This window comes from Zingiber officinale, chromosome 8B, assembly GCF_018446385.1.
Source record: "Zingiber officinale cultivar Zhangliang chromosome 8B, Zo_v1.1, whole genome shotgun sequence".
Classification (NCBI taxonomy): Eukaryota; Viridiplantae; Streptophyta; class Magnoliopsida; order Zingiberales; family Zingiberaceae; genus Zingiber; species Zingiber officinale.
The window spans coordinates 3,504,029-3,645,311 of NC_056001.1; the positions used below are offsets into that span (position 1 = coordinate 3,504,029).

Genomic DNA, 141,283 nt, shown 5'->3' on the forward strand with positions numbered 1-141,283 from the left:
TTGGCAGAATTGATCTTCGCCTCAAAGGAGCTTGCTTGCTTGTTGAGTCGTTCTAGCTGTAAGGTCTGCTCGATGCTCTTGTTCCTCTCTGCCTGTAGTCGTTCGGAACTTCTCCCCAGATCGACCTTCAACTAGGCCACTTCACCAATCAATTGCCCCCAAAGGCACTTGGGAAGCCTCTGATTGGCTGCTCGGGGCTCGCAGCTACTGGACTTCGTGTTCCAGGAAGGCCAGCCTCTGGGACATGACCATGCTTTCGACCCAAAACTACAATAGAGTGTGTTAGTCATGGTCGATAGACAGATAAACAAGCGCAAAATGAGGACAGTGTACTTACCCCAGTAGCCTCTGGGTATGGTCGTCCGCGAGCTCCCCGGGGGAGATAGTCACTGCATGGGCCCTAGCATCGGCCCAAACCTATGCCAGTGGTCCTTGTATCCTTATCTGGTGCTCAGGGGAGTGTGACTCGGTGTCGTTCGGATGGTGCCACTCATTCGTGGGTAAGTGAAGGATGGTCGTTATATGCTTTTGGCCGCTTGGACCTGAAGGATCAGAGGTTGTTGGGCCGGTGGACCTTGGTAAAGGAGAGGATCAGATGGTGGATACTTGTGTGTCTAGCGAGGATTGCGATGGCATATATGCGATGAACGACGCACAAATAGCCCCCGGCGGTAGCCCAGACAACAAGGGTGTCTGGTTAGATGACACAGACGTAGGGAGCATGACGACTCCTTGCTCTGGAAAGGGGGGCGATGGAGCCTCACCCCATTTGGAGGGAGGGCGAGAGCCAGCATGGGCGGAGGTTGCCGAGCGGGATGAACCTTCCCCATGATGCCTCTTACATCAGACTAGAGGCTCGTCCGATGTGGCGGTTGCGGATTTCGACGGCACAATGATCGACACTAGAGATGACTATTCGAGAGGGAGGTCGACTATAGCAGCAGAGGCATCGCTCATCGCCGTATGGCCTCCTTCACTGGCCGTGATTGTATTTTTGCTCACGTCGCCAAGCAGATTCGAGCGGCAGCTACACACCCAGGTCAGCAAAATGAAATAGAACGTTGAAGATTATGTGATCTGATCAGGAGCTCGAGAATAGAGAAGGTCCGATCGGACGTGGAGGTCACTGAAGACGCTACTTGTCTAGTCAATCAGACTTACAACCTCCTTCGACTAGATTTGAGGGAAAGACTTATGTTGCGGTGATAAAGGGGGCCTACCAAGTGCGGGTCAAAGGACAGAGATAGCAACCAACGTGGAGGTCAAAGTCAATAAATTCAACATCAGAGAACTAACAGCCTCACCAAAGGGGGGGATCGAGTGGAGCTCTATTGCATTCGCCGATCGAGCGGGCATTGGCCGATTGGGCGAGCAGCGCCTGACAGCAAATGGCTAGTCAAAGAAGAATGCCCGTATATCCAAGATCATCGGAGGCTCATCACGAAGTAGAGGAATGTTGGGATGACCGGAGCGTTAGTACGGTCGGGCGTAAAGAATCTACTGAACTGAGTCATTACAGGGAAGTAGCAGAGGTCAACCGGGTGGTGATCCCCTACCGAACAACTCCCCCGCTCGGCCAAACAATGGGACTCTCATATCCTCTGATATCCTTTTGGAATATAATGCCACTGACAATGAGGCATGATCAACAGGTGGATCGTACGACGGAAGTTTATACTGTCTTGTCAGAGATTTGCATGCCCTGTTAAGATATGGTGTCAGAGGCATTTTCCTGATAGGTCCTTTCATAGGATAAGTTAGAGAGCGTGTCCATGTCTCGAGGGGTGTGCACATCGCTCGAGGGGCGCTATATAAAAGTAGGTCCCTGCACCAGCAGAGGTATGCGTTATTCACTATTCACGCATATGTTTACTGTTACTCCGTTTCCTTCCAACTTTCTGGTGACTGACTTGAATGTCGGAGGGTCAACACCGGGGACCCCTTCTTGTGTTGCAGATCGAAGCGAAGTCTACATCCAGTCAACACTGAAGTCATATCCCTCTAAACTCTAATGTTATGTTTACTTAGGAGAGTGAAAAGTAAAGTTACGGAAAAATTTTTGCAGAGAAAAAGTTACCATCGTTTACTTTATTAAAATTTTAAAAGGGAAGAGAAACACAATACATTAGCAGATAATTTTAGAGTAAAAATAGATCACTTCAAAATTGGGTGAAAAGCACTGGATGGAAAAAAATGACACATGTACCCTTTTTCATTCATAAAATTACACCATATATAAAAAATGACACATGTATTATTTTTAACTTATAAAATTACATCATATATCTAAAAAATTATGCATGTACTCTTTTTTAATTATAAAAATTATACTGTATGTACCCAACTTCCCCAATCAAGGTAAAGAAGTATGCAAAGGAAAAAAAAAATTCCCTTTCCATTTTCTTCTCATGCCCATTGATTTATTTCATTTATCTATCGTCCACTCCTTTAGTAAACAGAGTATAAGTAGATATTCCTTTTTAGAGAATTGGTCTCCTTGTAAGAGGATCATTCTAGAAAGTCCGCTTAAAAAGTTATCCTCTATCATAAGACTCTGAGGTCATACATTATAGCACTTTCCTCTACAAGGTGGTCAATTCACTACAATTCACATGCATACACCATACATATATTCGTCAAACATATATAAGACACAACACATATAAAATAAGTGATAAACACTTCATTAAATAAGAAAATAAACAAATACAAAGTTCATACACCAGCATCACATCATATATACTCCCTACATTCTAAGAATCAGAGAATTTACTTCATTACAAAGGATATACAAACTAAAGACACAAAATGAAGCATTCTTACATTCAAAATGTGGATAGAGAAAAAAAAATGCTTATCGAAGAGATTATCGGTGTCTTTAGGATGTTTCCTTGCTCCGGAGGAGAATGGATCATGGTGCGGATCGGTGAAGAAGGAGGCTCTAGAATATCGCCTAGAGGGGAAACCCCTTCCCAAAGGAAGGAGCCGAAGCTTCAAACCAAGGATAGGTTAAAAGGGGAGAAAAATCCCGTTTTATAGGTAGGGGCATGACCCCTACCTATCCCGTGTCACGATCATGCCTTTGGGCACTGTTAGAGCATGAATTTGCTCAAGAAAGAAGACATGGCCATGTGATTTCACACAGACACCCTCTGAATAGGCTCTGGATAGGGGACACAATCATGTGATTTTACACAACCTACCTTGGAATGCTCTCTGGTGTGCATGCCTCACCAAAATGCAATTTAGCATGTCTGAACGTGATTTTCTTTGGTTGACGTCTGAATCAAAGTTGTAGATCTTAAAGTTATCTATATTTTGATATCTTGAACGACCCAAGACTCTAATTGAGAATAAAGTTATGGTCATTTTATTTTTGGTGCGCAGTATAGAAAAATCTATAATTTTGACACGATCATGTCTGAAAGAGACACGGTCGTGCCTTTAAGCACAGCCAAACTATGTGAAACTTTGGATTGTGTCATATTTTCACATGATCGTGCCTCATAAGCACGGGTCAGATATTTTAGAGACTCTATACTCCATTTTATCTTTATTTTTCATTAATTTCTTCCATAAGAATATGCACGTGTCAAAGAACATAACTATGTTGAGCCTTTTTTCTGCTCCATTTTATGCTCCAATTTGCATCATGTTAATCAAAACAAGTAATGAACATATCTCTGAAAAAGAGGAGTAGAAATATGATAATACAATGAAATAAGGTGAAATAAATATAGATTATACTCATGAAATATAAGTAGATGTGTATTAAAAATGCATAGAAATATATATAACCTACGCATATCAGTCGACTGATAATTCACCGGTGAGCTAGTTCGATGGCCAACTTAATCACCTATAGTTGAATGACAAGGAGGATGACGATGTGATCTAAATCCTGTACAGAAGAAAAATGACAACAACAAAAAATGTTAGGGCAAAGGCTAGGGAATGCCCCAGCAGAACCACTCCGATGCTCAAGTTAGAAGAGAAAGATGAAAATTAGGGTTTTGATATGTAGAGCAGTGTTTATATATGTTTACCTTGAAGTTATGAATGATCCTCTTTTAGAGAAACCACAGACCTTTTCCGCTTTTTCCTTTTATGTGGTTATTATTTAATTTTCTAAATAATATAGGATTTAATCTAGTCATTGCTTTTTTTTCTTAAAATGATCAGATTAACAGGTCCTTTCCTTCCATTTCTATTTTTATACTAGTTATTCCTTAAATAGCACAAGATTTAGTCATATCATCACCCTTTTCCTAAAATAACAAGATTAACATATTTTCTTCCCGCTTTGATATTTCATATCATATGATCGAGAAAACGAGAAGTCCAAGAGGCTAGTGAGCTTGGAGTTCCGTGAGGGTCGGGAGCTCGGAGTCCTGAGGAGGTCAGGAGCCATGAGTCCCGAGTGGATTAGGAGCCATGAGTCCCGAGATGGTCAGGAACCAACGAGTCCGAGGGACTTCGGGGCTAAGGGCCCTAGAGGTTCTGGAGCCGAGAAACCTAAGGGACTTAGAAGTCAGGAGTCAGGCCTTGTACATGTCTTGGAACCACTTTGGCAATTTCATCATCCTTCCATCTACATGGTGTGATCCTTATTCAGATTACTCACTTTTTACAAATCTACTATGTGGTGACCAACTTGGCTATGCACTTGGAGCTGAAGTGATTATATTATATTATAGTAAAAGGTGATTACGGTCACTCCGGACGTCTCTTACAGTCTATCTTAGGTTATGTGAAGGGAGGTAAATTATCGGGTCTGCTTATAGCTAACCACGAAGTGATTAAGGGGTGGAAGGTGTTGGAGTGTATACTGAAAGCCTAAGCTTTGTAAACATTCATTATGAATAAAGAATCACATTTGGTCTAATTATCTACATTTGTTTGTAGTTGTTCATTTAATTTATATTGTAGATAACATAGTATGTGGTGTCACATACAGAAGATGATGTTATCAGTACCTTATAAATTATAAACAGTAGCTCACGACCAGAATGGAAAGGAACAAACCATTAGAAAGTCGTAGTGTAATTAGGTATTAGTTTATCTTGACTATATAATTACACTAGTACACTCAGAGTGTATTGAGTAGGACCATTTGAGGTCGTTCCTTTTATACTGACTTTATAAAGGAACAAAGACCTCAGTTATTATGGAAGTGTGTGCTCTTAATCCTAATATAATAACAAGCACATATGTTTGATATTTATTTCTTTAATTTATCAATGGGTGAGATTTAGTTCGATGAATCAATAAACCCGATAAATTGGGAAATGGTATCACTCATAGTGTGTGTTGTTGATTATAGAAGGAAACTGTGTCCTAGTGATACTAGGTTGATAATGTCCTCAAGAGGAGCTCATAAAGAATATTGTCATGTTAAACCCTACAGGTGGACTTAGTCCGACATGATAATAAGGTTGAGTGGTACTACTCTTGGACTTAAATATTAATTAAATGAGTTGTCAGTAACTCACTTAATTAGTGGACATTCGATATCTTAAACACAGGGAGACTAACACACTCATAATAAGAAGGAGCCCAAAAATGTAATTTGGGATTGGTGCGGTAGTTCAATGATAGTTCTCTAGTGGAATGAATTATCATTGATAAAATTAAGTTGTGTGTTCGGGGCGAACATGGGATGCTTAATTTTATCGGGAGACCAAAACCAATTCCTCCTCTCGGTCCCTATCGTAGCCTCTTATTTATAGAGTACTATACCCACATATACCCACCTAAAGGGGGCCGGCCAAGCTTAAGGTGGTCGGCCCTAGCTTGAACCCAAGCTAGTAGGGCCGGCCATAATTAAATAAAAAAGAAATTTAATTTTAGATTTTATTATTATGTGGAAGATATAATTTAAAGAGAATTAAAATTAAAATATCTCTCTTGTAAAAGATTTACAAAAGATTAAAGAAAGAGATTAGATCTCTTTCCTTATTTGTAGATTGGAGAGATTTTTATTTTCTCTTTAAAATTATTCACATGTTAATAAAATTAAAATTATAGATATTTCCTTTTATTAACCATGAAGAGATTTTTAAAGAGAAATTTTATTTTTTCCAGAAACAAATAAGGAAAGTTTTAATTGTTGATTAAAACTTGTCCAATTTGCTTCCTTTTGATGTGGCCGGCCATTAGAGTTTATTTGGGAAATTTTATTTTATTTTTCTCAAATAAATCATGTCAAGGAAATTAAGGAAATTTTATTGTAATTAAATTTCCTAATTTGCCTAGGCCAAGGAATATAAAAGAAGGGGTAGGGGTGCCTTCATGAGACACAACCTCTATTGTTTTCTCTCCCTTTTTCCTTGGTGTTGTGGCCGGCCATTACCCTCTCCCTCTCTTCCTCTTGTGGTGGCCGAATACTTCATCTTCTTGGAGTTCTTGTGGTGGCCGGATACTACTTGGAGAAGAAGAAGAAGAAGGAGAGAAAGCTAGCATCTCTTGGAGCTTGGTTAGTATTTTGATTTTCTTCTTTGGTAAAGTTCTTCCTTTGTGGCCGAACCTTGCTTGGAGGAGAAGAAGGTGGTTGGTGGTTTCTCGTCTCGGAAGATCGTTGCCCACACAACGTCTGAGGTCAGAAGAGGAATACGGTAGAAGATCAAGAGGTTTTTCTACAAGGTATAACTAGTAATTTCTATTTCCGCATCATGCTAGTTATTTATGGAAATAATACCAAATACAAGAGGCTTACGTTCTAGAATTTCGAATATGTTTTTTCGAAGTTGTGTTCTTTTGTTTCTTTCTTTTCCTTGTGATTTGATTGCTCTCTTTGGTTAACCTAAAGTTATTTTAGGAAATTAAATATTAGCTTTCTATTAAAGGTTTTGTCTAGTCGGTGGTGGTTGCTCCCATATCCAAGAAGGCCATGTGTCTCGCCACGTCAGTACTGGGAACCTTTTATGGAAATTAATATTTAATGGAATTAATAACTTAAGGAGACTTGGGTCGAACGTGTTAAGTTCCGCAGGAGATCCAAGTCAAAACCTAAAAGAACAAATAGATTAAGTTTTGGATCAAACGTGTTAAATTTCGCAGGCGATCCAAAATTTAATTTAAAAGAACACATGGTAGCTAGGAAAAGGTTCAGACCTTTGTACAAAATTTTTGTACAGTGGAACCTATAGGTTTTCCGAGTAGCAACCAACAGAAGGAGTTTTTTTTCTAAAGATATATGTCAATCAAAAATTGATCTCTGTCATATTATAATAAATCTATCGGCTTTTAGTTAATTGCGTGGAGATAAAAATGATTGAAGTGATTATATTATTCTAGTTATGAACTAGAGTTACTATGACATAATATTATTACCTGTGGTGGATCCAGAGGGGAGCGGGGGTGTGCTTGAGCACCCCCTTGCTCCCGAAAAATTCCGCTGCAGTCCAAGGGGCGGCGAGTACATTGGCTCCGACTACTTCCGCTGCGCTCGGCTGTTGGCACTGGGGCATGCCCTCCGCAGCAATGAAATTGATATTCCTATTCGTTTTCGTCTGCTTCGTGTCCATTATCCTCGTACTTTTCGCCATCTCTAGTTTGACGGCCTCCTCTGCCTTGTTCGTGCACTGCCCTAGTACCACCGACGTCCATCGCGGCGCCGCCCACCTTCGTGTACTACATAGTTGGTGGCTGAGGGGATGTTCGATGCATCCTGTGACTACTCCTTGCCATCTATCACCCCAAGAATCAGTACCTTCTCCACCTCTCTGCCGATGTGCCTGAGTCAAAGCGGAGCGATCTTGTTGCCAGGGTTTGGCTCACGATCCTGGTCGCTCGGGTGTTTGGGAACATGGATATTGTAGGGAAGGTCGGGATGATGACACTGATGGGCTTGCCGCTATGCTACACGCTTCGTCGGTGCCCCTCCGTCTGGACGATTGAATGCGGCTAACTATTTGCTCGTCCCGCAAGATGGTAGATGGAGTTTTATCTTCAGTTGTTGATTCAAATTTAGGCATTGTCCAAAGAAAGGGGGAAAATGAAACTTTATTTACACTCATGTAGGGAAATTTTTTTGTTCTTTCTCTTTAAGACGAGTAATTAAGACTATACAATCCGAGAGATGTGATTTGAAAATTGGTTCTCTCTAATCTACATCTAATTTGACTTTTACTTTGAAGATCTCACCTGAACTTATTCGATATTATTCATCTTCTCATCGAGTTAGACCAACTTCATGTTATCCATGGCATGGCATGAATTATCAATGTAATACACAAACAAAACTGCCTCAAATCTGTTCTTGGCTACGTATTAGGATTAGCTGAAACACCAACAAACTTCTAGCACTTCTATTCATCAAGAAGAGTTTTCTTCAGCTTCTTTGATCATTAAATGCACTGCTTTGCTTCTATCATCCAATCATATTAAGATTCATCATAATGGTTATGTGTTGTATTCATAAATAAAATCCCGGCAATTTATCAAAAGGCGTACTTAGTCTTTTGAATTTACTAAAAGAAGCATATTACTTTAACATTTACCAAATGACATACCTTTTTGCAATGATTTCCTATTCTACCATTCTGACAAATTTAATTGATTTCCTTTTTCTTTTATACGTCATTTCTCTCTCTTCTTTTTCCTACTATGCATGCAACGTATCTTCTCTTTCCTTCTTCTTTTTATTATCTACGTTGGGCCTGATAACATTTAGATTGATTTCTAAATGTATATAAATTTAAAGAGGGAAAAAAACAACAGACCCACTACTATCAGGCCTAACAACAGGGAAAAAAAATAAAAAAAAAAAGAAAAGAGATTTAGATCTTTCACCACCTCTGGTCCACTACTATAAATGTTGAAAATAACGTGGGCCTGATATCTCTTCATATCATGCCCAACTTGGGCCTGATATGGGAGATATCAGGCCTAATAACAAAAAAAGAAAAAAATAAATAAATAAAGAAAGAGAGATTTAGGTTTTTCAAAACCTCTGGTCCACCACTAGGAATGCCGAAAATAATAATTAAGGGCATATTTGGACTCCTTGCAATTTTAGAAATTCACACGAACTGAAATGGGTGCAATCGGAGCTCTTTAGGTCCATCAGTGGGTTTCGGTCAAAATCCATTGATAGACCTAGAGAGCTCCGATTGCACTCATTTCAATTTCTGTGGATTTCTAATATTGCAAGGAGTTAAAATATGCTATCTATTATTTTTTCAACTTCTAAAAGATGTTAAAATATAATAAGAAAGAATCAGCAAAATAATCCCTATACATTTTAGGTTTTTCAAAACCTCTGGTCCACCACTAAGAATGCCAAAAATAACAATGGAGAACATATTTGAACTCCTTACAAAATTAGAAATCCACAGAAACTGAAACAGGTACAATCGGAGCTCTCTAGGTCAAAATCTCTCTTTCTTTCTTTTTTTTTTTCTTTTTTTTTTGTTATTAGGCCTGATATGAAGAGATATCAGGCCCACGTTGGGCCTGATATCTCTTCATATCAGGCTCAATGTGGGCCTGATATCTCCTCATATCAGGCCCAACGTGGGCCTGATATGGGAGATATCAGGCCTAATAACAAAAAAAAAAGAAAATAATAAATAAATAAAGAAAGAGGGATTTAGGTTTTTCAAAACCTCTGGTCCACCATTAGGAATACGAAAAATAATAATGAAGAGCATATTTGGACTCCTTGCAATTTTAGAAAATCCACACGAACTGAAATGGGTGCAATCGGAGCTCTATAGGTCCATTAGTGGGTTTTGGTTAAAATCCACTGATGGACCTAGAGAGCTCCAATTGTACCCATTTCAGTTTTTGTGGATTTTTAATATTGCAAAGAGTTAAAATATAATATCTATTATTTTTTTCAACTTCTAAAAGATGTTAAAATATAATGAGAAATAATCATCAAAGCATTCCCCATACGTTTTAGGTTTTTCAAAACCTCTAGTCCACCACTAGGAATGTCAAAAATAATAATAAAGAGCATATTTGGACTCCTTGCAATTTTAGAAATCCACAGTAACTGAAATGAGTGCAATCAAAGCTCTCTAGGTCCATTAGTGAGTTTTGACCGAAATCCACTGATGGACCTAGAGAGCTCTGATTGCACCCGTTTCAGTTTCTGTGGATTTATAATTTTGCAAGGAGTTCAAATATGTTCTCCATTATTATTTTTGGCATTCCTAGTGGTGGACCAGAAGTTTTGAAAAATCTAAAATGTATAGGGATTGTTTTGCTGATTCTTTCTTATTATATTTTAACATCTTTTAGAAGTTGAAAAAAATAATAGATAGCATATTTTAACTCCTTGCAATATTATAAATCCATAGAAACTGAAATGGGTGCAATCGGAGCTCTCTAGGTCCATTAGTGGATTTTGACCGAAACCCACTGATGGACCTAGAGCGCTCTGATTGCACCCATTTCAGTTCGTGTGGATTTTCTAAAATTGCAAGGAGTCCAAATATGCTATTCATTATTTTTTTCAGAATTCCTAATGGTGGACCAGAGGTTTTGAAAAACCTAAATATCTCTTTTTTATTTATTTATATTTTTTTTCTTTTTCTTTTATTAGGCCTGATATCTCCCATATCAGGCCCACGTTGGGCCTAATATGGGGAGATATCAGGCCACATTACGTGGGCCTGATATCTCTTCATATCAGGCCTAATAAAAAAAAAGAAGAGAGATTTTGACCTAGAGAGCTCCGATTGCACCCGTTTCAGTTTCTGTGGATTTCTAATTTTGCAAGGAGTTCAAAAATATTCTCCATTGTTATTTTTGACATTCCTAGTGGTGGACCAGAGGTTTTGAAAAACCTAAAATGTATAGGGATTGTTTTGTTGATTCTTTCTTATTATATTTTAACATCTTTTAGAAGTTGAAAAAAATAATAGATAGCATATTTTAACTCCTTGCAATATTAGAAATCCATAGAAACTGAAATGGGTGCAATCGGAGCTCTCCAGGTCCATTAGTGGATTTTGACCGAAACCCACTATTGGACCTAGAGAACTCCGATTGTACCCATTTCAGTTCGTGTGGATTTCTAAAAGTGTAAGGATTCCAAATATTCCCTTCATTATTATTTTCGGCATTTCTATTGGTGGACCAGATGTTTTGAAAAACCTAAATCTCTCTTTATTTATTTATTTATTTATTTATTTTTTTGTTATTAGGCCTGAAATCTCTCATATCAAATCCACGTTGGGCCTGATATGGGGAGATATGTGGGTCTGATATGAAGAGATATCAGACCCACATTATTTTCGGCATTTATAGTAGTGGACCAGAGGTGGTGAAAAATCTAAATCTCTTTTTTTTTGTTTTTTGTTTTTTTCCCCTGTTGTTAGGCCTGATAGTAGTGGACCTGTTGTTTTTTTCCCTCTTTAAATTTATATACATTTAGAAATCAATCTAAATGTTATCAGACCCAACGTAGATAATAAAAAGAAGAAGGAAAGAGAAGATACATTACATAGTAAGAAAAAAAAAAGAGAGAAATAATAAAGAAAAGAAAAAAAAAATCAATTAAATTTATCAGAAGAATAGAATAAGGGATCATTAAAAAGATGCACTATTTGATAAATATTAAAATTGTATGCTTCATTTAATAAATTCAAAAATCTAAGTACATTTTACTTTTGATAAGTTACCGTAAATTCTAATACACCTGTTTCAACATCTCCATGTTTTTTTTGTCTGGATCCCTCGTTCCATGTATATTTTTTTTATCTGGATCCGCCATTACTGTCGTTTAAAATTATAATGCGTGGTTAGGATCTCATACGTGCTATCGTAGCTATGATCTCATACGCGTGCTAGAGTACATATTTTTAGATAGAAAAAAAAAAAAACAGAGAGACGGTTTAGTATTTTAATAATAAATGAACAAATGTATTCTTTTAACGACCAGGACGGCGACAACATTACTTTTCGTTTTCCTTTGTCAGAATTGCAGCGTTGGTGGAAGCACTTCACGTGAATGGCGGATCCCTCTATGTTTTTCCATTTAGGGAACCTTTTCATTCAACCCGATTTGTTAACATCTAAAACTTATTTAGAATGGTCCCATCATGAGCTTTTGATTTTAATTATTACACGATCCATTCTGAGTTGAGCCTAAACTCGAATTTAAGAGGAGCTTTTTGATATAATGGCAAATTAATTGAGCATTCAGATTTAGTTAGAATAAAAATATAAGATTTTGACCGTCTAATTATGGGAAAGTTGTTACTTTATTATTAAAGATGATCAAACAGTTTGATAAACGATCTGCTAATTTAGATTTTGAAAGACCAGGTACCGCCGCCGCCGCCTGCCGGCGCCGGCAGTTCAGGAGACACCGTAGCCATGATCATCATATAGAACTTCCGACCGAGAGACGGAGGAAGTGTCGGTCTGGTGGTGTCGAAGGAGGAACTCCTTCTGGCGTCGGAGCTCCATGACCTTGCGGTGGGAGTTGGAGTGCTGCGCGAGAACGAAGGTGGGGCTCGCCGCTGGCCGGTACTCCGGCACTAGCCTCCCGGACTTGTACCTCACCCCGCATGCGTTGCACAGTGTCTTCGTCCCCAACGGCCCCGTGCGCCACTGAGGCGTCTTCTCCGACGCGCAGTGGGTGCAACGACGTGTCGCGCCGCCCTCCTCGGTCGCTCTGCTTTTCTCCCTCCTCCTGTTTCTCCCGGAGCCTGTGGAGGAACTCAACTCCGAGGTCGGAAATTCATAAGATGAAGAAATGGAGGAGGACGGCGAGTTCAGCCCCGGTTGGTGCGACGGCGCCACCGATGAGGACCAGGCGACGGCCTTGGACCGCTTGCTTCGAGCTCCGCGAGCTGTGGCCGGCGTCTCCTCGTGGACTTGCTCAGCGCAGGCAAGGGGAGGCGAGATTGAGCTCCAACCGACCTCGTTCGGCGTGTCCGAAAAAGAATCCTCCATGAACTGGGACAGCCACTCGAGCTCTGCCTCGTCCTCGCATTGCTGTACCAATAGAGACAAAACCTTAACCAACTACCAATTCTCTACCAAAATCACATATATTAATCAGATAATCTACACTAACTGGGGCATAAAGGTCGAGCGAGCTCTGCTGCTGCGATGGCAAAACAGAGGCGAAACCGGCAACGATTGACGACGGCGTCTCCGCTGGCATCGCGGAGAAGAATTTGGTGTCAGAGCCGCCGGAAAAGTAAGAAACACTGGAGGTTTGAGGCGGAATAACCGAGCCATAAGCCGATGTTGTATTGGATGGTGGAACAGAGCGCGAGGCGCCGGTGGAATAATAAGCAGCCATTACAGCCCCTCCATCCTCTGCCACTCCATGACTGAACCACAGCAGGGCAGACGTATGTACGTGGACTCGTAGTCTTTAATTTCTTTCTTTCTCCTTCCTTTTTCTTGTCCTTGTTAGTGGGAATGAGAGTGGTGGTGGTTGATCAAAAGCTCCAACAAGTGACGGTGAGTTTGTGACTTCAGAACAAATAATGGAGGGAGTGATGATGAAGACAATAATGGGAGTAATGATGAGGAGCGTGGCTCATTGCACTTGCTTCATGGTTATTCATGCTCTTCGCCCATGTCGCTAGCTCCTCCTCACACCTCTTTAAAGCCCCGTTGCTTTGGTCTCTCCTCGGCTGCCCCAGCTTCCCCACTCGTATTCGCGTTAGTCTTCCTCTGATCATGTGAGCTTGGGCACATTTATTGATGATCGTCTGACATCGCAAAAAGATATTGATGATCACTCACAGCCCATCGCTAAATGCTAATGCAAGTAAGTTCCTGTTTGAAAACCCCTGACAGCATAGCTTTTATGTTCATAGCGTCTTCAGTAACTCGATGCTTGACAAAATTGGTGGTCTTAACAGTACGCTTGCATGCCCACTCCTGATCGTTAATTTATTATCTCGATATGTATATATGTTTCTTGCACGTCTTGAAGCTTAATTCATGATCATTTCTTGAACTATTTGGTGATATATGTTAGATTTCTTTGGATATTTGATTCGTGTGCAGTGAGAGAGTGTCGGCGAGAAGGTTCGCGCGGTGAGGAAGGGAGCAGTGTCAGTCTCCCGTGGGGGCGCCGCACGTGGCCGTCGCTTTCTACGCCGACGGGCTCCTCGCGTGGAGCTCCCACCACCGAACGCGAGTGGCTGTCGCCACGAGGAAACCGGAGCCACCGGCCGGTCCATGTGTAATGACAGCTAGGAGATTCGACGGTTCATGCACCACGCACGTTGGCTTAAGCCAAACAGCAACTCAAATACACAACTAAGAAATGCACTGCATTATCAACACTCAGTTACTTGGCTAAATGACTTAAATCTCGAAAATTGTCAAACAGTTCCAAATTTGAAAGATTTTTCATTTAAAGATTAAATGTTTGAATTCTATCTTGGGTATTACAAAGTGTTTAGTTTATTTTTCTATTTTAAATGGAAAATAATTTTATACTTGAGTGATAGAAAATTTCAATAATAAAATAGTTACGGAAAAGTCTATCAAATAAAACTCATTAATTATTTTTATCATATATATTTCATTTGCAAATCAATATTTTAAATTGAAATTCTATTTATAAAATATCTTGTTTTTATTTAATATGGATTTTATAAATCTTTAATTATTTAAAGTAGATCTTGATAACTAATATTTTGATGTAATATTAAAAGGATAAAAAAAAATCAATTTGATTGGATGTTAAAATTGATATAGTAAAAATCTAAGCTTACCCTATAATTTTGTTCTTATGTTTAAATAATTATAATGATTTTATAACTTTATTAGAATTATTTTAAAAATAGTGTCAAATGATAAGTTGAATCTTTAACTAATTTTTCCCGATCATCTTACACACAAAGAGGCTGTTTTTTCTCAAATGTTCGGTCTCACAACAAAACTCTAAAAAATGATGAAGAAGCAAATTAAACTCTCTTAAAACGTTAAAATCATAGCCTAAACCCTAAACCCTATTATCGTGGACGAAACCAAACTCATCAAACCTTTATTTCGGTTGGCTTCAACTCAGTACTCCTCCACCAACAACCATGCATGCTGTGCTGTGTACTCCACTACTCCATGCACTGAAGGAATATAATCAACGTCCTTTGACTTCACCTGGCACAAAACTTATTACCTCTGTGCAATTATTTACTTACTGGATAGAGTGACTCGACTACGAGGAGAGATTCCTTCACGCACAAATAATTGGACAAAGTGCTCATTTCTTTTCCTCCTCTGAGTAACTGAGATGGGTCTCTTCTTTCATCAATTCTTCCTTCATCTATTGACTGTGATAATTAGCCAACTCAAAAAGACAGATTGGCACCATGTGTGTGATGATGACTCACTGGCTGCTTACTTCAGGCTTCACCTGACACGACACTCACAGCCCAGTCATTGACTCGAGCTGTGGACTGCAGAGCCTCTTTTCTTTATGCCTTTTCCTTCGAGTTTCTCAGTGCCCATCATCTGCTCTGGATTGCCTTGTGTTGGGTGGAGATATGCCAGTCTTTCACTCATTGTTTGTATCAAACTAGGTGAACCCGTACGAGAAAGCAGAGACATCGAGTCAAAGGTCAAATGGAGCAAAAGCCCAGGGGCGCGTGCGGATCTGAAACAGGTAAAGAACCATGGAGATAATCTCTTTTCTGAAAAATCAAAAGGAAAACAGTACCTAGCAGGGGGAAAAAAAAGTAGATGGAATTTAGCAGCAGCGTTCATGATTGCAATAATTGGCAGCTCCTCGCCATGCTCGGCTCATCATCATTGGTATTGACTTTCAGACATGGTGTTGCAGTGCCCCCAAACTTGCCGCTATTTAACACCCTTCGTTCCTCCTCCGCACTCCTCATCTTCTCTTTCTTCCTTACCTTGCTTTATCTTCGGCCTCTCCACTTCCATCGAAATTGATCGAGGTAATAACGCATGAGATAAACGATGGAAAAGGAGGATTTATCGTTGAGCCTCAGCTTAAGCACTTACACCAATCACTTCGCGCCTTCTTCTTCGTCGTCTTATTTCCGCCAAAGAATGCAGTGGAACCTTCTCCTCCCGTCCTCTTCAGGTAATTAATTAAAGGAGAAGATTTAATTAGTGTCAAGTATGTGTTTCTAGAAGAAGCTGTGATCTTGGATATTGATCGAGGAGCAGGGGAGGCGGCTCCGGGGGATGAGGCTGGGGAGGCCGAGCGAGGGGGCTGCTCGTCTCAGGGAATCAGCGACGAGGACGAAGACGGCGACGGCTGCCGCAAGAAACTCCGGCTATCCAGAGACCAATCCGCCGTCCTCGAGGACAGCTTCAAGGAGCACACAACTCTCAACCCTGTACTAAATTACGCTTTAATTTACAGCACCATAAAGCTAAGTAGTGATCCCGTTAACCGATGAATGTGAGCATCGATGCAGAAATTGAAGGCGGCATTGGCGAAACAGCTCAACCTGCGGCCGAGGCAGGTAGAGGTGTGGTTCCAGAATAGGAGAGCGAGGACGAAGTTGAAGCAGACGGAGGTAGATTGCGAGTTCCTGAAGAAGTGCTGCGAGAACCTGACGGAGGAGAACAGGAGGCTGCACAAAGAAGTGCAGGAACTACGAGCTCTGAAGCTGTCGCCGCAGGTTTACATGCAGATGACGCCCCCCACCACCCTCACCATGTGCCCTTCCTGCGACCGCCGACTCTCCAATTCGACAGCCACCGCCGTCTCCTCGCCCGCCGAAGCACTTCCTCAGCATCGCCGCCTGCGGGCCAACGAATCTTTGGCGAACAGCTAGCCAGTGTAGACAGCAACGTGTGTTTGATGATGGATTTGACCTTGATCACCTTCGGACGTTTGTGCTCTTTCTGTGTTTGTGTGTGTGTCACCAGTGTTTTCTATATGCCGTCGTTACGTTGAGTGGCATTTCAATTTCAGAATCTTTCGACGTGCTCTCGAAAGTTTAAGTGTATCGTTTTGAAATTACGGGAGCACCAAATGAAGAAATGGCGAATAAGATTTTAAGATAATATCACGTGCAAGGCTGACGTACTACACCGATGGATTAGACACATGATGACCTCACTTCGCGTCGGTTACTGCGTATAGCGAGCGTGGCGGGCCAGGGCCCCACATATGGCCAGCTGTCCACGGGGTCCGCAGTGCGGATCCTGAATGGACTCACCTCAAGTGGGCTCCATTACGAATGCAAGAACCGTGGTGATGTACCTCGTCGCCAATCTTGATGCACGTTTTATTTGCCATGTTGGGGGTGGACCGGTGGTTGAGAAGAAGAGAAGAAGAGAACAGCTGGGTAGTTGTCAAAAGGGCGAGGAGAGCGAGCGAGCGACAGAGAAAGAGAGAGAGGGGGACAAGAAATCGGAGAGAGAAAGAGAGAGCGCGAAAACGAGGGCGCCGTGGGAGTCCTCCATGGTCCAAACAAACGCTGGTAAGGATCGCGTGCCGCTGCGGCAGAAATCTCCTTCGCCATTTTGATCCGTCACCTCCTCCGATTGGTAACCCTAGCAGAGCTGTTTCTGCCTTCGATTTGCTCTCGCTTTTCTTCTCGATCGGAATTGAGAAATTGTATGTTTGTTTGAGTAACTTTTCCTCTCTCGTCTAGGCTTACGAAATTGTGCAGAAGGAATTGGATTTACGGTATGCATATTGAGGAGATTGGGGAGGAGTGCACGGAAGGTGGACAGGAGGAAAGGTCGATTTCGACGGTTTTCAGCGGAAGAGATGCGCTCTTTAATGCAAAGAGGGCGGCGGTAGGAGTCGGGGCTCGGATTCTCTTTTACCCGACGCTGGTGTACAATTGTGTGCGGAATGTGACCGAACCCCAGTTCCATTGGTGGGATCAAGTCGATGAGGTTTGTCTGCTTTTACTCACCGAATTGTAAATTTCCTTTTCTTAGAACTCTCTGGATAAATTTAACTTCGTGTTGCTTGGAATTTACATGTTATTAAAGTGCAACAGTATGAATGGTTCTACATATGTGCTGATTTCCAGTTTTCTGTTGTTCAATATATGTGCTGAGGAAAATCTATCCAGGGAAAGATTAAACAGTTCACCCTGGTAGTGCCAAACCACATGAGAAAAATAAGTGAAAAGAGGTTTTTTGATTCTATGAGCAGAAAACACAAAGAGCAACAGGAAGAGTAATTCTTTATCAAATTAACACATCCCTAGATGTCGAGCGTCCTGTGCAAAGCAAGCCAAATGAAAATTTTCATCCTAGGAATGACCCAAAAATTCCTGATACAAAAGGTCTATTTACATGTACATCATGAGAAAGCATATTGTAAGAAGAGCTCATGGAGATGATATACCATTTGATGTCCACCTCCAAGAAGTGGTTCCAGAAAACTAATCTAGGGAACTAATTGTTAGGCACTAGGCTCGAACTCTTTTGAAATGTTCTATTGTTAGGCTCGAACTCTTTTGAAATGTTCTATTGTTAGGCTCGAACTCTTTTGAAATGTTCTATGGATTTTATGAACTCTGTAATTCTTGTCAGATTTGTTGTCCTCTTCTCCTTTCAGTTATAATTTATAACTTCTTTGTTAGAAATATTGAGTAACTCATTCACCTTTGTTGTTTCAGTGTTTGCTCTTAGGTGCTGTTCCATTCCCTAGTCATGTTCCTCTCTTGAAGAAACTTGGTGTCTGTGGTGTTATTACGCTGACTGAACCATATGAGACACTTGTGCCTACCTCCTTATATGATGTGAGTTTTCTCCCTTCTAGTCAGCCATATTCTATTGCCTAGAAAGAGTGCAATAGAGCTGATTTTATCAAATAGCTACTCTATCCTTCAGTAAGCACAAAGAGAAAATTTGTTTTAGCTGTAACCCATGACCGGAACTGCTAAATACAAGGCTTGCAATTTACTCTTTGATGGTTCTTACCAATTTGCACCCAGTTCCTGCCACATTCTGAAGCAGTTTCTTGTGCTTATTTATTTTGAAATATGTTGTGCGCCAAATTAGAGTAGTAGAGTGGCTCAGCCATTCCAATTTTTGCAATCTAGGTTGTAGAGAATGCTGGAGTCTTTCTACATCGGTTATTTGTTTATTTTCCCCTTTTTCATTAATTCCTTATAACAAATATGTCGGATTGCATGGCAATTTTAATCTCTTTTATCCCAAGATTCTTAATAGGTTTCTTATGTTTGGTGTCTTTCTAGACAGTCATGCCCGTAGGAATCCATTGGTGACCAAATAGCCTTCTAAATGTCAACAAATGTTGTGTTATTGCCTGAATTAGTACTTCCAATAAAATAATCAGATAGAATCTCTTTCATAGACTTTACAATTACCATTGTTCTTTAAGACGGAGGCAAAATAGATGAAGGTGTATTGCAATTAGTTGCAAAAAGGTGGAACCGCCACCCTAGCGGCCCCCTGGGCCTGGCCCCCCAGGATTCCAGAGGGAGTAAATCACGGTTAATGCTGGGCAAGAGAGGTGACTGGGGGTCGCAGGAATTTTTGGCACAGCAAACCAGGATTTTAACCCCGTGTGCAGCTGGCGACCTTTGACCCCAGAACCTTAGCTGCAAGAATCAGGCACCTCTCCAGCTGATCCAGCCCGTGGGGGCAGGTGTATTGCAATTAGTGAAAGTAGAAATAAAAAAAATTACATTTTATATAGTATAAATAAAATAAAATAAAATTGTAACTAAACTTTATTTTAAAGTGATTTATTTGTATTTGTATTAACAAGCATGGAGAATGTTACTCTACTTACCTTATGCTGCTACACACCCGTGCGCACCAAGTGTAATTTTTTTTTTAAGCTTAGGGTTTAGGTTTAGGGTTTCGGGTTTAGAGCTTAGGGTATAGTATTTAGGCTAAAAGGAAGTGAAAAAAAATACACATGCATGACATGTGCAACATAAGGTGAGCAGGATATTATTCCTCTAACAAGCATTTGCAAATACATAAAAGTTTCTTGTTTAATTGCAAATAAATGCTCAACTTTTACGTTAGCCAATTTGCATGTCCTTTGCATTATAGGAATTCTTACCTTCTTTTAACCCACTCAAGTTCTTGAATAACATTTTATTTGAACCCAATGCTCAAATTCATGCCACTCATTAGTTATTCAATTAGTTGAACCTTACAGCAAGCTTCTTAAATATACCAAAATTGTGCATGCCTCAAGTTTATGAAAAACCAAAATCCAAGCACCTACTATCTTGATCTACTTGATGTCATGTGCCAACTTATATGTCACAAATTTGGAGCTGGAAATGATTTATCAAGGAATTTCTTAAAACAAATCATAAATCTACAACAATACAACAAGCAAGCAAGCAAACAGACAAACAAGCAGCAAGTCCCAACTATTTAGGATCAATTGCATTGATGTTATCCTTCCAATAGTTTGCCACATGAATCAAGAAAGAAAATGATTATCATGCAAAACAAATACTTAAATACTCATCTAAACTATTCTACTAGGTGTTTTGACAATTACTTTTGCTTTTCCTAGTAAAAATATAATTTAAAACTTTTATATGCAATAAGTATTTCTGAGGATATATATAAGTCTTCTTTATGTTTGGGGCATTCAATATCTCCATTTCTCACCCTAAAGATAATTCTACCTCTGCTAATTGATAATCATATGTTGAATAATTCTTCCCTTCATCTTTGTTTCCTTGCAGCGTAAGCCACAGTTATATTATGCTCCATTAAGACATCCGAATAACTTTGAAGCATTACTGCATATGATCAAGTCTCCAGTACTAGAGCTTCATTAATATAGGGCAAGACACTAATATTTTAACTCCCAAATTCTTTTTGACAATGTGCAATATCTAAAGTACAAGAGCCATATTCTTTGAATTAATCTCAGACATCATTATATCTAACATATGAAACATTCTAAAGTTAGAATTCATCCATTTGAATTAAGACAGTGTTCCTAGATGCACCTTCTTATCTCTATGCTAAAACCTCTTTCATTTATCTCCTCTCTCCTTTGTGTTTACTGGATTTTAGTTTAAATTTCTTCATATCATACAGAAAGTGGTAACTCAAATAGAAAAGTAAGTGATTGTTTTCTTAACTTGTTCCTTTGTGTCCTAGTTAGCAAATGAAGCTATTTTACCATTGTGTCAAGCTCAATGTTTATTCTTTGTATTCATATTGTATATTATTTTCTTTGTATGGGGTGTAATGAGGTGCTTCTGGAATCTCTTTAGCCCTGTCAATAATTTAATGAGCCAAGTACCAGTAAGCGGTCATTTGTTCTTTTGGTTCTTCTGAGTAGGCACACAGGATTGAACATTTGCTGATCCCGACCAGAGATTACCTCTTTGCTCCATCATTTGGAGATATATGCCTAGCTGTGGACTTCATCCATAGTAAGCATTACCGTCTTTAGGCTCATTACAAACATGTTATTTAATTTAGTGATGGGGTCCGAAAATGGTGCATTTTGCAACTTCTTTTTATATTTATACAACTTCAGCTTTAAGATTCTGAGTTTTGCATTTCATCTCTATCTACAATCCTGGCAACTGAAAAGCAGTTATGCTTAGTTTTAAAAAGTAACTTGCATATGCTTTATAATTATGGCTCTGAAATGCCTTTAGGTGCCAATTTGAGTTTCTCTAAATGCTCAAAAAATTTCTAGCTAATGCATGGTCAAAATGTAGTCCGTCCTTTAAACTAAATATGGCTAATATCTTTGATAAAATAATCATTATTTTTTGTAATATTTCTACAATCAACTTGTTGCTAACATTCAAACTTCCATTTCACATTATCTTCTTTGGAATGCCAAATTTATGAAGAAAACAGCAAAAAGGGGGAAATGACATATGTTCATTGCAAAGCTGGTCGAGGACGTAGCACAACCATTGTCCTATGCTATTTGGTATTGCTTTAATTTAAGCAAGGGACATTTGTTTGAGAACACATGTTTGTTGAAAGAATGGCAACAGAAATGCTATTTTACAGGTGCAATATAAGCAAATGACTCCCACGGCCGCTTACCAGTATGTCAAAATGAGAAGGCCAAGAGTGCTTTTAGCTTCTGCACAGAAGGAGGTCAGTATATGATTGTTTTTTTTTAAAAAAAAAAAATATAGAACTAGATGGCTGAAAGTGCTATTGAAAATTATTACCATAAAATGTAAGTGTTCAAAGTTCTATGATTTATCGAATCATCTATATGCTACTAATTTGTTGAAATTATGGAGAACAAGGTTTTGCTTCAGCTTAGTACCAGACTATGAAACTAAATTTGCCTCCATATACCATTGCAGAAGAAGAAAAAAAGTCCTGTCTAATTTTAACTACATGATTCTTGGTAACTCATTTTTTGCAGGCTGTTGAAGAGTTCTACCAACTCAGGGTTCAAAAAACTGAAACAAGTACCCACTCGATAGATCTTAGTGTAAAGTCGTCATGGGTTGTTATCCCCAGAAACCACATATCCTTTGATGGTAGCCCCTTTGAGATCGTGTCCCATTCCGACCTTGTCGGATACAATGGGTACTCCAATGCGGGCAACGAAGGCCCATGGACAGAGCCGAGTTCAGTGTACACGGTTCAAATTGCTCGGCGAGCAGTACTTTCAAGGCTCTCCTATTTCTGGTTCAGAAGCCGTGTACATGGCTGCAGATCAGGGATGGCACATCCCCATCTACTGGAATTGTAAATGAGCCCCTTCCACTCTGGTTCAAGTTTCGTAGGCTAACGAGTGTTCTGCCGTCTATTATAGTGTACACCCTTTGTATCACGAATTTGCGTCTAATCCCCTGTAGAGTTTGGACTCCTCAATCAAATTTTTTCTGCCTGGCTAGGCAAGAATCCCGCGGCTAGATGAGTCAGCTTGTTGCATGCTGTCATGAGAAAGTGTAAATAATAAAAGCCTCTTTGCTGGCTTCATAGACCACATCTTTTTGGCAAAATGGCTCGTGTTAATCTTCCTATGTTTTACTAGACTCAATTTCAAACATATTCATTGATAAAAATGAAATCATGTTGAGAGTCAGAAGAGCCATGTGAGACCTGCACGGCTGCACGCGGAGCCAAGATCCAATGTTCTGAAATCGGAATCAGATTATCAATTTTAATTTTGCACCGGTTCAGCCAACGGATTTGTCCCCAATTATCGGTTTATCCAAATGAATTGGCTAGTCTGGTTGGGCTTTATCGAAGTCATTATTGCCAGGAACACTTACGTAAGGTGTAGTAAGCGTGAGAGGACAAAGCTTGGTAGTAATAAATCTTTTTTTGTCCCGCAGATCGTTTTATTCAAATCACAAACTTGTCAGATTTTTTAATCATTCCACTCTAACATTATTACATCCGACAATTTTTAGGAGGCAGTGTGTCGAGCCACCCATCTAAAAAAAAGCTAAAGCTAGCATAATATAGACACATGCATTTAGAATTGACATAAAACTTGGATAGCTTAAAAGTCCAAGTGGGTTGAATCTTATTCACTTTATTTTCAATAAGTTATTACCTAAAATCTAATATATGTAAAACCTACTGTATAGTCAAAGATGAGAGAAAAAGGTCAAGTGTTGTACAAGTCTAAATGCTAAACCTGGTGCCTACATAATTTATACTTCTATTAAAAGTATAAAATTAATACACCTAAGTTTATTAAATTTGTTGGATTGAAATGTAAAATTATTGCATGCATAATCCCGTGGAATATGTCTTTTATCATAATTTTATACTTTACTCAATTTTGGTCCTGTTCATGGATAAATGGAGATCTATCAATAATCGAACTTGCTAGCCATTATTTTCTTTAAAAAAAACGCTGAGTTATTGGTATGGTTAGTGATCAATTTAACAATAAAAAAAAATAAAGAGGTTTCAGGACTTTTTGTCAAAAGAACAAGAAAAAAAGGACATGCTGACAAAGAAAAAAAAGATAAAGATCGGGCCAGCAAGTTACTGATCATCGCAAGCGTTGGGCATCCAAATATCCATGAAGAAGAAGGAGGATGAGGAGGAGAAGCAGAAGAGTTTATGAACCTTAGATAATATAACGATTTTGACGCCTATGATAATTCGTATTGTAATTCACAAAGGAAAATCCCTCCATAAATTTCCCACGTCGATTTAACATCAAAGATAGACGCCATGGCGGATTACCAGTCGACGGCATCCCACTTACTTTGTAATCAAGACTCACTGCGACGATCATCGATCCAGAAGACGGCCGCGACGCGTTTTTTTTGTTCTTTCAAGGTTCCTCCGCCGCCGGCGGGGGACGCCAGTCGGTCCGGCAGGTCGGGCACGTCGACCTCCCAAGCAGCCACGCGTCCACGCACATCGCGTGGAACACGTGGCCGCAGTCGGGCACCACGCGCACGCGCTCCCCCTCGGCCATCTCGGCGAGGCAAATGGCGCACTCCGCCGTCGCGCCGCCGGAGAACACCACGGACCCAGGCAGCCTCGGGATCTCCACCGCCGACTCCGTCGGGGGCTTATCGAGCTCCCTCCGCGGCGGCGCCCGAGCCCGGAGGCGGCGCAGGAGGAGGCGGAGGGCTGCGTGGAGCGCGAAGGCGAGTGCGGCGGCGCAGACGACGACGAGGAGGACGGCGGCCATGCTGGCGTCGAAGTCCCTGGCGCCAGAGAAGGGCGCCCACTTGTTGGCAGAAACGGGGGGAAGAGGAAGAGGAGGAGGAGGAAAGGTCATGGAAATTAACTGGCAAAGATAGGGGAGGGTGTCGACGGTTTTAGCGAGGACGCGATGGACCCTGGCATGCAACGCGACTCCCCTTCCCTTCCGTGATCCATCCCAACGCATGAGGATGCGTGCATAGACGATGGATCATGGACAGGACGCAGTAGACCAGACTCATCGTGTTCCTCAGCCTCACTGCGACCTCAAAAGCAGTGAAGATGGTATCCTCTTCTCTTTAATTTGAATTGCAATTCGCAACGCTAGCTAGCTGGGTGGTTCAGAGGCGCAGTGTGAGTTCATTAATTTAACAGTGAGCATTTGTTTACGTTTGTTCAGAGTGGTAAACTTTGCAGTGGCTCAGAGAAGTCTCCTAAGAATCGAGGCAGCTCTGGACATTGTCCAGGGCGGGTGTCCCCATGCTCTGCTCTGCTCCGCTGCAGCTTCAGCTTTAATGGAGAGTTTACAGCCAGCACAAGACTTTGTTTGCGTGATCGTCAGGGTAGTTAAGATTAATTTATGAGTTTACGACCAATTCGACTCATTTTGGCAAAAGAAAATTAAATAAAAAAAAAATGATAATACTTTTCGACAAAGTGTGAAAATTAAGTACACTGTAAAACTTTATCTCCAATTCTCCATTCTGAAAAAGCCAATTGAATTTAAATCAAAGTTTTTTTTGTCATTAGGTAACATAAATAACAGTAGACAATCTTGTTGTTTAGAAAAGAAGGAACAGAGGAGCAAATTATTCAATACGATGGATAGCAAATTAAAGGCATCACACAATTTAACACGAACATAGAAATAAAGCATAATAAATCGATTACGGAGCTTCCACCGCCTTCTGGTCCCCATTCATTTTTTCCTCGTCGAGCTTCTTTTCCTCCTCCTCCTCCTTCTCCTCGTCGTCGTCGACGAAGGCGGAGACTGGGAAGGCTCTGCCGATGCCGACGGCAGACTTGAAGTATATCTTCTCCCCGTCGGGCTGCATGCTCATCTCGGTGATGGGGACCCAGAGCATGACCTGCCTGCTGCGCACCCCGGTCATGCGCTTCATCCGGCGGCTCTCGACGTAGGCGGTGACCTCCCTGTCGTAGCGCACCCGCGTGTTGGTGCCCTTGAAGAAGTGCTCGTACGGCTCCCGCTGCTTCATCCACACGAACCCCGTCGCCTGCACCCACCCGCACTCCTCCAGGTTCTTCAGAGGCAGCACCCCCTTGGGGAACCCCAGCTCCTCCAGCATCTTCAGCGAGTGCTGGTAGCACTCCGCCGCCCCGTGCACCACCTCCGCCCCTGCCCTCCTTCCCTCTTCCACCGCCACAGACCCGGCCATCTCGCTCTGCTCTGCTCTGCTCTCTTGTAGTTCGGTTGGGATTCGTTGTGGACAAAGTGGCTGTGGCCGCGGGGCTCTTTAAAAGGCCGAGCAGCAGGCGGTGGGAGGTGGCGGGGAGTTGAGCTAACTGGGTGAGTTAGGTGATCAAGAGGCGCCAAACTCCGCAGCAGTGAACCACCCAATAATTTAATGTAATTCAACTAGATTTTGTTATTGGTTTGGTCAAAAATTAAATGGCGTGAGAAATGAGAACTTGAAGAACATGAGTCGGAGAAAATCGTGAATGGGCAGGTTGATCAGGTCACCCGTACCGATTTAGAAAGCATGGTTGGATCATGTGAGCTCCATGAAGACGAGAATCGGATGGAACTTCTGGCCATTGACAACATCCATTATCAGATCAAAGCAAGGGACGCCACCGCCGCTTTTGTTTTCGATATCCTGGCTGATCCGTCTGAATCGGTGAAAACGGGATTACCGGTGAGATATTGACCACAAAAGGACCTCGATTACTAGGTGAAGAAGGAAGAAGGAACGTTAATAAGTAGACTAGGGATCTTTGGTATAGTCAGACTAGGGGATCTTTGGTATAGTCACTCGTTTAAATCAGCAAAATGGAGATGTGAAAGATGTGGAAGATGAACAGTCAAAAAATAAAGGATGTATGCAAAGCAAAAACATATTTGCCACTGGCGGTACCTTTGTATTGCACAATGTCTCATACTTATATTTTTACTGTATTGCACAATTTCATCACTTATACTATTCATATCCCGTATTTAAGCAGACCAACCACTCTAATACTCAAGTTAGCGAAGTGAAGAAAGATGTGGAAGATGAATAATAAAAGAATATAAAATGTGTGCGAAATAAAAACATACGTGTACTTGCGGGACCTTTTATAATACCTTTGTAATTTTTGTATTAATGAAATGTCATATCAAAATAGGTTAAGGAAAATATTTCATCACTTATTTTTATGTATTGCACAATTTCATTGCTCATGCACTATTCATATCCCGTATTTATACCAAGATAATATCTAACGTGCTTCTAATAACTCCACACGAAGTATTAATTATGGAATGAGCTCATGAATCGAAGAACTCATTATGCTTTCTAGGCATGGGGCAAATAGTGGAATAATGAGTTGGTAAAAGAGGGTCAATCTCTGATCATTTACTAACGGGTCTACTTATTAGACCTGACCACGGTTTGGAACCGACGGTTCGACGGTTCGAAACTGCCGGTTCGACGGTTCCAGGCAGGTCGACCCTTAACCTTAACCGCCCAAGACGGTTACGGTTCACGGTTCGGCACGGTTCGTCACGGTTCAAGATTAATATGTTAAAAAAAATTAAAAATTAAAATTAAACATTAAACATTACAAATTAGAAATTAAAATTTATTAAAAAAAAGGCTTCCACTTATTTAAGTTGCCTACGTATCCCTTTAGGGGAATCAAAGCCCACGTAGTTCTTTTACATTTTTATCCTTTTACATTTTCATTCACTTCCATTTTCTGTTCCTGTCATATTTGTTCCTTCGGTATCAAAATCTTCAACTTCGTCATCTGAAAGTTACATTCCTTGGATTCTTTTCTCCGCTCTGGTCCAATCGTCCAGTAATGCTTGAGCTTCCAATGAGTCGGGAGACAAAGTTGATCGTCGTTCATCTAATATGTTGTCGCCAGCGCTGAACGTCTGCTCCACATCAACAGTTGACACTGGACAAGCTAAAATTTCTTTTGCGATCACGGAGAGAACGGAAAAACTTTGAGCCTTCTGTAACCACCACTTTAAGATATCGAAGTTTTCGCTATCTGCTTCATTAAAATCAAAAGAAGTCGTAAAATAATTCTCAAGTTCCTGTGTGGAACTTGAGGATCCTCGTGGACGTTTTGTCCGTTCTTTTAATAAGAGTTGTGCTTTTGTAAGTTTTAAATTACTACTAGTAGTTTGTTGAATTTCAAAAATATTAATTTGTGTTCCATATTTTGCATAATATTGATTATAAATATCATATAAATAAATTCTAACATTATATATAATATTAACTGGATCAGGGGAAGAAGAATCTTTAATTGGAATTAAAACGTCATAATATAAAGTTAACATTTCTTGTAAAACTTCTAATTTAAATCTAGGATCTAAAGCAAATGCAATTAAATAAATTCCAGGAATTAAATAAAAATATTTTTCCCATTTAGTTTTCATAGCTAAGATGCAAGGAGATAAAGATTCATTATTAATATGTTCATTTAAAACTAATACTATATTAGAAATTTTTTCTAAAACTAATTGAGCAGTGGGATAATAAACACCGGAAATTGTTCGGTTGCATCATTAAATACTTTTAAAATTTCACAAATACTACTACAAATATTCCATTGTTGTGAAAATAAATATATATTAGTATTAGTGTTTTGTGCAAAAAATGAACATAATAATTCTTTATATTGAAATGAATCTTGTAATAATTGGTATGTTGAATTCCAACGTGTTGGTACATCACGTGGAAATTTTTTAGGTCTCATTCCATTAATTTTACAAAACCTACCCCATTGTTTCATTATAGATGGATGAGACCATAAATAAGAAATTACAATTCTAATTGGTTTAATATAATTTTCTAAAAATTTTAAACCATCTTGAACACATAAATTTAAAACATGGCATACACAATGAATATGAAAAAATAAACCTCCAATAATAGGTTGACAAACAAATTTTATATCATCTATACAAGCGGTATTAGAACTAGCATTATCTAATGATATTGAAAATATTTTATGAGTTAAACCATATTCTTCTAAAATTAAACATAATAATTGTGTGATATTATGAGCATTATGTGATTCATCAAAAACTCTATAAGCTAATAATCTTTTTCGGAGGTTCCAAGAGTTATCGATCCAATGACAAGTCACACCCATATACGAATGTGTTTGCCAATGATCACTCCAAATATCGGAACATAAAGAAACTTTATTATCTAATTTACTAAATTTATCAATTAAATTATTTTTTCCTTGTTTTACTAATTTTTAATTGTACGAGTAAGTGTAGTCATAGGAACACGTTTAGCACATGGATTAAGAGATTCTTTACAAAAATCTTCAAATGTGCATTTAGATCCAAAACTAAAAGAAAGATGTTCTACGGAAACAAATTTAGCTAATGATTCTCTTAATTTATTATCCAAATATAAAAATAAATCGGAATCGGTACTACCGCTAGTTGAAGAAAATCTTGATAATTGTGTTTGAGAACGGTCGAGTCCATATTCCGTCGGGTGCTTCGTTTCTACATGTCGTTTCAACGACCCATAGCCGCCGCCGGCTTGGAATTTATAGGAAGCATTGCAGTGCTTATATTTTGCACGCATTTCTCCCGACGGAAGAGTGACATTCTCAAAATGTTTAGTAAAAATAGAAGACTTTAGAGGAGGAAGTTCCCGAACCTTAGAAGTAATTGCATCGGTACTTCCTTGTGTTTTGGGTATCGGATTCGGAAGATGCTCGATCTCATCACCGGTGGATTGAATGTTAGGGTCCTCCTCCCGCGGATTCATTATTTGCTTTCCCTTCCGAGCTCGAGATGATGCACCTCCGCGGCCTCCTTCCATTGTAATTGAAAATTGAAAATGAAAGCGTGTAGAGATTAGAGAATACGAAAATGAGATTAAGAGTAGAGAAGATGTGTATGAAAAATGATGAAATGAGCTCTCTATTTATAGAGTTTTGATAGTAATGGACACTAAATCATAGTCATTGATCAAAAAACGGTCAAATGATCCTAACCGTTGAAAAAAAAATACCCAAAAAACCCTCCCAACGGCTACGAACCGTCGGTTAACCGGCAGTTCCAACGGCTATGAACCGCCGGTTAACCGACGGTTCAAGCCGTTTAAAAATAAAATTTACAGCTGAACCGCCGGTTCAACCCACCGGTTAACCGACGGTTCGTCGGTTTTACAATCAATGAACCGGAACCGGCCGGCAACTTGCCGGGACGGTTCCGGTTCGACCCGGCGAACCGGGTCAAAGGGCAACCGACCCGTTGACCCGGTTACGGGCCCGGGCTGGGTCCGGGCCAGACCCGGCCCGGGGTCGGGTCTACTACTTATATGCATGTCCATTTTATAGGGAGTTAAATGTGCTAAGCCTTTAGAGTTGGGAGGATCTGATCGGATGATAGTCTCTGAGATAGCAGAGTGAATTGAAGTACGAAGGGAGCATGATCCATGAGATTGAGGTTGTAAGTACCCCGAGTTGATTTTGATGTGGTCAACCAAGTCAAGTTAGGTTCTGTTGTATTTGATGTGTTGTGTCTAAGTGTGCAGAAACTTAGGAGCACAAGAAGTTAAGCTGAAGATGTAGCGGACGAGAAGGATGACATGGGAAGGAAGTCGATAGACTGGGAGTATCTGAGGGACGAAAACCTATGGAAGAGTGCACCGGTGGACGAGAAAGATGTGCGCGATGTTTTCGAGTGATCAGAAGTCCAGGAAGAAACCTGCTTGAGGAGAAGGTCGGAATTGGGTTCAGGTGAACTCAATTTCGTGATAGTTATGCCGAGCGAAGGGTTGTGATAGTTATGTCGATCAAGCAGCTGTGATAGTAATGTCAAGTGAGCAATTGTGATAGTTATACCAAGAGAGCAGCTGTGATAATTATGCCGAGTGAGCGGCTATAATAGTTATGCCAAGCAAGCGACTGTGATAATTATGTCAAGTGAGTGGCTGTGGTAAATGAAGTTGTACCAAGCGAACGACTGTGATAGTTATGTCGAGCAAGCGACTATGATAATTATGTTGAGCGAGTGGCTATGATAGCTATGTCGAGCGAGCCACTATGATAATTATGTTGAGCGAGTTGTTGTGATAATTATGTCGAGCGAGCGACTGTAATTTTTGTGTCGAGTTAGAGGTCTTAGTCATTTTACCAATCGTAAGACACTCCTAGTATTTTTGTCCGTCGTAAGGCACTCCTTTTCTTTGTATTGAGCATGAAACCATAATTTTTGTGCAGAGCTAGTGACCTTTTTCTTTTTACAATCTTAAGGCATTCCTAGTCTTGTTGTCTGTTGTAAGACACTCCTTTTCTTTGTGTTGTGCTAGCGGCCTTAGTATTTTTGTCTGTGTAAGGCACTCCTAGTCTTTTTGTTTGTCATAAGACACTCCTTTTCTTTGTGCCAAGCGTGCATCCATAATCTTTGTGTCAAGCATGCGTCATTAGTCTATTTGCCTATTGTAAGATACTCCTAGTCTTTTTGTCTGTCATAAGACACTCCTTTTCTTTGTCTCGAGTGTGCGGTCATTCCTAATCTTTTTTGCTTGTCGGAAGACACTCCTTTCTTTGTGTTGAGAGTGCGGCCATAAACTTTGTGTCAATTGTGCAGCCTTAGTCTTTTTGCCTATCGTAAGACACTCCTAGTTTTTTTTTGCTTGTTGTAGGGCACTCATTTTCTTTGTGTTGAGCGTGCAACTATAATTTTTGTGCTGAGCTAACGACCTTAGTCTTTTTACTTATCATAAGGCACTTCTATTCTTTTTACCTGTAGTAAGGCACTCATTTTCTTTGTGCCTAATGTGCGGCCATGATCTTTGTGTTGAGCTAGCAACCTTAGTCTTTTTGTCTACCATAAGGCATTCCTAGTCTTTTTGCTTGTCATAAGATACTCCTTTTCTTTGTACCAAACACGCTAACATAATCTTTGTGCTAGAGCAAAGCAAGCCTGCATTTTAATTAGTAGAAAGAAATATACCCAGTAGTGAATATTTCTTAGAAGTATAAGAATACCCTCAAGTTTGATACGGTTGCAGGTAGTTTTTGTTACATAGCCGATCCACTCGATCCAACCCCTTTACATTGGAATCTTGAAGGTAGTAGGTGCTAGAAACTCACTTCAGAATAACTTTATAAGGTTTGCTCCACTGAGATTCTAACTTGTTGACATCTCCGACGAGTTTGATTCTTTTTCAAATTAAATCACCGACCTGAAAGATTCACAGAATGTCTGACTGTAATTTTGATATATTCTTCGTCGATAAGATGTGAGCTAAACGACTGCCTTCTCTTTGGTTTCCCTGATGATATCTAATTCTAGGAGACATCAATCGACATTGCTTTGGTCATACAACATTCACTGAGCGGATTATTCTCCAACTTCTATCGGAACCATTGCTTCTCCCACATAGACCAAATGAAACATGTGCTTTCATGGGCGTAGTTTGGTAAGCCCAAAACACTTGGTACTTCATCAAGCCAACTACCTTCGACATGGTCAAGCTTGATTTTGAGTACTCGAATAATCTCTCAATTAGTAACTTCCACCGAGCGTAGTCTGGTAAGCCCAAAACACTTGGTACTGTTGATGCAGCGGAGACCAGCAAGAGGGGGGTGAATTGCTGAAAACAAAAATGAAACTACCCTCCTCGGATTTCAACTCAGAATAAATGCAGTAGTAAAATAATAAAGACAGAAAATAAAAGCAGAAACGGAAGTTTAACCTAGTTACAACCAAGAGGGTTGTTAATCCAGGGCAGTGAAAAGCGCACTAAGAAAATTCTCCTTCTCTGAAGGCGGAGAAGCCTTTTACACTCTAATTGCTCAGAACTACTGCTAGGAATTGCTTATGGATTGATTGCTTGAGTTGTTATTGAATTCCTAACTCCATGAGCCTTTATATAGCTCATGGAAAGTCTATCGTGAGGGTCGAAGGCGCCTCCAACAAGGTTCAAGGCGCCTCCAACTCGGTCAGTGGATAAAACTTTATCCACAGCATAAACAATCAAATTTGACCTCTCCAAGCTGGCAGCACAGTTTCCAGCTTGGTTTTTCCAGCTTCCGACGCTCCGTTCTTTTGGGTGATTGTGGCCAACCGGAATAGGGCTTGTTGGAGTGTATACTAAAAGCCTAGCTTTTGGTATAAACATTTATCTAGAAATAAGAATCACATTGGTCAAATGTCTACATTTATGATAAATGTAGTTGTTCAATTAATTTATATTGTAGATGACATGGTGTGTGGTGTCACACACAGAAGATCATGTTATCAGTACCTTATAAATTATAAACAGTAGCTCACGACCATGATGGAAAGGAACAAACCATTGGAAGGTCGTAGTGTAATTAGGTATTAGTTTATCTTGACTATATAATTACACTAGTACACTCAGAGTGTATTGAGTAGGACCATTTGAGGTCGTTTCTTTTATACTGACTTTATAAAGAAACAAAGACCTCGGTTATTATGGAAGTGTGTGCTCTTAATCCTAATGTAATAACAAGCACATATATTTGATATTTATTTCTTTAATTTATCAATGGGTGAGATTTAGTTCGTTGAATCAATAAACCCGATAAGTTGGGAAATGGTATCACTTATAGTGTGTGTTATTGATTATAGAAGGAAACTGTGTCCTAGAGATACTAGGTTGATAATGTCCCCAAGAGGAGCTCATAAGGATTGTCATGTTAAACCCTGCAGGTGGACTTAGTCCGACATGACGATAAGGTTGAGTGGTACTACTCTTGGACTTAGACATTAATTAAATGAGTTGTCAGTAACTCACTTAATTAATGGACATTCGATATCTTAAACACAGGGAGACTAACTCACTTAATTTGGGATTGGTGCGGTAGTTCAATGATAGTTCTCTAGTGGAATGAATTATCATTGATAAAATTAAGTTGTGTGTTCAGGGCGAACACGGGATGCTTAATTTTATCGGGAGACCAAAACCAATTCCTCCTCTCGGTCCCTATCGTAGCCTCTTATTTATAGAGTTCTATACCCACCTATACCCACCTTCTATACCCACCAATAAGGGGCCGGCCAAGCTAGCTTGGGAACCAAGCTAGGGCCGGCCTAGGTATATTATTGGGTGGCCGGCCCAAGCTAGTGGGGCCGGCCAAATTAAATTAAAAAGGAATTTTAATTTTAGTTTTTATTATGTGGAAGAAATAATTTTTTAAAGAGAATTAAAATTAAAATATCTCTCTTGTAAAAGATCTACAAAAGATTAAAGAAAGAAATTAGATCTCTTTCCTTATTTGTAGATTGATGAGTTATTTTATTTTCTCTTTAAAAATTATCCACATGTTGATAAAATTAAAATTATAGAAATTTCCTTTATCAACCATGAAGAGATTTTTTTAAAGAGAAATTTTATTTTTAAAATTTCCGGAAACAAATTAGGAAGTTTTAATTTGTTGATTAAAACTTGTCTAATTTATTTCCTCTAGAAGTGGCCGGCCATTAGAGATTAAATTGGGAAATTTTATTTATTTTTTCTCAATTAAATCATGTCAAGGAAATTAAGGAAATTTTATTGTAATTAAATTTCCTAATTTGCCTAGGCCAAGGAATATAAAAGAAGGGGTGAGGGTGCATTCATGGGGGAATCATTATTATTATTCTCCCTCTTTTTTCCTTGGTATGGTGGCCGGCCCTTCTCTTTCTCTCCTCTCCTCTTGATGGCCGAAACCTATCTTCTTGGTGGAGCTTTTGTTGGTGGCCGGATCAAGGAAGGAGAAGAAGGAGAGAAAGCAAGTCTCGTCTCTAGCATCCCTTGGAGCACTGGTGGTGGCCGAAATTCTTCATGCTTGAAGAAAGTTATTTTGGCCGGCCATCTTCTTCTTTTCTTCCTCTTTGTGGTGGCCGAAACTTATATCTTGCTTGGAGCTCTTGTGGTGGCCGGATACTACTTGGAGAAGAAGAAGAAGAAGGAGAGGAAGCTAGCATATCTTGGAGCTTGGTTGATGTTTTGATTTTCTTCCTTGGTGAAGCTTCCTTGTTGTGGCCGAACCTAGCTAGGAGGAGAAGAAGGTGGTTGGTGGTTTCTCATCTTGGTAGATCGTTGCCCACACAACGTCCGAGGTTAGAAGAGGAATACGGTAGAAGATCAAGAGGTCTTTCTAGAAGGTATAACTAGTAGTTTTTCCTTTTCCGCATCATACTAGTTATTTATGGAAATAATACCAAATACAAGAGGCTTACGATTCTAGAATTTCGAATATGGTTTTTCGAAGTTGTGTTCTTTTGTTTCTTTCTTTTCCTTGTGATTTGATTGTTCTCTTTGGTTAACCTAAAGTTATTTTAGGAAATTAAATATTAGCTTTCTATTAAAGGTTTTGTCTAGTCGGTGGTGGTTGCTCCCATATCCAAGAAGGCCATGTGCCTCGCCACGTCAGTACTGGGAACCTTTTATGGAAATTAATATTTAATGGAATTAATAACTTAAGGAGACTTGGGTCGAACGTGTTAAGTTCCGCAGGAGATCCAAGTCAAAACCTAAAAGAACAAATAGATTAAGTTTTGGATCAAACGTGTTAAGTTCCGCAGGCGATCCAAAATTTAATTTAAAAGAACACATGGTAGCTAGGAAAAGGTTCAGACCTTTGTACAAAATTTTTGTACAGTGGAACCTCTAGGCTTTCCGAGTAGCAACCAACAGGGCTCACCCGAACCCAATTCCCGGTCTTCTCCTCGAGCAGCCTTCCGTCCCGGCTTAACGTCCCTCGAACGCCGTGCACGCTCTTCACGCCCACCGGAGTACTCTTCCGCAGCTCTCTCGTCCTTCGGACGCACCGAGCCCGTCGGCTCCCTTCCCGTGCCGTCCTTCTCGCTAGCTGCGTCTTCCGCTCGACTTCTTGTGTTCCTAAGCTCCTGCACACTCAGACACAGGGATCAAACACAGCAGGACCTAACCAACTTGGTTGATCACATCAAAACTACCACGGGGTCCAACAATCTCCCCCTTTTTGATGTGCATCAACCCAAGTTCAAGTTAGGGTTAAAAATAGACATAAACAGTAATTTTAAAGAAAAATTACTAAACTAACAAGTTAAGAATAATTTTTGCAATTAGTAAAATTACAACACTTTTTGTAAAAAAAAATTAATTTAAGTTTTCTCTAACTCCCCCTAAACTTTTTCTCTAACTCCCCCTAAACTTGTACTTTTCTCTCCCCCTTTGATCACAACAAAAATGAGGTCTTAAAAATTTTCAAGTAAGATTGAAGTTTTTGAAAATTTTCTAAGGTAAAAATGAATTTTGAAAAAATTGCTAAGTTAAAATGAATTTTCCAAAAAAAAAATCTAAGTAAAAAAAAATCCTAAGTAAATGTTCAAATGTTCCCAACAAAAATTTCTAAGAAATTTTTGTTTATTTTAACAAATATTTGCTAAACTTTCAAAGCATTATTTAATTCTTGATTAATGTTTTTTCAGAAAGTTAATTAAACATTTTCTTTCAATATTTTAACTTCCAGGTCGTGGCAAGGCACTAGACCTTCTTGGTTATTGGAGCAACAACCACTTCCTTAGACAAAACTTTCATAAAGAATTTCAATGTTTAATTTTCTCACTGTAAGCTTTTAATTTTTGAAAAATTAATTAAGCACAGATTTTGGAACCCAATAGAGGTTCCTTCCTACAGGATTATTCAGAAATCTAGGGGGTACATAGTTTCTTGGTATTTTCCTAAGTTGACCTTGATGCTTCCTTATATACCAATTTAATTTACCATAAAGTTTTAATTTTGAATTTGGAAATTGATTTAAGCATGCAGCAGATTTCAGTTTTTCAATTTCTAATTTTAATCTATCATTTTCTGATTTTACACTATCATACATTTCAAGTGGACATGTTTTTGCTAATTTCATTTTTAATTCTTTATTTTCTTTTCCTACTTCGAATAAGTCTTTAGAAAGCGATTTAATAAATCGAAATGACTGAGACGGGGTTAGATTGCGTACCTTACTTACCTGATCTGGTGACGCTCCCCCTTCACTGCTGCTTTCTTCTTTTGATGTTCCTCCCCCTTCATCGATGCTCATCTCTGAGCTTGAGTCTTCTTCCGGTTGATGGTTTGCCAATAGCGCTAACCCTGAGAATTCTTCGATGTCCGACTCAGAGGTTGACGAATCTAGCCAGGTAGCCTTCAGATTCTTGTGCTTGGAGGGTTCTGGTTTCTTGTATTTTGGTTTTTCCTTTTCTTTCTCCTTTCTCTTCAATTTTGGGCAGTCCTCCTTGATGTGCCCTTCTTCGTTGCAGTTGTAGCAACGAACCGTCCTCTTCTTTCGATGATGCCTCTGCGATTTAAATTTATTAGAACTGAAAAACTTATTGAAGCGTCTTACCAGTAGTGCCGCTTCGGATTCGTCGACTGAGACTTTGGAGTCAGAACCGTTTACTTTTGCCTTTAGAGCTATGTTCTGACTGGTCTTCTCTACTCCATTTGGCTCTGAAACTCGAGATTCGTGAAGTTCAAAAGTCGAAAATAATTGTTCTAACGTACTTACCTCGAGGTCCTTAGAGATGTAGTATGCATCTACTAAGGAGGCCCATTCTGGAGTTCTCGGGAAGACATTGAGCGCGTATCGGATAGAATCCCGGTTGGTTACCTCTTCTCCAAGGTTCGTTAGTTGCGTTAGCAGCTCCTTGATTCTCGCTTGGAGTTGTTCTACCTTCTCGCCTTGGTTCATCCGGAGGTTCGTTAACTGGTTCCGGAGGATGTAGCGCTTCGCTAGCTTCGCTTCGGAAGTACCTTCGTGAAGCTCCAAGAATTTCTCCCAGAGATCTTTCGCTGAGTCGTAGCTTCCAATCCGATTTACCTCCTGCGGCGGTAGAACGCTGAGTAGGTGGAACTCAGCATTTCCGTTGGCGACGAAATCTGCTTGCTCCTTTTTCGTCCAGGTATTTTCCTCCTTATCTTTCGGAACTGCATAGTCATATTTCATTATTAAAAGAATGTCAAATTCGGTTTTAAAAAATACCTCCATTTTGCGCTTCCATGTGGCGAAGTCTCCGTCGAACTTCGGGGGATGGATGTTCGCTCCGGCCATCATCTTGATCGTAGTGCTTCAGTTGGCGGTTAGTCCTTCTGAGGCGATCAGGCTCTGATACCACTTGTTGGTGCAGCGAAGACCGGCAAGAGGGGGGTGAATTACTGAAAACAAAAATGAAACTACCCTCCTCGGATTTCAACTCAGAATAAATGCAGTAGTAAAATAATAAAGACAGAAAATAAAAGCAGAAACAGAAGTTTAACCTGGTTACAACCAAGAGGGTTGTTAATCCAGGGCAGTGAAAAGCGCACTAAGAAAATTCTCCTTCTCTGAAGACGGAGAATCCTTTTACACTCTAATTGCTTAGAACTACTGCTAGGAATTGCTTATGGATTGATTGCTTGAGTTGTTATTGAATTCCTAGCTCCAGGAGCCTTTATATAGCTCCTGGAAAGTCTATCCCGAGGTCCAAGGCGCCTCCAACAAGGTTCAAGGCGCCTCCAGCTCGGTCAGCGGATAAAACTTTATCCGTAGCATAAAAGGTCAAATTTGACCTGTTGAAGGTGCCTTCAACAAGGTTGAAGGCGCCTTCATGATGGAGGCGCCTCCAAGCCTGCTGGAGGCGCCTCCAAGCTGGCAGCACAGTTTCCAGCTTGGTTTTTCCAGCTTCAGACGCTTCGTTCTTTTGGGTGATTGCGGCTAACCGGAATAGGGCTCACCCGAACCCAATTCCCGGCCTTCTCATCGGGCAGCCTTCCATCCCGGCTTAACGTCCCTCGAACGCCGCACATGCTCTTCACGCCCACCGGAGTACTCTTCCGCAGCTCTCTCGTCCTTCGGACGCACCGAGCCCGTCGGCTCCCTTCTCGTGCCGTCCTTCTCGCTAGCCGCGTCTTCCGCTCGACTTCTTGTGTTCCTAAGCTCCTGCACACTCAGACACAGGGATCAAACACAGCAGGACCTAACCAACTTGGTTGATCACATCAAAACTATCACGGGGTCCAACAGGTACTTCGTTAAGCCAGCTACCTCCGACATGGTCAAACTTGATTTTGAGTACCCGAATAATCTCTCAATTAGTAACTTCCACTTGAACATTACTTTGAGAATAAGCCACAAAAGTGAAAGACAATCTTACACCCCTAGAATTGTTGCTCATTATCTGAAACAAGTTTATGGGTGATTCTGAATCGGCAAAGGATATTCTACCCCAACAACTTGATGATTGCTTATTCAGTGATTCTCGCCAAAGTCTTAGCCTCAGCCTCCACCTACTTGGAAAACTAATTCACGGCTACAAACATGAATTTTTTCTAAGCAGGAGCAGTTGAAAATTGGCTCACAATATCCATTCTCCATTGATTAAAGGGATAAGAAACCATAGATGTCTTTAAAGGTTCAATCAGATGATAAGGAATGTTCTGATGCTTTTGATATTGTTCACTTTGGGCCTAAGCCCTCATAGTTTTATTTTTGGACTCTACCCAAAAGACTTCATAAAATTAAAATATTTTTTCCTTATAAATCTATGTGTTTTTTCCATATATTTTCAATGTAAGACTTAGCTGATATTTAAGAAATCCTAGGGGTAAATTATAAAAATGTCAAAAAATGATATTCCTTGAAAATATTTTATTAATTGAGTAGGTAAAAATTTATTTTAAATTTCAAAATTTTTGTTAGTCTATTAGATTTTCTTGATTATTTGTTAGAAAAATAAATGCTTTAATTAATTTTTAGTTTTATATTTGTATATGATAGAACATCATGTTTTATGGTAGAATTGAAATTTTCAGAATTTTGTATTTTTTTACAATTTTTAATGAATTGTTTATTAAAAATTAAATTTATTAATTAGAAAATTTTCAGAGATAACTTTTTAAAAAATCTGTTTTTTTTTTTTTTTTACAAATAACCGTTACATTTGGCATGTCAAAAAAATTATTCAAAGTTTTTACAAAAGGCAATTTTAAACATTTTTCTAATGAAAATATCCATATAAAAACTAGTTTTCCTATAAGGAAAATAGTTTTTTCATGAAAATAATTTTTTTAGGGACAAATTAATCTTTTCTCACCTGGATAAAAATTTTCACAATGTTTGAAAAATTAAGAATATTTTTTATTTTTTATTGGAAAACTAATGCATGTAAATTCAAAAAATATGTTTCTTTTAGTTTATTACTTTATTTCATGGAAAACTAAACTAGCAGTTTTATTAAGGGATTTTCTACCCCATAAATTTTATCAATTATCCATCATCTATTTACCTTTTTCTCTAAATTTATTAAACTCCCTTATATTTGATGTGATCAAGAAGGAGAAAAACATGGGTTAAATATTTAAAAGGAGATTGCAAAATTTTGTATGCTTTCTTGATTAATTATAAAATTTTATTCTTAATGTAAAATCTATTTTACTTACATTTTAACTTAAAATTATTTTATACCTTAACTTAATTTAGGTTAATTCACATCAAAAGAAAGGGATTGTTGGCGTCCCACGTGGAGTGAGTCATGGTTTCGATGTGAAAGTCAACAAGTTTAAGTTAGGCCTTGCATGGTATTGTTATATTAGCGATCCCCTCACGACTGCCTCATACCATTGAGAGAGAGTACAGCATGAACCCAAATTGACAAGTGCATTAGTGGGGGTCCGCAGAGGTGATGAAAATCCCTACTGAGTTTTCACACCGCACCCCCCACATAAATTAGGCCTTGCAGATTTGATGTTTGTGTGTAAGTGTGTTGGGACTTAGGAAAACACACGGACTCGAGCAGAAGACGTAGCGAGCGAGAAGAATAGTACTGAAAGCGAGTCAACAACAAGGAGCTGCAGAAGAGTACTCTGGTGGAGCGAGAAGCAAACGTAAGGCGCATTCAAGGGATGAGAAGCTGGGAGAAAGTTTGCTCGAAAAAGAAGGCAGGAGTTGGGTTTGGATGAACTCAACTCCGGAAGGTCAAACCATCACCCAGATGTGTAAATAAGAAAATGTCCAACTTATAAATTAACCATTTCAGGCGCCTCCGATTGACCGAAGGCGCCCTGATGATCAGAAGACCCAAGGCCCCTCAGTTGATTCCAGGCACCTCGGATGATGGAGCCAAGGTGCCGCATGCAGAGAGGAGCCGTTGTCGTTGATGACAACTACGGGACTTGAGGTGCCTCCGATTACTTGACGTGCTTCCGAAGAGTTAGAGTCATTGTCGTGGGGATAATCAACAGAGACTACGTTAGCCGACTCAAGGCACCTCAGATGAACTGAGGTGCCTCCAATGCTGCTAGATCAGCCTGAAGCCCAATGCAATGGAGATAAACGTTAGCTAATTGGAGGCACCCCTAGTCATATGAGGCTCCCCAGATATGTCATGTTAGTAAAGAGTCATTTCGAGCACAATGACTATAAATATGCCCTGATGCTTGAGGTTTAAAATACACACTTGTCCTTAACCTCTGTAATTCGTTTTTCAAGTTTGTACTCTCAACTGTATAAGGAGTTTCTCCGCCTTCGACCTTTGTCAAAGAAGGAGCTTTATTAGTGTGTTTTCCACAGTTTTGGATTAGTAATCCAAAGGTTGTAACTGTTGGTGCAATATCCCTCAGGTCAAGGCTGACTTGGTTGACCAAGCTTGAGTCTTGGTTTGAGTTTCGATGTTTGACAATGCAGTTGTTCATTTGGGGAGATTGTTTGGTGCAATTCCCCTCTGATCAGGATCTGATCAGGTTGGTTGAAGAAGAGTCAAGTAGGTCAAGGTTGACCGGATACTTGACTGGGAAGTCCTAACTGGGATGTTAGGCAGTAAGGAAATCCTAGTGAGTGAAGCTAGGTGACTTGACTGGGAAGTCCTAATTAGGATGTTAGGCAGTAAGGAAATCCTGGTGAGTGAAGCCAGGTGAAAGACCTGGTGAGTGAAGCTAGGCAGAAGGAAAGACCTAGTGAGTGAAGCTAGGTGAAAGTCCTGGTGAGTGAAGCCAGACAGAGGAAAGTCCTAGTGAGTGAAGCTAGGCAGTTGGAAGTCCTAGTGAGTGAAGCCAGGCAGATGAGAAGTCCTGGTGAGTGAAGCCAGGCACAGGGAAAATCCAGATGGATCAAGGCTGATCGGACATCTGGTGTTGGGAAGTCCAAGTAGGTCAAAGGATTGACTGAATGCTTGGCACTGGGAAATCCAGATGGGTCAAGATTGATCAGATATCTGGTGAAAGTCCAAGTAGGTCAAAGGCATTGACCGGATACTTGGCATGATGAAGAAAAGTCCAAGTAGGTCAAGGGAGTGGTCGGATACTTGGCATAATGAAGAAAAGTGCAAGTGGGTCAAAGGGATTGACCGGACACTTGGTGAGGGAGTCCTAGTAGGTCAAGGGTGACCGGATGCTAGGCATGATGAACCAACAGGTCATGGATTGACCGGATGTTGGTTTGGGGGCTTTGGGACTTGGTTTTGGACAAAAACCAGCAGCTGGATCGATCAGCCGATCGATTGGCTGGAGCCAAATCGATCGTCCGATCGATTGGCTGGAGCCAAATCGATCGTCCGATCGATTGGGGTGTCCCCGCGAGAAGCCTTCGTCCCGATCAATCAGTGGATCGATCGGGAGGCAATCGCGAGCGCACAGTAACCTGCTGGATCGATCAGTCGAACGATCCAGAGGTCCCAATCGATCAGTGGATCGATTGGGAAGCTGCGACTTGTCACGGTAAGCCCTGAATCGATCCGTTGATCGATCCAGGCATTTTTCGAGAGCACAGAGGCGCTCTGGATCGATTAGTGGATCGATCCAAAGCCTCCCCGATCGATTGGGAGCAATCCAATCGATCGGGATCCGACCGTTGGCGTTGTATTTAGCTGTAGGCGCTCGATTCCTTCAGGACATACAATGAGTGATTACACGATTCATCACCAGCAACTCCACAGCGCTCTCCAAGCTCCAGATCGCCAGTTCTTGAAGATTCTTGGAGGCTCTTCCAAGTCAAGAGGCGGATCGAAAGCAAGAAGAAGAAGTTAGGGTTAGGGTTTTTATTGTACATCTTGTAAGCTTTTGCTTATCTTGTATTTCTCTTTCTTCTTCTTGTATTGAGAGTGTTGTAGGGCTTCTCCGTCTTTGGTAGTTACCATAAAGGAGTGTCATTCATAGTAGAGGGTGCGTGAGTAGGTGTGGATCCTTGGACTAGTCACCTCTTGTGAGGTGGATACCAAGTAAACCATCCTTGTTAGCGTTGTGTGAGTTTGTTTCTTGTATATTTCCGCTGCACATCTTTGAAGAAACAAGCAACAACGAGCAGCGAGCACGCGACGAGCTATTCACCCCCCCTCTAGCTACTTTTCAGTCCCAACAAGTGGTATCAGAGCGAGGTCGCTCTTCACCGGAGTCATCGCCGGAAGGGGCAAACAAAACAAGCAAAGCTAGAGGGTGAAGAAGTTGGAGCAAATTTATCAAAGTCAAAGAATTCAAGAAGCTCAACTTCAAGATGCAATTCCAAGATGGACTTGGATTTGACACAAGGGTGGCTCCACCGTACACATCTACAAGCTTCGATCGTTGGAAATCAAGGATCGAAAACTTATTAATGGTGGAGATAGAGCAATGGTTTGCTCTTATGGAAGGATTCGAAGCTCCAAAGAACTCCAAGGGAAAAGTCCTCAAGAAAAATAAATGGAGCAAAGAGCAGATTCAAAGGAGCGAGACAAATGATAAAGTGACCAAGCTGTTGATCAACTTATTCCCTAGCCACATTTTGGCTCAAATTGGAGAGTTCAAGGATGCCAAGGAGCTATGGAGCAAATTGGCATCAATTCATGAGATCCCCTCCACTGTACCGAATCAAGAGGAATCCAAAGAGGGCGACTCTTTGGAGCAAGACCAAGAGGAGGACTCCGAAGTTGAGAGATGCTCAACTTCCGAAGAAGAAGTCCAAGAAGAAGCTTCATCTTCGAGGGAATGAAATGAAGGGAACAAGGAGGGAGTATACTCCTTATTCCATGTACAAGATGATGAAGCCTCCACCTCTAGGATGAGGGGGAGCAATCTTCATTGACACCGGATCAAGAGCAAGAAGAATCTTCAACATCCGGGTCAAGAAAAGAAGTGGAGGAAGAAGCTTCCACCTCCACAAATCAAGATAAATCTAATGGAGGAGCATCATTATCAGATCAAGAGGAAGCCTCTACCTCCGGATCCAAAGGAGAAAGTGCCACCCCTACACAAGAAGGTATAAATAGTTCAATTAATAATAAAAATCATATTATATGTTTTGAGTGTAGGAAGAATGGGCACTACAAGAGCAAGTGTCCCAACTTGGCCAAGAAGAAGGGCCAAGTGGCACCCAAGGGCAAGGAGAAGCCCAATGAGACCATCCCCGGAACAAAAAGAAGCAAGGAGCACATTGTGTGCTTTTTGTGCAATAAAAAGGGACATTACCGGAGTCAATGTCCCAAGAGGAAGAAGGTGGTCAAGGCTCAAGGAGGAAGCTCAATTCAAGGGGGAGCCTCCTAGGTGAAAAGAAAGGTAACTTTTATTGAGCCTATCCCTTTAAATTATGGTAAAAAGCATGCTAGTACTAACCTATATCATTTTAATGCTATTTACCATGAAAATAAGAGGCATGATAAAATTAAAGAAAATCATGTAGCTTATCATGCTAAGACCTCTCAACCTAGGTTTAGAAAGGTAGATAGGAACTTAGGCAAGATCCCTAAGGATTCTAGGTATGTGCCTAAGAAGAAGAAAAATCAAAGTTTTAGTAAAAAACCCAAGGTTGAAGAATTATGGAAGGAAAATCAAGTCTTGAGGTCAAAACTTGATAAATTAGAGAGGACGCTTAGAAAAATCACAAATATCACACAAGGAAACCTAGGTCTAGAAGTATCAAAGTTATCCAATGGTCATAAGGGTTTGGGATACAAACCTAAAATCAAGAAGGATGTAATTTCTTACCATAAGGTTCCATATAACTATGGAACTAACCCTAGGCCTAGTGGGCAAGCCAAAAATACTAGGGAAGTCATCCCTAAGAGTATTTTTGTAACAAATGTGACTAAGACTTCTAAGAAGTCTAAGAAAGTCACTAAGAAGGTCACAAGAGAAGAAATCCCTAGGGTTGACCTAGAAAATGTGACTAAGGCTTCTAAGAAGTCAAACAAGGTCACTAGGAAGGTATCTAGGGAAGTTATCCCTAGTGAATACCTAGAGCATCCAAGGAGCACCAATAGGGTTTGGGTTCCTAGGAGCATTTTCTCTACCCCATAGATGGGTTAGAGAGTGTCAACTCTAAGAAGAAGGGTAGTTAACCCAACTTTGAAGAAATTGACACTCAAGTAGCATTTTCAAGGTTATTATTAACCTTTGAAAATGAAATGGATTTATGATTTACTCTTTGAAAGAGTAAAATGTGCAAAATTTGAGAAGTATTGATTTTATTTTAAAATGGCACAATTTGGGAAAATCTAAGAAATACCAAGTTGGGATTTTGGTATTTTCTTAGTGTTACTCTTGTGAAAGAACAAAATCTGCCAACATTTGAGGAATAAGTTTAAATTTCAATTGGCATAAGTTAATCAAGAGAACTACAAATGCAAATTTAGGTTTTGGCATATTCTTGGAGCGTTTAGAGGGCAATCTAGGTTTAATCTGTAATTTAGCTAAGGTTTAAGGACACCTAGATAGGTAATCTAGGTATTTTATTTATGCTAAACCTTGTCATGATTGTTTGCCTATGATATGCCATGACATCATACTTATTTATTTGTATCTTGCATTCATGACTTATTATGAAAATACAAAAATACCATGTCATGCATTCATACATCATGTCGTTATAGGAATCTTTCCTTTGAAAGCTATTTCATTTTGATGTATGTCATAACATATCATGCATTATTTTAATTCCTTAAAATTAAGGACAAATGGCATGTATCAACTTGTATCAACAAGTGGTCTTTGTAACAAGTCGTACAAATTCACTAACAAGTGGTACAAGTGTATCAACAAGTGACATCCTAGGTGGATGTTCAATATCCACAAAATGCCTAGGTAGATATGCATGATCCCTAGATTAGGGCAAAACCAAACTTTTACATCTCACAAAGACCTATAGGATGACTTGTATGTGTTTTGTGCACAATAGATACAAGTGAGATGTTAGGATGATGAACAAAACTCAACATGCTGATTTAGTGCATTTCCTTGAGTTTTAAATTCATCAAAACACGTAGTTATGTGTTTTCCCATCATTAGGAAAGCTAATGTACAAGTCATGTGCATTAAGCCCAAGGAACATGGTGGGATATTGGTTTTGAAAATGTTTTTAAAATGCTTTTGGAAAACCTTGGTGAAGGCTATCTTTTGATAGTAATCATCATTGAATAGTTAGACACAAACTTGAAGAAAACACTAAAGCTTTTGCAAGTTTTTGAGTTTGTGTCCATCTTTGAAAATATGATGTATTTTCATAGAAAACTATTTTTCCATAATAAAGTATACCCTAAATAATGTCTACACAAATTTTCACGATTTTTGGAATTTTATAGAATTTTCTAGGGGTTTCTGAAGTTGACTGAAATGAAATTTCAGCAGCTATCAGACCTCAATCGATCACCCGATCGATTGAAGGGTCTCAATCGATCGGGCGATCGATTGAGAACAGGCTTCTCGCGAACAGAAGCCATCTGAATCGATCCACCGATCGATCCAGCCCTCCTGAATCGATCAGTGGATCGATTCAGCATGGTCCGATCGATTGGAACCCAACTCCAATCGATCCAAGATGCTGATTTTGGCTGGTAAAGCCTGATTTCAGCATTTTTGAACCATGGTTAGTCTAGGTAACCATTCCAAACCCTCAAAATACATTTGTATACATAAAAAGGGTGTTTTCATGTTGAAAACAAGGATGGATTGGTTAAGAAAGACGAAATTGAAGTTTAAGTGAGGTTTGCTTCAAATATTGAATATTTGAACCTCAAAACTTCTAAATTTGGGTTCCTAAAGGTTTAGGGATTCTAAGTCATTGTTGGTGCAATGACAGAAGTTACCACCATATCTTTAGGGGGAGAGACTCTTTAAAGACATGAAAACTATTTTTTTCATGAACCTTGGAAGGTGGTTAACTTTCTTTTCAGAACATGCTCAAGGTTGAGCGTTTGAACTTTAATGGGGAGTGGATATCCTCATTGTTCAAGTAGTTTAAGTTATAAATGTTCAAGGTTGGGCATTTGACTACATTAATGGAAGAATGTAGGGTTAAGGATAATGAAGGGTATGGGACTTTCATTATCGTGTTGATCACAACGAGTGAAGTTGTGAACAACGATGAGCAACTCTTCAGGGGGAGAGTCTCAAAAATGGAGAGTTTTTCAACAAGTGAATTTGTTGATGTGTGCCCAGAGATGGGGCATTTGTTGATGTGTGTCAAGAGGGGGAGAATGAAGGGTTTAAGTTAGGACTTCATTACCTAGAGGGAGTTTGCCCTCTTAGGAGGAGAATGATGGGTTTAACTTATGTCTTCATTACCTAGAGGCATGAAGGAGGTTGAGGCTATGGGATTAGCCTAACTTAAATGTGGTATTGTCAAACATCAAAAAGGGGGAGATTGTTGGTGCAATATCCCTCAGGTCAAGGCTGACTTGGTTGACCAAGCTTGAGTCTTGGTTTGGGTTTCGATGTTTGACAATGCAGTTGTTCATTTAGGGAGATTGTTTGGTGCAATTCCCCTCTGATCAGGATCTGATCAGGTTGGTTGAAGAAGAGTCAAGTAGGTCAAGGTTGACCGGATACTTGACTGGGAAGTCCTAACTGGGATGTTAGGCAGTAAGGAAATCCTAGTGAGTGAAGCTAGGTGACTTGACTGGGAAGTCCTAACTGGGATATTAGGCAATAAGGAAATCCTGGTGAGTGAAGTCAGGTGAAAGACCTGGTGAGTGAAGCCAGGCAGAAGGAAAGACCTAGTGAGTGAAGCTAGGTGAAAGTCCTGGTGAGTGAAGCCAGGCAGAGGAAAGTCCTAGTGAGTGAAGCTAGGCAGTTGGAAGTCCTGGTGAGTGAAGCCAGGCAGATGAGAAGTCCTGGTGAGTGAAGCCAGGCACAGGGAAAATCCAGATGGATCAAGGCTGATCGGACATCTGGTGTTGGGAAGTCCAAGTAGGTCAAAGGATTGACTGGATGCTTGGCACTGGGAAATCCAGATGGGTCAAGGTTGATCAGACATCTGGTGAAAGTCCAAGTAGGTCAAAGGGATTGACCGGATACTTGGCATGATGAAGAAAAGTCCAAGTAGGTCAAGGGAGTGACCGGATACTTGGCATAATGAAGAAAAGTGCAAGTGGGTCAAAGGGATTGACCGGACACTTGGTGAGGGAGTCCTAGCAGGTCAAGGGTGACCGGATGCTAGGCATGATGAACCAACAGGTCATGGATTGACCGGATGTTGGTTTGGGAGCTTTGAGACTTGGTTTTGGGCAAAAACCAGCAGCTGGATCGATCAGCCGATCGATTGGCTGGAGCCAAATCGATCGTCCGATCGATTGGGGTGTCCCCGCGAGAAGCCTTCATCCCGATCGATCAGTGGATCGATCGGGAGGCAATCGCGAGCCCACAGTAGCCTGCTGGATCGATCAGTCGATCGATCCAGAGGTCCCAATCAATCAGTGGATCGATTGGGAAGCTGCGACTTGTCGCGGTAAGCCCTGGATTGATCCGTTGATCGATCCAGGCATTTTCCGAGAGCACAGAGGTGCTCTGGATCGATCCAAAGCCTCCCCGATCGATTGGGAGCAATCTAATCGATCGGGATCCGACCGTTGGCGTCGTATTTAGCTGCAGACGCTCGATTCCTTCAGGACATACAACGAGTGCTTACACAATTCATCACCAGCAACTCCACAGCGCTCTCCAAGCTCCAGATCGCCAGTTCTTGAAGATTCTTGGAGGCTCTTCCAAGTCAAGAGACGGATCGAAAGCAAGAAGAAGAAGTTAGGGTTAGAGTTTTTATTGTACATCTTGTTAGCTTTTGCTTATCTTGTATTTCCCTTTCTTCTTCTTGTATTGAGAGTGTTGTAGAGCTTCTCCGCCTTTGGTAGTTACCATAAAGGAGTGTCATTCATAGTGGAGGGTGCGTGAGTAGGTGTGGATCCTTGGACTAGTCACCTCTTGTGAGGTGGATACCAAGTAAACCATCCTTGTTAGCGTTGTGTGAGTTTGTTTCTTGTATATTTCCGCTGCACATCTTTGAAGAAACAAGCAACAACGAGCACGCGACGAGCTATTCACCCTCTAGCTACTTTTCGGTCCCAACAGTAACTAAGTAATTCCTTTGCCTCTTATTTCATCTATGTTATTTTTTATTTAATTAATTAGCGTGTCCTTGCAAAAGTAAGCTAGCAAGAGAAATTGAAATTTTAGTTTGCAAATTCAACTTGAACCCCCTCCAGTCGACCACCTGATCCAACATATCCTGTAAACCCAAATTGAGCCGTAGCCATGGGTTGAAGTTCTCCTTAGTCGATCTGCAACTGGTCAAATGTCTTCTTAAAAATGATATTAATAGAACTACCTATATCCACAAAAGTTCTGTACACGTTGTAATTGGCGATGATGGACTTGATGACCAAGGCATCGTCATGAGTGACTTCTATTCCCTCAAGATCTTGAAGTCTAAAGCTGATCTAGGGGCCCTCTGCTTGCACCCAATGTGAGCCGATGATAACCGTCATTTTGTTACATTTTTTAGGCTTCTATATTCATGTTTTTTCATCTTCTCATGTGTTAAATATGTGTTTATATTGTTTTTCAAGAGTTATATTTATTTTTGGACTTAATTACAAATTATTTCATATTTTTGATATTTGATACTAATGTTTAAATTTATTCTTTGTAGGTATCAAAGGAACATGGATTCATGCCGGATTAATCCAAATTGGGCTTGATTTTGAGATTAATTGGAAAGATCAAGCTCTGAAGCAATCTAGGTCGTCCATCTAAGATTCAAAGTGATCCAAGTCATCCGTTAAAACTCTAATGTAATGTAATGTAATCTGGATTACAAAAGATAATAAAATTTAATAATTTAGATTATAAGACCAACAATATGTAATCCAATTACATTCCAATTTCCAAGTTCAATGTTTAACTAAAATTTAAATGACAAATATACCTTTAGTTTATTTCTTGCACTAACTGATCACCAATGTCTATGTCTATGCCGCTGTCGTTGACCGCCTGCCGCAACCGCCAGCCACTGCTGCCTCGGGGTGTCGGTGGCACGGCTTGGGTGCCGATACCGCCGCTGCCAATAGAGGTCGCGGGATATTTTTATCATTTTATAATAATATGAATTACATTCCTTATAAAAAAATAATGGACATCAAACAAAAGAATGCAATCAAGTTTGTAATCAAAGATTACATGCATAGTATACAACTCTTTTAACAAACGTAGTAATGTAATATTAATTACTTTACATTACATTACAAATTTTATTACATTACAAGCTTGATTAAAATACCCGTAACCAAGCACAGTCTTAGATTCAAGCATTAATTTGAAGTTGTTTATTCCTTTTAATTTCTTGTAGTTTGATTGGTTAATTCCACCTGTTTTCATGCATGCTGTCATTCATATTTTGATTTGTTTAGTTAATGTTGTGGTAGTTAGAATCCTTATTTGTTCTTGTAATGCAGAAGTTAGGCTTAGGTTTAAATTGTTCTTTGCAAACCATGAATTAGATTGCAAACATAGAGTATTTTTTAGTACATTTCACTTTATGTTCTTGCTTATTTCCTTGCATTCCTCAATTAGATTAGGTTAGTTTCATCTACATCGTCAATAGCTTTAGAATTTCAAACCCAACCCCCAACACAATAATAACTCAATCCTAATATTAGAATTCACTGTCTACATTCCTTGTGAGAGACAATTCAGGTCATTCCCTATGCTATTTATTGTAGTGGGGGTTTTAGTACTTTATTATTTGATACCCATTTCATAAAAAAAAATTGGGTTTATCAAATTGGCGTTGTTGCCGAGAGACTATAGCGGTGTTTGATTATCTAGGGATTGTTCTTTATTGTGAAATTAAAAAAATTGTTTGATGTCTTACATCTCTTGTTTCAATGTGCTTCATATTACATATTTCCTATGTCTTTGATCTTGTTTGCTAGTATTTCAGGTAAGACTAGTAACTCTCTCTTGTGTGCAACATAGATCATGATAACAAAACTCTTAAAGAACTTTGGACATCAGATTTGACTTATTAACCTTTTTGTGCCCAGTATTCGAATTTAGATATAGACTTTGAGTTGAGATATGGAATCATACAATCACTTCCAAAATTTTATGATTTTTTATGACAATCCTAATAGGCATCTGCAAGAATTTCATGAAGTATGCACAACCATGACACCGTATGGTATATCAGTAGAAGACATCAAGGTTCAAGTATTTCTATTTTCACTGGCAGATTGTAGCAAAGGATTGATTGTATTGTGTTCCCCTTGGTTCTATCAGTAGCTGGCATGATGTAAAGAAATTATTTTTGTTGAGGTTCTTTCCTGCTTTCAAGGTTGTAGCGGTTCGAAAGAGTATTTGCAGTATTCAACAATTTGCGGGAGAGACATTGCATGAATATTGGGAGAGATTTAAGGAACTTTGCTCCAGTTGTCCCCAACATTAGATTAGTGAGCGATTACTTATCCAGTATTTCTATGATGGATTATTGTCGATGGATATGTACATAGTGGATATAACTAGTAGAGGCACCTTGATTGACAAGACTCCTGATGAAGCTAGAGAATTAATAGAAAACATGGCCCTCAGTTCTAATCAATTTGAAAGTAAGAAAATCAGGTATGGAGACACATAACAGCAAAGCGCTCACCCTTTTCCAGTATATCAGACTCCACTTAGATTCCAGGATGACTCAATGCCTATTTGGCAATAGCTATTCCAACAGGGAGATGTGTTTGAGGAAATGGATTATAGAGTTAGTGATAGTATTGTCTTAATTGTGTTGCTCTTAGGACTCCTCTATCTCTTTGTATTGTGATGGTGTAATTGTTGATGATGATGCATGTAAAACCCAAGATGAAAAGATTGTTAATACAGATGATGTTGATGATGAAATTCCTGATGAAATAGATGATATTCTAGTTATTGATGAAAATTTTGTAAAATTACTTGATCTGCAGTTAGAGTTCCTTCCTGATCACTTGAGGGGTGTATACTTAGAGGAGCAGCATGAAGAAATCATTGAATGGACACTAGCACCTGAGTTTGTAAAATAAATTGATGAGTCAATTACCACAGGAGTGATGGATAGCTGGAAACCTCCAAACTGAGCACTCCTAGTTGAGCTGATGTGGGATGGATTCTACTATGATGCCTCAAGGCATTGGACGAACCTCAAGCCATTTTCACCACGACAGAAAAGGAGCTTTCAAAACTTACTTTTGATTTTGATTTATTTAGATCTTATCTACTTAATTCTAACATAGTGATTTTCTCTGATCATGTAGCTCCACAATTGAAGGGGAGCCTTGGCGCAATGGTAAAGTTATTGCCATGTGACCAAAAGGTCACGGGTTCGAATCTTGAAAACAGCCTCTTGCAAAAAGCAGGGTAAGGCTGTGTACAAATGGATTCTTCCCCAAAACCTCTCATGGCGGGAGCTTCGTGCACCGGGTTGCCCTTTTTTTTTTCATGTAGCTTCACAATTCATGCGACAGAGGGCCCTATTTCCAATTGTAATAATCAAGCCTCTGGAGTCGAGACTACAACTGAATCACCTCCAACTACTAGGACAAAGCTTCAAAGGGAATATGTTGGAAGGAGCAAGTATTTCACCTCCTGAGTGAACATTACTGCTAAACCGACTTCAACCACCCGGAAGGACTTTCAAGAAGATAATAATTGAGGAAGCAACACTTAATGATGATGACGACATGAAGAAGGCGCTCACCTCCACTAGGACCATCCCACTTCCAGCTTGGCACCTACTACGTAATCGCCTCCAACCGCCAGGAAATGAAGGGAGTCCACTCTTTATTTTTCTTTTTACCGCATACTTTCTTTACTTTCACACTTTGCTTTCATATATATATATATATATATATATATATTTCATATTTTGCACTTTGTTTGGTCTTTATAGCTGATAGTTTTAAATAAATTCTCCATGTGTTTCTTAGTAATACTTTGAGAATCATAAAAGTCTTTTAAGTTTAACCGTCAAGTTCTAAGTCATTGGATATGATGGATATGATTGAATACTCTACTTGCATGACATTGGTTAGTGTGATGATATATTCTATTTTGATTAATTGAGTTTGATTGTAAAAAATTGCCTAGAGAGGACCACCTCAAGCCTATACTTTATCTTCTTGTTATGTGATATGCACCTATGACAATTGAACTCTAGAACTTACTTTGCTTCTTTTTGAAATCATAATATAATTATCATGCATGAATATGATGAAGGATATTTCTTTCCTTATCCTTTGAATTCTTTTCTTTCCAAATTCTAGTTGAATAATCCACATGGTTCATTTTTTGTCTTCTATCATAATTGATTTTGCCCTATTTCCTTGAGAGTTTGGATAAATTCTTGATGAGTTAGATTACCCAAGATAGACAAAATCTCAAGTATGGGGGAATTGATGCATATGTGTTGGACCCCGTGGTTGTTTTGATGTGATCAACCAAGTTAGTTAGGTCATGTTTGTTGTTGATCCCTGTGTCTAAGTGTGCAGGAGCTTAGGAGCGCAGGAAGTCGAGCGGAAGACGCAGCTAGCGAGAAGGACGGCACGGGAGGGAGCCGACGGGCTCGATGCGCCCGAAGGACGAGAGAGCTGCGGAAGAGTACACCGATGGGTGAGAAGAACGTGCGCGACGTTCGAGGGACATAAAGCCGTGACGGAAGACTGCTCGAGGGAAATGTCGGAATTTGGGTTCGGGTGAGCCCTATTTTGGTTGGCCGAAATCACTCAAGCAAACGGAGCTTCGGAAGTCAAAGCAAAGGAGAAAGCGAGCTGGAAATGCAGCTCAAGGCGCCCTCATCAAGATTGGAGGCGCCTCCACCTTTGAGGTGCCTCAATCAAGCATTGGAGGCGCCTCAAACTTTTGAGACGCCTTCAAGCTTGTTCAAGGCGCCTCAGCCCGGGTCAACTCTACCGTTTGTGCGCGGATAGAACTTTATCCGCTTGACTTGGTTGGAGGCGCCTTGGACCGTGTTGGAGGCGCCTTGGACCTAAGATATAGGATTTCCAGGAACTATTTAAAGGCCCCTGGAGCTAGGAAATAATCATTCATTCAAGCATTCAATTCCTAGCAACTTGTGAACTCGTTTAGTGTGTAAAAAGGCTTCTCCGCCTACAGTGAAGGAGACATTCTAGTAGAGCTGTTCAACCGCCTTGCATTAACAACCGTCTTGGTTGTAACCAAGTTAATTTCTTGTCTCTTATTTTTTCTGCCTTTACTTTAATAGTTGCTATTTATTTTGAGTTGAAAATCTGAGGAGGGTATACTTTTATTTTGGCAGACAATTCACCCCCCTCTCTTGCCGGCCCCGCTGCACCAACAAGTGGTATCAGAACCCGATCGCCTCAGAAGGACAAACCGCCAACTGAAGCACAAAGATCGGGACGATGGTCGAAGCAAACATTCATCCCCCCCAAAGTTCGACGGAGACTTCACTACGTGGAAACGCAAAATGGAGGTATTTTTTAAGACCGAATTCGATATTCTTTTAATAATGAAATATGGATATACAGCGCCAAAAGACAAAGAAGAATGCAACTGGACGAAGAAGGAGCAGGTCGATTGCATAGCCAACGGAAAGGCGGAATTTCACCTGCTCAGTGTTTTGCCGCCCCAGGAGGTAAGTTGGATCAGATGCTACGACTCCGCCAATGACCTCTCGGATAAATTCCTGGAGCTCCACGAGGGCACCTCAGAAGTGAAGCTAGCAAGGCGCGACGTCCTCCGGACACAACTAACAAATCTCCGGATGAACAACGGCGAGAAGGTTGCGCAACTCCAAGCGAGGATCAAGGAGCTGATAACGCAACTGACAAATCTCGCCGAAACGGTAACAAACCGAGATTTCATCCGGTATGCACTAAACGCCTTTACAAGGACTCCAGAGTGGGCGTCCTTAGTAGATGCTTACTACATCTCTAAGGACTTTGAAATAAGTAGTTTAGAAAGTTTATTTTCTACCTTCGAACTTCACGAGTCTAGACTTGTAGAGCCTAAACAAGTAGAGAAGTCGAGCCTCAACATTGCCCTACAAGCCGAAAAGGACGATCCGGACTCCGAAGCGTCGATCGACGAAACCGAAGCAGCACTACTGGTAAGACGTTTCAATAAATTTCTTAAAACTAATAAATTTAAATCGCAGTCGAGGAAACATCAACACAACAGAAGGACGGTCCGATGCTACAACTGCAACGAGGAAGGGCACATCAAGGATAACTGCCCCAAGTTGAAGAAAAGGCACAAGAAGAATCCTCAAAAATTGACGTCCTCTACATGCAAGAGTCTAAAGGCCACTTGGGACGATTCTCCATCCTCCGAATCAAAAGTCGAAGCCTTCTCAGGATTAGCGCTGATGGCGAACCGCCAGCTAGATGAAGAGTCAAGTTCAGAAATGAGCATAGATGAAGGGGGAGGAACATCAGAAGAGGAAAGCTATGATGAAGGGGGAGCATCACAAAGTAAGGTAAGTAAGGTACGTGCTCTAAACCCTAAACAGTCGTTTCAATTTATTAAATCTCTTTCTAAAGACTTAGCTGAATCAAAAAAAGAAATTGCTAACTTAAATAAAATGTTAGATAGTTTGAAATCTGAAAATGATAAATTGAAAGTTTAAAATCTGATGCATGTTTAAACACTAATGTTGTTCAAAAATCAAAAAATAAAGTTTATGGAAAATTAAACTGGTATATAAGAAAGTATCAGGGACAACTTAGACGAATTCCAAGAAATTATATACCCCCTAAGTTCTTAAACAATCCTGTAGGAAGGAACCTATACTGGGTTTCAAAATCTTTGCTAGTTTAAATTATTTTTAAGTTAGGGCTTAAAGCGAGAAAATTAAACATTACAATTTCTTTATGAGGTTTTGTCTAAGGAAGTGGTTGTTGCTCCAATAACCAAAAAAGCCTAGTGCCTCGCCACGACCTGGAAACCAAAATATTGAAATAAAATGTTTAGTTAACTTTCTGGTAAAGCATTAAAATTGAAATTAAATAATGATTTATAAAGTATTTCTTTAAACATCTTTTTTTCAACAAAAATATTTCTTGCATAAAAATTTTTTTACTTAGGAAAATTCTCTATAATATTTTTTTTTTTGCCTAAGTTAAAAATTTCTTCTGATATTAGAACTAAATTAGAAATTTCTTTTTCTTGCCTAAGTTTTCACATAGAAAATTCTCAGAAATTTGTTTTACATGACTTAGGAATTTTTTTTCTCCCCGTTTTTGCTATGATCAAAGGGGGAGAGTTTAGGTAACAAGTTTAGGGGGAGTTAGGAAAATTAAATTTTCCTAATTTTTTTTCTAACTTATGCAAATTCTATTATTACAATTTATGTGCTTAAAATGTTAGTTTAGTAATTTTCTTAAAATTACTATTTGTTTGTTTTTACCCTAACTTGAACTTGGGTTGATGCACATCAAAAAGGGAGAGATTGTTGGACCCCGTGGTTGTTTTGATGTGATCAATCAAGTTAGTTAGGTCCTGTTTGTTGTTGATCCCTGTGTCTAAGTGTGCAGGAGCTTAGGAGCGCAGGAAGTCGAGCGGAAGACGCAGCTAGTGAGAAGGACGGCACGGGAGGGAGTCGACGGGCTCGGTGCGTCCGAAGGACGAGAGAGCTGCGGAAGAGTACACAGGTGGGCGAGAAGAACGTGCGCGACGTTCGAGGGACGTAAAGCCGGGACGGAAGACTGCTCGAGGAGAAGGCCGGAAATTGGGTTCGGGTGAGCCCTATTTCGGTTGGCCGAAATCACCCAAGCAAACGGAGCTTCGGAAGTCAAAGCAAAGGAGAAAGTGAGCGGGAAGTGCAGCTCAAGGCGCCCTCATCAAGATTGGAGGCGCCTCCACCTTTGAGGCGCCTCAATCAAGCATTGGAGGCGCCTCAAACCTTTGAGGCGCCTTCAAGCTTGTTCAAGGCACCTCAGCCAGGGTCAACTCAACTGTTTGTGCGCGGATAGAACTTTATCCGCTTGACTTGGTTAGAGGTGCCTTGGACCGTGTTGGAGGCACCTTAGACCTTCGAGATAGGATTTTCAGGAACTATTTAAAGGCCCCTGGAGCTAGGAAATAATCATTCATTCAAGCATTCAATTCCTAGCAACTTGTGAACTCGTTTAGTGTGTAAAAAGGCTTCTTTGCCTACAGTAAAGGAGACATTCTAGTAGAGTTGTTCAACCGCCTTGGATTAACAACCGTCTTGGTTGTAACCAAGTTAATTTCTTGTCTCTTATTTTTTCTGCCTTTACTTTAATAGTTGCTATTTATTTTGAGTTGAAAATCCGAGGAGGGTATATTTTTATTTTGGCAGGCAATTCACCTCCCTCTTGCTGGCCCCGCTGCACCAACAATATGTTGAGTCCATGAGGCTTCCTATTTCCAATTGGTTGGAAATTCTTAAATTGGGGAATTTTGTCGAATGTACTGATCACAATTCGGGAATAAAAGAGGCACAACTTGGTTGGGTTGTTTGAAGTAAACATCAGTTGGTTTGAATGAAATTATTCTTGAGTTATTAATAAAACAAATGCTGTTAAAACAGACCTCTCGGATCCTAAGGAAGATCAAGTGTTTTAACAATTTCGAAGGTTGCTGAAAATTCAGTTTCTCAGACTTTTAAGAACCTAGCTGTCCTTAAAAGGTTCCTGTGGATTCAACTGAGATGTAGATGCTTACAAATTTCTTCGAATTTGTTTTTGACACTTGATAAGTTAAAGAATGCATGAGCTGTGAATTCCTGATCATGTTGAATTAAGTTACTGAATTTTGTTGCTGAACTTGTCAAGCTGAATTCTGTTGTACGAGTTGTTCCTTGTTCTTGGTGTGCTGTAGCTGAGGAATCTGATCTGTGGCTTAATCTGAAGCTTTGGAAGCTGAGTTATTTAAGTGAATGGTGAATTTTTCTTGATTGGATTTTTGGAAGCACTAGAGGATGAGTTGAAAAAAAAATACAGGAGGTGAAAAACAGAAAACTGATCGGAAACTATAACTGTTGGAAATTGTTTTCAGCAGTTCTACGTTCAAGGGTGTTGGGAACAAGTAAGTTGTCTCATGATTCCTTAAGATTTAGTTGTTTGCTATCCAAAAAACAGGTGGTAATCATCTCAAGAGGCTATTCCTGTTGTCAAGAGAGAGAGAGAGAGAAAAACAGTGAGACAGTAATTCTGTACCCATTAGGATCCTGTTTAGAGCCAATTCCAGCTGTTGTTTCTGACCAAAAGTAGTTAGAATTCACCCTCTTATCCTTCTGTTGTCAAATGACACCTTCTCGCAAGCTGAATTCTTTATGATTAGAATTAAAGTTGCCCTGCAATCCCAATTCTGAAACCAGTCTTAATCTATAGAGTTCAGAAGCTAGCCTCAATTCTGATTAAAAAAAAAAAAAAATCTGAATATGGATTCTTGATCTGTAATGCAGAATGACTTTGATATTAAATCAGAATTTGTTATATGAATGGGAAAGAGTTAAAGGCATGCAAGAATTGATGACTGGCTCTTAGAGTTGCAAACATAGGTTCAAGTAAGTAGAAGCTGTCAAGAGAAGATAGACACTTTGCTAACTGAATTCTCTCCAAGATACTACAGCTGTCTACTCGAATACTACCTCAAGAGAAGCTCTAGTTTGTCCAGTAATGCATGCTTGGTGTTATCCTTGCCTCAATCATCTGGTGATTCAAATCCTAAAAAAAATAGTAACTTAGTAAGTGTTATTGCTGGAGAGAAATCTGTTTGTGTGCTAAATGGTTATGCGGTTCCTAACCAGCATTGCCTTGAATTCAATCTTTTGTTATTCCAGTGCTACTAAGCTGTAATCACCTGGGAATCAGAATTTTGAAACTAAAGTGAAGGTATTCTGTTGAGTTTAATTTCAGAGGTGACATTTCAGGAAGATGAATGCATGAATTGGAAGCTACTGTTAGTGTTTATAAATCTCGTTTCGGTTCCCTACCTATGTGAAGTGGATGCAACTCTCAAGAGGTTTAGGAAACAAGTGCCAGCTGTTGGATAGACTTACACAGAAAAAAAAAAAAAAACAGAACAGAAGGAAAAAAAAACTGCAGATCAGTTCCTGGAACTAATGTATCAAATTGTAAGATAGCGTGCCAAGTTTCTTATGGAACTCCCTGATAAGTGAAAAACTCAAACGAAGCTTTTGTTTACTCAGTAACAAGTGGAATCCTTCTCTTTCCAAGTCACCAATGATTCAGAATTCAGAATAAGGATCTGAATTTCAAAGAGTCATTTCCTTGGATCAGAATTTTGAAATTGTTTCTGAAAGTAATCTCCTGAATTCAGAAAGAGACCAAGAGAATTGTCCCAAATTCCATCTGCCAATTCTAATTCCTTTTTCTGAACAGCAACTACTTCAACTGAGGCTCTTGTCAATTCATTGTAAAGATGAATTAAAATCTTCTCCTCTACAAAACTCTTCATAATTTAAGCCTGAAACTTCTGAAGGGTTGATTCCTTGAACAAGAATTCTGGAATGGGAAGAATAAAAGTTGCAGCTGAATGCAATGGCAGTTTTTGGCAAATACAATTTCAATTGAAGCTCTTTTAAATTCATTACTAATTGGGCCCAAAATTCTGATTATGAAAGATATCAGAATTTGAAGTTCTGAATCTGAAGATTTGGCTAAAAAAAAATTGGAGCTGGTCTATTCCTAATTTTTAGCATTTGCTTGCTACATCTGTCTGAGATTTGAAGAAAACAGAGAATGATTGGTTGTGAATTCTGAAATTTCCAGCCTCATTTTAGTGCTGGAATCAATACCAAGATGATATTAAATACTGAAAAGTTGTGAATTACCAGAATCAGATTTCTGAAACTCAGAAATTCTGAAATCTGGAGAAGATGGTTACTGCAGAAGCTAGGAAATGCAGAAATGGAATGGTTATTTCAGAACTTCAAGATATTTCAGCACTTGGTTCGTTGCCAATTGGTTTCTTTCCTTCTCCCAATTGAAGCTCAACTTTCTCATAGCTCAAGGCCAGCAACTTCCTTAGCTTTGATTTCTAAATCCAAATTCTAAAACTGAATTCAGAAATTTGGCAAGGAGAGTAACAAGAAGGGGGGATAGCTTGCCAAATTCTTTGAGTAACTATCAAATTGAAGAAGAGCTTAACTAGATCTCTTGTTCTATCATTTACAAATGGTGTTCATCTCTTTTAACATCAAATTGTCCAATACTCTCATTTTCTTATTTCCTTCATTGATTTCTTTTCTCTTACCCATTTTAATTGTTTCACTTAGTTCTTTTTTACTCTATTTCAATTCTTAATAAATCCTTTTAATTCATATATGTTATGTATTGATAGTGGTGGAGAATTAGAAAATAAACAAGCCTACAGTAGTGAAATGTTATGAGTGACATTGAGTGAACTCCATTTTTTCATTTATGATTATGAGAGATAGAGTGGAAACACCTATCTTGTAAGGTTACATCTTTCTTAGTTCTTCAAATGTATTGAAATCACCAAGCTTAATAATTATTGTAGATATTATATTCATGATTATTTTGATCTTTAGATGGTCCTAGTTAATTACCTTTTATGATCTAATTATTGATAGAAAAACTAGAGAGATGATTTTTAATTTGTTTCTTAGTTTTGTTTGCCTGCACAAAACGTGCAAGAATAAATATAGGGAAATTAATAACTATCATCTTGTTATATTTTTTAGGCTCCTATATCTATATTTTTTCATTTTCTCATGTGCTAAATCTATGTTTATATTGTATTTCATGAAGTTGTATTTATTTTTGGACTTAATTACAAAAGATCCAAATTAGACTTGATTCTAAGATTAATTAGAGAGATGAAGCTCTAAAGTAATTTAGGTCGTCCATCCAAGATTCAAAGCGATCTGAACCATCCGTTAAAAATTTGATGCATCCAAATTATCACTGTTGATCTAGATCGGATCTTTGAATCAGATTTAGATCAAATCCCACTGTTGGATTAGATCCGGAAGAATATCAGCCTTCCATTTAGATCTGAGATTTAAAAACGGGAAGCCACACTAGAGGATGGGGATCGCGATTTCGGCTACAAGGGAGACATGCGCGAGAGCAGAGGAAGGTGATTCCGATCATCTTCACCGCCGTCGGCTGCCGAAGCTCCACCCACTGTCGATGGTTAAGGGTATATCCTTCCCTATCCACTCCATCCAGCTCCGGTTATCCATTTTCCACCCATCTGCAGATACCATCACCCGTCGAGCGCCTATCATCTTCCGCCATCATTCACCATGAGAGAAGGGGATTTTCCTTTCATCTCCGACGTTCCTCGTGACTGCGACCTTCTCCTTCTTCATTGATTCCATTTCCGACGCACATCCTTTGCACATCAGATCGCTGCCGATGTCCTCTGCTCTTCCTCATTATATTCCAAGTATGATCCGGCACGAGCTCGAGGATGCCCTAGCTCGGGTTGTACGTTCCTTAGATCCCTAGGATTGATTTGAAGTTGTTCATTCCTTTGAATTCCTTGTAGTTTGATTTGGTTAATTCCACCTGTTTTCATGCTTGCTGTCATTCGATTTGTTTAGTTAACGTTGTGGTAATTAGAATCCTGATTTGCTCTTGCAATGCAGAAGTTAGGCTTAGGTTTAAATTGTTCTTTGCAAACCATTAATTCGATTGCAAGGGTAGAGTAGGTTTGAGTATATTTCACTTTATATTCTTGCTTATTTCCTTGCATTCCTAGATTAGATTAGGTTATGTTTAACTACATTGTCAATAGCTCTAGAATTCCAAACCCAACCCCTAACCCAATAATAACTCAATTCTAATATTAGAATTCACTGTATACATTCTTTGTAAGAGATGATTTGAGCCCTTTCCTATGCTATATTAGTGTAATAGAGATTTCGGTACTTTATTATTTGATACTCAATTTCACGATAAAATTAGATTTATTAGCGGATTTCATAGATATCTAGTCAGCAACCGTGAACTTTTCATGCCCGATAGGAATCTCTGTCTGTAGGGCCTCTGGAGATCATGTCAACATTTCCTTGAGCGGGGTTCTTTTGGTTTTCTTGTTGTCAGGTCTGAGAGCATTCTGAGCTTTCATTCGAGAAGTGGGCTCCGCTACCTTGTTGCAGAGTATTGTTTTGTCAATCGGTGGTAGAAGGATCAAACGGTAGAGGTCCGCTCAGCTGATGAGCAATTTGGGGAGGTTGTTGATCTTGAAAGTGTTGATTGGCCGCTCGGTGAAGTTCCCAGGCATATTGTAATAGTCGTGGGTGTTGTGAAATTTGGATTTATGATATGTACAAAAAGTCGGTATCCACCGATGAGACTTGGTGAATGAAGTCCAAGCGGCTTCCATATGCTGGACTGTTCTCTCTTCATTGTTAGGATCCTACGTACTCGGCTAGAGAGGGGGGGTGTGAATAGCCGCCCCAAATCGATCGCGTTTCTTCCTACGATTAGGTTAGCGCAGCGGAAAATACAACAAAGAAACGAAAGAGAAGAAAATCAAACCTTAACACAGCGATGTACGAGGTTCGGAGATGATACTCCTACTCCTCGGCGTGTCCGTAAGGTGGACGAGCCCTATCAATCCGTCGGTGGATGAGTCCCCGGAGAACCGGCTAATATCAACTCCTTGTGGGTGGAGAAACCTCGCCACAATCACTTGCAACAGCAAGCTAAGAGTACAAGAGAATAGCAAGAACAAAATGAATGTAAAACAAACAAGCTTGCCTTCTCGTCGAGGTCCGGATGAAGTAGCAACTCCACGGACAGATGCAACAAGAAGCACCGAGAAAAGGGAAGCTCACGAAGCTTCGGTTGAGCTCAAGAAAGCTCGAGCACCGAAGCGAAGCTTGAGAGAACTTCCGAATCAAGAAGAAGAAGAAGAAGGCTCGCAGCAGCAGCCCTTTATAACCTGCGAAGAAGGCGAAGAAAACACGAAGAAATCTGGCGTTGCGTCGGCTAGTGCCCTGATCGATGCGTGGACCGATCAGCCATGTGGATCGGTCCACGACCGATCCATTCCTAACCGCTTCTGTTCGTCGATCGGTCCATGGACCGATCAGAAGCTTCGCACCGTCGCAGGATCGGGGAACCTCTGATCGGTCCGTAGACCGATCGGGCTTCTTCTCCCGAACTTCTGCGCCTCGATCGTTGTCGATCGGCCCGCATCGATCAGAACTAATCGATCGGTCACCGATCGATCAAGAATCAGAGCTTCTGTTCGGTATCTGATCGGTCACCAGACCGATCAGAGCAAACAAGGTATCACTGGATCGGTCTGGTGACCGATCCAGAGCTTGGTTTTTGCCCAAACCAAGTCCCAAGACTTCCAAACCAATATCCGGTCAACCTTGACCTATTGGTACTTCATCCCTAGCATCTGGTCACTCCCTTGACCTGCTAGAACTCCCTGCCAAGTGTCCGGTCAATCCCTTTGACCTACTTGGACTTTCCAACACCAGAAGTCCGATCATCCCTGATCCATCTGGATTTTCCCTTGCCTGGCTTCACTCACCAGGACTTTCACCTGGCTTCACTCACCAGGATTTCCACACTGCCTAACATCCCAGTTAGGACTTTCTCACTGCCTGGCTTCACTCACCAGGACTTTCCCACTACCTGGCTTCACTCACCAGGACTTTCCACACCGCCTAACATCCCAGTTAGGACTTTCCCTTGTGCCAAGCTCCCTGCTTGGACTTTTCCCGTGCCAAGTCTCCATACTTGGACTTTTCGCGTGCCAAGCTCCTTGCTTGGACTTTTCCGTTGCCAAGTCTCCACACTTGGACTTTTCAGGTCAACCAGGTCAACCTTGACCTAAGGTTGCACCTACAATCTCCCAAACACCTATTCTTGTCAAACATCAAGAATACAACTCTCTCACGAGTGTCAAACATCAACATGCAACACAACTAGGTCAACCTTGACCTAAGGTTGCACCGACAATCTTCCCAAGTCAAACATCAAAATACAACTCGAGTCACGTCAACTCGAGTCGGGTCAACCAGGTCAACCTTGACCTAAGGTTGCACCAACAATCTCCCCCTTTTTGATGTTTGACAAAACCATAATCAAGTTAGGTTAACCCGATAACCTAACTTAGGTTTTCAATCATCTTCCAATGTCCAATGTTCTTTCCTTGAACATTCTCTGGACATTCTCCCCTTAGGTTAACCCGATAACCTAACTTGGGTTCTCCAATAATTCTCCCCCTTTTTGACATACATCAAAAAGAATTCCAATGTTCTTCCTTGAACATTCCTTGACATTCTTTCAATAATTCTCCAATGAACACTCTCCCCTTTTTGACACACATCAAAAAGAACAAGGAGGGTATCAAGGTCAAGAGTTTCTTCCTAATGAAAGTCCCATACCTTTCATTGAAACTCTTAATTTCCCCCTTGATACTAAACTCAACAATCAACTTAGTGATAATCCCATATCACTAATCCTCAAAAGTCTTAAGGAGTAAAAACTCCCCCTAAAAGTCAACTCCCCCTTGACCATTGCACCAACAATGTCTTTGTGAGTTCCAAACCTTTAGAAATCCACAAAACCCAACTTCCAGCTGAAATTTCAGACCAACAGCTGAAATCAGAAACTGGCACGCTCTGATCGGTCCCCAGACCGATCAGAAACCCCCATGGATCGGTCCCCAGACCGATCAGGCCTTCACCAGATCGCACCAAGCTCTCTGGTTCTTACTGGATCGGTCTGCAGACCGATCCACGCTTCACTGGATCGGTCCACAGACCGATCAGGACTTACCTGGATCGGTCCCCAGACCGATCCAGACTCTGATAGGTAAGTTTCTGAAATTTCCTTCCCGAAATTCAGAAACTCCTAGAAAATTCCAGAAAATTCGAAAAATTGTGAAATTTTGAGGATACATTCCTCATAACATATACTATCATGGAAAAATAGTTTTCTATGAAAATAACTTCCATTTTTCAATCTTGATACAAAGTTCAAAAACTTTGAAATAGTTCAAGTTTAACTCAACTTTGTATCACAATGTTCAATGATGAATGCTATCACTAGGAAAGCTTCATCAAGGTTTTTCAAATCAATTTTAAAATGCTTTTAAAACCATTTGAATTTAGGACCATAATCTTAGGGCTAGATGTACATAACTTGTACACAAGCTTTCCCTATGATCCTTAATTTCTTGAATTAGGGTCATCTAGGTACAAGGACAATGCACCTTGATCCTAACTCATGATCCTAATATCTCACACACATCTAAGGTGTATCAAACCACATTCAAGTCAATTTGATGTGAGATATGGGTTTAGGTATCTTAGACTAAGTTCTCATGCATTTTCTAAACACAAATTTGATCTCAATATCAAAATGTGTTTTTCATTCTTAAATCAATTCAATTGATTATTAATGCAAGAGATGATGACATGGCATAAAATGGTATCATAAATGAAAACATGTGCCAATGTCATGATGTCATGACATAAAGTTTGAAACTAAACTAACACATGACATATAATAACCTAAGCATTATCATGGCATTTCAAATGATCATAAATTAAATATGATGTCATGACATGGCATATGGCAAACAACCATGGTAAGTTAACACAAATAAAATACCTAGATTACCTATCTAAGTATCCTTAATCACTTAGCTAACTTAAATTCTAATCCTAGATTGCCCAAAGTGCTCCAAGAAAATGTCAAAACCCAAATTGACATTTCTTGATCTCTTGTTTGATTTATACCATTTAAAATTCTACAAGAGTAGCACTTCTAAGTTAAGGCCCGGATTGCCTTGATTACCTAAGAGAATATCAAAATCCCAATTTGATATTTCTCTAGGTTTTTCCAAATTGTGTCAAATTAAAGTAAGATTAATATATTCTCACTTTGGCACACTTTACTCTTCCAAGGAGTGAATGATAAAGATTATTCCATTTCATTTTCAAAGGTTCCCAAAAACCTTGAAAATGCTCCTTGAGTGTCAATTTCCTCAAAGTTGGGTTAACTACCCTTCTTATTGGAGTTGACACTCTCTAACCCATTTATGGGGTAGAGAAAATGCTCCTAGGAACCCAATACCTACTTGAGCTCATTGGGTTCACTAAAAATTCACTAGGGATGACTTCCCTAGCAACCCTCCTAATGACCCTCTTAGGCTTTAAAGCCTTGGTCATTTGGGTCTCATCAAGGTCAACTATAGGGGTGACTCCCCTTGTGACCTTGGTAATGGTCTTCCTAGCCTTAGGTTTTGTTCCATAATCGAATGGAACATTATGATAGGTGGGCTTGACCATTTGGGACTTAGGTTTGTGACCCAAACCCTTTTTGTCCTTGGACTTGAGATTTTGACTCTTAAACCCTAGAGATGACTTCTCCATGTTCTTAAGAGCCTTTTCTAGATTATCAAGTCTTGACCTCAAGACTTGATTTTCTCTCTCTAATACCTCAAGTTTTAATTTGTCATTTTCTCTTGAGATATTCCTAGGCATGTGTCTAGTCTTCTTGGGATTTCTACCTAGGTTTTCCTTAACTTTAGAGGCGTTAATCCTAGGGTTGATATTTCTAGTGTTATCCTTACCTAGGCTAACATGTTTAGCTCCTAAGCACATGTATTGGTTCCTAAAGTTAACATGCTTATCATTATTAACAATTGCAACAAAACTACTAGCATGAGTTTTATTAGAATTGCAATAATGAACCTTAGAAGATACCTTAGGGTTTGCCTTAGCTCCCCCTATCGATGTGTCCGGTCTCTTGCCCTTGTGAGGTTGCCTCCCCCTCGGACAATGGCTCCTATAGTGTCCCCGTTGCTTGCATTGAAAGCACACCACGTGCTTCTTGCCTTTGCGTGTTGGGACTCTGGCTACCTTGACCTTTGGCGCCGGTGGAGTCTTCCTAACTCTCTTTGGACATTTGCTCTTGTAATGTCCATACTCCCTACACTCAAAGCATAATATATGCAATTTACTTGAACTTAAAGTGTTTGAGTTACCTAGGGTTGAGGATGAATGGATGCTCTCTTCTTCATCCCTCCCGGAGGTAGAAGCTTCTTCTTCGTGCTCCGATCTTGAAGAAGAACTCACTTCCTCTTCTTCTTTAGATGTTGAGTAACCCTCAACTTCCAATTTGCTCTCTTCATGATGTGAGCTACTTGGCTCACTAGACTCCTCTTCATGGCTTGAAGTGGAGCTCTCTTCATGGTACTTGGCCAAGTTATCCCATAATTCCTTGGCATTGTTGTAACCTATCTTACACAAGATGTTAGTAGGCAATGAAAATTCAATTATTTTCGTTACCTCTTCGTTGATTTCGGATTTGTGAATTTGTTCTCTTGTCCACTCCTTCTTCTCAAGTGGTTTTCCTTCCTTATCCACCGGAGGAGTAAATCCTTCTTGTACACAAAACCAATTCATTATGTTAGTCATAAGAAAATACTTCATCCTTACCTTCCAATACGCGAAGTCGCCGCATTCGTAGAAGGGTGGAATGGTGACGTCTTCTCCATAGAGATCCATTCTCTAGCTTTGCTCCCACGGGTGTTGATCCGATGAAGAGCGAACCTCGCTCTGATACCACTTGTTAGGATCCTACGTACTCGGCTAGAGAGGGGGGGTGTGAATAGCCGCCCCAAATCGATCGCGTTTCTTCCTACGATTAGGTTAGCGCAGCGGAAAATACAACAAAGAAACGAAAGAGAAGAAAATCAAACCTTAACACAGCGATGTACGAGGTTCGGAGATGATACTCCTACTCCTCGGCGTGTCCGTAAGGTGGACGAGCCCTATCAATCCGTCGGTGGATGAGTCCCCGGAGAACCGGCTAATATCAACTCCTTGTGGGTGGAGAAACCTCGCCACAATCACTTGCAACAGCAAGCTAAGAGTACAAGAGAATAGCAAGAACAAAATGAATGTAAAACAAACAAGCTTGCCTTCTCGTCGACTGAGGTCCCGGATGAAGTAGCAACTCCACGGACAGATGCAACAGCAAGCCAGTCGAGAAAACTGTCGGGGAAGCTCACGCGAAGCTTCAGCAGCGGTTGAGCTCAGCAAAGCTCGGAGCACCAGAAGAAGCAGAAGCTTCAGGCAGGAGAGAACTTCCAGAATCAAGAAGAAGAAGAAGAAGGCTCGCAGCAGCAGCCCTCCTTTTATAACCTGCGAAGAAGGCGAAGAAAACACAGAAGAAATCTAGCCGTTGCGTCGCAACGGCTAGTGCCTGGATCGGTCTGTGGACCGATCGATCAGGGATCGGTCCACAGACCGATCAGGGAACCTCCTGATCGGTCCGTAGACCGATCAGGCTTCTCTTCTCCCGAACTTCTTTGCGCCTCTGATCGTTGTCTGATCGGTCTGGCAGACCGATCAGGAACTAATCTGATCGGTCACCAGACCGATCAGTAACCGAACAGAGAGCTTCTGTTCGGTATCTGATCGGTCACCAGACCGATCAGAGCAAACAGAGTATCACTGGATCGGTCTGGTGACCGATCCAGAGCTTGGTTTTTGCCCAAACCAAGTCCCAAGACTTCCAAACCAATATCCGGTCAACCTTGACCTATTGGTACTTCATCCCTAGCATCTGGTTACTCCCTTGACCTGCTAGAACTCCCTGCCAAGTGTCCGGTCAATCCCTTTGACCTACTTGGACTTTCCAACACCAGAAGTCCGATCATCCCTGATCCATCTGGATTTTCCCTTGCCTGGCTTCACTCACCAGGACTTTCACCTGGCTTCACTCACCAGGATTTCCACACTGCCTAACATCCCAGTTAGGACTTTCTCACTGCCTGGCTTCACTCACCAGGACTTTCCCACTACCTGGCTTCACTCACCAGGACTTTCCACACTGCCTAACATCCCAGTTAGGACTTTCCCTTGTGCCAAGCTCCCTGCTTGGACTTTTCCCGTGCCAAGTCTCCATACTTGGACTTTTCGCGTGCCAAGCTCCTTGCTTGGACTTTTCCGTTGCCAAGTCTCCACACTTGGACTTTTCAGGTCAACCAGGTCAACCTTGACCTAAGGTTGCACCTACAATCTCCCAAACACCTATTCTTGTCAAACATCAAGAATACAACTCTCTCACGAGTGTCAAACATCAACATGCAACACAACTAGGTCAACCTTGACCTAAGGTTGCACCGACAATCTTCCCAAGTCAAACATCAAAATACAACTCGAGTCACGTCAACTCGAGTCGGGTCAACCAGGTCAACCTTGACCTAAGGTTGCACCAACATTCATGAGTTGGGGGATGATGACTCAGTCGATGCTTTTTTTAATACTCTTCGATTTGTGGTGGTCGGAAATAAAGGGGCAGATTATCTTCAAGGATCCCTTGAGAGAAGGGAATACTTGGTCGCTCCGATAAACTGCTAGCAGCGAGGGCTTTGCCTCACTTCGGATCTCGGGGAGGTGTATTCTAGTGGAGGATCCTTGAGACCGCTCAAATCCAAAAGATTCTTCCATGGGCATCATAATAAGAGCTTTGGGGAATTTAGTCGACTACACTAGCTTGGATCTTCAATTAGTAGCTTGTGGTCCTTCGGCTGATGCTGCAGGTGCTTTTGAAGGAGAATAATTTGCTGATTGTTGCTTCTGTGCAAGTGCTTATACTTTAGCCATCACTAGCGGGCAAGGTTTTCTAGTGACGATGTAACAAGTTATGAGACGTTGTCCATTTTCACATTTCAAATTAGGCCTAGTGTTCCTACAGACTGTCCCAAATTTGATCATGTCTAAAATCGATGAAAGATGAACTACCGATGAGATAATTTCAAAGTTGACCGGAAGAAAACCTCGAAGGGTGATCACCTGCAAGATCACCACGTGGAGGAAGGAGCGTTAGTAAGCAAGTCAGGGGATCCCTGACGCATCCACTTTGACACTCAAGTTAACAAAATAGAGAAAGATGTGGAAGCGGAAAAGTAGAAAAACATGGACCCATGCGAAGTAAAAAAATGTATCTACGCCTGGGGAGGCGGGACCCTTTATAATAACTTTGTAATCTCCGCATTAATGAAATATCATGTGAAGATAAGGAAAATGTCTCCACTGTATTTTTGCTATATTGCACATCACATCGTCCATACACTACTCATATCCTGTATTTGTACAAAGATAATATGTCATGTGTTTCTGGCAACTCGACGCATAACATTAATTATGGAATGAGTTCATGAGTCAAAGGGTCCATTGGATTTTCTAGGCATGACCCAAATAGTGGAATAATGGGTGGTAAGCTCAATCTCTTATCATGGACTGATAGAGATGCTTATATGCATGTCCATCTTACATGGAGTTGAAGGGTGCTAAGCCTCTAGAGTTGGGAGGATCCGATTGGATGGTAATCTTTGAGCTAGCAGAGTAAAGTACAGAGGGAGCATGACCGGTGAGATCGGGGTTGTCTGATCATATGGTAGTTTCTGGGCTAGCAGAGCGAAGTACGGAGAGAGCATGACCCGTGGGATCGGAGTTGTCCAATCAATTGGTAATCTCTAATGTCTCTATTGATAATTCGCTCGGATTAACTTACGTAAACTTTGACGATCACATCAACTAAAAAAATTGACTTTTTAATGCTACATGAGAGCCACCTATATCCGTCACATATGGACAATAGCGAACGTCATAAGTTGCAATTGAGATGATTGTCTCCTCGGGATAGACAGTTGGCTAGTGCATAGTGATATTGTCACTATGAGGTCTATGAGTCAAATCCTGACTAATAGTCGGTGGCTATGAATTATTTATGATTTACCTATTCTGCATTAGTCTGGAGACAAACCGGCAAAGACACTTGGGTGAAAAACCACCTGTTGCCACTATTATTTTGAAAATGATAAAAAAAAAAATATCCAGCCATATTTTGATATAAAATATTAGTTGGTTTTGTATTATTTCTGTCTGCCTTTAGAAAATTAATTAGCATTCCTAATATTAATGAGAATTATTTACTGCTCTTATTAGAATTTTGAATACTTAAATTTAACGAATCATGCCAACTGTTTTAAATATTAATTTTAGTATTTAATTTTGGAATAGAGCAATTTTAACCTGGTATTAAATAAACAACTTTAAAAGTTATTTTAAAAAGTAATTGTCCTACTTTTTTGGTTGAAAATAACTAAAACACTTTCGGACGCGTGCACTCAAGCGCCCACGCTGAGCGCCCGACATTTCACTTTAGAGTCATGATACGTTGGGTGGCGCTTAGGTGGATGCGGGATACATGTATACCGGAAACACTTCCGGCCGCCCGCATGCACTGAGGCGTCCAGTATATGATTACCAATAACTCTAGATTCTCAAACAAGAAACCAGATTTTCCATCAAAATTTTAACATTTGATTTCACTATAAGAAACAACTAGACAATCACTTCATCCTAGAAAGCAGAATAACATCATAAGCTCAGTACTTTCAAAGATATGCATTCAACCAATGTTTCTTATTCTTGAAAGGAACAACAAGCCAAATTGGGAAATTGCACAAGCCTAGTCTACCTTGGTGAGCATTCGGACAGCAAGTGCCAAGCCCAAGATCAATATGGGCACAAGGAACTGCAATATCTTGATAATAAACTCGGATGATTTATCTGTGCTGTTGGGTACTTGTTGAAGCGGTTCGTAAGCACCCTTAGATGGAACGGTTGAAGAATCTATCTGGCCAATGTAGTACTTTGCCATCATATCCCTGGCCGAGGTGCTGTGGCCTATATCTTCAAAATCATTGGTGGCATCCTTTCCTAGGGAGAGATCAAGTGAAGAATCTAACTTTCAATATAATGGCGCCAGAGGATAGAACTTTTAGATTCAACATTTCTACAGATTTGATAAATCTTAACTAATAGCACAAAAAAGCATAACAAAGGTGCATTCGTACCGGTTGATGCAAGCAAAACCTCATCGCCACCGGGATGATCTTCCATAAATGGGGTGACATCGTAAACCTGCAAGGAAGAAAATATTTGAGGGACATAATTGAGCATTTCAGAAAACAATACGAATGTTCTATCCGTCTTAATCCATGCACACTGAATCATCAAACTTCAAACATTCTATTTAACTCACTTCAGAATACAAGGTAAAAAATGCATATAGGCTCTAACACCCAAATATTCAAGTAAGTTTATAAGACCCTAGCCAGAAACTATCTCACATTCCAGGGACCCTCATTTACACAACACAATCGGGCATTAATGAACTCTTCATTGACCACAAAAGGATCTCATTGAGTTGATAGTCAATCTATTGGCAAATTTCACTTAGGTTAGTATCAGTATTGATGGCAAAAGACCGATAGTTATCAGATTTACCTTGAGAAAATCAATTAAATTTATGTAAAAAGCTACTTGGTCAAAATGTGATACACATTTCATGTCATCAGGCTACAATTAAATGGAGACACTCATTTAGACAATAAATAGGCACGCTCAAAGAATTTCTTTAAAGATAGCCTCCTCATAGAGGAAAAAAATGGAATCAATATAAAATCCAAGATCTTAGGATCTTCTTGTCAGAAGCATTTGTGAAAGTTGACAGCATGGTTTACTCAGCCGCAGACAGCAACTGCAGAAAATATAGTCTACTGAGCATTCATGAGTCATTGATTGCCCTTCGAGACTAAATATTACTTTGAATTTTGAAAGCCAGGATGAGGCCAAGATATATGAAATGAAACTAAATTGTGTAACCAACATCTTCATTTTCATAAAAAAAACTTTAACTCTTAGATAGCACAGTTTGATAGTCCAAGATATATGCAAAGATGTCCAATCAAATAACAGCATATGCAAATTTTCATTGAATCCCAGTCAAAAATTAAACACCCAAATTTTCACAAGAAGAAATGTAGTTTAATTGTAATATGAGCTTGAAAGGTGATATATCTCATTTATGTAAAGCAATGTTGGAAGTGTACATACTTAATTCAAGTATCTTTTTGCAAAACACCAAGATGATGCAAAAATTCTCTATAAAGAAATATCAATTGGTAATTGGTATACCACGGAAAAGAATATAGGCATAATCTTGTATAGAAACCTATATGGAAAGAGGCATCAATATCCTACATTGCATTTTTGGTTAGCAAGATAGCCCCTCTATTCTCTATGAAATCTGATGGAATAACTATTCCAGCATATAGTTATAAAACAAACATAGAATACCAATTCTATCAGAATGGATATTTAGTCTCTTGTTCAAAGATGAAATTATTAATGAAAGTTGGCAATTTCACCAATCTTTGTCGTAATATCTTGTTTCACATTAGGATTAACTGAAACTTAAATACTTCGGCTGAATTTACTCACTTTGATGCATTTTGGCACATATACTTGAATATCATGTAGATCTGAGTCCTAGACTCCTAGTCAAGATGAACACTGGGTCATTGTTAACACATTCAAGTCGTGTTCCAGTGGCGGACAAGTGCCTAATGTGTTCTACCAAAGCCAGTTCTATTTATGCTAATATGCTGCAATTGTTAATTCATAAACAAAAAAAGAAATACATGTTTCCACTATATTTTGATCACTGAGAATAACTACTATATTTTTTTAAAAAAAATTCCATTTTGTGAACCAAATGCAGCATTAGTGTTTGACCCCCCATTTTGTTTTTTCCATAGGCAACATAACATCAAAACGACCTTACCTCACTATGACGCTTGTAAAATATCAGCATCACTGAGAGGCCAATGAATGAATATTCAACTCTCAAGTTTTCAATATTGACGCTTTCTTACTCTCCATTCAGCGGACTCACATCTATTCTACCAGAACAACTCCCAGTACAGAACCCTGGATTTCTCACTCAAAAACAGAAAATGGTAAAAAGAGAAATAAAATAAATCAGTTAAGAGTACCACAAAAATGGCAAACCGTAGATTCCGAGAAGATTTAGTTTTATAAGGCTTGTTTGGTTCGTTCGTTTTCAGCGAACAAATTCTTGGCCTTGAGACACATCAAGTCGAAGAAATAACAATCCTTAAAAAGAAAACTTTTTCAGCAGAGATCATAAGCGATCGACACTCGAGCAAAAATATTTCGCTAACCTTACAAACAGGGCAACCAACTAAACAAGCAGGCGAACCATCAAAAGGGGGATAAAAATGGAGGAGTATGGACCTTTCCGTCGATGAGGAGCCAGCAATCTTTGACGACCTTGTGCTTAGCGACCTCATCGAAGTGATACACCTTGGAACTAGCCATTTCCTGCTCCGAGCCCGAGGACGAGCGATGTGGATCTTGAATCAAGCAGACGAGGGCTTTTATTCTGAGAGTTTTTGTCGCACCTCTCGCACGACCCCATCTCGCTTGGCTGCTAGTTGCCAAAGAAGACTCAAGACGCCAACTTGTTGGGCCTAAATCGGCCAGTTTAGACCCTATTACTCAGGCCCACTTGTCTTGCACGTCTCACCTAACACCGTAAAAAATGATTTTCCCCTTATTTTATTTATTTATTCATTTTTTAAATCAAACTCTACGAATTTCTCTTATATTTGTATTGGTACAAAGAATTAGCTGTGACACGTTTTTTTATATTAAAATTGATATATATATATATATATATATATATATATATATATATATATATATATATATATATATATATATATATATAAAGTCATGCAACTACATGTTATATGAATTATATCATAAAAAAATTCATTTAAAATTTTAACCATTGAAGATATTTTAATGAAATTTTATAATATTGACATGGTATATTGAAATCATTAAAAAATTCATTTAGAACTTTAATAATTAGAAATGTTCTAAGATTTTTTCCTTCAATCCTGGGAGTTTGACTGTCTTTTACAAAGAATTAACTGAACAAAACAATATAATTTAAAAGTTACAACACGATCCACCTTCAGTTACACTATCAAATGTGGGTAGTGGACTACAATTGCATTTGTAGTTGTCATAATTCCCCACTGGCAGTTGGAAAAACTGCCCACGTACTCTTTATAAGACGCATCCAACTATCCAAGTAAATTAAAAGGTGAGAGAGAGAACTCTGGAATTGACAAGAATATAAACATCCAAAGCAAGGCTCGTGATTTATAAGGAGCTGTTTGTGGTAATCGGACGACAAGCATAAACAATAACACATCAATCGCCAATGAGTTTCCTTTTTCATTATTATTATTGAATTCTAAAAAAAACAATTGTTCATGGTTGAAGTTCAATAATGGTATCATAGCCTTCTCAAAATATACAAGTTCGAATTCAATGGGAAAAGAATATTGTTGGAGCGGCGGGATCGATAAAAGGACGCAGCATCGATTAAAAAATAAAATAAAATTTTTCTCTATTTTTCCAACTAAGATTAGTAGTACTATCACAATAATTATAAATTCAAATGAACAACTAATACAATTAAAAGAGAAGCTAACAGGTTTAACTTAGGTGATTATTAATTCAAGGCAGTTGCAAAACTTCATTAGAAATATCTCCTTTTCTGAAGGCGGACAAGCCTCTTACATTCTATGAAAAACTTAGAAAAGATTAGGAAATTGATTACAGCAGTTGTTTTGAATTTCCTAGGTCTAGGGGTCTTTTTATAGCCTCTGAGAAATCTCATCCGAAACTTGAGAGTGCCTCCAAAGGGCTTGGAAGGCGCCTCCAGCGTGGCACAGTGGATAAAGCTTTATCCACTGCAAACAACTAGTTTGACTGGCCGAAAGCACCTTCTATGCTCATGGAGGACGCCTTCCATGCTTATGGAGGGCGCATTCCATGTTCATGGAGGGCGCATTCCATGCTCATGGAGGACGACTTCCGCCTAAAGGTGGCGGAGGTGTAGGCGCACCACGAAGGCGCCTTCTATTTTCATAGAAGGCGCCTTCAGCGGCCTTTACAGCTTATCTCTACTTCGTTGTTGTTCCGATTGACTGGTGATTGCGGTCAACCGAAATAGGGCTCACCCGAACCCAATTTCCGGTCTTCTCCTCGAGCAGACTTCTGCTTCGGTTTCTCGTCCCACGAACGTTGTGCACGTCCTTCTCGTCCACTAGTGTACTCTTCCGCAGCATCTCGTCCCCGGACGCACCGAGCCTATCGGCTCTCTCCCATGCCGTCTTTCTCGCTAGTCGCGTCTTCCACTCGACTTCCTATGTTCCTAAGCTCCTGCACACTTAGATACGGGGATCAAACCCAAATAGGAACTAACTTAACTAAGTTGATCACATCAAAACAACCACGGGGTCTAACCATCTTCCCCTTTTGGATGTGCATCAACCCAAGTTCAAGTTAGAGTAAAACAAATAGGAAAAATAAATAAATAAATTTGCAAAACTTTTTAAGTTTGTAAAACATTTTAAGTATTAAGTTGCAATATAAGAAATTAAATTTTTTAGTATAATTTGTAAGTAAAAGAAATAGCAAAATATAATTGATAAAAAAAACGTAACTTCCCCTAAACTTGTATCAATTTCTTCCTCTTTGATCATATCAAAAAATTAGGATAAAATAATAATTTTAAAAATTTTGAGATTAAAAATTTTCTAAGTAATGAAGTTTTCAAATAATTGAAAAATATTAAAAGTATTATTTATCTAATTTCACAAGCTTATCAGTTTGTCAATTAAATATTCAATTCAGTAATTGACTTTCAAACTATGACGAGACACTAGACCTTCTTGGTTATTGGATCATCAATCACTTCTAGACAAAGCATTTTAAAAAATTTAAACATTTAATTTTTCTGAGAGGATTAAATTTAAAAAAATATTTAATTTAAGTAAGATTTTGAAACCCAATATAGGTTCCTTACTACTGGGTTAATAAAAAATTTAGGGGGCATATATCTTTTGAAAATTCTTCTAAGTTATCCTTGGTGATATCTAATATATCAATTTAATCTATTATACTTTCTATACTTTGGTTTTTGACAACGGTTCAATTTCAAGCATGCATGGTCATTCAAGCTTTTGATTTGAATTTTTAAATTATCATTTTATGATTTTAAATTATCTAACTATCTTTTTAAATCAACGTTCTCAGTTGCAATTGTTCTCCGTTACATTCTATGAAAAGCTCAGAAGAGACTAAGAAATTGATTACAACAGTTATTCTGAATTTCTTAGGTCGAGGGTCTTTTTATAACTCCTGGGAAATCTCATCCGAAGCTTGAGCGCGCCTCCAAAGGACTTGGAAGGTGCCTCCAGCGTGACGCAGTGGATAAAGCTTTATCCACTGCAAATGGCTAGTTTGACTAGCCGAAGGCACTTTCCATGCTCATGGAGGGCGCCTTCCATGCTCATGGAGCGCGCCTCGAAAGTGCCTTCTATTCCCATAGAAGGCGCCTTCAGCAACTTTTACATCCTCTCTATACTCTGTTGCTGCTCAGATCGCTTGGGTGATTGCGGCCAACCGAAATAGGGCTCACCCGAACTCAATTTCCGGTTTTCTCCTCGAGCAAGCTTCGCTCCAGCTTCTCGTCCCTCAAACGTAGCACATGTCCTTCTCGTCTACCCGTGTACTCTTCCGCAGCATCTCGTCCCTCGAACGCACTGAGCCCGTCGACTCTCTCCCGTATCGTCCTTCTTGCTAACTACGTCTTTCGCTCAACTTCCTATGCTCCTAAGCTCTTGCACACTTAGACATACGGATCAAACCAAAACAGGACATAACTTAACTTGGTTGATCACATCAAAATAACCATGAGGTCTAACAAATATCACTTGAATGCATGTTTTTTTTAGAAAGCAATTGCAAGTTAATGTGAGCATCACTTAAATGCATTTTTTCCCCCCAAACCGGATCCTTTGTCCTTAAATTTTCTTATCCCCGTGTCCACTTGTTGCCCCCAGCCTACTATCAACAGTCGAAATCTGCCAGCATGACTAGAACTATGCTATGAGGGAAGATGAATCTAAGGGGATTGTCGCCGGTGCGATCGACGTTGGAATCAAACCAAATCTGAGTAGGATTTCCTCTGCCCTACTCAGATCCGGTCGGTTTTCGATGCTTATTGCATTTGTGGCTATGTTCCTATGTTCACCTTTCTCTCAAGGTATAGTTCTAATCAGGCCGCCAACGATAGGCAGTGAATTTTTGTTAGAAGGCGCTCTTAAAAAAACACGGAAATACTAAAATAAGTCAGATGGTGACGGTTGTATTGGATACATGACTATCTCGTAATTTTTTTCCCGGTCCTATTAGTTAAACAATAGAAGAAAAAAATCATTTAAAAAAAAATAATCAAGAAATATAAATTCTTGATTGCATCGATTGTAGCAAATAACAAAAAAAAATTATATAAAAAATATTACATTTTGAAAATCTAAATTCAGAACCATTTCCCATCCTAATTTTATCATACAGCACACATAAAAAAATACAACATTCAACAACATATTAGTTATTAAAATAAGTAAAATTCATCAAAACTAAACTAAAACAGTCGTACTTTGGATATAAAAGGAAAAAACTATCAAACAATGCAATATTCGATAAAATTAACCTTAAAATTGCAGGCACCTTCAGGATTCTGGAGCTGGAGTGACAGCGACTTGTTCTTGGAGGAAAGAATTCCAAAATTTCACACAGAGAAGAGAGAGGAAAGTCGTTTACATGGGTAGAGCTATAAATAAATCGAGTTGAGCTGAGCTTTAGGTGTTCAAATTTATTTGATAAGGTATAATCGAGTCAAGCTTTTGAAATGAATATTCAAACTTGGCTTGGTTTATTTTTTATAAACTTGAGCTTGTTTGAAACTTGGCTTAAGATTGGTTCATTTAGATGTTATCAAGCTCTCAATTCAAGCTTGACTTGAACTTGATTCGTTTAGATGTTATCAATCTCTCAATTCAAGCTTATTTGATTGTTTAAAATTTTTAATTGTTTGATTAGTTATTGAACTTGATAATTTAAATTTATTTATTTATTTTATTTTATTTTTTATTTAACATATTGTAAAGAATTTTATTAATGAATATGGTTCGTGAACATTGTTCATCAATGTTGTTCACGAACATTGTTCATAAATATTGTTCACAAATATTAACAAACTGAATACATATGTGTTCAAGTTTATTTATTTAACTTAACGAATTATTCATATTTATTTGTTTAATTAATTTTATGTATATTAAACGAATATATATAAATTTTTATTAATTCAACATCAAAATTTTTTATAAATGATTTATAGTCCTATAAATATAACTTTTTATTTTTCAATTTAAAACGACATTTTCTTCTGTCGTTTAACAAATGAAACAGGGAATTACGGGACAGAAGATCCGATTCACACCATTAGTGCGTGCACGGTGCATGTGAACACGTGATGGCTAGGGGTCAGTTCATATTTTTATTATGATTTTTTTAAAAAAATTGTTTAAGTATTTTGAATTCAATATGAAAATTAAATTTAAATAAAAATTCTTCGAGTTTGAAAAAAAGTTGTCGTATTTGCTTTTAGTGTGTTGATTCTATGCTTATTTAATTGAATCAATTTTATTATTGATTTGTCATTTGTATAGTGACTTTATTGATTTTAATTTAAGATACATAAATCATGATGTATGATGGGATAAATCTTAAGTTGTTAGTTTCTGAGAATCGATTCCCGACCATTACGCGAGAGACGTCATGCGCCCACCTTCTACGCTACGCCCTGAGGGCGAAATGTCATCTAGAAAATAATGTACAACCTTGCTTATGGAGTTAGAGGACACATCGGGATGCTCAATTGATTATTCTGAAAACTCAAGTAGTAGGATTTCCATATCCTAGATAATTATCGAATTTAGCCCTTGATTCGATTGATAGCCCTTGATTCGATCACTGTCAACAAAGTAGCATACCCCATATGAGGGAGGGGGCTACGAGGGGAGCGTCACATATGTTGAGTTGATCAGAGAGTTACTTTATCATGTTGATCATCTAGATGATGTTGTACCACCTCCTTGAAAGGATCCCAATGAGATTGAGAAGGATATAGAAGAAGATCCAAATGAGAATTCTATAGAGAGTTCGATGTCAGCCCGCCTGAGACTATTGCCCCTGCAGATAGGAATTGTGTTAGCCATTATTGTACTAATTGTTAGGACCAAAAGTAGCTAGAGGGGGTGAATAGCTCGTCGCGTGCTCATCGCTCGGCGTGGCTTGTTTCTTCAAGGATATGCAGCGGAAAATAACAGAAACAAACACACAACGCTAACAAGGTTGGTTTACTTGGTATCCACCTCACAAGAGGTGACTAATCCAAGGATCCACACCACGCACGCACCCTCCACTATGAAAACACTCCTTTTCGGTAACTACCGAGGGCGGAGAAGCCCTACAAGACTCTCAGTACAAGAAGAAAGGAAAGGGAAACTAAATACAAGCGCAAAGCTTACAATGAGTACAGAAAACCCTAACCCTAGCTTCTCTTCTTGCCTTTGATCCGCCTCTTGACTTGGAAAGCTTCCAAGATCCTTCAAGAACTGGCGATCTGATCTTTGAGAGCGCTATGGAGAAGTTGGCGAAAAATCTGGAGTGAATCGGAGAAGAGATGCCGAAGGAATCGTGCGCCTGCGACCTTTATCGACGCCAACGGTCGGATCCCGATCGATTTGAATGTTCCCAATCGATCGGGGAGACTTTGGATCGATCCACGGATCGATCCAGAGCGTCTCTGTGCTCTGGGAAAACGCCTGGATCGATCCACGGATCGATCCAGCGCTTATCGCGCGAAGCAGCAGCGTCCCAATCGATCGGCTGATCGATTGGGACCTCTGGATCGATCCACCGATCGATCCAGAGGCTCTCTGTTCGCTGGGAAAGATCTGGATCGATCCAGCACTTGGTTTTTGCCCAAAACCAAGTCCCGAACCTCCCAAACCAACATCCGGTCAACCTTGACTTGTTGGTACATCATGCCTAGCATCTGGTCAGTCCCTTGACCTGCCAGGACTCCCCAACAAGTGTCCGGTCAATCCCTTTGACCCACTTGTACTTTTCTTTCATGCCAAGTATCCGGTCACTCTCTTGACCTACTTGGACTTTTCTTTCATGCCAAGTATCCGGTCACTCTCTTGACCTACTTGGACTTCCCAACACCAGATGTCCGATCATCCTTGATCCATCTGAATTTTCCCTTGCCTGGCTTCACTCACCAGGACTTTCACCTAGTTTCACTCACTAGGGTTTTCCATCTGCCTAGCTTCACTCACTAGGACTTTCCATCTGCCTAGCTTCACTCACCAGGACTTCCACCTAGTTTCACTCACTAGGGTTTTCCATCTGCCTAGCTTCACTCACTAGGACTTTCCATCTGCCTAGCTTCACTCACTAGGACTTTCCATCTGCCTAGCTTCACTCACTAGGACTTCCCAGTCAAGTATCCGGTCACTCCCTTGACCTACTTGACTCTTCTTCAATCAATATCTTATTGTCAAACATCTAAACTCAAACCAAGACTCAGCTTGGTCAACCTTGACCTGAGGGATGTTGCACCAACAATCTCCCCCTTTTTGATGTTTGACAATACCACAATAACACTTACAATACCACATGTAAGTTAAGCTAATCCCATAGCCTCATTCTTCATGCCACTAGGTAATGAACACATAAGTTAGACTCTTCATTCTCCCCCTAAGAGGGCAAACTCCCTCTAGGTAATGAAAGCCTAACTTACTTCCATTCACAAGTCCTTTCATTCTCCCCCTATTGGCACACATCAAACCCCCTACTGATAAAACACAGCAACCCATCTTTGGGCACACATCAACCCATGCCCCAATTTTGGGTATACATCAACAAATCCATTTGTTGACAACTCTCCCCCTGAAGAGTTGCTCATCGTTGTTCACAACATCACTCGTTGTGATCAACACGACAATGAAGGTCCCATACCCTTCATTTATCCTTAACTTCTCCCTCAATGTAGACAAATACCCAACATTGAGCATTTTCTAACCACTTGAGTTTTCACTTGAAATAATGAGGATATCCACTCCCCATTTCAAGTTCAAAAGCTCGCCCATGAGCATTTTCTTTAAAGAAGGTTAACCACCTTCCATGGTTCATGAAAAATAATTTTTCATGTCTTTAAAGAGTCCCTCCTCCTAAAGACATGGTGGTAACTTCTGTCATTGCACCAACAATGACTTGGAATCCCTAAACCTTTAGGAAACCCAGATTTAGAAGTTTTGAGGTTCAAATGTTCAAAATTTGAAACAAACCTCAACCTAAACTTCAATGAAGTCTTCCTTAACCATTCCATCCTTGTTTTCAACACGAAAACACCCTTTTTATGCATACAAATGTATTTTAAGGGTTTGGAATGGTTACCTAGACTAAAATAGGTTTAGAGTGCTGAAATCAGACATTCCCAGACAAAATCAGCGTCCTGGATCGATTGGAGTTGGGTTCCAATCGATTCAACCTATTTGAATCGATCCACTGATCGATTCAGGATGTGTGGATCGATCGGCTGATCGATCCAGCGAGCTTCTGCTCGCAAGAGTTGCCTTCTGAATCGATCCACGGATCGATTCAGGCACTCCAATCGATCCATGGATCGATCGGAGCCTCTGATAGTTGCTGAATTTTAAATTCAGCCAACTTCAGAAACCCCTAGAAAATTCTACAAAAATCCAAAAATCATGAAATTTCGTGTAGACATTATTTAGGGCATACTTAATCATGGAAAAATAGTTTTCTATGAAAATACTTCATATTTTCAAATATTGACACAAACTTGAAAACTTGCAAAAACTTTAGCGTTTTCTTCAAGTTTGTGTCTAACTATTCAATGGTGATTACTATCAAAAGATAGTCTTCACCAAAGTTTTCCAAAAACATTTTAAAAACATTTTCAAAACCAATATCCCATCATGTTCCTTGGGCTTAATGCACATGACTTGTACATTAGCTTTCCCAATGATGGGAAAACACATAACTATGTGTTTTGATGAACTTAAAACTCAAAAGAATGCACTAAATCAACATCTTGAGTTTTGTTCATCTTCCTAACATCTCACTTGTATCTAATGTGCACTAAAACACAAACACGTCACCTTATAGTCTTTGTGAGATGTAGATTTTGGTTTTGCCCTAATCTAGGGATCATGCATATCTATCTAGGCATTTTAGATATATTAGACATCCACCTAGGATGTCACTTGTTAATAAGTATTGTTAAATGCCATTTGTCCTTAATTAAAAGGAATTTAAACTAATGCATGATAATGTTATGACATACATCAAAGTAAAATAACTTTCAAAAGAAAGATTCCTATAACTACATGATGTATGAATGTCATGACATGGTATTTTTTTTTTTTTTTGTATTTTTCATAATAAGTCATGAAGGCAAAAATAAAACATGATGTCATGGCATATAATGGGCAAACAATCATGGCAAGATTTAACATAAATAAAATATACCTAGATTATCTATCTAAGTATCCTTAACCACTTAGCTACCTCAAAACCACTTGTTTTAACTTAAACCGTTAAACCTAGATTGCCCTAAATGCTTCAAAGAAATGCCAAAACCTAAATTGACATTTCTATTTCTCTTGATTTGTTTATGCCACTTAAAAATTAAGCATGTCCTCAAATGTTGGCATATTTCATTTTTCCTCAAGAGTGATCACATAAATCAAGGCCCGGAGTGCCTTAAAATTTATAAGAGAATACCAAAATCCCAACTTGGTATTTCTCTAGGTTTTCCCAATTTATGCCTTTTTAAGATAAAATCAATTTTCCACCATTAGGCACATTCTACTCTTTCAAGGAGTAAATAATACTTCCATTTCATTTTCAAATGTTAACAAAAACCTTGAAAATGCTCCTTGAGTGTCAATTTCCTCAAAGTTGGGTTAACTACCCTTCTAATCGGAGTTGACACTCTCTAACCCATCTATGGGGTAGAGAAGATGCTCCTAGGAACCCAACACCTATTGGTGCTCCTTGGATGCTCTAGGTATTCACTAGGGATAACTTCCCTAGATAACTTCCTAATGACCTTGTTTGGCTTCTTGGAGGCCTTGGTCACACTTTCTAGGTCAACTCTAGGAATAGCCTCCCTTGTGACCTTGTTTGTGACTTTCTTCGACTTCTTAGAAGCCTTAGTCACATTTATTGCAAAAATACTCTTAGGGATGACTTCCCTAGTATTTTTGGCTTGACCACTAGACCTAGGGTTTGTTCCATAACTATATGGAACTCTATGGTAAGTGGGCACATCCTTCTTAGCCTTTGGTTTGTATCCCAAACCTCTATGGCCATTGGATGGCTTTTGTACCCCTAAACCTAGGTTATGCTCTTTTTGCCCTAATAGGATATTTTCCATCCTTTTTAGGGTCTTTTCCATTTTATCAAGTCTTGACCTCAAGACTTGATTTTCCATCACCAAGTCCTTAGTTTTGTTTTCCATTAAGTTCATGAGCATTTTTGTTTCTAGGCTTGTAGCTACAATCCTTAGAGTTCTTGCCTAGACTTTTACCTACATTCCTAGCCTTAGGTGTAGTAGTTTTGGCATGTAGGGCCACATTCTTTTCCTTAAAGCCCTCATGCTTCCTATTCTTATGGTAAATCGCATTAAAATGATAAAAGTTAGAACTATCATGCTTTTTACCATAATGTAAAGGGGTAGGCTCAATAAATGTTACCTTCTTCTTTACCTTGGAGGCTCCCCCTTGACTAATGCCTCCTTGAGTCTTGACCATCTTCTTCCCTTTGGGGCATTGACTTCGGTAATGCCCTTTTTGGTTGCAAGAAAAGCACACAATGTGCTCCTTGCTCCTTTTTGTTCCGGGGATGGTCTCCTTGGGCTTCTCCTTGCCCTTTTGTGCCACTTGGTCCTTCTTCTTGGCCAAGTTGGGACACTTGCTCTTGTAGTGCCCATTTTCCCTACACTCAAAACATATTATATGATTTTTATTTTTAATTGAAACATTTATACCTTCTTGTGTAGGGTTGGCACTTCCTCATCCATTTGCTATTTCTTGAATTTCGAAGGTGGCACCACCTTCTTCTTCTTCACTTGACCCGGATGTCGAAGCTTCTCCTTCTTCTTGATCCGGCGTCACCAAGGATTGCTCCCCCTCAATCCTAGAGGTGGAGGCTTCATCATCTTGAACATGAAACAAGGAGTATGCTCCCTCCTTGTTCCCTTCGTTGCATTCCCTTGAGGATGAAGCTTCTTGGATTTCCTCTTCTTCGGAGGTTGAGCATCTCTCAACCTCGGAGTCCTCCTCTTGGTCTTGCTCCAAAGAGTCACCCTCTCTGGATTCTTCATGATCTTGTACAGTGGAGGGGATCTCTTTATGAAGCTTGTCCAATTTGCTCCATAATTCCTTTGCATCTTCAAATTCTCCAATTTTGCAAAGGATGGTGCAATAAATTGACCAAAAGCTTGGTCACTTTGTCATTAGCCTCGCACCTTTGGACTTGCTCTTGGCTCCACTTGCTCCTCTTGAGAACTTTGCCCTTTGAATTTCTTGGAGCCTTGAAGCCTTCCATTAGAGCAAACCATTGCTCTATCTCCATCATAAGAAAATTTTCGATTCTTGATTTCCAAGAATCGAAACTCGTAGAAGTGTATGGTGGAGCCACCCTTGTGTCAAAACCAAGTCCATCTTGGAATTGCATCTTGAAGTTGAGCTTGATAAAGTCTTGAACTTGAAGAATTTGCTCCAACTTCTTCACCCTCTAGCTTTTCTTGTTATGCTTGACCCTTCCGGCGATGATTCCGGTGAAGAGCGGCCTCGCTCTGATACCACTTGTTAGGACCAAAAGTAGCTAGAGGGGGGGTGAATAGCTCGTCGCGTGCTCGTCGCTCGGCGTGGCTTGTTTCTTCAAGGATATGCAGCGGAAAATAACAGAAACAAACACACAACGCTAACAAGGTTGGTTTACTTGGTATCCACCTCACAAGAGGTGACTAATCCAAGGATCCACACCACGCACGCACCCTCCACTATGAAAACACTCCTTTTCGGTAACTACCGAGGGCGGAGAAGCCCTACAAGACTCTCAGTACAAGAAGAAAGGAAAGGGAAACTAAATACAAGCGCAAAGCTTACAATGAGTACAGAAAACCCTAACCCTAGCTTCTCTTCTTGCCTTTGATCCGCCTCTTGACTTGGAAAGCTTCCAAGATCCTTCAAGAACTGGCGATCTGATCTTTGAGAGCGCTGTGGAGAAGTTGGCGAAAGATCTGGAGTGAATCGGAGAAGAGATACCGCAGCCATCGCACGCCTGCAGCTTAAATCGACGCCAACGGTCGGAACCCGATCGATTCGAATGTTCCCAATCGATCGGGGAGACTTTGGATCGATCCACGGATCGATCCAGAGCGTCTCTGTGCTCTGGGAAAACGCCTGGATCGATCCACGGATCGATCCAGCGCTTATCGAGCGCAGCGTCCCAATCGATCGGCCGATCGATTGGGACCTCTGAATCGATCCACCGATCGATCCAGGCTCTTCGATCTAGAGCCTGGATCGATCCACTGATCGATCCAGCACTTGGTTTTTGCCCAAAACCAAGTCCCGAACCTCCCAAACCAACATCCGGTCAACCTTGACTTGTTGGTACATCATGCCTAGCATCTGGTCACTCCCTTGACCTGCCAGGACTCCCCAACAAGTGTCCGGTCAATCCCTTTGACCCACTTGTACTTTTCTTTCATGCCAAGTATCCGGTCACTCTCTTGACCTACTTGGACTTTTCTTTCATGCCAAGTATCCGGTCACTCTCTTGACCTACTTGGACTTCCCAACACCAGATGTCCGATCATCCTTGATCCATCTGAATTTTCCCTTGCCTGGCTTCACTCACCAGGACTTTCACCTAGTTTCACTCACTAGGGTTTTCCATCTGCCTAGCTTCACTCACTAGGACTTTCCATCTGCCTAGCTTCACTCACCAGGACTTCCACCTAGTTTCACTCACTAGGGTTTTCCATCTGCCTAGCTTCACTCACTAGGACTTTCCATCTGCCTAGCTTCACTCACTAGGACTTTCCATCTGCCTAGCTTCACTCACTAGGACTTCCCAGTCAAGTATCCGGTCACTCCCTTGACCTACTTGACTCTTCTTCAATCAATATCTTATTGTCAAACATCTAAACTCAAACCAAGACTCAGCTTGGTCAACCAGGTCAACCTTGACCTGAGGGATGTTGCACCAACACTAATGTCAATCCTAATCGGAGTAATGATTAACATAATTCTTATATCTCTAGGATTAACCAGGACAATAGTCTTAAGCGGTCTGATATCGAAACTCCCTATAGAATCTTCATTCGGATCCTTTTTAGATCTTTCTCAATTTCATTGAAATCCTCTTAAGGAAGTTGTATAATATCATCTAGATGGTCGACATGATGAAGTAGCACCTGATTAACTTCATATATCTGAGACCTCGTAGCGCCCCCATATGTGACTTTATTGAGATGTATTGAGCTAAGACCCAAATATGATAATTATATAGGATAGGAAAATACAATTGCCCGAATCTTCAGAATAATCAAAGCCTCCAACTTGTACACTTTCTCCTGGGCCAGAATCTTTACATCCGCACACGCTTGGCAGCCGTGCAGACCGTCTCAAGGTCCCCAAGGAAGAAGAGAATCCTATCGGAGATCGCTGATGCACGCTCTTCATCATCTCGACGCGCTGCTCTGCCTTCAACTCCAACTATTGGCTGACTTGTGCCTAGAAACCTTCGAATTTCCCCTTGATGGATGAGGTAGTAATCACTTCCTTCTCTGATGATCTTCGTGCCACTGCGATGCAAATGCACAGAGTAGTCGAGCATGTCTTATGGTAAAAGCTCTAATGACTCGTGGAAGTGAAAAGAGTGATCACTCAACAACTCACACTCCAAAACGGTGGCATCGGTCTTGCACAATGTAAGCATCTTTCCAGGATTTTGAATCATTCGGGGCATAGGATGTTGTCGCTCGATCTCCTCCCCATCTCTCCTTGAATAGGTTTGACCAGAGTGCATCGTCAGATGCCACGGCCTTCCACTTCCTGCAAACTATGTTACAACAACGAGATGCACAACAAGTGGTTGTCAATTAAGACTTCAGTAAGCAATTAAATCAACAAAATTCTGGTTTAATGTTGCAAATTCTAGTCGTAAAGAATCCTTGATGAAAGGAAGCTTAGTTAGTCATTGATTGTAAATCCTTATCCGTCGAAGGGACTATAAGGACATGAAGTGAGGTTATGCCAGAGCAATCAAAGGCCTACATGTGTATGCAGATCAGGCGCGTCCTGCATAATGTTCAGATTAAGCATGAAGCAAGACAACTTCATGTTTGTCTGGTGACTAATACTATAAATTTTAGATTCAAGCTCAGGAAACGACAGTACTCATAGCCATAGAGACGAACATGGTATTTCCACACGACGCAACGAACAGTTCTTTTTTCTCTAAAATAATAATAAATCGATTTGTACAAATTGTCACTTTTTTCCTTCTTCGACATCTAAAGTTCAGTGATAAGATAGAAGATCCATGAGATCTACGAATAAAAGACAGACGCGTCTGTGTTTAGCAATTGACTAATCGTTTATTTGACTCATAAACACGTCGCTAATTCCTTCTCCGGTGGCAGAAAACTACAGGGTGCAAATGGAACGAAACGTCGAAGAAACAATCATCGAGGTGAAGAATTAATTCACCAACCACAACAATCATAAAAGTCAATGGCGACAGAAAATTACAAAAAGAAGCAAACTTCATCGACATGAATGAAGAATTTAGCCGGCGGAAGGACGGAAACATGCAAAGGGAAGCAAATTTTGAGAATCTTCCATCAACACGAAGAATTCGAAAGGGGAAAATGTGAAATGTGAACTGTGAAGAGATGGACGACCCGCAGAAAACACGACAAGAAGAAAACTTTTCAGACCGAATGAAGAATTCGATAAGCTGCAGGACAAAGACGTGCAACGGAAAGCAAAATTCGTGAAAACTCAGTGAAGATGAAGAATTCGAAAAGGCACAATGTCCACCGGAGAAGGAAGAGTTAAGGAGAAACACTAAGTAAGGATGGCCAACCTTGACGAGCGGCGGCGAGCGAGCGATGGTCCAAGGGGTGGAAGATCCGAAGCAGCAACTCCCCCGGCAATCTCTCCATCTCATCCAAAGCCGAAAGGCAGGCAGCAGGCTGCAGATCCGATGCTTCCCTTTGACCCCTTTTCTTTCCGCTCGCTTCCTATGTGATCCAATCGATCCATTTTTTGACTTTTAAATTTTATTTTCATTTTTTTATCTCTGGGCCCCGCGCACACATGAGTTACATAATGTTGGGGAGTTGAATTATCATTAATAATAATTATTATTATAAAATTTAAGAGTAGCCGATCATCACATAAACAAACCCCTCCCTTATTTAATTTCTTATTCAAGTCAAATTTGATCATCGCTGACGTCACGATAACACAACCACCACAAAATTCTTTTTTTCCCAGCGTTACGAGCGTAGTTCACCAACGTTTGAAATCATCGCCTCCGGTTCGCCTCCGGTTCAATCCTCTTGCAAGCCAGTTCATTTTTGAAACATTTTGCGATTTTTTAAAAATATATTACTTGTGGGGAAAAAAAAGGCGAGGGCAAAAAGGGACGAGAAGAGGAGACCGTCACCGGTGGAAGAATCCGGTCTGTTGCTCCGACTCATCGGTCTCGTACCCGTAATCATCGAGAAGCGTCGACCCCTCGTGCTCGAACCGCTCGATGCGCGACACCAGCTTCAGAATCTCGTCGTCCGCCTGGAATCCGAGGCAATCTTTTACGGTCAACGTTTCCAGCTTCCGGCAGCCACCGATGACCACCAACAGCTCGTCCTTGGTCAAGTAGGACTTGCTCAACTCCAGGTGCTTCAGCTCCGGCAGGCACCGCGCCAGGGCCTTGGCGTCCTCGCGCCCGATTAGCCCGCGCACCTTCAACCCGACGAACCGCGGGCAGTTACGGCCGATCTCGGCGACCGCCTCCAGGAACGAGGAGGGCTTGGTCTCCATCTCCAGATGCTCCAGATCCTTCCACCGCCGCACCAGCTCCGGGATGCGAAGGTCGTCCTCCAGCATCAGGTTGTCCGGCAAAGCCAGCGCCTTCAATCTCGGGCATCTGCGCTAATAACCGATGAGCAAATTCGTCGAACAGGTAGTGAGCGATGAGGGCGACGAAACCAGAAGGAGGCGTAGACTCACTTGACAGAGGCATAGGCGAGGTCGTGGATGGAGACGGCAGAGGAGAGGGGGAAGGCGAGTTGGTCGACGACGCCGCGGGAGCGGTGGAGGGCGAAACGGAGGAAGGCGGAGAAGGAGAGGGGGGAGTGGAGGCGGTAGCGGAGCGCAAAGGCGCGGGAGAAAGGACTCCAGGGCGTGAAATCGAGGGAGCGGAAGTTGAGGCGGCGCCAGCAGCTAGGGTCGAGGGAGGCGCGGTACCAGGACTTGCAGACGAAGGGGACGGCGACGGCGAGATCTCCGAGGGCGAGTCGGCGGAAGATATTGATGAGGCAATCGGCCTGCATCTCGTCCCAGCGCCGATCCCCTTCCTCTTCCACTGTTGCCTTCAACATGTTCGATGAAAGGTGTGACAGGGAAGGCGAGGAAACGAAAACCATATCGCGTCGCCTGTCGGCAACACCGGTCTTGTTTGGGCACTAATCCGGGTCCGGCTACGCACGCAACGATCAGGGAGACTCGGTCTTAAAACTTTTGTTTGCTCCATTCAATTTATTCTTACCGAAGCGCTCAGTTTTGTAAATATCAGATGACGTATCCAACTTTTAAAATGACCCCACCCTATTCTCATTTTACTCCACTTCATTTATTTACCCCTACGGAATAACAATTGATTGGAATAATTTTTATTTTTTAAAATAGACAGATTTTTTAATAGCTTATTTATATTTAAAAAATTATTATTATTAATATATTATAATAAATTAATTTTTAAAAGTATAGATATAATTAGGAGAACTAGATAAATATATAGGACCTGGTTCTATATCATTTCGAGCTCCTATGTCCATTAATTGATTTTGAACCGAAACTAGTTACTGAATCTAGGGAGCTTAGAATGACATGTGATGGTTAATGATTTCACCTGAGTGTCGGAGGCCAACAAGGCAATATGCTTAGTACGACCAACAGGATAATATTCATATTAAGTGAGTAGGGTAATATGCTTAGTAAAGCCAACATGACAACATTCTTATTAAGGCCATTAGGGTAATATTCTTAGTAAGGTTAGTAAGGTAATATTCTTAATAAGGCCAGCAAGTCAATGCTCTTAGAAAAGCTAATAGCACAATATGCTTAATAAGACTGGCAGAGAAATATTCGTATTAAGCCCGCATAACAATATTCTTATTAAGGTCAACAGGACAATATTCTTACTAAGGCTAACAAGGCAATGTTCTTAAAAAAATCAACAGAGTAATATTCTTATTAAGGTCAGCAGGGTAATATTCTTAGTAAGGTTAGCAGGACAATATTTTTATTAAGGCCAGTAGAGCAATGTAGAGGACAGCCAAGCAATATTAAAGTCCTCTAGATGATAAAGGATCAATAGGGCAATGACATGCAAGCTCTTAGGACAATGCCGATAAAGGTTTGGCAAGCTCTCGATCATCTACACATGGCGATCATTAAGAGGAGGAATGTCAGAAGCGGTTTCCTTAATCCCTTACTGAGAACACATGTTGATTGATAATGGGGAAAAAACTATGAGCATTAAAAAGGTCTTCTCGAACCTTTTTCATTTTACATGGCAGACAAGGATTGGCTGCTTGATAACAAATCACCAGAAGACCCGAAATTACATCCTCACTTACTTAGGCGGGAAGAAGGGGAGAAGCGTAAAGGGAGATGACGTGGAGATTCTCTTTCTGGTGACTACATAAGTATCCTTGACGGTAATTCTGAGGTATGATTGTCTTCTTCTTCTAACTAGCGAAGACATCTTTTCTTCTTCCTCTTCTTCTTTGTATGCTTCTATTATTCTTCTCTTATCTTCTTGATCATCTCAAATCTCATTATCCCCGCAATTGAAGAAGGCTTGTAGAGGAGGAGGAGCCCGAACAAGAGGGAAAAGGAACCATCAAATTGGCGCTGTTTATGGGAAATCGTTACAAAAAGTTACGATGACTCGATCCAAAAGAGCAGCTATGGAAGATCAACCAGAATATTTGCTTGGATCTGTTGGAACCCCAAGGTTGTTTTGGTGATCAACAAGTTAAGTAAGGTCCTGTGTACTTTTAACCTTGTGTCTAAATGTGCAGAAGCTTAGGGGCACAGGTAGTCGGGCGGAAGATGCAGCTAGCGAGAAGGACGACATACGGTGTGTCCGAGGGACGAGGCGCTGCAGAAGAGTACACCGGCGGACAAGAAGGAAACGTGTGGTAGTTCCGAGGGACGAGAAGCTGGAGCGGAAGACTGCTCAAGGAGCAAGAGACGCAGTTAGCGAGAAGGTCGGCACGGGGTGCGACCGAGGGACGAAGATTGCGGATGAGTACGCTGGCGGACGAGAAGGAAGCACGCGGTGATTCCGAGGGACGAGAAGTCGGAGCGGAATCCTGCTCGAGAAGACCGGAAGTTGGGTTCGAGTGAGCCTATTCCGGATGGCAGAGATCACCCAAGCGAGCGGAAGACTCGGTTTGAGGCGAACGGAGCCGGAGCGGAAAACTTGGTCTGAGGTGAACGGAGCCGGAGCAGAAGACCTGGGTTGGAAAAAGTCAAAGGGGTTGACTTTTCCCTCCGTGGCGCCGGAGCTGTCCAGGGCGCTCGGAACAGTCCAGGGCGCCCGGAGTTCTCCGGGGCGCCCGGAGTTGTCTGGGGCTCCCGAACCCCGCCGGGGCGCTTGGAACCCTTCCGGGCGCCCGGAGTTGACATTTTGATTGGATCGAGTTTTGACTCGATCTGAATATTGGGAGATAAAGTTTATCCTCCCCAGGGTGCTCGGAACCATCAGAGCGCCCCGACCAAGGCTATAAATATAGCCTTGGTCCAGAAGCTTTTTCAACAACTCAAGAATTGTAATTCCAACGCTTGTGTGCTTTAAGTAATTAAGTTTAGAGTTAAGCTTTTGTTTCTGTGCTTAAACGCTGTAAGAGGCTTCTTCGCCTGAAGGAGATATTCTAGAACGCTTCATCTTCCTTGGATTAACAACCTCTCCGGTTGTAATCAAGTAAATCTCTTTTGTCTCTTATTTTTAGTTTATTTGTTTAATTTATTTATGCAAGTGTTCTGTTGAGAGTTCGAGAAGGGTTGGTTTTTGTTTTTATGTTTGCAGGCTATCCAACCCCCCTTCAAGCCGGCCCACAACGGTCCAACAAGTGATATCAAAGCCGAGATGCTTCAAGAGGACTAACTGCCAATCGAAGCAAAGATAATGGCCGGACCAAACATCTACCCACTAGCATTCGAGGGGGAGTTTGCTTTATGGAAGCAACGCATGAAGGTATATCTAAACACAGATTTTGATATTTCATTAATTATGAAATTTGGTTATGAAGCACCAAAGACAACGAATGGAGAAGAAATCAAGAAATATCTCTGGAACGAGAAGCAACGTAACAAATCGATGGCAAACGCTCGGGCTGAATTTCATCTTCTAAGCGTAATACCAGATGAAGATATCGACAGAGTCGGAGAATACAAAAGTGCAAAAGAACTTTGAGAAAAGTTCTTAAAGATCTACGAAGAACCAGCTGAAGTCGAATCCAACTCTTCGATGGACACCAAGTCACCATCAGAACAGCCCGAGAATGAGGAAACTGTCATGACAGCCGAACTCCATCCCGAGGACAAAGCTCATCTCAGATGAGCTTTGATGAAGGGGGAGAGACTTCGGAAGAAAGCAATACAACAGGGGAAGAATCAACAACTAACAAGGTAAGTCAGGTATGGTCTCTATCTTCTGAACAATTGGTTAAATCAATTGAAAAGTTGCCTGAAGATTTTTGCAAATTCGAAATTGAATCGTCGAAAGAGTTTTTCAAATTAGAAAATCTTTTGTTAAAAGAATTTAGCAAATTAGAAGCATTGCCAAAAGATTCTTGTGAGTTACAAAATACTTTGTCGAACAAATCTTACAAATTAGAAACATTGCCGAAAGATTTTTTACCAATTATGTTGTCGAAAGAACTTTCTGCATACTTAATATTGTTTATTTTAAATCTGAAAAATTATGATTGAGAAATTATGATAGACTAAAATGGAAATTTAGATATCATAATGACATTAAAGAAATGGCAATAACTTGAGAACTAATTTTGTTTAAATAAAAATAAATAAATAAATATTTTTTCCTAAGTTAAAAGTTTTTCAGAAATTGGAAATTTCTGCATAAATTTTTACTTAGAATTTTCAAAAATATTTTTACAAAATTGGCTAAGTCATAATTGTTTTTACTTAAAGCGATACTTAGAATTTTTTTTAAGACTGCTTTTGTGAAAATTATTGCAAAAATTTTCAAAGCTCTCAAAATTTTCTAAGTCTTAACCCTTAGATTTTTTTTGGAACCCCATTTTTTTATGTGATCAAAGGGGGAGAGGAAAAGTATAAGTTTAGGGGGAGGTAGACCAAAATTTAAATTTTCTATCTTTTTGCACTTAATTGAAAATTTAGTTAGTTTATTTTCATGTCTATTTTATCCTAGTTTAACTTGGGTTGCTCACATCAAAAAGGGGGAGATTGTTGGAACCCCAAAGTTGTTTTGGTGTGATCAACAAGTTAAGTTAGGCCCTGTGTGTTTTTAACCTTGTGTCTAAGTATGCAAGATCTTAGGAGCATAGGTAGTCGAGCGAAAGACGCAGCTAGCGAGAAGGACGGCACGCGGTGCGTTTGAGGGATGAGGCGCTGTGGAAGAGTACACCAGGGGACGAGAAGGAAATGTGCGGTGGTTCCGAGAAACGAGAAGCCGGAACGGAAGACTGCTCGAGGAGCAAGAGACGCAGCTAGCAAAAAAGTCGACACGGGGTGCGACCGAGGGACGAAGACTACGGATGAGTACGCTGGCAGACGAGAAGGAAGCACACAACGATTCCGAGGGACGAGAAGCCGGAGCGGAAGCCTGCTCGAGAAGACCGGAAGTTGGGTTCGGGTGAGCCCTATTCCGGATGGCAGAGATCACCCAAACGAGCGGAAGACTCGGTCTGAGGCGAACAGAGCCGGAGCAGAAGACTCGGGCTGGAAAAAGTCAACGAGGTTGACTTTTCCCTTTGGGGCGCCTGGAGCTGTCCGGGGCGCCCGGAACCCTTCCGGGCATCCGGAGTTGACTTTTTGATCGGATCGAGTTTTGATTCGATCTCAACGTTGGGGGATAATGTTTATCCCCCAGGGCGCCCGGAACCCTCAGGGCGCCCCGACCAAAGCTATAAATATAGTCTTGGTCCAGAAACTTTTGCAACAACTCAAGAATTATAATTCCAACGCTTGTGTGCTTTAAGTTTAGAGTTAAGCTCCTGTTTCTATGCTTAAACGTTGTAAAAGGCTTCTCCGCCTGAAGGAGATATTCTAGTACGCTTCATCTTCCTTGGATTAACAACCTCCCCGGTTGTAACCAAGTAAATCTCTTTTGTCTTTTACTTTTAGTTTATTTGTTTAATTTATTTATGCAAGTGTTCTGTTGAGAGTTCGAGAAGGGTTGATTTTTATTTTTGTGTTTGCAGGCTATCCAACCTCCCTTCAAGCCGGCCCGCAATGGTCCAACAGGATCTTCTCGCCCTTCACTGCCTAATCCCAATGAAGGCAGTTGAGATTCTAAATTATGTAAGAAAATCTCTCTGTTGGTTGCAACAATATTCGAGGAGCGTCGACGATCGAACAGGAATCTCGACCCATATGAAAAAGAAGGGAAGCGTCGCTCGTTGAGAAACCGCCGGTAATCACCCTTGTTTCTCACAGCTCTAAATGTATTACTTTTAAATATCGACTCGATAAAAGGTTGATCATCGATAAATATGTTGTTTCGTTACCTACAATGCCCCCCGCCTACTCGTAATCTGTCGGAGGAAGATCCCGTTAGTGTTTCCTCTTCTAAGAGGATGATCGCTCGACAAACCCCCTTCTCAGAGGAGATATTAATTACGAGAAGAGTTACCCCATCATTTATGTACTCCTCATGTGGCAGAGTACAATGCTTCTTCCGATCCGGAAGGCCACTTATGTTGATTTGAAAATACGGTCATTCTTCATCAATATATTGAGAGGGGTCAAGTTGCACGTCCTCTTGACGACCTTAATTGACCCAACACAACAATGGTTCAGTACATTAAAAGTCGAATCTATCTTTTCTTTTAATGAATTTGTCACTCTGTTCTTATGATATTTCTCTAGTTTTATTCAATATTAAGCAGAGCCCTCAAGAGACTTTAAGGAAAAAGACTTTAAGACAATATGTTCAATGATACACTTGTGCGACTCGGTAAATTCCCTCGGCAATTCTCGTAATATTAATTGGAGCATTTGCACAAGGACTCCGGGAAAAGGAATGTCAACAAAAATGGTAAATTCAGTTAATCTTATTGATTAGTTTTGAAAATGATCAGTTTGATCCTATGAAATTTTTATACCGATCATCAAGATAAATCAGGAAGCACTCGCAGTGGACAGTTCAGAAGCCCAACATCCTTTGGTTGGTGCCCTATTTGGACAAAAATTTCCTACAAATATACCATAGCTGCGGATCTAACCGTGGGTGTCTAGGTGACAATTTAGATATCCTACCGTTTTACCATAGCCCCGGGGGCTTAATTTAGAAATTTAAAAAAAATGATAATCCCAGTTAGCCTCATTGACTACCTTGAGGGTGACCGGCCCAGCTCTATGTAAATTTTCCACCGGTCAGTAGGGTAAATCGGGAAATGCATGTAGCGGCCAACCCAGAAGTCTAGTATTCTTTGATTGCACCTCCCATTTGGAGAAAAAATTCTACAAATACGTCATAGTTGGGATCGAACCGCGTGTACCTGAGTGATAACCTTAATGTCTTACCACGATACCATAACCCTATGGATAAAAAATAGTATAAAATATATGGAAGGTTCATTGATAATATACATAATTTAGTAAGTCTTTTTAATTTTTTTTCTTAAAAAAAACCTATTCTTTTAGAAAATACTATAAATGAACATGACATTCAAGAATTTATTTGACGTGGTAAGAATTTGTTTGTATTTATTCAATGCCTATAAAATCAATTAAATAAATAAACTTGATCAACTCATTAAATTAAGTAAATAAACTTGAATAATATATGTTCAACTTGTTAATGTTCGTGAACCATGTTCATGAATCATATTCATTAATAAAATCCTTATCAAAATAGTAAATAAATAAACAAGTTTAAATTATCAAGTTCAATAACCAATCAAATAAGTAAAAATTTCAAATAATCAAATAAGTTTGAATTAAGAACTTAATAACATCTAAATGAACTAAACTTAAACTAAGCTCAAATTCATCAAAAATAAATCAAGTCAAACTTGAACGATCATTAAAAAAATACTTAGTTCATTTTAAACTTAACTTACTTTAACTTAATTATCTTATTAAATAAATTTAAATACCTCATAGCACACCTCGACTCGATTTGACTTATTTACCATCCTAATTACCTCCCTGTATTGTTGTGTGATGAAAGATCAAGTTATGAAGTTTGCTCCACTATGCCCGTTTATCATCTAGAAAAATGTGAAAAGTTGAAAAAGATTTTAGTTGCGGAAAGGGAAAAACAATTATAATTAGGTTTGTACAAAATGGAAATGGAAATGGAAATGAAATGAAAAACAAAGACTGGGAGAAAGATAGAATGAGAAAGAGTTTTGGTAAAAGATAGAATGCCAAAAAAAAAATCTGATAAAGAGATTTTTTTTTTTTTTAAAAAAAAGAAATTATGCCTCTTCTTCTTCTTCTTATTATTATTTAGGAGATATTTGGTTAAATGATGGGAATGACTATGAGTATGGATTTGATAGTAGGATGGAATGAGAATAGGAATGGAAACGAAACTCATCAAGTTATATGAGTTTGGTTGATTCCCATAAATCTAGTAATCATTCATAAAATGTCATTCCCAAACCTACAATCCAAACATTATCTTTTACTATCATTCCATTCCCTCATTCTCAAACTCATCAACCAAACACCCCTTAAGAATTCAGAACTTTTTTAATAATTATATAAAAATATTCTTTAATGTTAATTAAAATTTATTCAAATTATGAAAATTTATAAGAGAAATGACAAACGACGATCATAAGAAAGATTTGAAATGCACGAACCTCAAACATTCAAAAAATACTTAATTTTGACTATGATTAAATACTTAAAGTCATCCCAAAATATAAAAATCAAAATTTTGACATAATATCATTTAACAGCAATCATTAGTTAATTAGCTTGTTTACTTAATTAGTAACTTTATTTTAAGATCGATCAAGTTTTGTCCAAAATATATCATATAATTATCTAAAATTATCAAAGATTATAAATGACAATAAGATATATAATTTGTTTTTTTTAAATCTCTTCAATTTTTTTTTCGGATAAAATTATTTGTCGATTTGAACACCATAATTTTGATTTAGGTTTAGTTTACCTATAAAAGTGGATAATTGAAGAATAAACTCTACCTAGGTTAAAAGATTTATTATGGGCTCGAGAGGAGGAGGAGGAGGAGAGGAAGGAGGGGGCATTTGGAGGGGTGCGGGTACTAATTTGGGAGGGTGAGCCGAGGTTCAACGCAAGCAAAAGTGACATTTTATGAGTTGAGAGGAACGAAAGTTTCTTTTCAATTGATTTGGACATAGCAAAAGTTGACAAAGAAATAATCTAAATTTTACATTGAGTAAACGGTGAAGAACATTTTGACTTCCATGCAATCCTCCTTACATTAATCCATCCTTTTGGCAAAAAAAAAAAATTGAGATTACTAGATCTAAAGCCAAGTTCCATCTACACTGGACACTTACAATATATCAAGGTAAGCGATTATATTCTTTCAATTATGTTTACATATTTTGACAAGAAAAATATGTTTAATTTGTGCTTAAACCTTTTTGGGTCAGTGCATTTTTAGTTTCCAAACATGCAAAAAAAAAATTATCCTTTAATATTATTGAATAATAATTTAAGGTATTAATATTTGATAACACCTATAGTTTAAATGCTCTTTAGACACATTTTTTATGCATTAAGGGATGTCGTAGCTCCTCAGAGGAAATGTAAATTTCCAATAGTTTTCTTTAGATTATTACTGTTTTTTTTAAAGAAAACTTAGAGCTTAATATAAAATTTTGTATTAAGCAATCCGATATGATCCTTAGTTAACCATTAATGTAGTTGGTTGTGTTAGATAACCGTGTTAATCAGCTCATTTAGACAATTAAATTAGTTGGTCTATCTTATCCTTTAAAATCATAAACAACCACTCATTTTATTTTAAAAATATTTAATTAGGGATTATTTGGTATTTGAGTCAACAAAATCAGAGAAAATTAATTCCAAAGGAAAATATTCCTATATTTTTAAAAAAATATTTTTCAAGAATTATATATGCTCGGTAGACTAGATAGTTAAATTGTGGGATTGTAGATTTCTATGGACCAAAGAGAACATATTATCATTCCAATTAATTCTGGCACAATTCACAAAACAAACTAAATAATCATTTACCTAAGGGAGGAAAAATATTCTACTTTACCACTGTTATAGTAAAAAATAATTATATTCATTCTAAATGTTCGTCTCAGTCTGTCCCAAAATTGCATAATGGGAGGTAAATCATAGTACCAACTTATATCCAACCGTCAAATTGACTAGATGGTGGAAGAGATTTTTTTCTGAAAATATGTCTGTTGAAAATTGATCCGTTCCTCATTGTAGTAAATCTATCATCCTCTAATTAATTAGATATCTCGTGAAGACTACTTTGCCTCTGTTGTACTAAGTTATAAGGTAATATCTAAGTCATCAGATGCCACAAATTTAATCTCCTTTCCAAGTTTTGTAATCCCATTTCAAATGGAGTTGCAAATTCTCAAATCCTAACAATCACATAAATTCCTTAAATAATTATTATCACACTTACACCCCTTAGATACATGCAAATGAAAATTCTAGTTAAAATGCCATATATATATATATATATATATATATAATTCTCTTATTAGAAGCATAAGCTTTGTAGATCACTAAGTATAATTTCCATCCCAAAGAAAAACATTAATGATATACTCTTATAAATCTGTTTCTTTTGTGTAGAATTAATTAATTATAACTAAGCTATATATATATTACATAGGCTATAAATATATATTTTTTCCGTTTCAATTATGTCAACAGGAATTGAAGAAATAGTTTAATAATATATACAAAAGGAAAGCATGCATGCTACTCTTATATGATGATAATTATAGGTGGCACCACAACTAGGCAAATATTATAAAAAGTGCAAGGCTACAAGTTTATCGAGTACTATAAGCCAAATATGTTCTTACCTAGAATGGCCCTCTTCCCTTTAACCTATCTCCTGATCAGTCTTCACTTTGTTGTGCCAGATCACCTGCAACACATCTCGAGGCAAAAGTGAAAAACTGCAGGTAGAATAGTTAGATGATGGCAAATGCAAAATGGAACTCATGCAACCTCACAAACATTACACTCAATTCTTACAAGGTTCTTAATTCGCCACATTTCATCTTACAGTTCCTCCACATCCCACACGAGATCAACCAGTTTCTAGCTAGCTAGATATATATAAAATGAGCAACAATTTGGAAAGAGTTAATTAAACAGGAAGTGAATATAATTATCATATCATGTAATTATAATTAGGTGTTGTGGATTGATTGAAACGCATGATATAATCGATCGAGCAACTCTTCTTCTTCTTCTTCTACCATGGTCCTCCGGCGTTGTTGTTCATGAGGCCAGTCCAGAAGCCTGCGGGCGGGGGAAGCTCATCGCCTTGCCTGTTGTTATTTTCGTCGAACAGTTGGTGTGCCACATTAATGCCACTTGAAGGCACCACTGCCGGCTTCATGTCGTCCGCTAGCGGAAACAGCAGCTTACCCCCGCCGCCGTACCCTCCGACGTTAACTCCTCCGTCCATCGGAAAGCTCATGGACGGTGGCGGTCTGATTAGCTCTTGCACTCCGAAGCCCGAGAGGTACTCCGCCGCGGCCGATGGCGCGGACAGCATCGGCAAGAAAGGCGAGAAGTTTGAGCAGTGACCGTTAATATAGTTGTACTCGACAGGCGGCACGCATTGCTGCGGGATTCCGGAGGTCGTGGCGGAGAGGTTGAGGTACTCGGCAGGGGATCTCTTGGGAGTATTGATGGCGGTGGCGGAGGAGGAAGAAGAAGAAGAAGAAGAGGGTTTCTTATTCTTTCTGGAGCCGCCGCCGACGGGGACGTTGCGGAGAGAGCCACCCTCGGTCCAGTACCGGCGGCAGGCCTTGCAGAAGTAGCGCGGCTGCGTGAGGCTGTAGTTGTTGTAGTAGCAGAACTTGGTGTTGCCGGAGTTGCACCGGGGGCACTTCAGCGGCGGCTTCTCCTTGCGCGGCGGCCTGACCGCCCTGCTACTCTTCATCTCCGCTGTCTCCGGCGATCTCAACGAGGCCGCGGAGGGCCCAAACTCTTCCATGGCCTTCCCCAGCGCCATCCCCTGCCATAAGGATCGACCTCCAAACCATCAGAAACCAGTCAAGTAAGCCGGATCATTATTTATCATCAAAGCTTTAACTATATCAGAAGCTCTGCGCGAGAAAGAAGCAAACGGATGCTTTTCATGTCAGCGCACCGCACCGCACCGCACCGCACAGATAAAGGCAATTAAAGCAAACACAGAGATAAAAGGAAGGGGAAAAAGGCAGAAAAAGAAAAGCAAAAGAAAAGTAAGCTGCTGCCGCTTTGAAGGATTAAAGACGTGGATCGATCCGGCGCCAATAAATTCCGGGAAACAAAAGATGAACACCAACTCCCAGCTGAAAACAAATTAACAAAGAAACCTGAGGCCACTGCGTTGTGTCCATGCCAAGCTCCAGCCTCTCGACGATCCGGAAGATGGAAAAGGAAGGAAGAAGGAAGGAAGGAAGACGGAGAAAACCCTAGGTAGCTGATAGAATGATATGGCGTGGTGGTCTACGATTGCACTCATATGGTATGCGAGGTGGTGGTGGTGGATGACGAATCCACTATCGTATGTTATTTTTGTTTAGTGTGGAGTTAATTCAATTAAACCGGGTATTTTGTCCACTTGCTGTCGCATGCAGTTAATGTGCGCATGTGAAGGGAAGGGGGGGAGGAGGTGCAGCGCACGTGTGAGGGAGGCGAACGGCACGTGCCAGGGACAGTATTATGGAGGACGCGCTGGGCCGGGGCCCGCTTTGTGCGCGTGAAGGGGACAACGATAGTGGCAGATGAAGACCTTGAAGCTGCCTTGTTTGAAAAAGATGTGGATGAAGCATGAGCGATGGGGATTTCCTCTGTTTAATTTATTCTCCTCGAATCAATTCCTTTTACATGCGAGGCCACGGCAGGTCAGTTTGTTTGACTCAGATTTCTTGTAGAAATTTAAATAATAATAATAATAGTAAAAATTTAAATAAAATTACAAGGCTTAAGTTAATTTGAATACCTGTTGACTTCAAAGTCAGAGGTTGACTTCAACATATATTGGAGCAGCATGCAACATAACTCATGTGATTTTTCACTGAGTCAGAATTATATATATATATATCACATCACAAACATTGGGCAAACTAGTATAGACTGTGTCCCTTCAAATGTAATTATTTGATCATGTTAATTATTCTCTTTAATCATAATTAGGAGAAGAGAAGGTGCTAAAGTTAATCGTCCGTACAATTTGGAGCCAAAAGAGTTTGTTTTAATGGCCCCTCATGCTGGATTAGGAACCATGGAGCACATGCATTGGTTGTTTATATATTTAGACACAAAGTGGTGTCATCATGTGGATCACATGCGAGAGAGATCAGGATTAATGGATTAAGGCTTTAGTTTGCCACTGCATGTTTACTATCGCCTTTCTTTCAGCGTGAAAAAGAGATTGCAGTATTGAATTAATCATGATGAGATTCATTAGTTTGACGCTAAACAAAGTGGGGGAAAAGAAAACTTTGAACGAACACATGTTGGCTTTTGGAACCCCCTCAGTGAGATCTTCCATGGAGGGGCTGCAAAGAAGATGCCACTACTGTACAGTAGTGGTATTTTAAGGATAGCTCGTAAGATGTTTGATATGATGTGCAAGAGGATGGCCTTTTTAATTTGGAGTTTAGAAGGTAGGGTTTCGGCGATTTCAACTTAAAGCAACCTTCATCTAATCATTGGAGCTAACTAACACTTTCATACATTGTTGTCTAGTATAATTCTGTTTGTTTTGTTTTAACTGTTCTCATTGACCTATGTTTTAGCTTTTCTTGTAGATTTGCTTCAGCTAATGCAGCTCTGGGTAAATCTGGTTGGCCTGACTTCATAGTTTTCAGCATAAGAAACTAAGAAAAAAGAGGAAAAGGTCAAGACTGTACAAAGATTGTACCATGCAACCATTTGAAAGAAATGTTCGAGTTTCTACAGAAGTTGACCTCCTCTGTCCATCTTTCGTCGTTATCTTCTTCTTCCCCACCACCACTTTTATGTGTCCCTGTGATTTGTCAACTGACCACCTCCAATTCCCATCCACATCTCACCTAACATGCCTTTCACTATTAGCTTATTCTAATATACGCATAATAATGAACATAGTTGGTGGAGTCAGGACTTTCTTCTTCCCCTGTCCTCTTTACCAAGTCAGATAATAACAAATAGAGAGGACATCATGTAATTATAACTTAACCTGCTACTTGCTGTAGTCATTAACCTTTACTGAAAATTCATATTAAAGTTAAGACAGACAAGATATTTGACATTGTGTGAGGGGAGGGACCTAGAAGTCAAACCTTTATCTTTCTTACAAAATGCATGTTCTCTTTACCGGATAACACCAGGTCAGGGGAATGGAAGAGGCAGTACTCTTATGACTTTTACTATAAGAAATGAATGAAACGGAGAAATGGAAAAGAAGAGGTAAAAGTATGAGCCGTTGCTACCAAAGAACCTTTTAATCGATCAATACAATGAACAATAAGATTTTGTTGGGGTTGTACAACGAGGCTACGTACGTTCAAGAAATGGTCAATGGTAATGCAACAGAAAACTGACTGCTGAAGAAGGAACCTTTCTCTTGCTCTGCCAGTAGTGTCAGATATAATTCAAGATTGTCTGTTGAAGAAGGAATCCTTTCTCTTTCCCTGTCTCTTCAAGTCTCCGCAAAATCTTGCACTTCAAGCACACACTGCAGCCTTAAAACTGAAATGGTTCTTGTTTATCATCTTGAATTCCAACCATTGACCACATCAGGAAAACTGGAAAAAGAAGCTCTCTACCAAACTCAGCCTAAACTTCTTGACCCCGAGTTTAGTTCAATGCTCGGGTAGGAGGCGTCGAACTAGTTCAGGAGAAGCGCTTTCAAGCTCTGCAAACATGTTTAAATCTCATTTAAAGGACCATCGACGGACGGACGATGATTAGACAGGAAGGTGAACAAGGCATTACCTTTAGATGTGAAGTTGAATAAAGGAGGAAGAGGTTTGCCACTAAGCAAACATGTGTTAGGATCTCTCAATTCATCAAAGAATGGATGAGCGCATGCCTCCAACTGTATCAATGATGACAAACATGTTTATGTCACTTGGAATACATACCAATGGCAAACCATTAATGATCAAAATAGAAACTAGCAAGATGTAGAGAAGACATTAATTACTACATTGAAAGTGAAACAGAAAAATTTTATTTTTATTTGGATGTATCATATACTTACCGCTGTAGGACGCAAATTAGGTGAGTATTGAAGTAGTGTTGACACAAGATCAATTGCCTCAGGGGGTACAGAATTTGCAAAAAACTGCATGTTGTAGACATGGTGCGTTATTGTTTGGATTACTAAGAGGATCATCATTATATTACAGGTTCAACTACCTTATGCCAAGGGTGACCTTTCATGCATGGAAATTTGAACTCTGAATAATTTGGGTTCATAGACTTGATTTCTTCATTTGTTGGGGTACCTAAAACCTGAGAAGGAACGACAATCAGTGAGATAAAAATTATTATTGAAAAGACAAATGTCATTGACATAAAATAACCTTAATGATTTCCACGAGCTGATCAACACCGCTTTCCCCTCGAAATAGAGGCTGCAAGAGGAATTCATATAGTAATTAGTTTACACTGCTTCACCATACTCATGGAGATAAACTTATTCAATATCTTATACAAGACAGACAATCACATAATAGGCATTAAGCAATCTAGCCTATGCCCTCATCCTATGAAGATAAACTCATTTTTAAATGGAATGATAAATGTGTATGTAATCAAATCATCAAAATACTAGATTTGCCTCTATATGGCATAATAACTAACCACCCAAGAACACTGTTACCTGTCCAATGAGAAGCTCAGCCAACACGCAGCCAACCGACCATATGTCAATAGCAGTGGTGTACTCTGTGGCACCAAACATAAGTTCAGGTGCTCTATAGTACCGTGAACAAATGTAAGATATATTAGGCTCCCCTGGAACCTGAAATGAGATGATGAGATATCATAGGAAACAACTATACAAGAGTCAAGCACACATTAGCTTACTTACCAACATTTTGGCACTGCCAAAATCACAGAGTTTTACTTGATGAGTGTGAGGATTAACCTGAAAATTGATAAATAGATTAAACCAACACTTGGAATAATGTCACGTCTTCATAATTTTGCATTAGAGGACTATAATGTGCTTAGGAATACATTTGCAAATAACCTTTTATCCTTATATTCATGTAAAGAATCTAGCTAGCTAGTTGGATAGTTTTCCCACTTTTCATCCACTAAATGTACTATTACAATAGATGTTTAGTTCGATAGAGTGTTTAAGAAGTGATGGCCTTTCTATCCATGTCATTTGCACAAAATGAGCAGTTTATACTAGAATGCATATCAGCATATGTAACTCCAATATAATCTTTACCAATATGTTCTGCGGTTTAATATCCCGATGGCATACCCCTACAACTTGGTGTATGTAAGAAAGTGCATGAAAAATCTGCAGTCATAAATAAGAACAATCCATTTAGTTAGGAAAAGAGTAAGAAAGAGAGAGAAATCTTTGGAAAAGAAGTATGGTAGAGCAACAAAATGTGAACCTGGAAGGTATACAGTTTTACATAAAGGAGTGGCATATGTTGGTTCATGCGATTGTAATACTTCAAAGTACGATAAAGAGTGTCGGAGATGTATTCGAGAACAAGGTTGAGGTAGAGCTCATCATTGTCGGTCGTCGAAAAGAAATAATGCTTTAGTTGAACTACATTTGGATGGTCAAGTAAGCGCATAGTTTGTAGTTCCCTATTTTTGTATCTCTTATCCTGTAAAACCTTCTTGATTGCAACTTCTTCTCCTGTCTCTAAACATTTAGCCTGCATTAGAAAAAAGAACCATAAGTTACAACGTTTCAGTTGTTTGAAATCTTAAAAAATAGATAAATAAATCTATAAAAAAAAAAAAACCTGAAAAACTACACCAAATGAACCTGTTCCAACAATGCGCTCAGCCTTATATGACATCATCTGCAACATTTTAGTATTAAATCATCTAACCAGTTCGAGATGATAGAGAAAGCAAAAAGGAAACATCAGCATGAACAAGCTGTGATTCAAGCAGATAAGGAAAGTATATCACTGAATTTATCAACATTTGGCAAAGTAAGCAAATTGAATTAAACTAAAATTTAACAATGTTAACAAAATAATGATACCTTCTTAGGCCTGCCATCTCGTCCACCTATTGTGGTTGTGATTATTTGACCCGGCATAGTTCCATTGCCATTTACCAGTACATCATCTTGCTCCTGCAAAAACATCATAAATTACATATGTAAGAATGCACTGAAAAGTAATATTTCAAACAAAAGTACATTGCGCAAATAACCTTCTCATGTTGTATATCTACTTTATTATCTCTGATTGCCATTCCATGCATTTTTTTCGGTAGTTGATCGACCTTTGTTGTTGCTTTAGATGTCAATGTCCTTGCATCAACATTCACATCTGACGAAGCCATATGTTGATCTAGAGTAGATATTTTGTTGTCGGCCATAGATTTTTCTGTAAGAACGTCCACTGCATCATCGAAATTTGTAGCTTTCTTTCCAACCTTCACATCCTGTGCGAACATTACATCGTTTGCTTGGTAAACAGATCCAACATAATTTCCAAACAAAATGAGTATGCTAGCCCAAACTGGAATAGGAAGATGGGCAACTCACGGGATCGGGGACGGAAGGGTGACCGGAGGTGATGTTCTTGATTCGCCGCATCATATGCATTTCTTGGTTCCGTCCGCTCTGCTCTTTTCTTCTTCACGCGTATGAATTGGAAGAAGAAGAAGAGAGAAGAGGGAAGGCTGGTTTTCTCCTCCTCCTTTTTCCAGGATCTCTGCTTCCCCTCATTCTCCCTTCCTTTTGTATCATTCTTCTGGTGCGTTTTTGTCATTTTTAGAAATTGGAAATTGTTTTTTGAGGCGAGGAATGAGAGGTTGGAAATCCAACGCCACCACCGCTGGATTTCAAGTTTCAAACTATGGTCTTCAGGCGAGCGTGAGAAGCGGTCTGCCGCAACTACTATTTCAACACACGATCACCGCTGTTTCACGTGCTCAATTAAACAAATAAATTGCACGAAAACGTGTTGCTCGATTAAATTAAGGATGAGATGATTTATGAACATTTCATGCGCTTTCCTTTTTGTTTCACAAAAAGGATTTGGCAGATCACGTCGGCGGACTTGAATTCGAAGCCAAATCTCTTTGCCCGAAAAAAACATAGGTGGTGTTTGATTTAGAGGTTTGGGAATGCGGGAATGGATTAATTTCTAAATCTTGTGTTTGGTTGATGGGAATGAAATCAAGATTTTGGAATGAAACCTAAAAATTTGGGTATGGATGAAACTCACCCCCTCCCTTGAATTTTAATGGAATGAGAATGAGAATTAAGGTGGCGTTTGGTTCTCTCCTAGGAATCAAAATGGGATGGATATCATGGTATTGTGGAATGAGAATGAGTATGAGCTTGTGTATCATTCTTAAAAATAATGTTTGGTTAGTTGAATGTTTTCAATCGGAATGAATCAAAATTTTCTTTTTTACCCTTAGAGGAAAATAAGAGAAAAAAAATAGATGGAAGAGAAAGTTGAATGTGAGAGAAATATATAATGAGAGTGTGATGAGAAAAAATGAAGAAAGGAAATTATGATGAAAGAAAATGAGGCGAGAGAACGTGATAAGAGAGATTGAAAAGAGAAAAAGTAGGATGAGAGAGAAAGTGTGTTGAGAGAGAAAGTGTGATGGGAAAGAATGAAGAGAGAGAAAGTGTGATCAGAGAAAATAAGAGATTGAGGAGAGAAAGTATGATGAGAAAATGCGATGAGAGAGAAAGTGTGATGGGAAAAAATGAAGAGAGAGAAAATGTGATGAGGGAAAATGAAGAGAGAGTGTGTGATGGAAGAGAATGAAGAGAGAAAATATAGAGAGAGTATGGTAAGAGAGATTGAGGAGAGAGACAGTATGATAAAAAAATGAGGAGAGAATGAAGAGAGAAAAAATGATGAGAGAGTGTGTGTGATCAGAGAGAATACAAAGAGAAAATGGTAGAGAATGTGTGGTGAGAGAGAATGAGGAGAGAGAATGTATATTGAGAGAGAAAATGTGATGATAGAATGAGGAGAGAGAAAGTATGACGAGAGAGAGAAAATGATGAGAGGGAGTGTGTGATGAGAGAGAATATAAAGAGAAAATGGTAGAGAATGTATGATGAGTGAGAATGAGGAAAGAGAAAGTATATTGAAAGAGAAAATGTGATGATATAATGAGGAGAGAGAAAGTATGATGAGAGAAAATAAGGAGAGAGAGTGAAATGATAGAAAATTTGAACAAATATACTAAGAGTATTTTCGTTCAAAACTTAATTCTCATTTTCATTCCATCAAAACCCAAGGGAGGGGGTGGGTTTCATCCATACTCAAATTTTTGGGTTTCATTCCAAAATCTTGATTCTATTCCCATCAACCAAATACAAGGTTCGCATAACCCAAGGTGTACGCAGGTTCGCATGAAACGCCCCAATTTTTTTTTTTTTTACGGACGTCCTGAATCATAAATATAGTTACAACCATAACATACTCTCGATTTAACTGAGATACTTGGATAGTCCTTAAAACATTTAACTACTAGCCATATTAGGTACTGGTCATATAGTTCCAGAATTTATTCTACAAAAGGAAACATCCAATTGATGCGAAAACTAAACTGGAAGGTCTTCAGGTTGTACTGTCGTTGTCCTGAGTTGGCCCACTCGTCAACGTCTCATGCCTCATTCGTCTAATTACCTGAAATAGTTAAAATCTGTGAGTCGAGAGACTCGACACATTCAAACCATATTATGCATTAATTAGTTCTTATATTCATGTGTCCTATCGAGAAACCTATACTAACTAATTTATCCTCTAGCTAATTGTTTTGCATAACCATAAGGAAAGTATAATCATGAACATACTCTTGCCAAACATATATGTTATCATACTTTTCGCCCCACATAAATAATTACATAGATAAAGCATAAAATGAGCATATCAAAATATAATCTTAAGCATTACTAATGCAAAGATCTAAAACCTAACAAGAGTATAACATAAGCAAGAACAAAATTAGGAAGCATGAAGCATAAACTTACTTTACAGAAAGGAAAACATATGTATAACTTAATAAGGGACGAACATAACGCAGGTGTGGTAACCATTATTAGAGCCTGTTCATTTGGTCCATGATCATGTAATTAGTTGCACAACAAGCATATGACTTATGGTACAACTCACACTAGTCGAAACTAATGCGTTGCACCATCATTCATTTTTGGAAAGGCCCTCCCCGAAGCTCATGCCAAGGCACCAATCCCGTATTATCACCACACATGCATGTATTCCTCTACTTATCCATATAACTCTTTCATATCATACATCGCAACTATACATGCATGGTTCTTAAACTGTCTTCGTAAAGAGAACTACTTATAACTTCACATGGTATCAGTTACACATTGGAACCACATTACATATACATATTATCATTAATTTCATAACATACATGTCCCTAAAACAATGAACTAATCTAACATACTAAGTTATCAAAACATAATTGAGTGCATATATTAAATCCCAAAAGTCCGAAACACATAGAATTAACAAAAATATGACTCATTAAGTAAACATGATGAAGAAAAAGAAGAAACATAGGCATAACTAGATCCAACATCCTAATTCCCTAACATTAACATGTGACTCATTAGTTAGCATGATAAGAAGCAAAAATAAACAAAGGTATAACAAAACCAAATTCCAAAAATTTACATATATCTTAAGCACAAGATGGTTAGTTTCATGGCAACTTAACCCCTAAGATCCGAACCTACACATGACACAAAGTAATCATAAACTTGGGTTCAACCTTATAGTATCAAAATTTCTAGGAGCTAGCATGGTATCAACTTCTAAGTAATAAAAGAGCATGAGGTCTTATATAATCCAAGCCCTATAAATCTATAAAAGCGAACATGGTATCATCTCCTTAACACATATATACAACCAAAACTGAAACTTATATAGGGTACCTAAACATACATGAACTTGAAGAACTAAAATAAAACAAGATGTGAGAAAAACATGGAGCAATGGTAGCGCAACATCATGATGAATAAGACCCCCTAAACAGAATTTAGAACTACTCCCATAAATCTGAAATTTACAAGTTTAATACTTAGAATTAAGCATGGATCTTCTAAGGGAAGACAACTAGAAGCATGGCCCAATTTGTAATGCAACATTCATATTCATAACTCTTAAAACAGAAATTAAAACTCACCACAACATAACCAAAAGCAGCAAGGTCACAACATAATTCTAAATTCGTCAAGTTAGTGGTATAAAAATCATATGAAATTCATCTTTAATCCAAAAAGGGTTCTGTAAATTGATAATGAAAGATAACTAAATTTTCTATATTTCAACAGAAGACACCGAAGTGAAATTCGTTCATCCATTGAGGCTAATTTACACCACGACAGAACTAAAAGTAGCAGGGTCACAACATAATTTTAGATTTGTCAGTTAGTGGTATAAAAATCATATGAAATTCATCTTTGATCTGAAAAGGGTTCTATAAATTCGTAATGAAAGATAACTAAATTTTTTACATTTCAAAGACACCAAAGTGAAATTCATTCACTTATTGAGGCTAATTTACACCACAACAAAACCAAAAGCAGCAGGGTCACAACATAATTCTAGATTCGTTAATCAGTGGTATAAAAATCATATGAAATTAATCTTTGATCCGAAAAGGGTTTTGTAAATTGGTAATGAAAGCTAACTAAATTTCATATATTTCAACAGAAGACACCGAACTGAAATTCGTTCACCCATTGAGACTAATTTCCACCATAACAAAACCAAACCAAACAAACTATAAAATCCTAAATTTCACAAGACATAAAAGACAAGGTGGAGTTCTAGGTGAGGGTTTAAATAAAAGACAGAACTTAAGACTTGGTCTAAATTTCTAATTCCTACCAATTTTATAAATGATAAGTCTATATATTATTTTTATAAAACTTAATATTAAGTCTAAATAGAAACCTATATCTATGGTTATATAATTCCATATATATTTTACTTAGTCATATAAATTTTATTCATGATATATATAATTTATAATACTATAGTTTTTAATTAGTTTATATGCACTATATATTTTTACACGTTCTATATCTTATATATTCCTTATTTAATTTTATTTATGATTTATAATTTATAATATATATTTTATATTATATAATGTATTATTTTTATAAAATTTTACACGTTCTATATCTTATATTTTCCTTATTTAATTTTATTTATGCTTTATATTTTATATTATACATTTTATATTATAAAATATATTATTTATATTTTTTCTATATTAATTAGATGAATAATCTATAAAAATTTATAGATATATAAATACTAAATCTTTATATATTTATATCCTATAATATATATATATATATATATACACTGTTGATATCCTGCGCGCCCGCACAGTGCGCGACTATGTGCGCGATATCACTGATTTTAATTTTTTATATTTTTTTTAAAATTTTGAATTAAAAAAATAATTAAAATATTTTTTAAAAAATTTATTTCTAGGGTTCAGGCTTTGGGTTATAGTATCAAAGCTATTTTTTTTTTTTTAGATTTTACCTCTAGGGTTCAGACTTTGGGTTATAGTATCAAAACTATTTTTTTTAGATTTTACCTCTAGGGTTCATGCTTTGGGTTATAGTATCAAAGCTATTTTTTTTTTTAGATTTTACCTCTAGGGTTCAGGCTTTGGGTTATAGTATCAAAGTCATTTTTTTTAGATTTTACCTCTAGGGTTCAAGCTTCCCAATTAGGTTATAGTGTTTGGTTTTAAAAAATAAAATAAAATTAATTTAATTATTGATTGAGTATTGTAATATGTTGAGGGGATATATTAATGTATTAAAAATTTATATAGGGAAATGTTAATTTTTTGAATTTAAAATATAAAAAAAAACTATTAATTGATCTCCTGCGCAACGCGCACAGCTGTGCACGACTGTGCGGGAGATCAAAACCCTATAGATCAAAACTCTATATATATATATATATATATATATATATATATCCCTTTATAAATGATAATTCCTATATACTAAGTTTTATCCATTTATAATTCATAAATTATAATTTCTTAATTATTATATACACGTTACATTAAATTTATACTTGTAATTTGTATTATATATATATATATATATATTATTTATATTTCATTTTAAAATTGATTAGATGGATAATTTATACATATAAATTATATAAATGCTAACTCTTTATATATTTATATTTTTCTATTTTCTTAATATAATTAACTAATCCAAATTTGCTAATTGTAGGCTAACTTAATTAATTAAATTTATTTATATAAATAAATTTTTAATTAAATCGAGTGAACAATTACAACTATCCTAATAAATATTCTTAATTAAATAAATTCAAAATCTAATTAAATTGTAATTAATGTACTAAATCTCCTTAATTAAATAAATCCAAATTCTAATTAAATTATAATTTAATCCAATAAATCCCTTCAATTAAATAAGTGGTTTCGAACACCACACCGCGACACTTAACTCTAGGATCGTTTAGCGTTGTCTCCTTCCAGCTCAGAGTATTCTCCCAGTCAATATATGAGCCACCTCAACGCCTCCCCAACCAGTGCATCAACTCCTCCACTTTCAAATAAGATCAAATTTGACGTCATCTTCTTCTAGCTCAAAGTCTTCTCTCAGTCGACATATGAGCCACCTCGACAACCCCCTAGCTAGTGTGTCGTCTCCTTGTAAATCAAATTTGGTGTCATCTGTGGAAACTTCGTCTGAATCTGAAACGCAGAGATGGAAGAGGCTGAAAGACTCACTATTGTTACCTTGTCGCAAGAAGACTTAGAGCTACTAATAGCTGTTTGAGTGCAGAAATTAGTGAAACAACAACAGACAGTAGTTGGATGTCCTTTACAGAGCAGCCTTGTTGTGTCAATAACGTCCTCACATCGAGTGAGGCACCCAAGTGGAAGCCCCAAATGGGTTCCAACTATAGGATCGGTGCTCACGTGAGAGGGGTGAATCAAGTGTCTTTAAAAAATCTTTTTTGTTTTAAAATCAAAGTGCATAGCGGAATAAAACATAAATAGAAATGAAAAGAACACAAAGAGTTACTTGGTTCGAGCCTTCGACGACTCCTACTCCAAGACTCATGATCTCTCAGACTATATCGACGGACAATCCACTATAAACCTGATCTTTTGGAACTACCGGAAGAGGAAATCGAATACAACAGAAAACTAATGACAATTGTAACAACCTACACTTTCCTTTATATGCAGTAATTAAAAATTTTGTTACCCAACACTTGAAAATTATTGGATCGAGCTCGGTGTTAGATGGCTTCTCTGTAGTAGTAGGACATCGCGCGTCGCAACACAACGGGAGGATGAAGTCGGAGCAGCCGGAATCCAAAAAGATCGCATGTAGAAGTTGTAAACGAGTTGTGTTAAATGCTTGGTTGAACAACTCTTTTATTAACCATTAAGGGTGCCTCCAATAGTAAAAATGATCTCGAAAACTTCGGTCTTGATAAATTTTGCAGACTACATCTTTTATCTTTTCCATGCGCCTTCCAAATGCTCTAAGGTGCCTTCGCGCCATGCTCCAGGGCACCTCCAACCACATGGGAGGCACCTTCACGTCTTTCTGTGCAAGTCTTTGGCCAAGGCAGCTATGACGCCTCCACTTGAGCAGAAGACGCCTCAAAACACTGTTCATCCGAGTCTTGAAGTGCTTTTACAGCCTTGTAACATGAGTTAGTTTAAATAATAAACTATATCCTACAAAGCAGAGTTAGCACAATATAATAGATTATTAATTAGATCCTGTCTTTCCAAGATCAGGATCTAGTCATTGTCTCAATTTAAATTTTCAAAATGGACCTAAACTTAACTAGCGCCTAAAGTTCCGAATTAGGACTTGTCATTACTAGAACACTATTATCTAGTGACTTACCTTACTTACCACGTAGAATTGCTTGACTCTCTTTCGGCCCACTAGGTCTTTTCGTCAGTTTTCAGGTCCCGCAGACCCAGCCAGACTTCTCGCCAAATATCGAGTTACTGCTTGACCTACCTGGACTTCTATACCAGCTATCAGGTCCTCCATACCCTAGCTGGATTTTAGCACGGTGTTAGACCCATCAAGTCCTGCACACTTGGTAGAAAGGTTAGATCACACTACACTTAACTTTAATCTATTTGTCATTCATTAAAACTTAGGTTTTATCATTAGTGTCAACTACACCAACACCAACAAATTCCTCCTCCTTCTACAAACTTCATGTAAGCATCTGCACAATTGAGCAGCTGGCCGCCTATATCGCCCTCCCTGGTTGTGTATCATAGTGCACTATTCCGCACCCCATTCGAAGATATGGGATGAGTGGAAAGACCCCAAATATTATCTTCTGGGCCCACTAGGGACCTTTGAAATAAGAAAGCGTCAATGCCCAATATTTTCTCCGAGCGGATATGTGTATCATTCTCTCAAGAAATTTTAGAAGACAGATTGTCGAGTCATTTTCGCCCCTTTGACGATATGAGAATATGGAGGAGCAACTAACATAAAAGATTATTTACTTAAATTTGAAAACGCAATCATCCTTCATTAATACACGAATGATATTAAGTGTCGAGTGTTCCTTACTACCCTTTCTGGTTCGGCGCAAAGATGGTTCGGCTGACTCCTGGCTAAATCCATTTGCTGCTTCAAAGATTCTCGCAAAGCCTTCCTACACCACTTTGGCAGTAGCAGGAGGTATTGAAAGACCAGCCTAAATTTGTTCACGCTCAAGCAAGGGATCAAAGAATCTCTGTGAATATACATCAGGCCATTCAACTATGTGGCATTGGATGTTCTGTCCACCACTTTCGATATATTAGTAAGTGTTTTTTCTCAATGCATTTTTGAAGTAAATTTTTTCCAAACCCTCATCAGAAAAGCCCCCAAAGGATTTCAATGACTTGCTGGGGAAAGCGGTCAAATACATTAATGTAAATAAAGTTTAGGCTGCCCGGAAGGAGGTAACTATTTCAACTTAGATCGGTCAAGCCGGTTGGAAACCATTACCCGGAATGCTCCAAAAACTCCCACCCAAATCTTCTACCAATCGGAGATGAAATGGCCATGCGGGGAGTGGATCAATCACTGCCTGAAAGTCACATACATTTTTGTGACTACCATCAATCTTCTCATCATGCTACGAGTGAGTGCTATCAGTATGTCATAGAGGCTTCGTTGAATGATCGAATCACGAGAAGTAAATAAAGAATCAACCTCACCCTCCTCTCAAGGATCTCCTTCAATAACATAATAGGAAGATATGGGCAAACACTTAGACCAAGCATTCAATCGGCAACTTCAATGATCAAACTTTCAAAATTGATTCGCCGCTCTTCCCGGCCAATCCGCCACTCTTCTTGGCCGATCCGCCACATTTCAAATTTGACGTCATACCTCATCTTGCCCTGCTTGACAATTTGAGATTATCGGCTCAAGCCATCTCAAGATAAGTATAAATTTGAATTTTAGAGTTTAAATTTAGACTATATCCCTATACTTATCAGGTAGGCAGTAATATCTCCAAATGGCCACTCGACTTGTATCTCCAAATGGCCACTCGGCTGATATTTTCAAATGATTGCTCGGCTGACATCTCCAAAAGGTCGCTTGGTCTATATCTCCAAATGGTCGCTCGGCCTGTATCTCAAATAGTCGCTTGCCTGGTATCTCCTAATGGTCGCTTGGCCTGTATCTCCAAACAGTTGCTCGAATGGTATCTTCAATGGCTACTCGACAGGTATCTTCATATAGTCGCACGATTGATATCTCTAAATGGCCGCTCGACTGGTATCTCTGAATAGTCGCACTGTCGGTTATTCTAGATTCATTAGAGCATGTCTCCTAGCTCGACAGATAAATCTGAAATTTAAAATTTATATTTTAAAATTTAAAATATATCTCCATCTTTAATACAACAAAAAGTCCAAGGTATTCAGGTCATACACTATATTTCACTCTCTAAGGCATTTGGGTCATACACCGTGCCTCCAGACTCTTGTGCCAACTTACCGAGTTATAAGCGAGCCTACTCTCACACTTGTCTCAGACTCTCGTGTCGTCCGGCTGAGTGTAATCCTACTCCCACACCTGTCCTAGACTCTCGTGCTGACCAGTCGAGTTATAGCGAGCATGCCCTCGAACCCATGTTTTAAGGCATTCACGTCATACATTGTACCTCCACTCTCTAAGGTATTTAGGTTATACACCATGCCTCCAGATTCTTGTACCGAAAGACCGAGTTATAAGTGAGCATACTCTCACACCTATCCCAGACACTTGTGTCGGTCGGTCGAGTTATAAGCGAACATGCCCTCACACCCATGTTCCAAGGCATTCAGGTCATACACTGTGTCTCTACTCTCCAAGGCATTCAGACCATACACAGTGCCACCACTCTTCAAGGCATTCTGGTCATACATTATGTCTCCAGACTCTCATGGCGACCGACCGAATTATAAGTGAGACTGCTTTCACGCTTGCCCCAGACTTTCGTGCTAACCGACCGAGTTATAAGAGAGCATGCTCTCGCGCCTGCCCCAGACTCTCATGCTGACCAGCTGAGTTATAAGTGAGCATGTTGTCGTGCCCATGTTCCAAGGCATTCAGGTCATACACTGTGTCTTCACTCTCCAAGGCATTCGGGTTATATATCATGCCTCCAGACTCTTGTGCCAATCATACCTGTCCCAGACTCTTATGCCAATAAATCGAGTTATAAGCGAGCATACTCTTGCAGTACATGTCTCAGACTCTCGTGTCGACTAACCAAGTTATAAGCGACCTTACTCTCGTGCCTATCCTAGACTCTCGTGCCAACCAATAGAGTTATAAGCAAGTCTTCTCCTATACTCTCGTGTTGACCGACCGAGTTATAAATGAGCATGTCCTTGGGCCTAGGTTTCAAGGTATTCAGGTCATACACTATGCCTCCACTCTCTAAGGTATTCGGGTCATACACCGTGCCTCCAGACTCTCATACCGATCAGCCGAGTTATAAGCGAGCTTGCTTTTATACCTATCCCAAACTCTCACGCTGATCGACCTAGTTATAAGAGAGTCTGCTCTCGCGCCTGTCCTAGACTCCCTTGTCAACCGGACGAGTTATAAGTGAGTCTGCTTTCGTGCTTGTTATAGACTCTCGTGCCGCTCGACCAAGTTATAAGCGAGTCTGCCCTCGCGCTTATCCCAGACTCGTGTCGCTCGGCCAAGTTATAAGCGAGTCTGTCCTAGCGCATATTCCAGACTCTCATGCAGATCGACCGAATTATAAGCAAGTCTACTCTAGCGCCTATCTCAAACTCTCGTGCCTCTCGACCGAGTTATAAGCGAGTCTACTCTCGCGCCTTTCCCAGACTCTAATGGCACTCGGCCGAGTTATAAGTGAATTTGTCTTCATGCTTATTCTAGATTCTCGTGTAGACCAACCAAGTTATAAGCTGCGAGCTTGCTCTTGCGTTTGTCACAGACTCTAGTGTCGCTCGACTGAGTTATAAATGACCCTGCCCTCGTGCCTATTCCAGACTCTCATGCTGACCGACCGAGTTATAAGCAAACCTACTATCGCGCCTATTTTCCATACTCTCATGTCGACCGCCCGAGTTATAAGCGAGCCTACCCTCGTGCCTGTCCTAGACTCTCGTGTTATAAGATTGAGTTAAGCGAATCTGCCCTCTCACCTGTTCAGAATCTCATGTCGACCGACTGAGTTATAAGCGAGCCTGTTCTCACGCCTGTCCCAAACTCTCAAGTCGTCCAGCTAAATTATAAATGAGCTTGCTCTTGTGCCTGTTCTCAACTCTTACCATAACTAAGAACTATTCGAATGGGCAATGCTCTTAACATAAAACTTGAATGCCAGAAATAGGACCAAGCGTCCAACCGATGACACTAAAGAACACAAATGTCTAGTCAGTGGAGCTTGCAACTTCCTTTGACTTGACTTGAAGGGCAGACTAATGATACGACGAGTAAGGTGGGACCCCTGAAATGGGGGTTGATATCAAGAAAGTCGGCTAATGTGGCGTTTAAAGTCAAGAAGGAGTCAACTCTCAAATCATAGCGATGTTATGCCGAAATAGGTCCAGTGGCACCGCTGAGTGCTTTAGCCAACCGGACCAAAGGGTTGATCGGGCAAGTTAGGCGCATCACTTAGCTGGAATGTACTATGAATCCCCAACATAAACCCGGTCGACTCAAAGACCGGTCGGACCTTAAGGACTCAACTCTCCACTTCTTTAAAATACAAGGCTTTCAACTTATATCTACCCAGTCCCAGTGTCGGTCAGACTTACGAGGCCCAACTTTTCATTTTTCATGAGCATGACTCCTAGTCTACAACCGGCCTGCCCAGAGGTGATTAAACTTTCTCTATGAAACAACATTGTCAGAGAATCATAACAACTTGTTAGGGAATATGTCATTACTTTGCCATATTCATGCAATAGAGCATTTCTCCGCTTGAAGCAAGGTTGTCATACATACTCCACCGCCCGACATACTATAATACCAAACATTCTCTATCGTCTCATTAATGCAGAGATTATGAGATGATAATCCTAGTTAGTCTCATTAACTATCTTTGGGGGTGACCGGCCCGGTCCTATGGAAGTTTCCCATCGACCACCAGGGTAAATCAGGAAGCGCACGCGACGACCAACCCAGAAGCCCAACATCCTTTGATTGCGCTCTCCATTTAGAGGAAAAATCTCTGCAAATACACCATAGCTAGAGTTCGAACCGCGGGTGCCTGGGTGGCAACCTGGATATCCTACCGCAGATTATGAGAGGCAGTACAAAAAGGGGTGTTCTCCGTTTCGCCAGGTATGCTCATGATTACATACACATTCGCACACTCGTGCATTTACATATTATTCTACTGTTCATCGTTTTTTTTCATTTCGTTTGACTACTATTCTGACTTGAGCGTCAGAGCATCTGTATGAGGGGCATCTTTCTCGATTTTAGCCCTAATATTCTCGTTGGCTCTGTTTGTAATGTGTGTAGGTCCGCATCTCTTGGATCGTTTAGCACCGTCTCTTTGCAGCTCAGAGTTTTCTCTCAGTCAGCATACAAGCCATCTCGACACCCCCTAGCCAGCTCATCGTGCAGCGGAATGAGGTTGTCGAGGGGGCAATCTCGAGTACCCCGGCGGAGTCGGCATCAGACATTTGAGCGGCTCACTTTTCGTCAGGTAGTGATGCTCCCTACAGGTTTGTCGATCGTCGGCGAACCACAGTAGTGATCATTCATTTTGACTACTACAATAAAAATACAAAAAAAAAAGTGTTTTGTTAATTCCTGCAGTAGCCAAAAATGAACTTGGGGTGAGAGAGGCTCGAACTCTCGACCTCAGGATAACTCAGAGCTATGAGACCTACGCGCTAACCAACTGCGCCACCACCCCATATGATAATATGACTCTTTTTTTATCATTACATTAATTAATTCTTTAAAAAAACAATTTTCCTCATTATCACTGTATTATTTCTGTCAATTTCAAAATATTAAATACGAGTAAATTTTTATTCTTATCAGTAGAATTGGATAACTTTATATGGTTAAGCATAGAAAAGTTTACAAAGAAATAATGATTTTTATATATAAAAAAATACTTAATTTGAGCCGGTTTAGGGTTTTAAAGCAATCTTGGACCGACCCAATTAGAAAGCGAAGACAAGACGTCTCACGACAGTTTTTAAAATTAATTTAATTGCGTATTTTTATGTGTCCAAATTAATCTACCACTCCCAGTTCGTGGTTTAACCGCGTAAGATAGTTTCCTTCGGTAGCAAAGAATATTAACACATTTCCCCACTTTTTTTTTTTTTTTTTTTGTACTTTTCTCTTTGTCTGGTTTTGTGGTGCGGTGAGGGTTCGGTACCAGGCAGCAGCGAGCGATATCTGCGAGGAAAAGAAAAAGCGATCTTTTCTGCATTTCAAGTCACAGGGTCATCTTCGACCTAAATCCTATATTCTTCGACTCCTTTCGGCCAGACGAAGCTCGTCGATCGCTTCCCGTGGTATGTCTCCTTTCGCTTCCCTTTTCTCCGATCGTTTTCGTTCGATCTCTGATGGGTCTAGGGCAAAATGAGTTTTTTTTCGTCTTTCTCTGTGTAAAGTGTCTTCTTTTTTCGCCTTTGAAAAATGTAGGATGCGTTGTGTTCGTTTGGAAGTGAATCGATTCGTGAAAGTTCAGTATTTTTTTTCGCATTTGATCGCCCTTTTTCTGTTTATTTGGTTTTCGGGGAAGGGAAGTGATGATATGACTAACGATAGTTTTGGTTGATTCAGCGAATCGAGGATTTAGCGACAGCTCAGGGAGTGAGGTTTGTGTTAGGGTTTCAATATGGATGGGAGAGAACCTCAGAGAGTTAGTGCGTCGCAGCCTCCGAATGTGGTGGTGGGTCCTAGTTCTTATGGAGCTGGAGCGACGACGAACAGTTCGATTGTGACGCCGGATTCGGGTGGAATGTTTCAGGGCATGCGACTATCTTTCCGTCCCATGACTTCGTCTGAGCCCAAACAAGTCGATATGACCGGTTCGTTGTACCAAGGGGATGGCCTCTCTGGAGTGAGGCAAGGCGGTGTTTTAAATTTGGAAGAGCCAATGAAGAAAAAGAGAGGAAGACCAAGAAAATACGGACCTGATGGTGCCATGTCGTTGGGATTAACTCCATCCTCCGCTTCAGGATACTCTAATAGTGCCGGATCTGACCCAACAGCTAAGCGCCGAGGCCGCCCTCCAGGATCAGGAAAGAAGCAACAACTAGATGCATTGGGTAATTATATTTTATTTCATTTTTTGTTTTTATTGTGAACATGCCGTCCTTATACCTTCTCTCTATGCATAATGTCTATATCTAGGCTCCTTAAATTGAAAACTCTGAATAGGTGATTGCGATAGAAGATTTATGGGCTTCCTTTATTTTATTCGTGGCTGCATTCCTAAATCATCAGCTGTTAAGTTCATGCAGCAACGATCACTTAGTTTTAGTGTACGAGTTTATTTTTTGTTGGCTTGGCTTTCTGTCTGCAAAAAAAAAATTCAAACTTGGCCATTTTAGCTCAAATGGTCTAACACCATCCTTTTTCCATTTTACTGAATTTTATTAGCCAGCCAATTGGTAATCAAGTGTGTTTGGCCTAACTAGTTGAAATTGACTGATCTCAATTGAATTATTTTTTGTTACACTAACTAAAATTTTGTTTCTTCTCCCTTTACATCTTACGCTTTCCACTCTGATTGGTTGGTCATAAATATGAATTTTGAAAAGAAAAAAGAGTGTGGATGGTCAAAGTTTCATTTTTTTAATTGATATGATTTTAGGCATTAAATTGAACTTGACCAAGGATTGACCGGTTGAATCAATGGTTCCTCTGCCTTGTCCAAACCATCCACTGTTAATCAAGCCTAAGGAAACCATTTTCATCACAAGCAAGGAATCCTTCAATAATCTATGAATTACTAAATTAACTTACACGTGCACAAGCAGCATCTCTTGAATTTCTAACCCCTTCTGTACCTTTTTCTTTTATTCATCTTTTACCCTTCACTTTAAATTGCTAATGGTTTGCCATTTTTTTTAAAAAAATATTTATTATTATATTATTTTATGAGAAATGTTTAACATCAGTATTTATGTCTGCACAGGCACCCCTGGGATTGGCTTCACTCCTCATGTTATTAATGTTAAAGTTGGAGAGGCAAGTAATTGAGCTTGAAATATGATGTATATTTACCATTTTAACTTCATATTTTTGGACATTGGCCATAAATAATAGAGATAATGAAGCAATTCTTTCATATTTTGTTTTCCATGATTTATATGTTTCTTTAACTTTCATTGAGAAATTTATTAGATTAGTGAACTACATTAGCCTGGACTTTTTTTGTCAGCTATTAGATTGTATTTGTATTGACTCGACAATTTATTATCTTTTCTTCTAAAAACCACCTTTATGTTCTGAAACCCAGATGAAAATTTCTATCAATTTCTGAGAACAGTTGTGTAGTATATATAATGGTTGTGGCTTTTAATAGACTCCATTTGATTAACATAAGTGGCCACCTATAATATTGAAAGGGACCCACAATCCATCATATGGCATAATTAAACCAGATTGACTAAAAACTCTAAACTACCTCATTTAGTATCTCCTAACTTGTATTTAAATTATTTTGCAAGGGATAAATACTTTAAATATCAATGTATTTTTTTTTAATATTTAATACTTATCACATATGCTCCCACATACTATATATGTTCTACATAATATAGAATAGACTTAACACTTAAGCTAGTGGCAAGACTGAGGTCGTATTTACATGCTAGGAAGAGAAAGGAGAGGAATGTTAAGAGAGCACAAATATTGAGGCACTCCATTTACTCCCCCAAAAATTTGAATATATGGGATTCCTCCATGATTCTGTGGAGATGATTTGGAGTCAAATTGTGTCTTCAAGGCCAAGTGGACAATGGTGCTCTATGCAGATCCACATGGAGAAGACCTTTTTGCCTTGTTATGGTGAGCAGGCCAATGCCAGTTGTGTATCTCGGGTGTGGTGGTGTAATCCTAGCAGGGTTGAGGCCAGCATGACAAGGGCGACAAGGGCTAGATCAAGTGCAAGCAAGGGCACAGTGACATGGAACGGTGAAGCCAGCAATGATAATTTTGTTGCTTTTTCCTCTTGCTCCTTCCTTTACTTGGGTAAACAAGTTGGTGGATTACACTTCCCTCCCTCTCTTCTTCTCTCCCGGCAAGTAAATTGGTCTTAAATTACAGCAAGTTCACACTCATAAACTGACATACGGTGATGTTCTGTGCATCGTGTCTGATACCATTCCTAAGCTAGTTCTCTTACTAGAATTTCTTATTCTTTAGAGCATTTAAGTTTGTGTTTTTTGTAATGCATTTATAAAGGGCATGCATCACGAATTGGTTTGCTACCATTCTTGATGCTTGGTCTGCAAGTTTTGGCATATGGAACTGTTTAAGAGGTAAATCATTTTTCAATTAAGATTATTTTTTTGGATTGGCAGGACATTGCTTCAAAAATTATGGCATTTTCACAGCAAGGACCTCGGAGTGTCTGTATTCTGTCAGCAAATGGTGACATATCTGATGTAACACTTCGGCAGCCAGCAATATCTGGTGGAACAGTAACTTATGAGGTTTGATTCAAAACTAAAAAAAATGATTGCTTGGCATAAATATAATTCTCTTGAATTATGTCATACATAAATTCTAAATTTACTTGAGTTGTTAGTCATTTCTGAATGCTTAAAGGACAAACTTATATATATGAATATGTTTCTAGAGATCCTGATATGGTAGGCTAGCGAATCCCATGATGGGACGGATTCATTGAAGTATTAATGTGGCTAACTAAAGAAATGATCTTTCTATCATTTTTTTTCTTTGCAAGTGAATTAAATATCTCCATGTGGGATTTTCAGTAATTCATGTTTTATGCAACTGGTGCCGAAACTGTTTATCTTATGAGTCCATAGAGCTAGCTGCTACCATAGCTTGTTTTGTACTGAAGAAGTTGACGTTCTTGTTCTAAAGGTGTTAGAGAGAGCGAGAAGAAGAATAAGGAATTATGGAGAGGGATAATGATACAAGATCAATGTTTTAAACACCTTGTGCAATAAGAATTCATTACAGAAAGTGAGGCATAAATGGTACACTTCACATAATATCAAGTTATTCAATAGAGAGATAGTTTTGTCACTATTCATTTGCTAATGAATGGATGTGTTGGACTTGTTGGAAGAGAGAAAACGAAAAACATAAATGAAAATAGGAGATTTATTAACACCTGCAAGTTGTGCTGCACTGTCTATCTGGAGTATCTCCTGCAGCTTGTGGTTTTACTATTATAGATTTGCAATGTGAGGACTGTACAACAACAACAACCAAGCCTTATCCCACTTGGTGAGTCGGCTATATGGATCCTTTTATCATCATCTATATTTAAATAAATTTTATCTTGTTTTATTGTTGTTAACCAAGTCTTTTTTGTCTCTCTTGTTTGATATGTGTGTTTGTCTTTCACAGTGTGAGGACTGTAGTCTACCTTAATTAATTCATTTCTTCTCATTTTTTATGTCTTCTTTGGCTTACAGACTTCAAACAGTTAAACCTTTTGTTTTTTATCCCATGGTGATAGGTATAACTTTCTTCCATGATATTGTGTATCCTTGAAAACATGCAAGAACAGGCCAACGCAGGAAGATTAAAAATATTCAATGTTTCATGTTAAATGTGTTTTTGGTGTTACTTGGTCCTTTCACATTAACACATTCCTTGCTTGGATGTTAAATCGTGTTATATTTGCTTCCAACGGCATTATAGATTTGACTTTCATGAACAAGCCCCTCTTAATGACACTGCATGGGAAGAATAATGGAAGATAAATAAATGAGGGAGAGAAAGATGTAATGTTTGCTTTAGACTGTTGCTGCTTGCTTTCTTTTTTGCCCATCTGATTTTTAGAATGAGAGTTGTTTCTTTGAGTTTCTCATGCTGCGATAGACTATTTTTATACTTGTCAAGAGGTAAACTAATTTTCTCTTTAAGAGGTAGACCCAGTTTTATTTGGCCCTCTAAAAGGCAAGTGCTGGGTGATAAGTTCTCACTCATACTTCCCATGAGCCATATGCACGTCAGAAGCTTGTTTCTGTGCTTTTGATTACAACCAATTCCTGTCTATTCATGAATTCTACAACTACTGAAGTTGAATTCCTTTTTTGTCTTCCTTCTATCCAAATAAGAGAAACCTGTAAGTTCAATGCATTTCCGTAGATTTTCTCCTAATTCCTTCCAAGTAAATATAATGTTAGGGTTTGATATTATTATTCTTGTGGCAAAAGGTGATGCGCTCATCCCAAACTCCCCTCCATGGCCCCAAGATATTTGTAAGGGGGGTAAATTATGGTGACAGAGCAATGTCTTTTTAGGTGAGAGGGATTTTATTCCCGAAGGGATGATCCCTAGGATTTGATCCCTTAGGATTTGATCCCCCACTCTCTTGTGTCAATCTACTACCCTAATACCAACTTAGCTATGCCCATGGGGGCTTTGATACAATCATTCTTTTTTTGGTAATCTACGTATCCAACTTTTTGAACCAACTAATCCTGGAGTTAACCGGTCTGGCTCCACGGAAGTTTTCCATTGGCCACTAGGATAAATCGGGAAACACTTGCAGAGGCCTATCCAAGCGGTCTGCGTTCTTAGTGTTGTCATCCCATGGAAGAAAAATCCCTGCATTGTGCCATAGTTGAGATTCGACTAATGTCTGGTTAACCGCTTGAAGGGTCTACCCGCTGCACCATTGCACGGGGAGTTTGATACAATCATTCTTGAATCATTTTGTTGTGACTAAAATAAATCTTATACCAAATTATCTTCAGCCTACAATAGCTTTAGGTGCCTCACTTGAGATTGAAATTCAGTAACTGTGGTATTGAAATTAACAACGTTTAGAACACCCATACCTGACCAAAACATGCACATATATTCACATAATTATTTCTTAATTATTTTAAACTGATCACACTAAAATATTTGGGTGATTTTCTTCTTGAGTTTTAACAAGGCGCTCCACTTGCCCAAACTGAATTAATCTTAAAAAGCCGTGTCTCAGTATCTGTATACGTATTGCCATCACCTGTGTCACATGTTGGAAATGTTCATGCAGGGCCGCTATGAGATCATCTCTCTGTCAGGTTCTTTCCTGCTTACAGAAGAAGGTGGTACTCGTAGTAGAAGCGGCGGGTTGACAGTTGCACTAGCTGGATCTGATGGCCGAATTCTTGGTGGTGGGGTTACTGGAATGCTTGTGGCAGCTACACCTGTCCAGGTAAAACATCAACTTTAAATATTTGCCCCATTGAAGCAACAATCACAACAATTAAAAGTGATTTACATATCTGAATATGTCTGGTGTTATTTGTCTTCTTACATAGAGTTTCAGGTTAAAGATTAGGAAATTAGATCCAAATTTGTTCTAGCAATGCCACATGTTAAGTATGTTCTTAGTTTCATTCTGTCTTGATGCAGGTTGTCGTGGGAAGCTTCATTGTAGGAGGGAAGAAACCGAAACCAGAGCCAATAAGGAAGGAACCGTCACCACCACCACAGATTTTAGGCTTTGGAGTACCTCTAGTCGCCAGCCCCCCTTCTGAAGCTGGAACATCGAGCGGTTCTCCCGATGACCCTGGTAGCCCCACAAATGAGACCGGTGGCAACGCCTGTAACAACACTGCTCAGCAGCATCTTCAAGCCGCATATCCATCCCTCAGCTGGTCCCATTCAGCAAACTATTTCACTCATGGCTGACATAAAACTGATGCTGAACTAACTTGATGTTGTTGCTTCTCTCTAGTTATAGGAATTGAATTTAAGGTAGCACCTCGAGTATATTCACTATAACTTTGGCATCCCATAAGAGAGGATTTCTGGCAGACATTCCAAGACATAACAGCCAGTTCTATTGTTAGGTTAATGGACTTTGTTCAGTGTTGTTGTTAAGATGTTTGTCACTGGCTTTGAATCTTAATTTATGTAGCCTTCAGTAGCTATTGCCTTGGGAGAACTTTCACATAATACTTCTGTTGCCTGAAAATGTTAGAATGCATCTTGAAATTCTGAGTTTTTTTTTTTTATCTTTCTGAAAAAACGGCAATTGATTGCTTGTAATTTGTTTTTTTTTCACCCTGCACTAGAAATGACTGCTTTCCCACTCTTACGGAAATATTTTCTTATATATTTCACTGCTGACACTTTATTTTAGTTCTCTGTTTAGAATTCATTATTTATTTTTACATATTTTTTCACTTCTAAAATCATTGTGATGGTCCCATCTTCTCACACTTTCATCGAGTATGTCTCATGGTGGTAAGAGAAGGATTTGAAGTAGTTGTGATACTGAATGTCATGTCATGACCTACTTGTGCGGGTCGTTCATCTTTTGAATTAGTTACACCGAAGATCAAATATCTATTTTTCAAACAAAAAATAGTAATACTTTCTTCAAGTATTTTCATAGTTGTCCCTATCTTTATTTTTATTTTTTCAAAAAAACCTATAGTAGATTTTTTTTATTATAAATTTTTAGATATTGTGGAATGTGTGATTCACACTTGTCGCAACAGAATTAGACAAAATAGAAAAATATTCAAATGGAATCTAATTCTTTCCACTAAGATGGGCTTTGATATGATCTAGTATAAATGGGAGGGTAGGTCTAGAACCAAAGAATGTTCCATTTTTTTTTTTTTTGGAAAAGTAGCGCATTGGATTGGAGACTGCGAGTCTTTGCTCCTTTCCAGTTTCCACAATACTTCGTGCTCTCTGCCAAAAGTCAAGAATTTTAATTTTACCAATTATTTTTTCGTTTAAAAAAAAAGCTCTGCCATCCAAAATAATATTTATAATTAAATACAACTTATATATTTCTTATTAAAGGACTTTACAAGGCTACATTGCTTGACTTCAACTCGTAGACAAAATGATCATTCACGTCGGCCTTGTATGTTCACATTCATGCTTGTTCGGACCTTCACTCTCTCTAATGAAGCTAACTCAATTTTCCTGAATCAGTCTGAACAAGTAATTTTATTTTATTTAAAGAAAAACAGAAAGCAAAATAAAAAAGAAAGAAGGAAAGAAAGAAATGCCTGCTTTCCGAAAAGTTTGGTTCCTTTTTCCATCCGTATCAAACCTCAAGATTATCACCACATCGCAGGCATTCAATGTGGTCGAATCGAGTACACCTCCCCAGGAATGGTGTGCAATCCTAGAAGTTGAAGGCCCCTAAATGCATGCACAGGGCACTGGACCTCGAAACAGATGCGACACGAGACGTCCACATCAGAACGAAAGAGTCACTTACTGATCAAGATGGAAACCGGGAATGATAAGGTTCCGAGTTGATGGAGATGTGTAGATTAAAGTCAGTAAGATGCTGCAACTTGCTCTCCCTCTCTCCCTCTCAAGCACTGTACTTTCACCTTGTCTTCCATGCCCACCAGGCCACCACCACGGCCATCGCAACCACCGGTCCACCACTGCCACTAGACAAAGAAGAGATTACTCAGTGCCCTCGACTCAAAGAAAACGCAGCACTTGCTCCACTAGTCCCTCTCTATCTCTCGAGAAAAGTTAAAATATTGCGAAAATCTATCAAGTCCAGAGTTCATATAAATCTTCTACAGCAAAAAAAAAAATCTGTAATTTACCGGAGGAGCTGCCTCGGTGGAAGTTGGGTCGATCGCCCATAAAACAACAGAGGACCACCACACTGACCACACCAACACCACCATCACCGCGGTGGGGACGCGCAGGGGACAAGTACTGCCACACCGTCTCAGCGGCTCGGCAGTCCGCCCACCGAGATGGAAACAGAGGTCCAGAATCCCCACTTCATTCTTCCTCGTGAATCACAAGACAAAATTGACCAATATGAACGAATTCATTCTAGTAAAACTGAAACGAGGAGCATTTTGTCACTGCAACCTTCATGGTTTATACTTCATGCATGCACCAAACAAGCTCTTCTTCTGAAAGTATGTACACTGAGTTATTATAGTCTACAACCTTGTCTATCAACCTATCTATCTATCTGTCTATCTGATTTATCACAAAACTCCCACCTAATTCTTGCGTATAACGTCAAGCCTTTACAATACAGATGATTATAGCTACATTTATCGACTAAGATTACAGGGTTCTTCATCTGCTAGGACTTTATTGAGAGTGGCGTTATTTGACTGATCTTATTGGGTATAGTAAATGGCCTAAAATTCCATTATTAGGCTTCCAAATGGGGCTCTGTGGGGAATGCCTTTTCTCCTCTTGGCGCTGCGGAAACTGGCGGCGGTAGGCGGAGGAGTCGACGGCGTGAAGCTATGAGTCACATTGCTCTTCTCGCTGCCTCGGCTACTGCTCGTGTACGACTCCTCCTCCGAGTCGGATTGCGCGGTTAACTTCTTCTTCTTCAGCTTCAGCATCTTTTTCTTCTTTTTGTTGATATAATAATCGGAGGCGGTGCCGGCGATCTGGAAAGCGCATTTTCGTCAAGCAGGTCGGTCAAGATCGGACCTTTAATTCCCCCACCAACCTTTTTGGGTTTAAAGATGAGATTTTTATTTCAAAATGGAGGGGAGGGATTGACGGGTACCTTGCAGCCGAGGGAGCAGAAGCGGAAGGAGTCGAGGAGGCTTCGCTCGCAGACCTCGCAGGTGTTGGTGACGCCCTTGCCGGGCCTCGGCTGGGGGCGTTCGTTGAGGAAGACGACGCGGGCGCTATTGATGATGTACGTCTGCACGCCAGTGATGTCCAATACCTTTTGGATCTCAGAAACCCTGATCACATCATGGTAGGACGACCTCCTTATCTGTTACCAAAACCAGAACAAGGATTTATCAGCTCCAATTAGTAAAAGACCACAAGCGGGGAGAAGAATCTAGGTTCCATTCCAAAAAAAACAGGGAGATCGCAAAAGGAGCCTTATATAGTATAGAGAGCAACTCGCCAACTAGATTTGATAGAGCAAGAACCAAATCGAGAAGAACAAACCGAGGTAAAAAAAAAAAAAAAAGAAGAAGAAATGCACCTGGATTGCACGGTGGCCACGGTGTTGAGCAAGGCATACAGAGCAGAGAGCGCCATTCATGCAATCAAGGCAGTACATATTACACTCGCTCTTGTGAGAGTCGGCGTGCAGCTTGCATTGAACGAAGAAGCCCGTCGACAGCAGCGGCCGTAGCCACGCCGGCCACCGTCCCTCTTCCATTCCTCCGCCGCCGTCCTGTTCCATTACGAATCATTCCAAAACAAAAGCTCATCAATATCCCAACTAAATCTACCAACTTAAACCACACCAAAACGGTAAAAACACAACTTTGATACACACGATCACAAGGAGAAAGTCGAATACTCACCATGATTCCTCTGGTTTCAAAAAAAAAGAGTCCAACCGCTAAAAACCGCGACTTTGCTCGCTCCTGATGAGAGCAGAAAAAGAATCGAAATTTGAGAGGAAAGAAGGATGGAGAGAGAGAGAGAGACCGAGAGAGAGAGAGGGAGAGGGGATGAGAAGACAAAGAAAAAACAAGGTTGTTCTTATCCTCTCAAATTTCCGAAGAAGAGCTTTAAGATGCGTTGATCGCAAGGAACCCTGCTTTTCTTCTTCCCATCACCCTCCATCCATTTGTTTAATCCTAATTCGTGTTTTTTTTTTCTTTTTCTTTTTTTTTTATAAACGTTTTATTCTACCCATGCCTTTTTAGACTTCTTTCTCCATTTTTAAAAATTATTTTTCTAATTCAATTAATGTCATATGTTGAAATTTGCAAAGAATAAGATAAATATCAAAGATAGTAATTTTCCCCATTTCTAATAATTACGTCATACTCAATATTCAATTAATTACTTCTATAACATATATATTTTTTTAAAAAAATCTCAACCCTCATAATTGATGTTAATCCCTTAAATAAGATTATAAAATTTTAAAAATATCATTATCAACTTTTTTTTTCATAGTGACCCCTGAAAAAAGATGGGATAGATTTTTTAAATTATAAAAAAAACAAAATATATAGTAATGCAAGTCGTAAGATATTACTTTGCCTCTTTTCCACTTGCATTAGATTAAACTTGTCTATTCCTCCGACATTTTACCTTCATAATTATGATCACTTAGACTAAAACATCAAATCATCTCTTCTCTTAGTGTTATACCAAAGTTAAAATTTTGTCCGATAGATAAATTAGAAGAAACTTCCAATTAAAAATTTCTTCAAATTAGTCAAATCATTTTTTTCTCTTATAATTTGCTTCATGATTGAATTTATTTTATGATTACTAAAAAATAATATTTCAAAGATAAAATCCCTATCAAACATCAATGATTCTTTTCCTTCTCCACCTAAAAAACCCTGATTCGACTGGTATAATTTCAAAGCGTCGCCTTCCTCTCCACAACACTATTGGAAATTCAATAGTTCATCAAAAAAAACAATCGAAAAACACTATTTAACAATTGACTTAACCAATTTACTATTTTATTACTTTATATTATTATTATTAAAAATCCTTTTACACGAGTTCTATATTTTATCGTCTAATATCTATCGATCTCCTAACAAAAATCAAATCACTTTGTGCTGAAAAGTAAACAAAAGTTATGTCCATTGAAAATCAATGACCTGATCGATTCCATGAGCTAAATCGACCAACTGGATGAGGTGCAGAAGGCTCTGCGTCATGACAAAACATGGCCGAACGGCATGGGTCAGTCAGAATTGAACGCTTTAAATGTTGATGCGTCTCCTCGAGATGGCAAGTGTGCTACGGCAACAACAAAAGAACAGTTGCTGCCGTCGTCAAATTTTTTTTTTGGTTTAATTTCTCATTAGTCCACATAGCACTTTGATTAGCTGCTAAGGAACACGTTTGCATCGATTAGAGAATATAAAACTTTTAATACCAATTAGATGGTGAGCAACATCACGGCACAGAAGCAGGAATGTGGCCCACCACACTCACCAATAAGTACAGCTTGGTGGGGTCCGTCTAATTACATAGATATTTCCATGCTTCAGCGAGATTAGATTATGTTTGTTGGATGGTTTTGATCTTCTTTAGCTAATTATATATAATCGAGAAAGGAATGAAAGAAGATATGCTTGTTGAAGATAAGTATGAAAAGTTTTGTTGTTAAAGAAACATATTAGTACTAAAAGTCCTCTAAGATGTTATTATTCTTCATCCCTTAATTGCCTAACTAATATTCTTTTTAATTGTTGCCCCCGAACGCATGTCGAACGAATCGACATGCGAATTTAATATTTATAAGGTGTAGGAAAATTCTCCACGTATATGTCAACTTAAACGAGAGGGGACTTCTTATTTATTCTTATTAATTAATATAATAATTAAGTTTTATCTTACATAGACTATATGTATTCTGTGATGACATTAAGCTTTATTTCTTATTATATCATCATTTATATTTATATAAATTTTATTTTATTTTATTGTTACTAATTAAGTTTTTTTAGTTTTCCTCTTTCTCGTTTGATATGCGTGTTTGTCATAATTTCACATTGTCTAACTGAAGTATTTATTGATCGTCTAAGTACATGCTCGTACCATCTTAAACGTGTCTCTCGGAGTTTTCCCTGAATAGATTCAACTCTAACTTTCTCTCTAATGCTCTCATTTCTTATTCTGTCTATTCTCGTATGTCCACACATCCACCTTAAGATCTTCATCTCTGCAACTCTTATCTTCTGCTAATGTGCTTGAGTCATAACTCAACATTCAGCTCCATATAACATAGCAGGTCTAACTGTGATTTTGTAGAATTTTTCTTTAAGTTTTAGAGATACTTTACGGTCACATAAAGCACTTGACGCTCTCCTCCATTTTAATTATTCTGCTTGTTTCCATCATTTTAAAAAAATGATCATAAATATCTAAAGCTCTCAGTTTCGGACAACTCGTCATCTTTTATCTTAACAATTTTCTCATTATGTCTAATATTGCTAAACTTAAATTTCATATATCATGTCTTTATTCTACTAAGCTTAAAATATTTTTCTTCTAGTGTTTCCCGCCAAGATTCTAGTTTAACATTTACTGCTTCACATGTTTCATCTATCAAAATAATATCATCTGCAAATAACATACACCATAGTACTGTGTCTTAAATGTGTGCAGTGAGTTCATCCCTATCTTTATTGGAAATACTTCAGTTACTCCTAAAGTCTTTACTCTAGTCGTTACATCCTCGTATATATCTTTAATTAGTTCAATGTATGTTACGCTGACACATTTCTTTTCTAGGATTCTTCATATAATTTCTCTCAGGACTCTATTATAAGCTTTTTCTAAGTCAATGAATACCATCTGTAGATCTTATTTTTGCTCTCGATATTTTTTTAATTAATTGTCTAAGAAAATATATAACTTCTATTGTTGACCTTCCAAGTATAAATCCAAATTAATTTTCAGTCACCATGATCTTTGATCCTGTCCGAAAGTCGAAGAAATGGATGCTGGGGGTGTGGTGCTCCTGTTGACCTCCGGTGGACTTCGCTCCCGCCTACAACACAAGCAGCGTTAGTGCCGAGCCAGGGAAGGGGTCCCCGACGATAGCCCTCCGATGCTCAAGTCAGTCTCCAACGAAGCAAGAAACAAGAAGAAAGAACTGTAGCGCAACAGTAGAAATTGCATGTAAATCATACCTCCACCGATGCTTGGACCCTCTTTATATAGAGCTCCGGAAGTGCGCGTGCAGGCTTCCCAAGTCGAGCACGTATCTCAAAGCTTTTCCTAAAAAGACATATCAGTAAAGTGTCTCTCACATAGTACCTTAACGGGCCGAGCATATCTTTGAAGTGACAGTGAAAGCTTCCGCCATACGATCTTCTGTCTGACCATGTCGTTTGTCAGCGGCGCTGACTCCCAAAAGGATGTCCAAAGATATCTTCCTATGTCTGCTGCTTGGCCGAGCGGAGTAGCCGCTCGAATGAAACTCCACTATCCATGTACTATCTGCTGTCGGGCCAAGCGGGAAGGTCGCTCGACTAGAAGTCCACTGCCCCGTGTAGTCTGCAGTCGGTCGAGCGGGATGGCTGCTCGGTCGGAAATCCATTATCTTGATCTATCGTTGGGCTGAGCGGGATGACCGCTTGGCAGGAAGCTCATTGTCCACGTGCTCGGCTGATGTTGAGTATGCTGCTCGGCCGAGCGGTCGAGCCGCTCAGCTCGACTTCTGCGCGTCCCTTGAGCGTCGATTTGATTATTTCCTGTGTCAAAGACGGTGGATCGGTCCTTAACCCCGATCGGAGTATGCTTCGCCCGACCAACCAACACCGTCGACCCCCTAACCGTCTTGGCTTTGACCTCCACCGTGGCAGCGAGGTGGGGGCCCTCACCCTTGCCGCATCACAAGTCTCCCCTTCAAGTCTAGTTGAAGGAGGCAATAGTCCGACTAACTGGACACTTGTGCGAGCCGATTTCCTCTCGATCAGGATGGGCTTGATCCTCGCTGATCGGCTTTTTGAAGCTTGTCGCTCGGTCATAAGCATCTTCCATCGATCCGATCGGACGAACGAAGGTTTGCACTTGTGGAAATTTTTCCTTGGGCTATCTTGGGCGAGCGCGAGCTGGGCTGACGTCACCTAGATTTCTTGGGAATCGTGCAAATCCCCACTCATTAAGGCTGAACATGTTCCCATGTCTTCATTAATCACCGACCCGTGGTAGTGTGCCACGGTAATGCCCGCTTCCGCCATACGCTTGACGCGACAAGCGTGATGTGACGCTTGGCGATTTGAATTCAACAGTGAGATCTTGGCATGGGTTTCTGTGACCTAGATCAGACTGCTCCGGTCGTTCGAGCCCGGGCCTTATAAGCCCGCTACACAGCTTCCTTCGCACACTTCGCGTGCGAGTTCTCCGACGACCATCTCTTCGTGCTCCTGTGCGATCTTGTCTCCGACAATCCTCTACGCCTCTCCTCCGACATTCTTTGCTTTCTCGGTGATCCTTTTTCCGATAAGCTCTCTCCCCATCGCGTATGCTTTTTATCTGTTTTGGCTTTTCTTTTTGTTCCGACAGTATTCAAGCTACCTTTCTTCCCCTTCGATCGCATTTCTTCACCTTTTTCCTCTGTTCTTGAGATGGCAAGCTCTTCCTAGTCGCCTGCTCCTGTCCCTGGATTTCGGTACACATCCATGGAGTCTAGGTTTAATGGGGGTAACGCTGAGAGCTTACACGATGACTTTAACATTCCTTCTGACCATCATATCCTTTTACCTTCTTTGTCCGATCGACCCAACTCTGCGTTGACTGGCTGCATTTATTTCTTCCGAGACCAATTTATCGTCGGTCTGCGGGTTCCCCTTCATCCCTTCATCCCTTCATTCCCGCAGTGTGTAAATATTTTCTTATTTCTCTTAACCAACTTGTGTCGAACTCCTTCCGACTGCTGTGCGGCGTCGTTGTCTTATTTTGGTTGCATGACATTCCTCTTATCCCGGATCTTTCATTATTTTTATTACCCTAAGCTGTCCGATTCAGGGACCTTCCTCTTCCAGTCTTGAGTCGGTTTGGTTTTCTTCGACAAGATGTCGACCTCCAACAAGCACTGGAAGGAATACTTTTTCTTCATGCGTCTTCCCGAGCGGCCAGATTTTCCGACCAACTGCAGCTCGAAGTGACGCCTCAGCCCCCTCAGCCCCCTCTGAAAAGTTACAAGAGATTATCAGACTACTTGAACGCAGCCTCCATGCTAGCCAGTCAGAAATATGACATCTATAAGTTGCTATTGGAGGGTGTCTTGTATATCTTCGGTCTGAGTCCGATCCGCACCCGGCTGCCGACCAGCCTAGGTATGAAGCTTCTTTACTTACTCCTTTGATGCTAACTGATTTTTCCTTCTCTTTTGCAACCGAAGTCATGATGCGGGCACGTATGACTGGCAAGACGAAGCTCAAGGACGCCGCAATCAATGTGGCAGCTGTTGAAGAGCTAACGAGCCACGACCTACAGCCAGTTGGCTCGCATGTCGATCTGCTGGGCGAGAGCTAGGAGATGCCCGCTGTTGTGGGCGAAGGCGAGGTCAGCTGTGAGCCGAGTGGAGGAGTTGCTCCGAGCTCATAGCCTCCAGCCGAGCGATGCCCTATCATTCCCGTTGAGGAGCCGTCGGGCTCGGTCTCCTCTGATGTGCCACTGAACAGGTGCAAGAGGCGCTAAGCCGAACCCTCCTCGCGTTCCGCCACATCGGGGGCATAGTCGGCCGAGCGGGTCGAAACTTCGACCCCCACTCTAGTTCAGCAAACGGTGGCCTCCGCATTGTCTGATCGGGCGTCATCCCTTGCCGAACTACCACAAGGGACTCTGCCCGCACCGCCGGTGGCCTTCATTCCACCGGCTTCGAAGCCCTCAAAGGTTCATAAGTCCCGCATCCGCCCGACGACGGTGTCCTGCCCCTCGGGTCGGGCTACCTCGGCACAGTCGGCCCCGAGCGACCAACGCCACATCACTGCGATCCTCCATTTGTCCACCGAAGAGTACAACCAGCCGAGTCCCGGGTATCGAGACCCTGAGCCTCATATCATTATCTAGGGACCACTCACTAAGATCTGGGAGGACACACGAGCTCGTGCGGCGATGATGCCTTCGGGCGCCCTTACGAACAGCGACACCCAAATGCCCACTGGAGTAAGTATTTTAATATAAATTCATAATTTACCTCCGACGACACTCACGAACTCTTTTTTACATGTCGGCAGTACTGGGTAGAGAGCCTGACCATGTGCCACAGACTCGCCTTCCTGGAAGAGGAGGTGAAGCGGCTGAAGGTGTCAAGCGGTCAACCTTCCGCCGCTCAGGAGAAAACAACTGCCGAGGTGGCCAGGCTTCAAGATGCTCTGGAGAAGAGTGAAAAATTGCTTGAGGCCAAACGAGCCAAGAGCGCTGGACAGGCCACCATGCTGGAGCGATTGAATAAGCAGGTAGCTACCTTTGACAATAAGATCGAGTCGACCAACGCATGGAAGAACCGAGCCATCGCCGACCTCGACGAGAAGAACAAGGAGGGCCGGTCCCTCGCCCAAAAGCTTAAGGAGGTCAAAGACTTCTTGGTGGTCGAGCGGAATAGCCACTCGGCCGAAGAAAAGTCCCTCCGCGACCAAATTGCCTCCAAGGATGTCGCGCTAGCAACCACCAAGGATGAGCTGGAAGGCTCTTGAGCGACATTGAGGATTTATCAGGATGCCGAGGGGAGTAGGTTTGAAGCCATGAAGCAAGCCTACATCCGCTCAAACATATTCTACGATAAAGTTATCGACCAGGCTCTTCGACTATTCGATTTGGCGGTCGACGGGACGATCAGTCAGCTCCAAGAGGGAGGCCACCTACCAGCTGTTCTGACCAGCAATGTCATCAGTCGGGACAAGCTTACAATCACACTGCCCGATGACACCCTAGATTATCTTGAGTGAGGCAGAGCCCTGTAATCTGTGATCCTCCAAGTTTTAAAGAATGTTTGTTCGTTCGGACGACTTTTGTTTCCTTGCCTATATATATATTTCGACTCCTTTGACTTTGAAACGAACTCGCGACTATATAACTTCACTCGTCCATGGTTGGTCCTCCTAGGCGACTGATCCACTTCGAGTTAAGTGGTGCACTAGTTCTATTCACTGCCGATTGCTCCTGGGGACATTTGAAGAGCAATGCCGATCGACCACTGTATTTTGTAGACTTGGGCATCTGAGTAGCTACTACTTGTCGTCTCACTGAGCCAAGTGTTTAAGGTCGCCGATCGATCGTTGGTGGAGGCAAGAGTAATGTCATCGCTCGACGACTGAATGTACACCCACGTTTAACGTGTAGGTACAGCAGAGGCCGGCAAGAGGGGGGTGAATTGCTCTTGAAAAATAAAATTATACCCTCCTCGGATCTTTCAACTCAAAATTGCAATAGTAAACAATAACAATTAAAAGGCAGAAAAAGAAAGACAGAAATTTAACCTGGTTACAACCAAGGAGGTTGTTAATTCAGGGCAATGAAAAGGGCACTAAAAAGAATCTCCTTTGCTGAAGGCGGAGAAACCTTTTACACTCTAACGGCTCAAAACTATTGCTAGGAATTGCTTACAGAGTTGAATGTTGAAGTTATTTTTAATTCCTAGCTCCAGGGGCCTTTAAATAACCTCTGGAAATTCTATCCCGAGGGTCCAAGGTGCCTCCAACAAGGTCCAAGGCGCCTCCAGCTCGGTGAGTGGATAGAATTCTATCCGGTGCTCGAACGATCATTCTGACCTGGCTCAAGATGCCTTCAACAAGCAATGAAGGCGCCTTCAATGTTGAAGGCGCCTTCAATGCATGTTCAAGGCGCCTTCAAGGTTCCTGCATGGCCCAATTTCTGCATAGCCCAATTTCTACATGGCCCAATTTCTGCATAGCCTAATTTTTTCATAGTATAAATAGCTTCCAGCTTCTCTTTTTTTCCTTCGCTTTGACTTCCGAAGCTCCGTTCTTTTGGGTGATTGCGGCCAATCGGAATAGGGCTTACCCGAACCCAATTCTCGACCTTCTCCTCGAGCAGGCTTTCGTCCGGCGTCTCGTCCCTCGAACGCTGCGCACGTTCTTCTCGCTCCACCGGAGTACTCTTCCGCAGCTCTCTCGTCCTTCGGACGCACCGAGCCCATCGCCTCCATTCCCGTGCCGTCCTTTTCGCTAGCTGCGTCTTCCGCTTGACTTCCTGCGCTCCTAAGCTCCTGCACACTCAAACACAGGGATTAAACACAAAGAAGGACCTAACCAACTTGGTTGATCACATCAAAACTACCACGGGGTCTAACAATCTCCCTCTTTTTGGTGTGTATCAACCCAAGTTCAAGTTAGGGTTAAAATAGACATAAATAGTAATTTTAAAGGAAATTACTAAACTAACATATTTAAGCATAAATTTACAATAAATAAAATTCAACACAGTTTTAAAAAAATATTATTTTTTTTTATTTTTTATTTTCCTAACTTCCCCTAAACTTGTACCTTTCTCTCCCCCTTTGATCACAGCAAAAATGGGGTACCAATAAGAGAATATTAAGTAAATTATTAAGGTAGAAAAAATTCTGAGCAAAAATGAATTTTTAGAAAAAATTTCTAAGTTAAATTGAATTTTTAGAAAAAAATTCTAAGCAAAAATGAAGTTTTTTAGAATTTCTCCAGGAAAAAATTTCTAACTAAAATGAAAAAAAAATTTAAGTTAGAATTTTCAAGAAAAATTTCTAAGTAAAAGAAATTTTTGTTTATTTTAAAAAAATGTTTGATAAACTTTCAAAGCATTATTTAATTCTAGTTTTTAATATTTTTTCAGAAAGTTAATTAAACATTTTATTTCAATATTTCTACTTCCAGGTCGTGGCGAGGTACTAGGCATTCTTGGTTATTGGAGCAACAACCACTTTCTTGACAAAGCATTAATAAAGAAATTTTAATGTTTAATTTTCTTACTGTTAGCTTAAAATTCAATTTTTAATTTAAACATGATTTTGGAACCCAATAAAGGTTCCTACCTACGGGGTTATTCAAAAACTTAGGGGGTATATAATTTTTAGGAATTTTCCTAAGTTGACACTGATGCTTCCTTATATACCAATTTAATTTTCCATAAATTTTAAGTTTTGATTTTGGAAAAATATTTATCTTTAAGCATGCATCAGATTTCAATTTTTCAATTTCTAATTTTAAATTTTCATTTTCTGATTTCAAATTTTCATTTTATTTTTCTAATTTATCTAATTCTTTAGAAAGAGCTTTAATAAATTTAAAAGACTGAGTCAGATTTAGATTGCGTACCTTACTTACCTGACTCGGTGATGCTCCCCCTTCACTACAGCTTTCCTCTTCTGATGTTCCTCCCCTTCATCTATGCTCATTTCTGAGCTTGAGTCATCGTCATCTTTTGATCGGTATTCGACTATTAGTGCTATGTTGCGGATCTCCTCGATCTCAGATTCCTCTGATGACGAAGCGATGTCCATCGAAGAGTCAGATTCTTCGTTTCTTGATGTTTCGTATTGTTCTAAGAACTCTTTCCAAAGTTCTTTCGCACATGTATAATCACCGATCTTTTCGAGTTCCTGCACAGGTAGAACAGTAAGTAAATGAAATTCAGCCTTACCATTTGCCATGAATTCGATTCTTTGTTGTTCGTTCCATCGGTATTCCTCAAGTACTTTTCCGTCTGTTGTCTTGGGTACTTTGAAGCCCCTCTTCATACTCAATATGATGTCGAAGTCCGTCTTGAAGAAGACCTCCATTTTGCTCTTCCAGAACTCGAAGTCTCCGTCGAACTTCGCGGGATGGATGTTTGCTCCGGCCATTGTTTTGATCGATGTGCTTCATTCGGCGGTTAGTCCTTCTGAGGCGGTCAGGCTCTGTTACCAATTGTAGGTACAGCGGAGGCCGACAAGAGGGGGGTGAATTGCTCCTGAAAAATAAAATTATACCCTCCTCGGATCTTTCAACTCAAAATTGCAATAGTAAACAATGACAATTAAAAGGCAGAAAAAGAAATACAGAAATTTAACCTGGTTACAACCAAGGAGGTTGTTAATCCAGGGCAATGAAAAGCGCACTAAAAAGAATCTCCTTTGCTGAAGGCGGAGAAACTTTTACACTCTAACGACTCAGAACTATTGCTAGGAATTGCTTACAGAGTTGAATGTTGAAGTTATTTTTAATTCCTAGCTCCAGGAGCCTTTAAATAGCCTCTGGAAATTCTATCCCGAGGGTCCAAGGTGCCTCCAACAAGGTCCAAGGTGCCTCCAGCTCGGTGAGTTGATAGAATTCTATCCGGTGCTCGAACGGTCATTCTAACCTGGCTCAAGGCGCCTTCAACAAGCAATGAAGGCACCTTCAATGTTGAA

The 141,283-nt window shown here is 39.8% G+C and overlaps 12 protein-coding genes, 1 long non-coding RNA gene and 1 other non-coding gene across 19 annotated transcripts; 4 read left to right on the top strand and 10 right to left on the bottom strand.

Annotated features, from left to right (window-relative positions):
* Positions 1 to 12,206: 12,206 nt before the first annotated feature.
* Positions 12,207 to 13,579, bottom strand: LOC122016702 (GATA transcription factor 4-like). Its single transcript, XM_042574087.1, has 2 exons — positions 13,037 to 13,579; positions 12,207 to 12,954 (listed from the first exon to the last, which is right to left on the bottom strand). Exons 1-2 carry the CDS (start codon positions 13,265 to 13,267, stop codon positions 12,313 to 12,315), a joined length of 873 nt encoding a protein of 290 aa, XP_042430021.1. The 5' UTR covers positions 13,268 to 13,579; the 3' UTR covers positions 12,207 to 12,312.
* A 2,214-nt stretch (positions 13,580 to 15,793) lies between these two features.
* On the top strand, positions 15,794 to 16,971 carry LOC122014989 (homeobox-leucine zipper protein HOX17-like). The gene is made up of 3 exons (XM_042571572.1): positions 15,794 to 16,036; positions 16,123 to 16,295; positions 16,377 to 16,971. Exons 1-3 carry the CDS (start codon positions 15,910 to 15,912, stop codon positions 16,737 to 16,739), a joined length of 663 nt encoding a protein of 220 aa, XP_042427506.1. The 5' UTR covers positions 15,794 to 15,909; the 3' UTR covers positions 16,740 to 16,971.
* A 216-nt stretch (positions 16,972 to 17,187) lies between these two features.
* Positions 17,188 to 22,852, top strand: LOC122014988 (phosphatidylglycerophosphate phosphatase PTPMT2-like). Of its 2 annotated transcripts, none has more exons than XM_042571571.1 (7): positions 17,188 to 17,390; positions 17,565 to 17,814; positions 18,549 to 18,671; positions 21,221 to 21,314; positions 21,747 to 21,829; positions 21,913 to 22,002; positions 22,283 to 22,852. In XM_042571571.1, exons 2-7 carry the CDS (start codon positions 17,602 to 17,604, stop codon positions 22,613 to 22,615), a joined length of 936 nt encoding a protein of 311 aa, XP_042427505.1. In that variant the 5' UTR covers positions 17,188 to 17,390; positions 17,565 to 17,601; the 3' UTR covers positions 22,616 to 22,852. The 2 variants fall into 2 exon arrangements, with proteins under 2 accessions (XP_042427505.1, XP_042427504.1); XM_042571570.1 differs by having other exon boundaries at positions 17,191 to 17,457.
* A 992-nt stretch (positions 22,853 to 23,844) lies between these two features.
* On the bottom strand, positions 23,845 to 25,033 carry LOC122016885 (RING-H2 finger protein ATL79-like). The gene has a single exon (XM_042574308.1). It carries the CDS (start codon positions 24,728 to 24,730, stop codon positions 24,164 to 24,166), a length of 567 nt encoding a protein of 188 aa, XP_042430242.1. The 5' UTR covers positions 24,731 to 25,033; the 3' UTR covers positions 23,845 to 24,163.
* Positions 25,034 to 25,260: 227 nt separating this feature from the next.
* On the bottom strand, positions 25,261 to 26,142 carry LOC122015834. Its single transcript, XM_042572893.1, has one exon. It carries the CDS (start codon positions 25,938 to 25,940, stop codon positions 25,431 to 25,433), a length of 510 nt encoding a protein of 169 aa, XP_042428827.1. The 5' UTR covers positions 25,941 to 26,142; the 3' UTR covers positions 25,261 to 25,430.
* A 34,862-nt stretch (positions 26,143 to 61,004) lies between these two features.
* Positions 61,005 to 61,564, top strand: LOC122017235. Its single transcript, XR_006121294.1, has 2 exons — positions 61,005 to 61,118; positions 61,179 to 61,564. It is a non-coding gene; the product is annotated as an uncharacterized LOC122017235 (long non-coding RNA).
* A 9,705-nt stretch (positions 61,565 to 71,269) lies between these two features.
* LOC122017887 (cytochrome b5-like) lies at positions 71,270 to 74,266 on the bottom strand. Of its 3 annotated transcripts, XM_042575600.1 has the most exons (4): positions 73,828 to 74,027; positions 73,601 to 73,746; positions 71,829 to 71,895; positions 71,270 to 71,691 (listed from the first exon to the last, which is right to left on the bottom strand). In XM_042575600.1, exons 2-4 carry the CDS (start codon positions 73,628 to 73,630, stop codon positions 71,441 to 71,443), a joined length of 348 nt encoding a protein of 115 aa, XP_042431534.1. In that variant the 5' UTR covers positions 73,631 to 73,746; positions 73,828 to 74,027; the 3' UTR covers positions 71,270 to 71,440. The 3 variants fall into 3 exon arrangements, with proteins under 3 accessions (XP_042431534.1, XP_042431531.1, XP_042431532.1); XM_042575597.1 differs by lacking the exons at positions 73,601 to 73,746; positions 73,828 to 74,027 and adding an exon at positions 74,074 to 74,266; XM_042575598.1 differs by having other exon boundaries at positions 73,601 to 74,027.
* Positions 74,267 to 87,324: 13,058 nt separating this feature from the next.
* LOC122016954 (F-box/LRR-repeat protein At3g48880-like) lies at positions 87,325 to 90,649 on the bottom strand. The gene is made up of 3 exons (XM_042574396.1): positions 90,120 to 90,649; positions 87,780 to 90,036; positions 87,325 to 87,685 (listed from the first exon to the last, which is right to left on the bottom strand). The coding sequence occupies exons 1-2, from the start codon at positions 90,533 to 90,535 to the stop codon at positions 89,553 to 89,555; spliced, it is 900 nt and encodes a 299-aa protein (XP_042430330.1). The 5' UTR covers positions 90,536 to 90,649; the 3' UTR covers positions 87,325 to 87,685; positions 87,780 to 89,552.
* LOC122015662 lies at positions 87,469 to 89,050 on the bottom strand. Its single transcript, XM_042572664.1, has 3 exons — positions 88,972 to 89,050; positions 87,782 to 87,935; positions 87,469 to 87,685 (listed from the first exon to the last, which is right to left on the bottom strand). The coding sequence occupies exons 1-3, from the start codon at positions 89,048 to 89,050 to the stop codon at positions 87,469 to 87,471; spliced, it is 450 nt and encodes a 149-aa protein (XP_042428598.1).
* Positions 90,650 to 100,533: 9,884 nt separating the features above from the next.
* Positions 100,534 to 102,091, bottom strand: LOC122017412 (dof zinc finger protein DOF1.6-like). 2 transcript variants are annotated; one of them, XM_042575027.1, is made up of 2 exons: positions 101,930 to 102,091; positions 100,534 to 101,586 (listed from the first exon to the last, which is right to left on the bottom strand). In XM_042575027.1, the coding sequence occupies exons 1-2, from the start codon at positions 101,951 to 101,953 to the stop codon at positions 100,816 to 100,818; spliced, it is 795 nt and encodes a 264-aa protein (XP_042430961.1). In that variant the 5' UTR covers positions 101,954 to 102,091; the 3' UTR covers positions 100,534 to 100,815. The 2 variants fall into 2 exon arrangements, with proteins under 2 accessions (XP_042430961.1, XP_042430962.1); XM_042575028.1 differs by lacking the exon at positions 101,930 to 102,091 and adding an exon at positions 101,665 to 101,909.
* A 1,916-nt stretch (positions 102,092 to 104,007) lies between these two features.
* Positions 104,008 to 107,620, bottom strand: LOC122017156 (shaggy-related protein kinase epsilon-like). Of its 2 annotated transcripts, XM_042574693.1 has the most exons (13): positions 107,305 to 107,620; positions 106,968 to 107,201; positions 106,795 to 106,887; positions 106,547 to 106,606; positions 106,184 to 106,456; positions 106,009 to 106,083; positions 105,640 to 105,696; positions 105,430 to 105,570; positions 105,131 to 105,181; positions 104,964 to 105,059; positions 104,806 to 104,889; positions 104,538 to 104,640; positions 104,008 to 104,457 (listed from the first exon to the last, which is right to left on the bottom strand). In XM_042574693.1, exons 1-13 carry the CDS (start codon positions 107,362 to 107,364, stop codon positions 104,405 to 104,407), a joined length of 1,380 nt encoding a protein of 459 aa, XP_042430627.1. In that variant the 5' UTR covers positions 107,365 to 107,620; the 3' UTR covers positions 104,008 to 104,404. The 2 variants fall into 2 exon arrangements, with proteins under 2 accessions (XP_042430627.1, XP_042430628.1); XM_042574694.1 differs by lacking the exons at positions 106,968 to 107,201; positions 107,305 to 107,620 and having other exon boundaries at positions 106,570 to 106,606; positions 106,795 to 106,885.
* A 12,516-nt stretch (positions 107,621 to 120,136) lies between these two features.
* TRNAM-CAU lies at positions 120,137 to 120,220 on the bottom strand. The gene is given in 2 exon segments: positions 120,137 to 120,172; positions 120,183 to 120,220. It is a non-coding gene; the product is annotated as a tRNA-Met (tRNA).
* Positions 120,221 to 120,644: 424 nt separating this feature from the next.
* LOC122015467 (AT-hook motif nuclear-localized protein 10-like) lies at positions 120,645 to 127,406 on the top strand. The gene is made up of 6 exons (XM_042572370.1): positions 120,645 to 120,836; positions 121,108 to 121,595; positions 122,468 to 122,520; positions 123,858 to 123,989; positions 126,524 to 126,685; positions 126,886 to 127,406. Exons 2-6 carry the CDS (start codon positions 121,163 to 121,165, stop codon positions 127,162 to 127,164), a joined length of 1,059 nt encoding a protein of 352 aa, XP_042428304.1. The 5' UTR covers positions 120,645 to 120,836; positions 121,108 to 121,162; the 3' UTR covers positions 127,165 to 127,406.
* Positions 127,407 to 129,365: 1,959 nt separating this feature from the next.
* On the bottom strand, positions 129,366 to 130,966 carry LOC122016480 (protein RGF1 INDUCIBLE TRANSCRIPTION FACTOR 1-like). The gene is made up of 4 exons (XM_042573780.1): positions 130,770 to 130,966; positions 130,442 to 130,636; positions 130,007 to 130,222; positions 129,366 to 129,884 (listed from the first exon to the last, which is right to left on the bottom strand). Exons 1-4 carry the CDS (start codon positions 130,770 to 130,772, stop codon positions 129,624 to 129,626), a joined length of 675 nt encoding a protein of 224 aa, XP_042429714.1. The 5' UTR covers positions 130,773 to 130,966; the 3' UTR covers positions 129,366 to 129,623.
* Between the last annotated feature and the right edge of the window lie 10,317 nt (positions 130,967 to 141,283).

Bases quoted from the DNA above. Each gene is read 5' to 3' on its own strand.
- LOC122016702 (XM_042574087.1), bottom strand. From the start codon at position 13,267: ATGGCTGCTTATTATTCCACCGGCGCCTCGCGCTCTGTTCCACCATCC. The intron at 12,955-13,036 runs GTTAGTGTAGAT...CTATTGGTACAG, and splicing joins CGCTCGACCTTTATGCCCCA to CAATGCGAGGACGAGGCAGA.
- LOC122014989 (XM_042571572.1), top strand. From the start codon at position 15,910: ATGGAAAAGGAGGATTTATCGTTGAGCCTCAGCTTAAGCACTTACACC. The intron at 16,037-16,122 runs GTAATTAATTAA...ATCGAGGAGCAG, and splicing joins TCTCCTCCCGTCCTCTTCAG to GGGAGGCGGCTCCGGGGGAT. The intron at 16,296-16,376 runs GTACTAAATTAC...GCATCGATGCAG, and splicing joins AGCACACAACTCTCAACCCT to AAATTGAAGGCGGCATTGGC.
- LOC122014988 (XM_042571571.1), top strand. From the start codon at position 17,602: ATGCATATTGAGGAGATTGGGGAGGAGTGCACGGAAGGTGGACAGGAG. The intron at 18,672-21,220 runs GTGAGTTTTCTC...TCTTCTGAGTAG, and splicing joins TGCCTACCTCCTTATATGAT to GCACACAGGATTGAACATTT. The intron at 21,830-21,912 runs GTATTGCTTTAA...GCTATTTTACAG, and splicing joins CCATTGTCCTATGCTATTTG to GTGCAATATAAGCAAATGAC.
- LOC122016885 (XM_042574308.1), bottom strand. From the start codon at position 24,730: ATGCGTTGGGATGGATCACGGAAGGGAAGGGGAGTCGCGTTGCATGCC.
- LOC122015834 (XM_042572893.1), bottom strand. From the start codon at position 25,940: ATGGCCGGGTCTGTGGCGGTGGAAGAGGGAAGGAGGGCAGGGGCGGAG.
- LOC122017887 (XM_042575597.1), bottom strand. From the start codon at position 74,157: ATGGCTAGTTCCAAGGTGTATCACTTCGATGAGGTCGCTAAGCACAAG. The intron at 71,896-74,073 runs GTCCATACTCCT...TCTTCCTTGCAG, and splicing joins GGCTCCTCATCGACGGAAAG to GTTTACGATGTCACCCCATT. The intron at 71,692-71,828 runs GTACGAATGCAC...ATCTCTCCCTAG, and splicing joins GGTTTTGCTTGCATCAACCG to GAAAGGATGCCACCAATGAT.
- LOC122015662 (XM_042572664.1), bottom strand. From the start codon at position 89,050: ATGGAGAGATTGCCGGGGGAGTTGCTGCTTCGGATCTTCCACCCCTTG. The intron at 87,936-88,971 runs GTTGGCCATCCT...CATAGTTTGCAG, and splicing joins GCTCGCCGCCGCTCGTCAAG to GAAGTGGAAGGCCGTGGCAT. The intron at 87,686-87,781 runs GTGTGAGTTGTT...TTTGCATCGCAG, and splicing joins ACCGATGCCACCGTTTTGGA to TGGCACGAAGATCATCAGAG.
- LOC122016954 (XM_042574396.1), bottom strand. From the start codon at position 90,535: ATGGTTTTCGTTTCCTCGCCTTCCCTGTCACACCTTTCATCGAACATG. The intron at 90,037-90,119 runs GTGAGTCTACGC...TTATTAGCGCAG, and splicing joins CTCGCCTATGCCTCTGTCAA to ATGCCCGAGATTGAAGGCGC.
- LOC122017412 (XM_042575027.1), bottom strand. From the start codon at position 101,953: ATGGACACAACGCAGTGGCCTCAG. The intron at 101,587-101,929 runs GTTTCTTTGTTA...TCCTTATGGCAG, and splicing joins ACACAACGCAGTGGCCTCAG to GGGATGGCGCTGGGGAAGGC.
- LOC122017156 (XM_042574693.1), bottom strand. From the start codon at position 107,364: ATGCATATGATGCGGCGAATCAAGAACATCACCTCCGGTCACCCTTCC. The intron at 104,890-104,963 runs GTAGTTGAACCT...TACAACATGCAG, and splicing joins AAGGTCACCCTTGGCATAAG to TTTTTTGCAAATTCTGTACC. The intron at 104,458-104,537 runs GTAATGCCTTGT...ACATGTTTGCAG, and splicing joins ATTCAACTTCACATCTAAAG to AGCTTGAAAGCGCTTCTCCT.
- LOC122015467 (XM_042572370.1), top strand. From the start codon at position 121,163: ATGGATGGGAGAGAACCTCAGAGAGTTAGTGCGTCGCAGCCTCCGAAT. The intron at 122,521-123,857 runs GCAAGTAATTGA...TTGGATTGGCAG, and splicing joins TTAATGTTAAAGTTGGAGAG to GACATTGCTTCAAAAATTAT. The intron at 123,990-126,523 runs GTTTGATTCAAA...ATGTTCATGCAG, and splicing joins GTGGAACAGTAACTTATGAG to GGCCGCTATGAGATCATCTC.
- LOC122016480 (XM_042573780.1), bottom strand. The intron at 130,223-130,441 runs GTGCATTTCTTC...TTTTGGTAACAG, and splicing joins GTGGCCACCGTGCAATCCAG to ATAAGGAGGTCGTCCTACCA. The intron at 129,885-130,006 runs GTACCCGTCAAT...TGCGCTTTCCAG, and splicing joins TCTGCTCCCTCGGCTGCAAG to ATCGCCGGCACCGCCTCCGA.